This window comes from Bos javanicus, unplaced genomic scaffold (genome assembly GCF_032452875.1).
Source record: "Bos javanicus breed banteng unplaced genomic scaffold, ARS-OSU_banteng_1.0 tig00004450_1, whole genome shotgun sequence".
Taxonomy (NCBI): Eukaryota; Metazoa; Chordata; class Mammalia; order Artiodactyla; family Bovidae; genus Bos; species Bos javanicus.
This window is the reverse complement of record NW_026893918.1, coordinates 49,016-193,194: the sequence shown is the minus strand read 5'-3', so window position 1 is coordinate 193,194 and position 144,179 is coordinate 49,016. Positions and strand designations below refer to the sequence as shown.

The following is a 144,179-nucleotide window of genomic DNA, read 5'->3' as shown; positions in this document are numbered from 1 at the left end:
TATCTCTTCCTCTTTTGTTTGGTTTGGTGGGCATTTATCCTGTTCCTTTATCTGCTGGGTATTCCTCTGTCTCTTCATCTTGTTTAAATTGCTGATTTTGGGGTGTCCTTTCTATATTCTGGCAGTTTGTGGAGTTCTCTTTATTGTGGCTTTTCCTCGCTGTGTGCGGGTTTGTACAGGTGGCTTGTCAAGGTTTCTTGGTTAGGGAAGCTGTGTCGGTGTTCTGGTGGGTGGAGCTGTATTTTTTCTCTCTGGAGTGCAATGAAATGTCCAGTAATGAGTTATGAGATGTCTATGGTTTTGGGGTGACTTTGGACACTTGTATCTTGAAGCTCAGGGCTGTGCTCCTTTGTTGCTCGAGAATTTGCTTGGTATGTCTTGCCCTGGAACTTGTTGGCCCTTGTGTGGTGCTTGGTTTCAGTGTTGGTATGGAGGCGTTTGATGAGCTCCTGTCAATTAATGTTCCTCGGAGTCAGGAGTTCCCTGGAGTCAGGGTTTGGACTTAAGCCTCCTGCTTCCAGTTATCGGTCTTATTTTTACAGTAGTTTCAAAACTTCTCCTTCTATACCGCACCATTGATAAAACATCTACGTTAAAGATGAAAAGTTTCTGTACTATGAGGGTCACTCAGAGAGGTTCACAGCGTTACATGGAGAAGAGAAGAGGGAGGAGGGAGTTAGAGGTGACCCAAATGAGATAAGGTGGAATCAATAGTGGAGAGAGTGTGGTAGCCAGTAGTCATTTCCTTATGTGCACTCCACAACTGGACCACTCAGAGATGTTCACGGAGTTATACAAAGAAGAGAAGAAGGAGGAAGGAGACAGAAGTGGCCAGAGGGATAAAAGGGGAGAAAGAAAAGGAAGGAGACAGATCCAGCCAGTAATCAGTTCCCTAAGTGTTCTCCACCATCTGGAACACACATAAACTCACAGAGTTGGGTAGAGTAGAGAGGGGTTAGGGAGGAGACACAGGCGACCTGGTGGAGAAAAAGGAGAGTCCAAAGGGAGATAGAGCAGTCAAGCCAGTAATCTCGCTCCCTAGTGAAAAATGGGTCCTGAAGATTGGGTTCTTAAAGGTACAAAATTGGTAACAAATACATAAAAGCAAAAATTAAAAATCTAGAGTAGAGTTTGGAATTTCAAAAATACGATGTTAAAGAAAAGAAGAAGGAAAAGAAAGAGAGAAAAAACGAACAAAGAAAAACAAACAAGGTCGCAAAAATTATAAAGAAAGTACAGGTACAAAATTGATAACTAATACCAAAAAGCAAAAATTAAAAATCTAGAGTAGAGTTTGGAATTTCAAAAATACAATGTTAAAAAAAAGGAAGAAGAAACATAAAGAGAGAAAACAAACAAACAAAAACAATGTCATAAAAAGTATAAAGAAAATATAGGTACAAATTTGATATCAAATACAAAAAAGCATAAATTAAAAATCTAGAGTAGAGTTTGGAATTTCAGATATACGTTATATAAAAGAAGAAGAGCATGAAACAGAAAAAAAAAAAAACAGTCACAGAAATTATGAAAAAAAACTGTAGGTACAAAATTGATAACATATACCAAAAAGCTAAAATTTAAAAACTAGAGTAGAGTTTGGAATTTCAAAAATACAATGTTAAAGAAAAGAAGAAGAAGAAGAAAAAAAAACAAGGTCAAAAAATTATAAAATATATATATATGAAGTTTGCTGAAGAAGAAAAAAATAGCGTTTTTTTTTTTTTTTTGCAAAGTAATAGGTTATAAAAGTGAAAATTAAAGGAACAATAGAGGACTTAAAAATTTTTTTTTAATTAAAAAAGAAAGAAAGAAAGAACGATCGTAAAAATAGTAAAAATATATCTAGGACTTTCTCTGGTTTTGTTATATTGTGGGTTCAGTTCATTTTTGGCTAGTTCCTTGGTCCGACTTATATTTCTCAAGATCTATAGGCCCCTTCCTATGTAGTCCGTAGTAACCACGGGGTTTTAATCTATTGCCTGTAGCTTCCAAGGCGTTTCCCTCTGTTATAACTTCTTCTGTTTGCTGGTCTCTTCAGTGTCTGGCTTCCGCCCTGACACAAAGGGGACGGTGGGGGAAACTTTTTTTTTTTTTTTTAGGCTCACTTGTTCAGTCGCGCTGTGGGGAGGGAGGGAGGGATGCTGCAAACAAATAACACTGGCGTGTGCTCGCAGTGCCTCAGCCACACTGGGTCTGCCCCCGCTCACGGCGCGTGTAGCCACCCTGCCCACACTGCTCGGGCTCTAGGTTGTTCCGCCGGGAACCATCCGAGGCCGGCCTTGGGCTGCATGCACCTCCCAGGTCCAAGCTGCTCAGGTTCAGGCACTCGGGTAGTCCTCAGAGGCACAGACTCAGTTGGGCCTGCATTTTGTGCTCTTCCCAGGTCCGAGCAGCTCAGGTGATGAGGTGTTTGGCGAACGCCAGTGCTGCGACTTACTGCCTCCCCACCACTCGGTTATCTGGGTGTAAAACCGGCGCACCTTCTCAGGCAGATGTTGATCGTCCAGACCCCCAAGAAGTTTTAGTTAGCAAAGAAGCCTGCTTACAGTTTTATAGATAATGTCTCTCTGGGGCTGCAATTGCCCCCTTCCGGCTCTGGCTGCCTGTCACCGGAGGGGGAAGGTCTGCAGCCGGCTATTTCTGTTCAGTCCTTTGTTCCGTGCGCGGGCCTGGCGGTGTCTTAGGTTGGGGCTGGCTTTTCGCGTGGTAGATATCCCACAGTCTGGTTTGCTAGCCCAAATTATTTCGCTCAGATAGTGCTCAGGGTATTCAGGCCAGATTCTTACTCTGAGCGATGCAGCTGGCGCCATGCCTCCCTGCCCAGCCCCCGCTTGCTAATGGCGTGTGCAGGCATCTGCGCTGCTTCTCTGCTGGGGGAGTTACCGTAGGGCTCGCAATCTGCGAGTTTTACTTGTTTATTTTTTCTCCCTGTTATGTTGCCCTCTGTGCTTCCAAAGCTCGGCACACATTCGGCAGTGAGAAGGTTTCCTGGTGTTTGGAAACTTCTCTCTTTTTAAGATTCCCTTCCCGGGATGGAACTCCGTCCCTCCCTCTTTTGTCTCTTTTTTTGTCTTTTATATTTTTTCCTACCTCCTTTTGAAGAGTTGGGTTGCTTTTCTGGGTGCCTGATGTCCTCTGCCGGCATTCAGAAGTTGTTTTGTGGAATTTACTCGACGTTTAAATGCTCTTTTGATGAATTTGTGGGGGAGAAAGTGGTCTCCCCGTCCTACTCCTCCGCCATCTTGGCTCCTCCCTGTTTATTTCTTCTTTGAGTATTGTGTCCTACTTTGAATCCCTAGGGACCTATACCCTGCCACAACCATTACCTGAGTCATTAGATTCATGCACTGTATCCCAGATCAGTATCATCTTTATGTTATTCTGAATCAAGGTGATATTCTTACGTTCTTTATCTAGTCCCTTCAGTGACATTTCTAAGAGTTGTGAGGGTTATATAAGGGAGTTGATTTAGTAATTGTGCCAATAGTGGAACACATACTTCCATTATTTGCATACATAAAGATAAAAATTTTATAAATATGTAAACATGCTATATATTGCATACTGCATATTATATACACAAAATGGTATTATTTGTTATAAGTAATACCATTCAGTACACATAATAATGGCATATGTGTGTATCATTTGAACTTAGGAATGATTGTAAGAGAACATTATAAGCAATTATTCAACAGCATGTCAGGAAACCTAGGTAAAATGGAGAAATTCCTAGAGACATGGTATACCAAAAAGTGACTTAATAAATTAGAAAATCAGAACAATCCAGTGACAGGTAAGTACATTGAATCAGTATCCAAACCTGTCCAAAATGAAAAGACCAGGACATCTGGCTTCTACATTGAATTTTCCCAGCCATGCATGAAAGAGTTAACACTAATTCTTTGTAAACTCTTCCACGGAATAGAAGAGAAAGAGCACTACCTAAATAATTCTATGAGACCATCATTACCAAAGAACAAAACAAGATAATATATCACAGAAATCTCAATAGAAAGCCAATATCTATTATGAATATAGATACACACATAGTCAACAAAATACAAGGAAAATTTTTATTCAAGGAAACTCAAGATTTGTATATTGAAAACTACAAAAGACTGTTGAAAGAAATTAGAAACTCTAAATAAGTCATAAGACATCCTATATTTATGGATTGGAACCATCATATATCTCAAAAGTCCCTGAAATAATCTATAGATTCAATGCAATCTGTATCAAAATTCTGACATCATTTAATTAATTTTTTGTTAGAAATGGAAAGTTCATCCTATAATCTATAAAGGATTACAAGTGGCCTGGAAAAACAAAGCAATCTTAAAAGTGAAAAACAAATTTGGATGAGTTGTAATTTCTGATTTCGAAACTTACTGCCAACCCACAGTATTCAAAACAGTGTAAAGTTGCCATTTGAATACAGACCAGTAAAACAGAATTGAGGATCCAGTAATAAATTCATTCATCTATGGTCAGTTGATCTTCAAGAAGCAGTAACAAGATCCTTCAATGGCCAAAGAAAAATCTGTTCAACAATGATACTGAGACATCTGGCTTTTCATAAGCAAATGAAGGAATTCAGTGACCTACTTCACACAATAAATGTTTAAAAAATTAACTCAAAGTAGGTTGAAGATCTACATTTAAAAGTTAAAACTAGGGAGGAGCTAAGATGGTGGAGGAATAGGACGGGGAGACCACTTTCTCCCCCACAAATTCATCAAAAGAACATTTAAATGCCGAGTAAATTCCACAAAACAACTTCTGAATGCTGGCAGAGGACATCAGGCACCCAGAAAAGCAGCCCATTGTCTTCGAAAGGAGGTAGGAAACAATATAAAAGACAAAAAAAGAGACAAAAGGGGGAGGGATGGAGCTCCATCCCGGGAAGGGAGTCTTAAAAAGAGAGAAGTTTCCAAACACCAGGAAACACTCTCACTGCCGAGTCTGTGCCGAGCCTTGGAAGCACAGAGGGCAACATAACAGAGAGGAAAAATAAACAATTAAAACCCACAGATTACAAGCCCAGTGGTAACTCCCCCAGCAGAGAAGCAGCGCAGACACCTGCACCCGCTACTAGCAAGCGGGGGCTGGGCAGGGAGGAGCGGGATGCATCATTTAGAGTAAGAGTAAGGATCTGGCCTGAATGCCCCAAGCGCTATCTGAGTGAAATAACTTGGGCTAGCAAACCAGACTGTGGGATAACTACCATGCGAAAAGCCAGCCCTAACCTAAGACACCGCCAGGCCCACGCACAGAACAAAGGACTGAACAGAGATAGCCGGCTGCAGACCATCCCCCTCCAGTGACAGGCAACCAGAGCTGGAAGGGGGCATTCGCAGCCCCAGAAAGACGTTATCTACAAAACTGTAAGCAGGCTTCTTTGCTAACTAAGACTTCTTGGGGTTCTGGACAGTCAACATCCGCCTGAGAAGGTGCGCCGGTTGTACACCCAGAAAACCGAGCGGCAGGGAGGCGATAAGTCACAGGGACTGCGCTCACCAAAAACCTCATCACCTGAGCTGCTTGGACCTGGGAAGGGCACAAAATGCAGGCCCAACTGAGTCTGCGCCTCTGAGGACTACCTGAGTGCCTGAAACTGAGCAGCTTAGACCTGGGAGGTGCATGCAGCCCAGGGCCAGCCTCGGATGGTTCCCGGCGGAGCAACCTAGAGCCTGAGCAGTGTGGGCAGGGAGGGTACACACGCTGTGAGCAGGGGCAGGCCCAGTGTGGCTGAGGCACTGCGAGCACACGCCAGTGTTATTTGTTTGCAGCATCCCTCCCTCCCCACAGCGCAACTGAATAAGTAAGCCTAAAAACAAACAAACAAAAAAAGGGTCCACCACCGCCCCCTTTGTGTCAGAGCCGAAATCAGACACTGAAGAGACCAGCAAACAGAAGAAGCTGTAACAGAGGGAACCGCCTTGGAAGAGACAGGTGCAATAGATTAAAACCCTGTCGTTAGTACCGACTACATAGAAAGGGGCCTATAGATCTTGAGAAATATAAGCTGGACCAAGGAACTAGCTGAAAGTGAACTGACCCCACAATACCCACAACAACACCAGAGAAAGTCTTAGATATATTTTTACGATCATTCTTTCTTTCTTTTTTAAAATTTTTTAAAAAATTTTAAGTCCTCTATTACTCCTTTAATTTTCACTTTTATAACCTACTATTACTTTTCAAAAGAAAAAGACCGTTTTTTTTTTAAAAGCAAACTTCATATATATATTTTTTATAAGTTTTGTGACTTTTTTTTCTTTTTCTCTTTCTTTTTTTAAATTCTTTTCTTTAACATTGTAGTTTTGAAATTCCAAACTACTCTAGATTTTTAATTTTAGCTTTTTGGTATTTGTTACCAATTTTATACCTATATTTTTTAAAAATAATTTTTGTGACTTTTTTTTCTCTTTCTTTCCCTTCTTTTCTTTAACATTGTATTTCTGAAATTCCAAACTCTACTCTAGATTTTTAATTTATGCTTTTTGGTATTTGTTATCAATTTTGTACCTATATTTTCTTTATAATTTTTGTGAGTTTGTTTTATTTTTTTTCTCTTTATTTTTCTTCTTCTTTTTTTTTTAAATTTTATTTTATTTTTAAACTTTATAAATTTGTATTAGTTTTGCCAAATATCGAAATGAATCCGCCACAGGTATACCCGCGTTCCCCATCCTAAACCCTCCTCCCTCCTCCCTCCCCTACCCTCCTTCTGGGTCGTCCCAGTGCACCAGCCCCAAGCATCCAGTACCGTGCATTGAACCTGGACTGGCGACTCATTTCATACATGATATTATACATGTTTCAATGCTATTCTCCCAAATCTCCCCACCCTCTCCCTCTCCCACAGAGTCCATAACTGATCTATACATTGGTGTCTCTTTTGCAGTCTCGTACACAGGGTTATTGTTACCATCTTTCTAAATTCCATATGTATGCGTTAGTATACTGTATTGGCGTTTTTCTTTTTGGCTAACTTCACTCTGTATAATAGGTTCCAGTTTCATCCATCTCATTAGAACTGATTCAAATGTATTCATTTTAATGGCTGAGTAATACTCCATTGTGTATATGTACCACAGCTTTCTTATCCATTCATCTGCTGATGGGCATCTAGGTTGCTTCCATGTCCTGGCTATTATAAACAGTGCTGCAATGAACATTGGGGTGCTTCTGCACAACAAAGGAAACTATTAGCAAGGTGAAAAGGCAGCCTTCAGAATGCAAGAAAATAATAGCAAATGAAGCAACTGACAAACAACTAATCTCAAAAATATACAAGCAACTCCTACAGCTCAATTCCAGAAAAATAAATGACCCAATCAAAAAATGGGCCAAAGATCTAAATAGACATTTCTCCAAAGAAGACATACAGATGGCTAACAAACACATGAAAAGATGCTCAACATCACTCATTATCAGAGAAATGCAAATCAAAACCACTATGAGGTACCATTTCACGCCAGTCAGAATGGCTGCGATCCAAAAGTCTACAAGCAATAAATGCTGGAGAGGGTGTGGAGAAAAGGGAACTCTCTTACACTGTTGGTGGGAATCCAAACTAGTATAGCCACTATGGAGAACAGTGTCGAGATTCCTTAAAAAACTGGAAATAGAACTGCCTTATGATCCAGCAATCCCACTGCTGGGCATACACACTGAGGAAACCAGAAGGGAAAGAGACACGTGTACCCCAATGTTCTTCTTCTTTTTTTTAACATTGCATTTTTGAAATTCCAAACTCTACTCTAGATTTTTAATTATTGGTTTTTGGTATTTGTTATCAATTTTGTACCTTTAAGAATCCAATCTTCAGTACCCATTTTTTACTTGGGAGCATGATTACTGGCTTGACTTCTCTTTCCCCCTTTGGACAATTTGTATGGAAATACAAAAAACCTCGAATAGCCAAAGCAATCTTGAGAAAGAAAAATGGAACTGGAGGAATCAACCTGCCTGACTTCAGGCTCTACTACAAAGCCACAGTCATCAAGACAGTATGGTCCTGGTACAAGGCAGAAATATAGATCAATGGAACAAAATAGAAAGCTCAGAGATAAATCCATGCACATATGGACACCTTATCTTTGACAAAGGAGGCAAGAATATACTATGGATTAAAGATATTCTCTTTAACAAGTGGTGTGGGAAAACTGGTCAACCACCTGTAAAAGAATGAAACTAGAGAACTTTCTAACACCATACACAAAAATAAACTCAAAATGGATTAAAGATCTAAACATAAGACCAGAAACTATAAAACTCCTAGAGGAGAACATAGGCAAAACACTCTCCGACATACATCACAGCAGGATCCTCTATGACCTACCTCCCAGAATATTGGAAATAAAAGCAAAAATAAACAAATGGGACGTAATTAAACTTAAAAGCTTCTGCACAACAAAGGAAACTATAAGCAAGGTGAAAAGAGAGCCTTCAGAATGGGAGAAAATAATGGCAAATGAAGCAACTTACAAACAACTAATCTCAAAAATATACAAGCAACTCCTACAGCTCAACTCCAGAAAAATAAATGACCCAATCAAAAATGGGCCAAAGAACTAAACAGACATTTCTCCAAAGAAGACATACAGATGGCTAACAAACACATGAAAAGATGCTCAACATCACTCATTATCAGAGAAATGCAAATCAAAACTACTATGAGGTACCATTTCACACCAGTCAGAATGGCTGCGATCCAAAAGTCTACAAGCAATAAATGCTGGAGAGGGTGTGGAGAAAAGGGAACTCTCTTACACTGTTGGTGGGAATGCAGACTAGTATAGCCACTATGGAGAACAGTGTCGAGATTCCTTAAAAAACTGGAAATAGAACTGCGTTATGATCAGCAGTCCCACTGCTGGGCATGCACACTGAGGAAACCAGAATTGAAAGAGACACGTGTACCCAAATGTTCATCGCAGCACTATTTATAATAGCCAGGACATGGAAGAAAGCTAGATGTCCATCAGAAGATGAATAGATAAGAAAGCAGTGGTACATATACACAATGGAGTATTACTCAGCCATTAAAAAGAATACATTTGAATCAGTTCTAATGAGATGGATGAAACTGGAACCTATTATACAGAGTGAAGTAAGCCAGAAAGAAAAACACCAATACAGTATACTAATGCATATATATGGAATTTAGAAAGATGGTAACAATAACCCTGTATACAAGACAGCAAAAGAGACACTGATGTATAGAACAGTCTTATGGACTCTGTGGGAGAGGGAGAGAGTGGGGAGATTTGGGAGAATGGCATGAAACATGTATAATATCATATATGAAACGGGTCGGCAGTCCAGGTTTGATGCACGACACTGGATGCTTGGAGCTGGTGCACTGGGACGACCCAGAGGGAGGGTATGTGGAGGGAGGAGGGAGGAGGGTTCAGGATGGGGAACACAGGTATACCTGTGGCAGATTCATTTCGATATTTGGCAAAACTAATACAATATTGTAAAGTTTAAAAATAAAATAAAATAAAAAAAATAAAATTAAATTAAAAAAATAAAATAAATATGAAAGGCATCTATGAAATATACACATATATATACACATATATATGAAGAGCTAAATATAACAATATAATACTGTATATATAAATTAACTGTATGCAGGTAAAGGAGTGTGTAAAGACAAATTTATAGCTTTAAATGCAAATATAAAAAAACAATAAATAAATATTTTCAGGAAAAAAAAAAAGAAAGCAGTGGTACATATACACAATGGATTATTACTCAGCCATTGAAAAGAATACATTTGAATCAGTTCTAATTAGGTGGATGAAACTCGAGCCTATTATACAGAGTGAAGTAAGCCAGAAAGAAAAACACCAACACAGTATACTAACGCATATATATGGAATTTAGAAACATGGTAACAATAACCCTGTATACGAGACAGCAAAAGAAACACTGATGTATAGAAGAGTCTTTCGGACTCTGTGGGAGAGGGAGAGGGTGGGATGATTTGGGAGAATGACATTGAAACATGTATAATATCATATATGAAACGAGTCGCCAGTCCAGGTTCGATGCAGGATACTGGATGCCTGGGGCTGGTGCACTGGACGACCCAGAGGGATGGTACGGGGAGGGAGGAGGGAGGAGGGTTCAGGATGGGAAACACGTGTATACCTGTGATGGATTCATGTTGATATATAGCAAAACCAATACAATATTGTAAAGTTAAAAAAAAGAAAAAAAATGTTAAAACTAGAACAAGTAGGACAAAAACAGGGGTAACTCTTCATGACCTTGGATTAGGAAATGGATTATTAGATATGAAAAAATATGCAGAACATAAAAAGTCCCAATAGATTATATGACCTTCATCAAAATGGAAATATCTATTTTTTAAAGTGAAAAGATCACAAAAAAGTGAAAGGCAATCTACAGAACATATTTGTTAAGACATATCTGATAGGATCTACTATTAGAATATACAAAGATCTCCTACAGCTTAAAAACCAAATGCCAAATAACTGAATTTGAAAGAAAGAAAAAATACTTGAGTAGATATTCCTCCAATAAAAATAGACAAATTCAACAATGACATGAAAAGATGTTTTGACATCTTTAGTTACAGGGAAATGTAGATGAAACCATGAGATATCACCTGACACACACTAGAATGGCTACAAGGAAAAGAAAGCAAAATGGAAGTAACAAGTGTTGCTGAAGGATGAGGAAATTGAAACCCTCATGCATTTCTGTTGAAAATATAAAATGGAGAAATAACCAGTTTGGAAAACTAGTTTTGTGTTTCCTCAAAAAGCTGAAAATAGAACTACCACATCACTAAGCAATTTTAAACACTATTATGTGCCCCAAAGAACTTTATTCAACAGTTATTCAAGCCTAAACTTATACTACAGGGATTTTTTGGAACGGAAATGAAGTGGTAAGATTCATCATCTGAGTGAGGCCAGCTTTGTGTGAGGGCTGGGTGGCCAAACAAGGGAGCAGGTGGTGATGGATGAGGAGTGGCTGGTGCTTCTTTCTTCTTAGCCCTGGGCATCCAACTAAGGATGCAAACTTGTGGGCTCCTTCTGCAGAAGGCTCAAGTGGTCTGGGTCAATATGGGGCCTTTGTTGAATTCCTAAGTAGACAGTTGGGCTAGGGTAAGGAAGCCCAGTGACACTCTCTCTTTCCATCTGCTCCAGATGGGAGCCACTTTGAGTATATGTGGTGTGGTTCATGTCAACCTACCCATTCTGACATAACATCTTCCCAGGTCATTTGAGTTTCCCATGGGCCTGTGAATTGAAATTATTGGTCAGGTGCATGGCGCATCCTTGCCAGGAGAAGTAAACAAAGGCTGAGTGGCCAAGGAACTGGGCCAGGGGCCGGATGTGGTTGCTGTCCAGGGACAGGGCTGGCTGGGGAACATGGGGCCACCTCGAATATCATTTCTAGACAGAGTTCTTGGGTCCATCATCGCAGCAGAGTCTGAAAGGACCCCTGACTTGCCCAAACCCGTATAGGATCCAGTGCAGGATGGTCTCATCTTGGCAATTGATGAAGAACACAGATAGTGCCCTAGGACTCATTGCACTGGAGGTCAACTCCTGAAATGTCTTTAATACCATCCCTCTGTTTGTTTTAAGAAAACAAGATGCCAAGTGTCAAGGGGGCATTCCAAAATTGCAGAAATGATACTCTGTGAGAGGTTCTGACCCTTGGGGTTTGGAGAGAGAGGGGATACCAGTAGATGCTGAGAACAGACCTCTCTGGCTTGGAGTAAGTGGCCAAATCTCATGAAAGAGGAAATGAAAGAATGGATTCCTTTTTACCAGAACATGTGTTAGTACACTCATTCTCAAACACTTCTTGAGAAAGAGATCTGTTTCCTCTGCATTGATGGTAGCTCTTGTTTAAGTTCTGGCAGTCTATATAAATTCTACAGGACAGTTTCCATGACGGTTCACACTTGTTGATGTCTGGAACACACCAGAACGAAAGGTCACCTCACAAAGGTGTGAATTCCATTGCAAATTCACATGGCTCTGGCCTCCATCCTGATCCTGACACAAGGACTGAACCGACTCGGCTCCTCAGTAGCTCTCCTGGAATTGGGCTGAGTTAGAACCAGATGCTCCAGAAAGCTGGCTTACTATTCTGCTAATCTCTGCTCTCTGGCTGTATCTAAGTGTACCTCAATTCAGACACCCTTATGGGGGCTGGAAGGAAGTCTGCATCCCCAGTGTAGGCCTTTCGGGGTAGACAGAGGCCATGATTCTGTTCCAGACCATCCTCTTGGTACTGTTTGCATCATCAGTTACCTGCATATGAGCTCCAGTCAGTCCTAAATGTGAGTGACAGTGACATTGAAGGCTTTCCACGATGTTGAGGAAATGGAGAGAAGTTATGGCTGGGGGATTATCCAGAGTAATATCAATCATTTGCACTGAGGTTAGATCTAGGTGGTCAGGCTCCTACACATTGCTCTCCTCCATCTCCCCTTTAGCTATAGAATCCATAGAATACCCTGAAATCCTCATCAGGCACTTCCCCAGCTCTCAATGTTAAGACCTCTCAAGATGCTTGAGGAAGTCTCTGGGGGAGTCTTGCTGTCTCCACTCCAGCAGAAATCCCATTTTATCAGAGCCTGTTATGCATGGGAAATGAGGAAGCAGCAGGAAGCTGCTCATAGCTGAGTTGTTGTGAGTGTTTTTTGGCATCTTACCTCTTCCTGTTCCTAAACATAAGAAAAAAGGTGCCCATGACCCAGGTCTCCTTGGAGTAGGCCAGGAAACCATACAGCAAGTGTTAGACACCAATGCTAAGAACAACAACAACTTAGTAAAAATGCAGGAATAGGATGTTTGGCCTTTGTACATATTTGAGCTCCTTGCAGTCAGGAGACTAAAGACTTTTAGAGCCTGGAAGGACTCACAGGGTCATGAGCAGTCAGGGAAGACAATTGATGTTCCCCAGGTCAGAATTTCTTATCCAGACTCTTGATGTTCCCTTCTAAGGCCCCAGGTCCAGGTTGTGGGTAATATGAACATAAGGATATGAATGGAAGAGGGAGGGATGCACAGCTGAGGAATTCCTGTTCGCCTCCCATCTGAGCACTGAGAATTCCTCCTCTCAGATGATGGCAATAGCTGGAGACCTATATTAATGGCTGAGGGATAGGAAGCAGTGAGTGGGGGCATATGGGAATGAGTGCTGGAAGGGGAAGAAATGAGGATGGGAGATCCCTCAACCTGACAAGCGTAGTCCAAGGAAGGAGCTGGAATCCAGTTACAGCAGCAGCCAGATTTCTTCTCCATGTTCAAAAGCCTGCATATTTCTGCAAGACACAGACACACACTTTGTCTAAGTACACAGGGGAATCTTTAGGATACCTCCAGGGTCATGTAAGGGCTGTGCAGTAACCATAACATCTTTTTTTTTTCTTTTATAAAATTTACTTTCTCCCAAATTTTAAATAATACATGGAAACTTGGAAAACAGAGACAAAGTAAAAAAAAAACGAAAAAAATTTCACCCAGAAGTCTAATATCCTAGAATATTGTAGGGTTGTTTTTTTTTTTTTTGTAACTCATTGTTTCAAATATACTATGAATAATTTATTTTATTACCAATAATAAAGACTATTTTAGGTAGATGAAGAGTACTTCACAAAGAAAATTCATATAATTTTCCCCCCTCATTTTAAAAATAATTATGGTAAAATGCCCATAGCAAAAGTTTTCATCTTAACATTTATGTTTAATAATTTCCTTTTCTGATTCTATTTTGTTGAAGAATAAAAACTCCTTGGCTTTAAGCATGGTCTGTTTCTACCACCTTATTAGTTATATAACTTTGGACCAGTCACTCAATCTCTTTGAGCCTGAATTTGATAATTACAAATTAAGAGTACCATGAAATCATAAAATTCATTAGAAAAATAAAAATGAAAGCTCCTTGACCCTGGTCTTGGCAATAACTTTTTTTTTTTTTTATTTGACAGCAAATGCAAACACAACAGGAGAAGGCAATGGCATCCCAATGGCATCCAGTACTCTTGCCTGGAAAATCCCATGGACCGAGGAGCCTGGTAGGCTGCAGTCCATGGGGTCGCGAAGAGTCGGCCACGACTGAGCGACTTCACTTTCACTTTTCACTTTCTTGCATTGCAGAAGGAAATGGCAACCCACTCCAGTGTTCTTGCCTGGAGAATCCCAGGGACGGGGGAGCCTGGTGGGCTCCCGTCTATGGGGTTGCACAGAGTCAGACACGACTGAAGTGACTTAGCAGCAGCAGCAGCAGCAGTAAGAGCAGCAGCAAACACAACAGAAGCAAAAAGAGGGAGACGAGACTCCATCAAATTACAAAGCTCTGTACAGCAAAGAAAACTATCAAAAAATGAAAAGACAATCTACAATTTCAGAGAATAATTTACAAATCACACATACACAAGGGGTTAATATACAAAATATATGAAGAACTCATACAAATCAATGGTAAAACAAACAAACAAAGTGATTGAGTAAAAAATGGGTAGATGACCTGAATAGACATTTTTCCAAAGAAGACTACCAAATGGCCAATAGGTACATGAAAAGGTGTTCAACATCACCAATCATCAATGAAAAGGAAATCAAAACCAGAATCAGATATCACCTCACACTTGTTAGAATAACTATTATCAAAAAGACAAGAAAGAACAAGTGTTAGCGATGATGTGGAGGAGAGGACTTTTTTCCATTGTTGGTATCAATTAAATTTGCAGCCCCTCTGGGACTGCTCAGTTCCTTCATGCTTTCTTAAAGTGTCTCCTTTTTATTCTCAACAAAGTGCTTCTGTGCTGTCCTCAGAGCTGAATGCTATAGATGTACCACAGCCTCTCCCCAAATATGTCTGAGCATTTCCACCACCCCAAGGCTCTGTACCATGGCAACTCTTTAAGGGGTTGGTGAAGCTGTCCTTAGATGCAGAACTGAATCCTGGAATGCAGTGGCAGGCATCAGTGTTTGGAGGGTTTGGAGGGCACCAGCAAGCACAGGCTGTGAGGGAAGAAGCAGTGGGGATGGAGACTTAGTCAGAAAGTCAAGGAATGAACAAAGCCCGCTTCAAGCTGGTGATATAGTAGTAGAGGAAGGGAAGGAATGGATGGGGTGACTTCCATTAGAAGTGGTTGTTTAGTCACTAAGTCGTGTCTGAGTCTTTGTGACCCCATGGACTTTAGCCCGCCAGACTCCATGGGATTCTCCTGGCAAGAACACTGGTGTGGGTTGCCATTTCCTTTACCAGGTGCTTGTCATTATCCAGGGATTAAACCTGTGTCTCCTACATTGGCAGGCACATTCTCTATCACTGAGTCACCTGGGAAGCCCTCCATTGGAATAGGAAGAGACAAGAACTTCGGAGCATGTTGGGGTGGGGAGGAATAACTTCTCTTACATTCATAAAACTGTGTCTGAGCCTTACATTCAGGATCATCCTACCTTCCTCTTCCTTTGTTGGTAAGAGGACGTAGACCCCAGCAAATACTTCACAGTTTATGTCCCTAATGGGCCTGGCTGAGCAGACTTATGTTTCTTGTTTGAGGATGTGGATTCCAATGGCAAAAACAGCAGCATCAAGAATCCTGGGACAGATAAACAGAAAGAGGACAAAAATAGAGTCACACACAATTTCACCTCCTGTCCCCATAACTGTTGCCTCCTGGGGAGGTGGCTCTGGGCCCTGCATCCTTCTTCTTCAATGGCATCCCATATCCTCCTATACTGTACTCAGAATTGAGAACTCAGCCTTTCACCTCCAACTCTTGGGACTCCCTGAGGAGTCAGTCAGCAATGGACACGGTCCTCATAGAACTTCAGATGCTACAGGTAGAGGACAGAGCATACATAGACTGACAGCTGATATCAGCAGTATATCTTAGAAATTCCACCCTCTCCCAGTGGAAGTGTTAGACTGTAGAGGAGAAAGTTCTTTAGATTGGTGTACCTAGGTTCTTTGTTCTCTGGCAATGGCAGCAATCTGCTCTGAATATTTCTCTTCCAGGATCTCTCCTCAGGTTTAAGATACATGACACAAGATGAGCATGGATAGTAGAAGTGAAACAGCCTTGAGTTTGAGCTTGAGCTCACAATTATGTCAGCAGGGCTTGGAGCCCTGGAATCAGGAGACAGGGAGTTGAGGACAGGTGAGAAGTAAGAACTAAGGCAACTTCTAAGGTAGAATAACTAAGGTATAGTCACTGTCCCCTGGTGAAGTGGCTTCTCCACGTATAGCACAAATGACTTCTATGAAACTGAAGGAAAATGTTAGTCACTCAATCATGTCCGACTCTTTGTGACCCCATGGACTGTAACCCACCAGGCTCCTCTGTTCATGGAATTCTCCAGGCAAGAATATTGGAGGGGGTAGCCATTCCTACTGATAGCTTATGGTAATGGTGTCAGATTCATGATCTCCAAAGAAGATTTAACTTTGGGACCAGGGACCAGGCTTGATCACTCAAGAACTTCTGTATAGCAGAGTTTTATTAAATTATAAAAAGGGGCAGAGAAAGCTTCTGACATAGACATCAGAAGGGGGGTGGAGAGTGCCCCACCCCCCGCTAGTTTTAGCAAGCTGTTTTATATCTGTTAGAAAGCTATTAATCAGATAAGAGAGACACCTCAAGGCTGAAGGAGTTTCACCAGGTCCCTCTCCTACAATATGCATTTTTGATGTAGGATGGCATGAGGTGTGCCATCTCCTAGCCATAAAACAATTGATATAAATACTGGTTTGTTGAGCTATTATTAGTCCAAGGTTTGAGAAAAGAAAAAAAGTTAGTTTTAGGTGGAACCATTTTAAAGAAAGGCAAATTCCAAAGCAACTGCATAGTTTCATGAACATCAGATCAGATCAGTCGCTCAGTCGTGTCTGACTCTTTGCGACCCCATGAATTGCAGCATGCCAGGCCTCCCTGTCCAACACCAACTCCTGGAGTTCACTCAGACTCACTTCCATCGAGTCAGCAATGCCATCCAGCCATCTCATCCTCTGTCGTCCCCTTCTCCTCCTGCCCCTAATCCCTCCCAGCATTAGAGTCTTTTCCAATGAGTCAACTCTTCACATGAGGTGGCCAAAGTATTGGAGTTTCAGCTTTAGCATCGTTCCTTCCAAAGAAATCCCAGGGCTGATCTCCTTCAGAATGGACTGGTTGGATCTCCTTGCAGTCTAAGGGACTCTCAAGAGTCTATTCCAACACCACAGTTCAAAAGCATCAATTCTTCGTGCTCAGCTTTCTTCACAGTCCAACTCTCACATCCATACATGGCCACTGGAAAAACAGCCTTGACTAGACGGACTTTTGTTGGCAAAGTAATGTCTCTGCTTTTTAATATGCTATCTAGGTTGGTCATAACTTTCCTTCCAAGGAGTAAGCGTCTTTGAACTTCATGGCTGCAGTTACCATCTGCAGTGATTTTGGAGCCCCAAAATTAAAGTCTTTCCACTGTTTCCCCATCTATTTCCCATGAAGTAATGGGACCAGATGCCATGATCTTTGTTTTCTGAATGTTGAGCTTTAAGTCAACTTTTTCACTCTCCTCTTTCACTTTCATCAAGAGGCTTTTGAGTTCCTCTTCACTTTCTGACATAAGGGTGGTGTCATCTGCATATCTGGGGTTATTGATATTTCTCCTGGCAATCTTGATTCCAGCTTGTGTTTCTTCCAGTCCAGCATTTCTCATGATGTACTCTGCATATAAGTTAAATAAGCAGGGTGACAATATATAGCCTTGACGTACTCCTTTTCCTATTTGGATCCAGTCTGTTGTTCCATGTCCAGTTCTAACTGTTGCTTCCTGACCTGCATACAAATTTCTCAAGAGGCAGATCAGGTGGTCTGGTATTCCCCTCTCTTTCAGAATTTTCCACAGTTTATTGTGATCCACACAGTAAAAGGTTTTGGCATAGTCAATAAAGCAGAAATAGATGTTTTTCTGGAACTCTCTTGCTTTTTCGATGATCCAACGGATGTTGGCAATTTGATCTCTGGTTCCTCCAGCTTGAACATCAGAATGTTCATGGTTCACATATTGCTGAAGTCTGGCTTAGAGAATTTTGAGCATTACTTTACTAGCGTGTGAGATGTGTGCAATTGTGTGGTAGTTTGAGCACTCTTTGGCATTGCCTTTCTTTGGGATTGGAATGAAAACTGACCTTTTCCAGTCCTGTGGCCACTGCTGAGTTTTCCAAATTTGCTGGCATATTGAGTGCAGCACTTCCACAGCATCATCTTTCAGGATTTGGAATAGCTCAATTGGAATTCTATCACCTCCACTAGCTTTGTTCGTAGTGATGCTTTCTAAGGCCCACTTGACTTCACATTCCAGGATGTCTGGCTCTCGGTCAATGATCACACCATCATGATGATCTGGGTCGTGAAGATCTTTTTTGTACTGTTCTTCTGTGTATTCTTGCCATCTCTTCTTAATATCTTCTGCTTCTGTTAGGTCCATACCATTTCTGTCCTTGATCGAGCCCATCTTTGCATGAAACGTCCCCTTGGTATCTCTGATTTTCTTGAAGAGATCTCTAGTCTTTCCCATCCTGTTGTTTTCCTCTTTCTTTGCATTGATCACTGAAGAAGGCTTTCTTATCTCTTCTTGCTATTCTTTGGAACTCTGCATTCAGATGTTTATATCTTTCCTTTTCTCCTTTGCTTTTTGCTTCTCTTCTTTTCACAGCTATTTGTAAGGCTTCCCCAGACACCCATTTTGCTTTTTTGCATTTCTTTTCCATGGGGATGGTCTTGATCCCTGTCTGCTGTACAATGTCATGAACCTCATTCCATAGTTCATCAGGCACTCTATCTATCAGATCTAGGCCCTTAAATCTATTTCTCACTTCCACTGTATAATCCTAAGTGATTTGATTTAGGTCCTACCTGAATGGTGTAGTGGTTTTCTCTACTTTCTTCAATTTAAATCTGAATTTGGCAATAAGGAGTTCATGATCTGAGCCACAGTCAACTCCTGGTCTTGTTTTTGCTGATTGTATAGAACTTCTCCATCTTTGGCTGCAAAGAATATGATCAATCTGATTTCGGTGTTGACTATCTGGTGATGTCCATGTATAGAGTCTTCTCTTGTTGGAAGAGGGTGTATGTTATGACTAGTGCATTTTCTTGGCAAAACTCTATTAGTCTTTGTCCTGCTTCATTGCGTATTCCAAGGCCAAATTTGCCTGTTACTCCAGGTGTTTCTTAACTTCCTACTTTTGCATTCCAGTCCCCTATAATGAAAAGGACATCTTTTTTGGGTGTTAGTTCTAAAAGGTCTTGTAGGTCTTCATAGAACCATTCAACTTCAGCTTCTTCAGCATTACTGGTTGGGGCATAGACTTGGATTACTGTGATATTGAATGGTTTGCCTCAGAAAAGAACAGAGATTATTCTGTCGTTTTTGAGATTGCATCCAAGTACTGCATTTCAGACTCTTTAGTTCACCATGATGGCTACTCCATTTCTTCTGAAGGATTCCTGCCCGCAGTAGTAGATATAATGGTCATCTGAGTTAAATTCACCCATTCCCATCCATTTCAGTTCACTGATTCCTAGAATGTCGACATTCACTCTTGCCATCTCTTGTTTGACCACTTCCAATTTGCCTTGATTCATGGACCTTATATTCCAGGTTCCTATGCAATATTGCTCTTTACAGCATCGGACCTTGCTTCTATCTCCAGTCACATCCATGGCTGGGTATTCTTTTTGCTTTGGCTCCATCTCTTCATTCTTTTTGGAGTTATTTCTCCACTGATCTCCAGTAGCATATGGGGCACCTACTGACCTGGGGAGTTTCTCTTTCAGTATCCTATCATTTTGCCTTTTCATACTGTTCATGGGGTTCTCAAGGCAAGAATACTGAAGTGGTTTGCCATTCCCTTCTCCAGTGGACCACATTCTGTCAGATCTCTCCACCATGACCTGCCCATCTTGGGTTGCCCTACGGGCATGGCTTAGTTTCATTGAGATAGACAAGGCTGTGGTCCTAGTGTGATTAGATTGACTAGTTTTCTGTGACTATGGTTTCAATGTGTTTGCCCTCTAATGCCCTCTTGCAACATCTACCGTCTTACTTGCGCGTGGGGTATCTCTTCACTGCTGGTCCAGCAAAGCGCAGCCATTGCTTCTTACCTTGGACGAGGAGTATCTCCTCACCGCCACCCTTCCTGACCTTCAACGTGGGATAGCTCCTCTAGGCCCTCCTGCACCCGGGCAGCCATGGCTCCTTGGACGTGGGGTTGGTCCTCCCGGCCACTGCCCCTGGCCTCGGGTGTGGGTTGCTTCTCCTGGCCACCACCCCATGCCTTTGGCTTAGGTGTATGGGGTAGTTCCTCCCGGCCGCTGCCCCTGACCTTGGATGTGGGGTAACTCCTCTCCTCGCCACCCCTGATCTCGGACGCTGGGTATCTCCTCTCGGCCACCCACCCTGACCTCGGAGGTGGGGTAGCTCCTCTCAGCTGTTCCTGTGCCATTGCAGTCTGGTACTCTCGGCCTCTGCCCCTGACCTCAGACTTGGGGTAACTCCTCTTGGCCGCCGCCCTTCGGGCATGGAGTCCTCCCGGCTTCTGCCCCTGACTTCGGACGTGGGGTGGCTCCTCTTGGCCGCGCTTAGCGCGCCAGTCGTCACAGCCACTTGCATCATTAACATAGCTTAAGAAAAACATTTCCATAGAGAAACCTCCTTTTAATTTTGTATGGAGAAGGAAAAAAAATCTGACACTTGTAGTTTGTTTCTTCCTGCTGCTTAAGGGAGAGATAAAAAATGTCTGACACTTGCAGCCTATTTCCTCTATTTGGAGACCCCTGGCCTTCCTGCCTGTTACCCTCTCACCATCTCCAGGGGATCTTTCCAACCTAGGGATCAAACCTGGGTCTCCTGCATTGCAAGGACATTCTTTACCATCTGAGCCATGAGAGAAGTCCAATGACCTCCCTGGTTCTTTCCAAGTGAGTTCCTGGTCCTGTGCATCAGGGCACAGCCTTTTCCCTTGATCTCCCAGTTCAGTCTGAGAAAATGAGTTACTGATCAAGGTTTCTGTTATGAAAACAACCCTTATATGTGGTATCTAAACAGAAATGATATAAATGAGCTAACTTACAAGTCAGAAAATCTCATATACATAGAGATGAACTTATGGTTTCCAGGGGGAAGGATGGAGGGAAGAGATTGTTAGGGAGTTGGGGATGGGCATGTATGCATGGCCATATTTAAAATGCATAACCAACAAGGACCTACTGCAGAGCACATGGAAGTCTGCTCAATTTTATGTGGCATCCTGGGTGGGAGGGAGTTTAGGGGAGAATGGATACATGTATATGTATGGCTGAGTCCCTTCACTGTTCGCCTGAAACTATCACAACAATGTTAATTGGCTTTACTACAATACAAAATAAAAAGTTTAAAAAATAAATAAAAAGAAAACAACTATGGGTGCAAATAAATAGAATTTATTCTTAGAGGCAATATATTTACCACTTGGTAGAGTCTTTCCTAGTACCTATATGAGCCAGTGAACCCTATGAAAACCTCTTATAATTTGTGAGTCTTTACAAGATTTCCCCCCCAATGTATTCAGCATTAAGAAATGTCATGTTCCACTTATCAGAAGATAAGAAATATGGCTATTCTCACAAAAACCAGGAAACAATTTATAGCCAAGCAGGACAATATGACTTACTAGGTAAAAGGGATTATTCTAAACAGTGAAGAAAATAAAGACACATCAGAATTAAGCTGACCTGATACAGTTTTTTCACCAATTCACTGTTGAAAGTGTTAGTGTCTCAGTTGTGTCTGATTCTTTGCCTCCCCATGGGCTGTACCTGCTAGGCTCTTCTGTCCATGGAATTGTCCAGGCAAGAATACTGGACTGATTTCCATCAAATCATTCCATCCCACATAAAGCCTATAGACTATGTAATCTTGCTTTTTCTTATCCCACTAGAATTTTCAAATAGTATGGTTTCCTTCTCTTGTGGAAAACAAGACAAAACAAAACAATTATTTTATCAGCTTGTCTCAGCCATAGTATCAGATGTTTGGTCAAACACTAGCCTAGATGTTGCTGTGAAGGTTTTTTTTTTTTTTTTAATGTGATTAACATTTAAATCAGAGCTTCCCAGGTCACTTAGTGGTAAAGAATCCACCTGCCAAGCAGGAGTTGTGGGTTCAGTCCCTGGGCTGGAAAGATCCCCTCAAGAAGGAATTGTCAACTTGCTGAAATATTCTTGCATGGGAAATCCCATGGACAGAGAAGCCTGGAGAGCTACAGTCCATGGGGTCCCAGAGTCCAACACAACTGAGAGACTGAGCATGCATGCACACCCACAGCATTTAAATCAATAGACTTTGAGTAATGCAGATTACCTTCCATTATATAGGTGATCGTTTTTTCAAGCAGTTGAAAAACAGAGTAAAAGATTGACCTCACCGAGGAAGAGGGAATTCTTCTTCCAGATTGCATGTGGACTTGAGAAGCAGCATCAGGTCATCCCTGCTTCTCTGCCCTGCAGATTTTCAACTTTCCAGTCTCCACAACCCCATGAGCCAATCCCTTAAATAAATCCCTTTCTCTCTTCCTCTCTATATACATTCTAGTGATGTGTGTTTCTCAGGAGAACCTGGACTAATACTTGTGGTAAAATGAGGAATCTTTAAGCCCCCAATTTGCCTAGAAGTAAGTTTCACCATTTTTCTCCTTTGAAACTTGCTATACTTGTGCTAATACTTTTTTTTAAACAGACTTTCAGATTTATTTTTTTTTCATACATGATATTATACATGTTTCAATGCTATTCTCCCAAATCTCCCCACCCTCTCCCTCTCCCACAGAGTCCATAAGACTGATCTGTACATCAGTGTCTCTTTTGCTGTCTCGTACACAGGGTTATTGTTACCATCTTTCTAAATTCCATATATATGTGTTAGTATACTGTATTGGTGTTTTTCTTTCTGGCTTACTTCACTCTGTATAATAGGTTCCAGTTTTATCCATCTCATTAGAACTGATTCAAATGTATTCTTTTTAATGGCTGAGTAATACTCCATTGTGTATATGTACCACTGCTTTCTTATCCATTCATCTGCTGATGGGCATCTAGGTTGCTTCCATGTCCTGGCTATTTTAAACAGTGCTGTGATGAACATTGGGGTACACGTGTCTCTTTCCCTTCTGGTTTCCTCAGTGTGTATGCCCAGCAGTGGGATTGCTGGATCATAAGGCAGTTCTATTTCCAGTTTTTTAAGGAATCTCCACACTGTTCTCCATAGTGGCTGTACTAGTTTGCATTCCCACCAACAGTGTAAGAGACTTCCCTTTTCTCCACACCCTCTCCAGCATTTATTGCTTGTAGACTTTTGGATCGCAGCCATTCTGACTGGCGTGAAATGGTACCTCATAGTGGTTTTGATTTGCATTTCTCTGATAATGAGTGATGTTGAGCATCTTTTCATGTGTTTGTTAGCCATCCGTATGTCTTCTTTGGAGAAATGTCTCTTTAGTTCTTTGGCCCATTTTTTGATTGGGTCATTTATTTTTCTGGAGTTGAGCTGTAGGAATTGCTTGTATATTTTTGAGATTAGTTGTTTGTCCGTTGCTTCATTTGCTATTATTTTCTCCCATTCTGAAGGCTGTCTTTTCACCTTGCTAATAGTTTCCTTTGTTGTGCAGAAGCTTTTAAGTTTAATTAGGTCCCATTTGTTTATTTTTGCTTTTATTTCCAATATTTTGGGAGGTGGGTCATAGAAGATCCTGCTGTGATGTATGTTGGAGACTGTTTTGCCTATGTTCTCCTCTAGGAGTTTTATAGTTTCTGGTCTTATGTTTAGATCTTTAATCCATTTTGAGTTTATTTTTGTGTAAGGTGTTAGAAAGTGTTCTAGTTTCATTCTTTTACAAGTGGTTGACCAGTTTTCCCAGCACCACTTGTTAAAGAGATTGTCTTTTCTTCATTGTATATTCTTGCCTCCTTTGTCAAAGATAAGGTGTCCATATGTGTGTGGATTTATCTCTGGGCTTTCTATTTTGTTCCATTGATCAATATTTCTGTCTTTGTGCCAGTACCATACTGTCTTGATAACTGTGGCTTTGTAATAGAGCCTGAAGTCAGGTAGGTTGATTCCTCCAGTTCCATTCTTCTTTCTCAAGATCACTTTGGCTATTCGAGGTTTTTTGTATTTCCATACAAATTGTGAAATTATTTGTTCTAGCTCTGTGAAGAGTACTCTTGGTAGCTTGATAGGGATTGCATTGAATCTATAAATTGCTTTGGGTAGTATACTCATTTTCACTATATTGATTCTTCCAATCCATGAACATGGTATATTTCTCCATCTATTAGTGTCCTCTTTGATTTCTTTCACCAGTGTTTTATAGTTTTCTATATATAGGTCTTTAGTTTCTTTAGGTAGATATATTCCTAAGTATTTTATTCTTTCCGTTGCAATGGTGAATGGAATTGTTTCCTTCTCTTTCTGTTTTCTCATTATTAGTTTATAGGAATGCAAGGGATTTCTGTGTGTTGATTTTATATCCTGCAACTTTACTATAGTCATTGATTAGTTCTAGTAATTTTCTGGTGGAGTCTTTAGGGTTTTCTATGTAGAGGATCATGTCGTCTGCAAATAGTGAGTTTTACTTCTTCTTTTCCAATTTGGATTCCTTTTATTTCTTTTCCTGCTCTGATTGCTGTGGCCAAAACTTCCAAAACTATGTTGAATAGTAATGGTGAGAGTGGGCACCCTTGTCTTGTTCCTGACTTTAGAGGAAATGCTTTCAATTTTTCACCCTTGAGGATAATGTTTGCTGTGGGTTTGTCATATATAGCTTTTATTATGTTGAGGTATGTTCCTTCTATTCCTGCTTTCTGGAGAGTTCTTATCATAAATGGATGTTGAATTTTGTCAAAGGCTTTCTCTGCATCTATTGAGATAATCATATGGTTTTTGTTTTTCAATTTGTTAATGTGGTGTACAACATTGATTGATTTGTGGATATTGAAGAATCCTTGCATCCCTGGGATAAAGCCCACTTGGTCATGGTGTATGATCTTTTTAATGTATTGTTGGATTCTGATTGCTAGAATTTTGTTTAGGATTTTTGCATCTATGTTCATCAGTGATATTGGCCTGTAGTTTTCTTTTTTTGTGGCATCTTTGTCAGGTTTTGGTATTAGGGTGATGGTGGCCTCATAGAATGAGTTTGGAAGTTTACCTTCCTCTTCAATTTTCTGGAAGAGTTTGAGCAGGATAGGTGTTAGCTCTTCTCTAAATTTTTGGTAGAATTCAGCTGTGAAGCCGTCTGGACCTGGGCTTTTGTTTGCTGGAAGATTTTTGATTACAGTTTCAATTTCCGTGCTTGTGATGGGTCTGTTAAGATTTTCTATTTCTTCCTGGTCGAGTTTTGGAAAGTTGTACTTTCCTAAGAATTTGTCCATTTCTTCCACGTTGTCCATTTTATTGCCATGTAATTGTTGATAGTAGTCTCTTATGATCCTTTGTATTTCTGTGTTGTCTGTTGTGATCTCTCCATTTTCATTTCTAATTTTATTGATTTGATTTTTCTCCCTTTGTTTCTTGATGAGTCTGGCTAATGGTTTGTCAATTTTATTTATCCTTTCAAAGAACCAGCTTTTGGCTTTGTTGATTTTTGCTATGGTCTCTTTTGTTTCTTTTGCATTTATTTCTGCCTTAATTTTTAAGATTTCTTTCCTTCTACTAACCCTGGGATTGTTCATTTCTTCCTTTTGTATTTGCTTTAGGTGTAGGGTTAGGTTATTTATTTGACTTTTTTCCTGTTTCTTTAGGTATGCCTGTATTGCTATGAACTTTCCCCTTAGGACTGCTTTTAAAGTGTCCCACAGGTTTTGAGTTGTTGTGTTTTCATTTTCATTAGTTTCTATGTAAATTTTGATTTCTTTTTTAATATCTTCTGTGATTTGTTGGTTATTCAGCAGCGTGTTGTTCAGCCTCCATATGTTGGAATTTTTAATAGTTTTTCCTGTAATTGAGATCTAATCTTACTGCATTGTGGTCAGAAAAGATGCTTGGAATGATTTCTATTTTTTTGAATTTACCAAGGCTAGATTTATGGCCCAGGATGTGATCTATCCTGGAGAAGGTTCCATGTGCGCTTGAGAAAAAGGTGAAATTCATTGTTTTGGGATGAAATGTCCTATAGATATCAATTAGGTCTAACTGGTCTATTGTATTGTTTAACGTTTGTGTTTCCTTGTTAATTTTCTGTTTAGTTGATCTATCCATAGGTGTGAGTGGGGTATTTAAGTCTCCCACTATTATTGTGTTATTGTTAATTTCTCTTTTCATACTTGTTAGCATTTGTCTTACATATTGTGGCGCTCCCGTGTTGGGTGCATATATATTTATAATTGTTATATCTTCTTCTTGGATTGATCCTTTGATCATTAGGTAGTGACCATCTTTGTCTCTTTTCACAGCCTTTGTTTTAAAGTCTATTTTATCTGATATAAGTATTGCTACTCCTGCTTTCTTTTGGTCCCTATTTGCATGGAAAATCTTTTTCCAGCCCTTCACTTTCAGTCTGTATGTGTCCCCTGTTTTGAGGTGAGTCTCTTGTAGACAACATATGTAGGGGTCTTGTTTTTGTATCCATTCAGCCAGTCTTTGTCTTTTGGTTGGGGCATTCAACCCATTTACATTTAAGGTAATTACTGATAAGTATGATCCCGTTGCCATTTACTTTATTGTTTTGGGTTCGAGTTTATACACTGTTTTTGTGTTTCCTGTCTAGAGAATATCCTTTAGTATTTATTGGAGAGCTGGTTTGGTGGTGCTGAATTCTCTCAGCTTTTGCTTGTCTGAGAAGCTTTTGATTTATCCTTCATATTTGAATGAGATCCTTGCTGGGTACAATAATCTGGGCTGTAGGTTATTTTCTTTCATCGCTTTAAGTATGTCTTGCCATTCCCTCCTGGCTTGAAGAGTTTCTATTGAAAGATCAGCTGTTATCCTAATGGGAATTCCCTTGTGTGTTATTTGTTGTTTTTCCCTTGCTGCTTTTAATATTTGTTCTTTGTGTTTGATCTTTGTTAATTTGATTAATATGTGTCTTGGTGTGTTTCGCCTTGGGTTTATCCTGTTTGGGACTCTCTGTGTTTCTTGGACTTGGGTGATTATTTCCTTCCCCATTTTAGGGAAGTTTTCCACTATTATCTCAAGTATTTTCTCATGGTCTTTCTTTTTGTCTTCTTCTTCTCGGACCCCTATGATTCGAATGTTGTAGCATTTAATATTGTCCTGGAGGTCTCTGAGATTGTCCTCATTTCTTTTAATTCGTTTTTCTTTTATCCTCTGATTCATTTATTTCTACCATTCTATCTTCTAATTCAGTAATCCTATCTTCTGCCTCTGTTATTCTACTATTTGTTGCCTCTAGAGTGTTTTTGATTTCATTTATTGCATTATTCATTTTATATTGACTCTCTTTTATTTCTTCTATGTCCTTGTTAAACCTTTCTTGCATCTTCTCAGTCTTTGTCTCCAAGCTATTTATCTGTGATTCCATTTTGATTTCAAGATTTTGGATCAATTTCACTGTCATTATTCGGAATTCTTTATCAGGTAGATTCCCTATCTCTTCCTCTTTTGTTTGGTTTGGTGGGCTTTTATCCTGTTCCTTTGTCTGCTGGGTATTCCTCTGTCTCTTCATCTTGTTTAAATTGCTGAGCTTGGGGTGTCCTTTCTGTGTTCTGGCAGTTTGTGGAGTTCTCTTTATTGTGGCGTTTCCTCGCTCTGTGTGGGTTTGTACAGGTGGCTTGTCAAGGTTTCTTGTTTAGGGAAGCTTGTGTCGGTGTTCTGGTGAGTGGAGCTGTATTTCTTCTCTCTCCTTTCGAAGATTTGGGTTGCTTTTCTGGGTGCCTAATGTCCTCTGCCGGCTTTCAGAAGTTGTTTTGTGGAATTTACTCGGTGTTTAAATGTTCTTTTGATGAATTTGTGGGGGAGAAAGTGTTCTCCCCGTCCTACTCCTCCACCATCTTAGCTCCTCCCTCCACTAATATTCTTAAAATTTGTACTCTCTATTCCCTTATAGAGATAGTGGGAAAGCAAGTCAAATATCAAGGAAGAAAGGAAGAAGAGATAATATTCGCAAACTGAATAGGGAGTTCTCAGACAGTTTTACTTGTCTATCCCCCGTGTTATAATTCTGGACATCTGGCAGCAACCTTATGCATGCCTTTTTCGTGATGTAGAGACCAGCAAGCCAAGCCACGGAAGACATCTGATCTTGGTCTGTGTGTATTGAAAAGGCTTCTTGTTTTAAGTCTAACTTTCACCCTGGAGGCGCTGACTTGGGAAAACGCTGATCGGATTCTTTCTTCTCCCTGATCTCTCCTATGATTAGCTTCTTAGTAACCCCAGTCCTATTTTCATGCAAACTATTTGCATGGTGAAAGTGAAAGTTGCTCAGTCGTGTCCGACTCTTTGTGACCCTGTGAACTGTATCAGTCCATGGAATCTTCCAGGCCAGAATACTGGTGTGGGTAGCTGTTCCATCTTCCCAACCCAGGGATTTAACCCAGGTTTCCTGCATTGCAGACCGATCCTTTACCAGCTGAGCACAAGGGAAGCCCAATTGCATGTATTTGTACTGAAATACTCATTGAAGGTGGTTTTCAATTTTTTGATATAAGAAAGTGTGATACCAAGTATAAAAACATCTCCCCAACATGAATAATTACTACTGGTCTTTTAATCCCTCTGAGGCCCTTAGGTCAGAGTGAGCAGTGAACACAGTGAAGTTGCTCAGTCATATCCGACTCTTTGTAACCCCATGGACTGTAGCCTACCAGGCTCCTCCATCAGTGGAATTTTCCAGGCAAGAGTACTGGAGTGGGTTGCCAGTGAGCAGAATGATGTATTTATTATTTATTAGTGGACATTTAAAAAAATTGTGGTACAATGGACGCACAACATGATATTAGTTTCAAATGTGGAACATGATTATTTTATATTTATATGTATTGCCAAATAAGTCTAGTTAACATCCATCACCACACATAGTTACAAAGCTTTTTGCTTGTGATGGGAACATTTAAGATTTACTTTTTGGTAACCCAGTAACAAAACAGAGCTTAACTAAATTAGGCAAGTTAACTCACAAGCAGGTGTTCTTTGATGTCCCTCACATTTATTTTCTTAGTCCTCAAGGTCCAAGATCTCTAGTTATGCACAACCACCACCATCGCCTGCACCATTTCTAAGGTACATTCTGTTTGACCATAAACAATTATGGTGCCTCATCTCCAGTCAGAGATTGGTTTCAGAAGGACTGGTGACTCATTCTTGCAATGAGGACAAAAATCCATGGGGCTTCTAGTAAGATTCTGCCTTCCTAAGAAAAAACTTAGAGCCCCTCCCTTTCTAGACATTTCTATGTCTGGATGCAATGCTGGAAAGGCTCCATCCAGCAGCCTGAAGGTGGCGCCAGTCCAGTCAGAAAGGCAGAGCAGAAAAATGGACCTAGATGACACTGTTGACCAGCTAAATCACCCAATGCTGAAGCTTGTTTGGCCTCAGAACTTCCCAATATGTAAGATAATAAATTTCCCTTTTGATTAAGCTGGGGAGTAGGGAGAGAGAGAGAGAGAGCGCGAGCCCATCACTGTGATTACTGTCCATAGATAAGAGTGATTTACAATGGAACATTAAAATAAAAAAAAGAGAGGTTTACTTTGTTAGAAAAATTGCAATACGGTATTATTAACTATTCTCACTTTACTGCACATTATATCTGCATGACTTCTTGATCCCTTTCACCCAATGCACCCACTTCCCCTTCCTGGCCTTTGTCCTCTGTATTTACAAGCTTTTTTTTTTTTCTGGTCTTATCTTCCTTCTCTTCACCTTTTTAAGTCTTATTTTTGTCTGATATATGAAATGTTTGTACATATTTTAGCTATTTCTGTGTTTTAAAATAAAATTTTTTATGCTATAAACTTTGTCCTCGAAGTTCCTTTAGTCAGCGATAGTTTTTGGGGAGTTATTTAATGTCATTGCATGTAAACCCACACTTTTCTTTTTGGCTGCTGTTGCATATATCTAGATTATTCAATATGAAGAAATTATATTTTTCTGTTCTCTATTTTTTGTGTCCATACAATAATGCAGCAGTGAAGGTCTCAAAAGTACCATAAGGAGAACATTTGTTATTTTCCATAGAATAGACATTATATAGTTGTAACTTTGGGTTGTTGAGTTCAGTTCAGTCGCTCAGTCATGTCCAACTCTTTGTGACCCCATGAACCACAGTACACCAGGCCTTCCTGTCCATCACCAACTGCTGGAGTCCACCAGAACCCATGTCCATTGTGTCGGTGAAGCCATCCAACCATCTCATCCTCTCATCCCTTCTCCTCCTGCCCTCAATCTTTCCCAGCATCAGGGTCTTTTCCAATGAGTCCGCTCTTCGCATCAGGTGGCTAAACTATTGGAGTTTCAGCTTCAACATCAGTCCCTCCAATGAACACCCAGGACTGATCTCCTTTAGGATGGACTGGCTGGACCTCCTTGAGTCGAAGGGACTCTCAAGAGTCTTCTCCAGCACCACAGTCCAAAAGCATCAATTCTTTGGTGCTCAGCTTTCTTTAGAGTCCAACTCTCACATCCATACATGACTCCTGGAAAAATCATAGCCTTGACTAGATGGAACTTTGTTGGCAAAGTAATGTCTCTGCTTTTTAATATGCTGTCTAGGTTGGTCATAACTTTCCTTCCAAGGAGTAAGTGTCTTTTAATTTCATGGCTGCAGTCACCATCTACAGTGATTTTGGAGCCCCCCAAAATAAAGTCTGACACTGTTTCCACTGTTTCCCCATCTATGTCCCATGAAGTGATGGGACCAGATGGCACGATTTTCATTTTCTGAATGTTGAGCTTTAAGCCAACTTTTTCACTCTCCTCTTTCACTTTCATCAAGAGGCTCTTTAGTTTTTCTTCACTTTCTGCCATAAGGGTGGTGTCATCTTCATATCTGAGGTTATTGATATTTCTCCCAGCAATCTTGATTCCATCTTGTGCTTCATGTAGCCCAGCGTTTCTCATGATGTACTCTGCATATAAGTTAAATAAGTAAAGATATATATTTACTCTCTCTCTCTATAGAGTAAATATATATACTTATAAATATATATTACATTGTGATAAATTCCTCAAGTCTTCTATTTAATGGTACTGCATTACCCAGGTGCTATAGGATAGAATCAACTTCCTTTATTCAGTTAAAACTTTTGCTAACATACTTCTTTTGCTTTTCATTTTTAATATAAAAGTTTTTGTTGTCAGTTGGCTTAAGTGACTTATACGTACTACTTCACCATTTATCTCCTTTAGAAGAAAATTAATAGATGACTAATATAGAGGAACTTAAAAATGTTAGGAAGTTGTATTCATTATATATTAGATAGAATAGTAAAAGGAGTCCAAGATGGCGGCTAGAAGACTCAAGCAAACAGCAAACAAAAGAAAAAGCCTGTAAAAGAGGAGGCTGAGGACAGGGGTGAGAACCTGTGGTCGGAAAACATGCCCAGAGCACATCCCATTCTTTGGTTGGCCTTGAGTATATGTCTATTTGCATTCCTTTCCCTGATTGGTGGTGGGTACAAGCACAATTTTGATTAAGGCTGAACCAATCACACTGGAGGAGGAGGAGACAGAAGTATAAAAGTGGAAGACATGAGGGATCAAGGCTCTCCTATGGAGTCTGTCTGTTCTCACATCTTAAGAGTGTACTATCTGATGCCTGCTGCCTGCTGCCTGCTTGAGCTATAACTCGCCTACGAGAACTTTAACTACTGTGTCAATGAAACAAGAACCTTGAGGTTACACTGTCTGCAGCCTCCTTAATTAAGCTTGCCTACTTGGGTTATAACTAGCCTACTTGCGGTGTAACTAGTCTGTTGATGAGAGGAGAACCTTGAGGAGAACCCTGAGAATGCACTGTCTGCTGTCTTCTTAACAAATCCTGCCTAGTTCAGCTGTAACTAGGTTGTTGTCTCGAGTCCTTGCTATGAGCAGACAAGAGTCAAGAAATCATGCCTGCTTGAACTGTAATTAGTCTGTCATTACAAATCTTTGTTATGAGGAGACAAGAACCAAAGTGCGAGAAATAAACTGGCCTGACATATCTGTGGATACAAAAAGGTCAAAACTTCAAGCTTATGAGCCACTGTCTCTGAAGGTGCAGTTTTTTTTTTCTTCCCCTCAACAGAATGGCAGTATATAATTTGTAAAGAACCAGTCTAGATAATTTGTAGAGAAACTTTCAAGTTTACATTTATAATATTTTGTAAGGCTTGCATTTAAACATTAAGAGACTTAGGAATCTTGAAATTATACATTATCACATGGTTTCAACTTCCCCAATTTAATGGGTGAACAATTTATTTTAATCTCAGAAAAATTTGTATTTCTTTGATTACCAGTGTAGTTGAAATTTTCACATATTTTTATATTTTCATGGTACTCTGTGAATTATATACTCATATCTTTTGCAAACTCTCTATTTTATTCATTGTACTTACTTACATTGTTAAGAATATATACATGTGCATGCTGTGTGTATATGTCTTTTTTTGGGAAAAAAAAACATAATGCAAATTTTTTAATGGTATCACGTCTTCAAACTCTGATTGTGGTGTCTTTTGTTACCATATTTTTTCCCTGAAAATTTGTTACCTGTTTTATTCCTAGAGAAGAGTAAACAAAAGAGAGAAGCTATTCACTTTGAGAGGCAGCTGTGTTGGAAGCAAAAGTATCAACCATTTTAAATCCCTCAGAATATTCTCAGCAGTAAAGGGAATGCTGAATCATCTTTGGAGACTAGAGCAAGATATTCCATTTTCATTGGGATAAAAGAATAAAGAAAAGCAAGCTCAATAACACTACATGGGGTTTTAATACAGAAATTAGCACCAGGTTACTTCTTTCAAATGCAGATTATTTTAATGAAAATATGTGTGTAAGTCACAGTTATATTTCCTCTGAATTCAGTTGGTCTCCTACCCATAGTAGGAACCTGAAGAACAAAGGTATTAGTTTTCTCTTAATTTTTTTTTTTTTTTTTACCAATTTAGTTTTTATATGAAAGATATTTGCTTTACAGCATGTTGTGTTTTTTTGGTCATACATCAACAAGAATTAGCCATACGTACACCCATGTCCCCACCCTCCGAAGCCTCCCTTCCATCTCCCTCCCCATCCCATCTTTCTAGATTGTCACAGAGCCCTTGTTTGAGCTCCTTGAGTCATACAGCAAATTTCCATTGGTTGCCTATTTTACAGATGGTATTATAAATTTCCATCTTACTGTCTCCATGGGTCTCAACCTCTTTCTCCTCCATGTCCTTAGGTCTGTTTTCTATGTCTGTTTCTCCATTGCTCCCCTGAAAATAAATTCATCAGTACCATCTTTCTAGATTCCATGTATATGCACCAGTATACGATATTTATATTTCTCTTTCTGACTTTATTCACTCTGTATAATAGGCTCTAGGTTCCTCCACCTCATTAGAATGGATTCATATGCATTCTTTTTTATGGTTGAGTAGTATTTCATTGTACATATGTACCACAGCCCCTTTATCCATTCATCTATCTGTGGACATCTAGGTTGCTTTCATGTTCTGGCTATTGTAAATAGTTCTTCAATGAAGATTGGGGTACATGTGTCTTTTTTCAGTTTTGGTTTCCTCAGGATGTATGCCTAGTAGTGAAATTGCTAGTTTTGTTCCTAGTTTTTAAAGGCATCTCCGTACCCTCCACCATCCATAATGGCTCTATCAATTTACACCCCCACCAGCAATGCAAGAGGGTTTCCTTTTCTCCACACTTTTTCCAGCATTTATTGTTTGTAGACTTTTTGATATGGCCATACCGACTGGTGTGAGGTGGTATCTCATTGTAGTTTTGATTTGCTCTTCTCTAATAATAAGCAATGCTGAGCATCTTTTCACGAGTTTGTTAACCATCTGTATGTCTGGAGAAATATCTGTTTAGGTCTTTCCCCCACCTTTTGATTGGGTTGTTTGTTTTTCTGATATTAAGTTGCATGAGCTGCTTGTATATTTTGGAAATTAATTCTTTGTCAGTTGTTTCATTTGCTATTATTTTTCTCCCATTCTGAGGGTTGTCTTTTCACCTTGTTTGTAGTTTCCTTTGCTGTGCAAAAGCTTTTAAGTTTAATTAGGTACCAGTTTTTTATTTTTGTTTTTATTTCCATTACATTAGGAGGGGGGTCCTAGAAGATCTCGGAGAAGGCAATGGCATCCCACTCCAGTACTCTTGCCTGGAAAATCCCATGGACAGAGGAGTCTGGAAGGCTGCAGTCCATGGGGTTGATGAGGGTCAGACACGACTGAGCGACTTTACTTTCACTCTTCACTTTCATGTATTGGAGAAGGAAATGGCAACCCACTCCAGTGTTCTTGCCTGGAGAATCCCAGGGACGGGGGAGCCTGGTGGGCTGCCGTCTATGGGGTCGCACAGAGTCGGACACGACTGAAGTGACTTAGCAGCATAGAAGAACTTGCTCCGATTTATGTCATTGAGTGTTCTGCCTATGTTTTCCTCTATGAGTTTTATAGTTTCTGGTCTTACATTTAGGTGTTTAATCCATTTTGAGTTAATCTTTGTGTCTGGTGTTAGGAAGTGTTCTAATTTCATTCTTTTGCACACAGCTGTCCAGTTTTCCCAGCACCACTTATTGAAGAGGCTTTCTTTGCCCCATTGTATATTCTTGCCTCCTGTGCCAAAAATAAGGTACCCATAGGTGCATGGGTTTATCTCTTGGCTCTCCATCTTATTCCATTGGTCTATATTTCTGTTTTTGTGCCAGTACCATACAGTCTTTATGACTGTAGCTTTAGAGTATAGTCTGAAGTCAGGACGGTTGATTCCTCCAGCTTCATTCTTATTTCTCAACACTGCTTTGGCTATTTGGGGTCTTTTATGCTTTCATATGAATTGTGAAATTTTCGAACAAAGGCATTATTAACCAGATACAGTTAAGTCAACCCTTCTAAACGGGGATATGACTACCAATGGCCTTTCTAGCTCACAGCTGCTTCCAGGGATGGGGATCAGTAAGTATGTTGTCAGGAAAGACAGATACTGAGGATGAACCAGTCAAAACTTGAATGCTGTGCAGTGGGTCTAAGATGACTTTCACTCTCTGTTCACTGCACATTTTCTGACCTCTATGCACAGGAGTATCTGGATACACCAGGCTCACTTGATAATGATGCATGTCCATGCTCATGTTGATAGCAAACAGGGTAAATATCATCCCCATTACAATTGTAATAAGATGAAATTGGCAGTTATGTCATTACAAACTTTTATTTTGGTCTAGTTTTTCAATTATTTACTATACGGATTTTGCTTTAGTCTTGCCTAGGACATTGTCCTTCATCTTCCAATGTTTATTTGGTAGGTTTTTAGTATCCCTGGAATTTGTTCAATCAATAATTTTTCCTGAATAAATAACCTGCTGTCTTGATGTGATTTATTAAAGAAATTATTGTGACTTTCCTGACTTCACATGTAATCTTTGATAACATAGATTTAAAATACCATATCTACCAAACATTAAATTTCTATACATGATGTATTTGTGATTCTGTTTCATGAATCCATCTTTCCATTTCCAGGCCAATATCATGCTTAAAATGCTTTAGTTTCGTTTTTATAGATGCTATTAGGCAAATTTGTGTATTTTCTTTTAAATTATTGTAAATCTGGTTGGATAAGAAGAGACTTTAGCAAGAAGTCTATTGCAATAGGGAGAATGCTCTGATCTCAGAAATCTGTGAGCATCTCAAAATCATACAGAAAAAAAAGTTTTTCTTTTATAGGGTAAAGGAGGAAGCAGGCAAAAATAAACTTAATTTTAGGGGGCTGGTGGACAAATAAGGGGAAATTATCCCTGGTTTTTGACAGGAAATGCATCTTACTGTGGTCAGCCATTTTCCAGGAGAAGTTATAAATGAAGGCATGTTCCACTTTATTTTGGTGCTTACACAGGCTTGTGGATAAACTTAGGTCAGGGACCTGTAGGAAAGAGAAACACCTGTTTCAAGTTTGATCACTGGCAAAGCAGAGGGTAAGAAATATCAGTTATGAACAATTAATCAATGTCATTCTTTACAACTGTGCTATTTCCCCTTTCACATTTTTCTTCTATAAACTTTAATAAGTTTAATAAGCTCCACAAAATGTCCTTTGGACTTTGATTTTGATTGAACTGGTTGTGTAGATTAATTTGAAGGTAATTGATTCCTTATAAAACAAAGATTTCCCAACATCACCAGTATAGCTCTCTATGTAAGCATATGATTTCTTTTACTTACACTTTATAGTTTTCTCCTTGAGAAATTACAGCATTTCAACAATGGAGGATTTTTCTTAGTTTTATTCTTAAATTTCAAACAATTTTTCCAATATTAAAGTTGGATTTTCCTTTGATAGGAAAACCAGTGGACTTTCCATGTTTATCTTGGTATAGACGTGAAAGTGAAAGTGAAGTCGCTCAGTCGTGTCCGACTCTTTGCGACCCCATGGACTGTAGCCTACCAGGCTCCTCTGTCCATGTGATTTTCCAGGCAATAGTACTGGAGTAGATTGCCATTTCCTTCTCTAGGGGTTCTTCCCGACCCAGGGATCGAACCCGAGTCTCCTGCATTGTAGACAGATGCTTTACCATCGGAGGCACCAGGGAAGTCTGGTATAGACGTAGAACTCTCTATATTTTTCAGTAAACTCTCTGAAGTTTCTTTGGTAGACAGCTATGCCTTCTGCAAATAGTGTCTATTTTGTGTATTTCTTTCAAGTACTTGTGCTTCTCTTTTTTCATCACATTTGTGTGCATTTTGCGGTGGAATAAAGATTTGTGAGACAATTCAATTTGTCAGTGTTCAAAATATTTTGAGATGAACATTTATCACACGGTCCATGAGGTTTCACCACAATAAATCCTGCTTCCTAACAATGATAAAAGCTCAGTTGCTACTGAGTTTGAAATTGTAATTTAAGAAAATATATCAGATGTTTTGTATGCATAAGGAATTTCAAGTTTTGTTGGTAAAGCACAAACAGAATATGTTTGTGCCTTAGAATATGTCATGCATTAGATGGTGCTTTTCAGCAATTATATTCTTGCCTTATCAAAATTGAAAAAATCATTTTTGATACCAACAATATGAATAAGTATTGGTTGAAAAAAAAATACCCAAAACACAAAAGACATATGGTTGATTACTACCTTGATCTAGGCTTCCTTAGATAGTTATCAACTACTATCACAAAATTATAATTTGTTCCGGTAAACATAGAATCTATATTTTAATCTTGAAAGTTATATAAGATTTCCTGTAAATATTCAAGTATTAATAATATATACTTTTAGGATTATGAGGTATTTTACTGAAAAATCACCCAAAAATTTGACCTCTCTTTATAGTGTACATGAAAATTGTTCTGTGTCAACATAGGTAGAAATAATTCAGTCTTTGGGTCAATGGGCCAGTATTCCTTAAAGTTGAGATGACTTTTCATTTTGCTATACTTTATTAATGGTTCATTTGAGTAATTTGTGTTTTCTTCTTTAGATCAGATCAGATCAGTCGCTCAGTCGTGTCCGACTCTTTGCGACCCCATGAATCGCAGCACGCCAGGCCTCCCTGTCCATCACCAACTCCTGGAGTTCACTCAGACTCACTTCCATCGAGTCAGTGATGCCATCCAGCCATCTCATCCTCTGTCGTCCCCTTCTCCTCCTGCCCCCAATCCCTCCCAGCATCAGAGTCTTTTCCAATGAGTCAACTCTTCACATGAGGTGGCCAAAGTACTGCAGTTTCAGCTTCAGCATCATTCCTTCCAAAGAAATCTCAGGGCTGATCTCCTTCAGAATGGACTGGTTGGATCTCCTTGCAGTCCAAGGGACTCTCAAGAGTCTTCTCCAACACCACAGTTCAAAAGCATCAATTCTTTGGCGCTCAGCCTTCTTCACATTCCAACTCTCACATCCATACATGACCACAGGAAAAACCATAGCCTTGCCTAGACGAACCTTTGTTGGCAAAGTAATGTCTCTGTTTTTGAATATGCTATCTAGGTTGGTCATAACTTTCCTTTCAAGGAGTAAGCATCATTTAATTTCATGGCTGCAGTCACCATCTGCAGTGATTTTGGAGCCCAGAAAAATAAACTCTGACACCGTTTCCACTGTTTCTCCATCTATGTCCCATGAAATGATGGGACCAGATGCCATGATCTTAGTTTTATGAATGTTGAGCTTTAAACCAACTTTTTCACTCTCCTCTTTCACTTTCATCAAGAGGCTTTTTAGTTCCTCTTCACTTTCTGCCATAAGGGTGGTGTCATCTGCATATCTGAGGTTATTGATATTTCTCCCGGCAATCTTGATTCCAGCTTGTGCTTCCACCAGCCCAGCATTTCTCATGATGTACTCTGCATATAAGTTAAATAAGCAGGGTGACAATATACAGCCTTGACGTACTCCTTTTCCTATTTGGAACCAGTCTGTTGTTCCATGTCCAGTTCTAACTGTTGCTTCCTGACCGGCATACAAATTTCTCAAGAGGCAGATCAGGTGGTCTGGTATTCCCATCTCTTTCAGAATTTTCCGCAGTTTCTTGTGATCCACACAGTCAATGGCTTTGGCATATTCAATAAAGCAGAAATAGATGTTTCTCTGGAATTCTCTTACTTTTTCCATCACTTTTTCTAAATATTAATCTACATGGATGTGTGTATCTATACATTTTTTAAAATTTGTATCAAACTATACGTAGGATTCTGTGACTAGCATTTTTTACAGAAAAATATTCCTTCTGGTATCAGTTCAGTTCAGTGGCTCAGTCATGTCTGACTCTTTGCGACCCCATGAATCGCAGCACGCCAGGCCTCCCTGTCCATCACCAACTCCTGGAGTTCACCCAGACTCACGTCCATCGAGTCAGTGATGCCTTCCAGCCATCTCATCCTCTGTCGTCCCCTTCTCCTCCTGCCCACAATCCCTCCCAGTATCAGAGTCTTTTCCAATGAGTCAACTATGCCCACGAGGTGGCCAAAGTATTGGAGTTTCAGCTTCAGCATCGTTCCTTCCAAAGAAATCCCAGGGCTGATCTCCTTCAGAATGGACTGGTTGGATCTCCTTGCAGTCCAGGGGACTCTCAAGAGTCTTCCCCAACACCACAGTTCAAAGGCATCAATTCTTCGGCGCTCAGCCTTCTTCACAGTCCAACTCTCACATCCATACATGACGACCGGAAGAACTATAGCCTTGCCTAGACGAACCTTTGCTGGCAAAGTAATGTCTCTGCTTTTCAATATGCTATCTAGGTTGGTCATACATGCCTTTGATTTTTATTCCTAGCTATATATCTTTTCTTATTACATCCCTGGTGGCTCAGATAGTAGAGATTCCGCCTGCAATGTTGGAGACTTGGGTTCAATCCCTGGGTTGGGAAGATCCCCTAGAGGATGGCATGGCAACCCACTCCAGTATTCTTGCCTGAAAAGTCCCATGGACAGAGGAGCCGCTTGGGCTACAGTCCATGGTGTCACAAAAAGTCAGACATGACTAAGCAACTAAGCACATTATAATTGAACTCTGATTTAACTGTACCTTTTTAGCAAATGATTAATTTTAAAGGAGAGTTACACATTTGAGGTAGATGCAGATTTGATACGTACATGGACATGATATCAGCATGGAGGAGGGCAAAGACCCCATATCTGTCTGTGAAACCCTTGAGCTATTACAAAAATATGCCAAAAAAAAAAAAAAAAAAAGGCAAATGATCAACTGTAGAATACAGGGCTTCAATATTCAGTATCAGTATCTGTTCAGTCACTCAGTCTTGTCTGACTCTTTGCGACCCCATGCCTGGCCTCCCTGTCCATCACCAACTCCCGGAGTTTACCCAAACTCATGCCATATAACTATCCCACCCTCTGTTGTCCCCTCCTCCTCCTGCATTCAACCCTTCCCAACATCAGGGTCTTTTCAAATGAGTCAGCTCTTTGCATCAGGTGGCCAAAATATTGGAGTTTCAGCTTCAACATCAGTCCTTCCAATGAACACCCAGGACTGATCTCCTTTAGGATGGACTGGTTGGATCTTCTTGCAGTCCAAGGGACTCTCAAGAGTCTTCTCCAACACCACAGTTCAAAAGTATCAATTCTTCAGTGCTCAGCTTTCTTTATAGTCCAACTCTCACATCCATACATGACTACTAGAAAAATCATAGCCTTGACTAGACGGACGTTTGTTGACAAAGTAGTGTCTCTGCTTTTTAATATGCTGTCTAGGTTGGTCACAATTTTCCTTCCAAGGAGTAAGTGTCTTTTAATTTCATGGCTACATTACCATCTGCAGTGATTTTGGAGCCCCCAAAATAAAGTCAGCCACTGTTTCCACTGTTTCCCCATCTATTTGCCATGAAGTGATGGGACCGGATGCCATGATCTTAGTTTTCTGAATGTATTGGGAGGCAGGAAAAGTTGAGTGGCTCAGGAGAGTATTCTCCTTAGGGAGCAGGGAAGAGGGTGATCCTATGGACACTGTTATTCAAACAAAGCAGGACCGTCTGGTTCTTGCCCTGTCTTCCCCCTCACCACGTTCTCTGCCTTCCTTTTGCTTGTGGAAGACTTCAGTCAAAGAATAAGTTTAATCAGAGAAGTGAGAGATTCTGAAACAAAGGAAAACCGTCAAAGGAGGCTAAATTATAATAATGTAGTCATTACACATTGTGAAGACAATTAGTTCTTTCTCAAGTGCTGTAGATAATATTCTGAACCATATCCTGTGAGCTGTCTTATAGATACTAAAACCTCAGATGGAAAAGTTAATTACATGATGACCAGACTCTATCCAGGACATGAGCTACCACAATTCCAGAAACTTACCACAAAGAAATGGGGACAAGTGGACCCTGGAACTGAAGATGAACTGTACATAAACATTCAAAATGATGCTGGTAAGACCACTGATGACCAAATTGAAGATGACTGTTAGAGATGACTGTGCTCTTTCTGCATGTACTCCCACCCCCAGAATCTGTCTCTAGAAGCTCTCACTCCATGCTAGTAATAGGGTGGGGAGGAGTCAGCCTTTGAACAGATGTTTGCCACCCTCCCCCAACCAGTTGTTGCATCTGAAATATAGCAAACTTTCCTTTCCACCAGTCTGGTCTGTTTATTGGCTTTTGAGTGACGAACAGCCAGGGCTGCCCCCCACACTCCTTTCAGCAACATTATCTTATGGTTCCCCCTATCCAGAGCGTCATGACTCCCACACTTAGTTGAGAATTGTGGCTGTCTACAACCACACAGATAAAACCTGGTACACCAGAGATGTCTGTGTTCCCAGTGTACTGCTCTTCCTTATATACATATATTCATATATATATATATGAATATTCATATATATATATATCTTTTCTCTTTGATCTTTATGTCAAAACATCAGTAGTCACAGAGAATACTTGAATTATTTATGCAAACACTCAGAAGATATCTCTTGTTCTTTACACTCTGTTGATTGTAAAGTACACAAGCACTAGGGCTTCCCTGGTGGCTCAGATTGTAAAGAATCTTCCTGCAATTCAGGAAACCCAGGTTCAATTCCTGGGTTGAGAAGTTCCCCTACCTACTCCAGTATTATTGCCTGGAGAATCCCTTTGATAGAGGAGCCTATCAGGCTACATTCATGAGGTCATGAAGAGTTGGACATGACTGAGTGACTAACAGTTTCACTTCACACAGGCACTAAGTGCTTATATTGTAATTTTAAATAACTTACTGGAACTGAGAAATTGTTCCAAACTGCTTCTTGAACACTGTTCCAATCCCAGGACCTACAGCAGAATTTTTATCTTTTATAGCTAGAACGTGTATTCTATCTTATAAGCTCAAGACAAAATTTGTTGCTCTGTTGTTGAATTGCTAACTTGTGTCTGACTCTGTGTGATCCCATGGACACCAGGATTCCCTGTCCTTCACTGTCTGTTGGAGTTTGCTCAGATTCATGTCCATTGAGTCAGTGATGCTATCTAACTAACCCTCCTCTACAGCCCTCTTCTCCTTTTGCCTTCAATCGTTCCCAGCATCAGGGTCTTTTCCAATGAGTCAGTTCTTCGCATCAGGTGGCAAAAATATTGGAGCTTCAGCTTCAGCATTAGATCATTCAATGAATATTCAGGGTTGATGTCCTTTAGGATTGACTGGTTTGATCTCCTGGCTGTCCAAGGGACTCCAAACAGTCTGCTCCAGCCCAACAATTCGAAGGCATCAGTTCTTCAGAACTCGGCCTTCTTTATAGAGGACTTTCACATCTGTATGTGATTACTGGAAAAACCATAGCTTTGACTACTGGGACTTTTGTCAGCAAAGTGATGTCTCTGCTTTTTAATACATAACCTGTTAATCACATTAGTAAAATATATTCTTGCTGAAACATCTTGGACATTGCAAAAGTTGACATGCCTCTAATCAGTGCCCCAAACTTAGGCTTTTTACTTTGCACCTGTAAAAATAGAATATTTTACACTTTATAAAAAATTAACCCAACAATACTGTGCACATTGTATTTCAAGTTGCTTTATTTTAAACTCAGCTAGGTATATTGAAGACCTTTTCTTGTCTTTATAGAAGCTATGCCACAGATATATGCATTTTCTTCTTTTTTATTCATAGAAATACATCCCAATTTATTTTGATATTTTTAAATGAATGGATGCTTGAATATTTTGGAGAAGGCAATGGCACCCTACTCCAGTCCTCTTGCCTGGAAAATCCCATGGATGGAGGAGCCTGGAAGGCTGCAGTCCATGGGGTCGCTGAGGGTCAGACATAACTGAGCGACTTCACTTTGACTTTTCACTTTCATGCATTGGAGAAGGAAATGGCAACCCACTCCAGTGTTCTTGCCTGGAGAATCCCAGGGATGGGGTATCCTGGTGGGCTGCCATCTATGGGATTGCACAGAGTCGGACACTGTGCAGCAGCAGCTTGAATATTTAAAACAAATTGAGAATTATTTTAGTTAAAAAAGTAAGAATCTAAGTAACTGGAAAGTACAACTGGAAAGTTGGTCATAACTTTTCTGCCAAGGAGTAAGCGTCATTTAATTTCATGGCTGCAGTCACAATCTACAGTGATTTTGGAGTCCAGAAAAATAGTCAGCTACTGTTTCCACTGTTTCCCCATCTATTTGCCATGAAGTGATGGGACCAGATGCCATGATCTTCGTTTTCTGAATGTTGAGCTTTAAGCCAACTTTTTCACTCTCCTCTTTCATTTTCATCAAGAGGCTTTTAGTTCCTCTTCACTTTCTGCCACAAGGGTGGTGTCATATGACCAACCTAGACAGCATATTAAAAAGCAGAGACATTACTTTGTCAACAAAGATCCGTCTAGTCAAGGCTATGGTTTTTCTAGTAGTCATGTATGGATGTGAGAGTTGGACTGTGAAGGAAGCTGAGCACTGAAGAATTGATGCTTTTAAACTGTGATGTTGAAGAAGACTCTTGAGTCCTTTGGACTGCAAGGAGATCCAACCAGTCCATCCTAAAGGAAATCAGTCCTGGATGTTCATTGGAAGGGCTGAAGTTGAAGCTGAAACTCCAGTATTTTAGCCACCTGATGCGAAGAGCTGACTCATTTGAAAAGACATTGATGTTGGGAAGGATTGAAGGCAGGAGGATGCAACGACAAAGGATGAGATGGTTATATGGCATCACGGACTCAATGGACATGAGTTTGGGTATACTTTGGGAGTTGGTGATGGACAGGGAGGCCTCGCATGCTGTGTTTCAAGGGGTTGCAAAGAGTTGGACACGACTGAGTGACTGAGCTGAACTGAACTGAAGTAAACTGAATGGCCACTGATATAAACATTTAAAATCCCAGAAAAGGGCTTATGTTTTGGATTTGATTACCATCATAAAGATTCATGTGTCCAGCCAGTGATCTCAGAACAAAGTTTTGATAAAGAACACATAGTGTTGTAGGTTCAAGGACAACTGAGACGGCCAAGTGGGAAACTGCAAGAGGAAATTTGGGTGTCAGCCAAACTGCTCATTTTTTGGACATCATTATTTAGATAAGTTTTCATTCACAGAAAAATAGAGGAAGGTAAAGAGATTTTCTGTTATACCCCTTGCTTCCAGACATGTATAGCTTCTCCTATTATCAGTATTACTCACCAGAGTGGCATATTCGTTACAAGTTATGAACCTATATTGATTCATCATGATCTATCAAAGTCCATAGTTTACATTAGGATTCACTCTTGGTGTACATGCTTTTGCTTGCCTCTTTTCAATATTTCTTTCTTGTGAGTGTAATGCAAAAAAGCTTCCTGCAAATATCTTTTGTGATCATGGGAATGTTTCTTTATGTAGATTTTAAAAGTCAGATTGCTGAACCCTAGGATCTGTGCATCTTAAATTTTCATAGCTACTACCAAATTACTGAGTAAAGTGTCTATATATACTTACCTTAGTGCCATATAGAATTATGCATTTTATCTTGGTGTAACTGATATAGAATGTTACTCAGATCTGTAGATTTTTCTAATCTAATGCATAGTAATATTAGCTCCTTGTATTAATTCCAATTTCCTTGATTACTAGGTATTTTAAAGCAATTTATTTTTATTTTTTGTTAATTGTTTATAAATGTCTCTTCTCTTTTTAGCTTTTTTATTATTGAATTTTACACTTGATACATTACACATATTGATATCTTACTAACATTACAAATATTTTAACATGTCTTCATGCTTTATCAATGATGTTTTCAATTATTAGAAACTTATTTGAATAGTAAAATTTGTCAATTTTTTTCTGACTGGATTTTTGTTAAAAGGATGGTATTATAAAATTTAAACTGCCGGCTCTCAAAGTCTTTTGAAATGTCTCATGTGTTCATACATAATGTACATTTTTGCCAGGAGAAACAAAGAGAACAATGAATTTCCTATTAAAAGTTACTTTCTCTTTACTATCATATGATTCTGTAGAAAATTTCCTGCAGGTATGGCAAAAGGATTGGGAGAATGGCATTGAAACATGTATAATATCATGTATGAAACGAGTCGCCCGTCCAGGTTAGATGCACGATACTGGATGCTTGGGGCTGGTGCACTGGGACGACCCAGAGGGAGGGTATGGGGAGGCAGGAGGGAAGAGGGTACAGGATGGGGAACACAGGTATACCTGTGGTGGATTCATTTCGATATTTGGCAAAACTAATACAATATTGTAAAGTTTAAAAATAAAATAAAATTTTTCAAAAAAAAAAAAAGGAAGACAGCTGAGTTTAGTATTTATAGAAACTAAGGGCAGAGTTTCTCAAGCTCAGCATTAAGGACATTTGGGGGTGGCTATATAATTCTTTATGACTGGGACTGTCTCCTCTGCCTTGTAGAATGTTAAAGAGAATCCCTTATTTTACTCACTAATGCCAATGTTGTCTGTGATGCCAAAGTTGTCTCCAGAAGTTGCCAAACGTTTCCTGAGGCCAAGTTGTTCCATAGGTGAATGCTACTGCTCTACAGCCTTTAATATATTATTCATAGTTATTTTAAAACTTCCCTGTTAGTTTATCCTTAAGTCTGGTTCTATTGATCTCTTCATGGGTTGTTTTTTCTTGTTTTTGCTTGTGTTTCACAAGTTTTGATTGAATGCTTAACAATGTGTACCAGTAGACACTGTAGACACAGAAGACACAATAGAGGAATATATTATTTAGTTAGAAATACCTGTTTATTGTAGTTATAGTCAGTTTTGTTTATTTTTTCTGTTATTTTGCTGCCATGGGAGACTGGTCCAAGAAAATATTACTACAATTTATGTCAAAAACTGTTTTGCCTATGTCCTCTTCTTGAAGCTTTATGGTTTCCCGTCTTACATGTAGGTCTTTAAACCGTTTTGAGTTTATATTTGTATATGGTGTGAGTAAATGTTCTAATCTCATCATTTTACATGTGACTGCTTAGTTTCCCCAGCACCACTTGTTTTAGAGACTGTTTCTCCATTGTGTATTCTTGCCCACTTACGGTCATAAATTAATGACCTTAGATGTGTGAGTTTATTTCTGGGGCTTCCATTCTGTTCCACTGATCTATGTGTCTGTTTTTGGGCCAGGACTATGCTGTTTTGATTAGTACAGCATTGTAGTATAGTGAAGTCTGGGAAGGTTATTATTTTTTCAAGATTGCTTTGAAAGTTCAGAATCTTTTGTGGTTTCTTCCTTCTGCTAAATTCAGGCTTTGATGTTTCTGCTTTCCCTAATTTTTTATGTGTATGTCAGGTTATTTGAAACTTTATTTCTTGAAATAGACCTGTATCATTATGAACTTCCCTCTTAGAAATGCCTTTACTTCATCTAATAGATTTTGGAAAGTTGTGTATTCATTTGTTTGTTTGTTTATTTCAAGGTTTTTCTTATTTCTTCCCTTTAATCCTTGACCCATTGGTTTTTTAGTAGCATGTTGTTTAGTCTCCACATGTTTATTCTTTTCTCATTAATTTTTTCTGTACTTGACTTCCAATTTTATATCGTTGTGATATGAAAAGATGTTTTATATACTTCTTATCCTCTTAAACTTATTGAGGGTTGTTTTGTGACACACTATGTGGCCTAATCAAACTAACAAAGATTAAACACAAAGAAAGAATATTAAAAGCAGCAAGGGAAAATCTTACAACCAAGATTACTCTACCTGGCAAGGATCTCATTCAAAATTTATGGAGAAATCAAAAGCTTTATAGACGTGCAAAAGTTAAGAGAATTTAGTGCCACCAAATCAGCTTTACAGCAAATGTTAAAGGGACTTATATATGCAGGAAACACAAGAGAAGAAAAAGAGCTACAAAACCAAACCTCAAACAATTAAGAAAATGATCATAGGGACACATATATCAATAATTACTTTAAAGGTAAATGGATTAAATGCTCCAACCAAAAGACACGCACTGGCTGAATGGATACAAAATACAAAAACAAATAAGACCCATATATATGCTGTTTGTGAGAGACCTACTTCAGACCTAGAGACACATACAGACTGAAAGTGAGAGGATGAGAAAAGCTATTCCATGCAAATGGAAATCAAAACAAAGCCAGAAAAACAGTCCTCATATCAGACAAAATAGGCCTTAAAATAGGGAATATTAAAAGAGATAAGGAAGGATACTACATAATGATCAAGGGATCAATCCAAGAGGAAGAGATAACAATTGTAAATATTTATACACCCAACATAGGAGCACTTTCACATGTAAGACAAACACTAACAGGCATGAAAGGAGACATTGACAGTAACACAATAATAGTAGGTCACTTTATCACCCCACTTACACCAATGGACAGATCATCAAAACATAAAATTAATAAGAAAACAAGCCTTAAATAACACATTAGGCCATATGGATATTCCATGCAAGTACAGAAGATATACAGAAGAATATTCTTTCTTTTCAGTGCACATGGAATATCCCCCAGGATAGATCACATTTTGGGTCACAAATCAAACCTCAGTAAGTTTAAGAAAATTGAAATCATGTCAAGAATATTTTCTGACCACAGTGCTTTGAGACTAGATATCAATTACAGGAAACACCCTAGAAAACACAAACACATGGAGGGTAAACAATATTTTACTAAATAATCAATGGGTTACTGAAGAAATCCAAAGGGAAAGAAAAAAATTTCTAGTAACAAATGACAATGAAAACGCAACAACTCAAGACCTATGGGATGCAGCAAAAATGATTCTAAGAGGTAAGTTTATAGCAATACAATCCTACCTCAAGAAACAAGAAAAATATTGAATAGACAACCTAACTTTACACCCAAAACAACTGGAAAAAGAACAAAAAACTCCCAAAGTTAGCAGAAAGAAAGACATCATTAAGATCAGACAGAGCAGAAATAAATGGAAAAAAAATGAAAAAAAAATAACAAAGATGAATAAAACTAAAATCTCATTCCATTTGAAGATAAAATTGACAAATCTCTAGCCAGACACATCAAGAAAAAAAGTGGAGCATCAAATAAACAAAATTATAAATGAAAAAGGAGAAGTTACAGCAGATAATGCAGAAATACAAAGGATCGTAAGAGACTGTTATGAGCAACCATATGCCAATATATTAAATTATATAAATATGAAGATGCTTGCTCCTTGGAGGAAAAGCTATGACCAAACTAGACAGCATTTTAAAAAGCAGAGACATTACTTTGCCAACAAAGGTCCGTCTAGTCAAAGCTATGGTTTTTCCAGGAGTCAAGTATGGATGTGAGAATTGGACTATAAAGAAAGATGAGCATCGAAGAATTAACACTTTTGAACTGTGGTGTTGGAGAAAACTCTTGAGAGTCCCTTAGACTGCAAAGAGATCAAAGCAGTCCATCCTAAAGGACATCAGTCCTGAATATTCATTGTAAGGACTGATGCTGAAGCAGAAACTCCAATACTTTGGCCACCTGATACGAAGAACTGACTCATTGGAAAAGACCCCGATGATGGGAAAGATTGAAGGCGGGAGCAGAAGGGGACAACAGAGGATGAGATGCTTGGATGGCATCCCTGACTCGATGGCTATGAATTTGAGCAAGCTTCAGGACTTGTTGATGGACAGGGAAGCTTGGCGTGCTGCAGTCCATGGGGTCAGAAAGAGTCGGACACAACTGAGCCACTGAATTGAACTGATAAACCAATAAAGTGGACAACTTGGAAGAAATGGACAGAGTCTTAGAAAAGTTCAATCTCTCAAGACTGAACCGGGAAGAAATAGAAATTATGAACAACTCAATTACAAGCACTGAAATCAATACTGTGATCAAAAATCTCTCCCAAAACAAAAGCCCAAGGTCAGATGGTTTCACAGGTGAATTCTATCGAACATTTAGGAAAAAGTTAATGCCTATACTTCTAAAACTCCTCTAAAAATTGCAGAGCAAGGAACACTTCTAAATTCATTCTACAAGGCCACCATCACTCTGATACCAAAACCAATCAATCAAAGACAACACACAAAAAAGAAAATTACAAGCCAATATCACTGATGAACATAGATGGAAAAATCCACAACAAAATTTTAGCAAATGGAATTGAATACCACATTAAAAAGATCATACACCATGATCAAGTCTGGTTTATCCCAGGGATGCAAGGATTCTTCGATATATGCAGATCAGTCAGTGCATTACACCATATTAACAAATCAAAAGGTAAAAATAATGTGACACATGTGTGCCTGTGGCTGATTCATGTTGATGTATGGCAACCCCCATCAGCATATTGTAAGCTAATCATTCTCCATTTAAAATAATTTTAATTTTATTTTATTTTTAAACTTTACATAATTGTATTAGTTTTGCCAAATATAAAATGAATCCATCACAGGTATACATGTGCTCCCCATCCTGAACCCTCCTCCCTCCTCCCTCCCCATACCATTTAAAATAAACTAATTAATAAAAAACTGATAATCTCAATAGATGCAGAAAAAGTCTTTGATAAACCAGAACACAGTTATGACAACGTCTTCAAAAATGGGCATAGTAGAACTGATTCAACATCGGTTCAGTTCAGTCTCTCTGTTGTGTCTGACTCTTTGTGACCTCATGGACTGCAGCAGACCAGGTTTCCCTGTCCTTTACCATCTCCCAGAGCTTGCTCAAAATAGCAGAAAGCAGAGTCCTAGAACAGAGAAACATAAGGAAGACAAGTGAAAAGGTTGAGGAAAGATTCCAGAATATTCCCCAAAGATTGGGTATCAGTTATTGATTGCTGAATGATGAGCCATCACAAAATGTACTTGGTTTAACAAACAACGTACTTGCTGTAAAAAAAACAACGTTCCCATCATTAAAAAGCTACAAACAACAAATGTTGGAGAGGATGTGCAGAAAGGGAACTCTTTTGCACTGTTGGTGGGAATGAAGATGGATGTAGTCACTATGGAGAACACGATAGAGATTACTTTAAAAATAGTAATAAATCTACCTTCAGATCAGATCAGTCGCTCAGTCGTGTCCGACTCTTTGCGACCCCATGAATCCCAGCACGTCAGGCCTCCCTGTCCATCACCAACTCCCAACACCCACCATCACCATCACCAATTCACGTCCATCCATGCAGTGATGCCATCCAGCCATCTCATCCTCTGTCGTCCCCTTCTCCTCTTGCCCGCAATCCCTCCCAGCATCAGAGTCTTTTCCAATGAGTCAACTCTTCGCATGACGTGGCCAAAGTATTGGAGTTTCCGCTTTAGCATCATTCCTTCCAAAGAAATCCCAGGGCTGATCTCCTTCAGAATGGACTGGTTGGATCTCCAATCAGTGATTTTGGAGCCCAGAAAAATAAAGTCTGACACTGTTTCCACTGTTTCCCCATCTATTCCCATGAAGTGGTGGGACTGGATGCCATGATCTTCGTTTTCTGAATGTTGAGCTTTAAGCCAACTTTTTCACTCTCCACTTTCACTTTCATCAAGAGGCTTTTTAGTTCCTCTTCACTTTCTGCCATAAGGGTGGCGTCATCTGCATATCTGAGGTTATTGATATTTCTCCCAGCAAACTTGATTCCAGCTTGTGTTTCTTCCAGCCCAGCATTTCTCATGATGTACTCTGCATATAAGTTAAATAAGCAGGGTGACAATATACAGCCTTGACGTACTCCTTTTCCTATTTGGAACCAGTCTGTTTTTCCACGTCCAGTTCTAACTGGACCTGTGCTTCTTCCTGACCTGCATACAAATTTTTCAAGAGGCAGATCAGGTGGTCTGGTATTCCCATCTCTTTCAGAATTTTCCACAGTTTATTGTGATCCACACAGTCAAAGGTTTTGGCATAGTCAATAAAGCAGAAATAGATGTTTTTCTGGAATCTACCTTATGACCCAGCAATTCCACCCTGAAAAAAAGCCATGATTCAGAAAGACACATATACACCATGTGTACACAAATATACAATGTTCATTGTAGCACTATTTGCAAAGCCAGGGCATGGATTGGAATGAAAACTGACTTTTCCAGTCCTGTGGCCACTGCTGAGTTTTCCAAATTTGCTGGCATATTGAGTGCAGCACTTTCACAGCATACTCTTTGAGGATTTGACATAGCTCAGCTGGAATTCCATCACTTCCACTAACTTCGTTCATAATGATGCTTCCTAATACCCACTTGAATTCACACTCAGGGTGTGTGGCTCTAGGTAAGTGATCACACCATCGTGGTTATCTGGGTCATTAAGATCTTTCTTGTATAGCTCTTCTGGGTATTCTTGCCACCTCTTCTTAATATCTTCTGCTTCTGTTAGGTCCATACCATTTCTGTCCTTTATTGTGAGCATCTTTGCTTGAACTTTTCCCTTGGTATCTCTAATTTTTTTGAAGAGATTTCTAGTCTTTCCCATTCTATTGTTTTCCTCTATTTCTTTGCACTGATCACTGAGGAAGATTTTCTTATCTCCTATTGCTATTCTCTGGAACCCATAGTAAAGGCCATATGTGGGAAACCCACAGGAAACATTCTCAAAAACTGAAAAACTGAAAGTATTATCTCTAAGATCAGGAACAAGACAAGGGTGCCCACTCTCATCACTATTATTCAACATACTTTGGAAGTCTGACCTATGGCTCTCAGAGAACAAAAAGAAATAAAAGTAATTCAGGTTGGAATAGAAGAAGTAAAACTCTATTTTCAGATGACATGACACTATACATAGAAAATCTAAAGATACTATCAGAAAATTATTAGAGCTAATCAGTGAATTTCACAAAGCCACAGGATACAAAGTCAATACACAGAAATAATTTACATTACTATACACTAACAATGAAAAATCAGAAAGAGAAATTAAGGAATCAATCCCATTTACCACTGCAACAAAAAGAGTAAAATATCTAGGAATAAACCTAAGGACACAAAAGAGCTATATACAGATAATTATAAGACACTGATGAAATAAATAAAAGATGACATAAACAGATGGAGAAATATTCCATGTTTCTGAGTTGGAAGAATCAATATCATGAAAAAGACTGTACTACCAAATACAGTCTACAGATTCATTGTGATCCCTATCAAATTACGAATGACACTTTTCACAGAACTAGAACAAAAAATTTCACAATTCATATGGAAACACAAAAGACCCTGAATAGCCAAAGAAATCTTGGGAAAGAAGAATGGAGCTGAAGGAATGAACCTTCTTGACTTCAGAGTATACTACAAAGTTATAGTCATCTAAAAAGTATGGTACTGACACAAAAACAGAAATATAGATCAATGGAACAAGATGGAAAGTCCAGAGGAAAACCCACACACTATGTGTACCTTATTTTTGAGAAAGGAAGCCAGAGTATATAAGGGGGCAAAGATAGCGTCTTCAATAAGTGGTGCTGGGAAAACTAGACAGCTTCACATGTAAAAGAATGAAATTAGAACACTTCTTAACACCAAACACAAAGATAAACTCAAAATGGATTAAACACCTAAATGTAAGACCAGAAACTATGAAACTCTTAGAGGAAAACATAGGCAGAACACTTAATTACATAAATCACAACAAGATCCTCTATGTCCCACCTCCTTGTGTAATAGAAATAAAAAGAAAAATAAAGAAGTGGAACCTAATTAAACTTAAAAGCTCTTGCACAGTAAAGGAAACACAAGGTGAAAATACAACCTTCAGAATGGGAGGAAATAATAGCAAATGAAACAACTGGCAAAGGATTAATTTCCAGAATATACAAGCAGCTCATACAAGTTAATACCAGGAAAACAAACAAACAAATCAAAAAAATGGGAAAAAAGACTCAGACATTTTTCCAATGAAGACATACAGATGACTAATAAACACATGAAAAGATGCTTGGTGTCACTTGTGATTGGAGAAATGCAAATCAAAACTACAGTGAGGTATCTCCTCACAGTCTTCAGAATGGCCACCATCAAAAAATCTACAAAGAATAAATGCTGGAGAGCATGCAGTGAAAAGGGAACCTTCTTTCATTGTCGGTGAGAATGTAAGTTTATAGAGCCACCATGGAAGACAGTATGGAGATTCCTTGAAAAAACTAGGAATAAAACCACCATATGACCTAGCAATCCACTCTAGGCATATACCCTGAGGAAAACAAAATTGAAAAAGACACACGTGTTCCAATGTTCATTGCAGCACTATTTACAAGAGCTAGATTATGGAAGCTGCTTGGATGTCCATCAACAGATGACTGGATAAAGAAGCTGTGGTAAGTATATTCAATGAAATAATAGCCATAAAAAGGAATGCACTTGAGTGTATCCTAATGAGGTGGATGAACCTAGAACCTATTATACTGATGATGTAAGTCAGAAAGAGAAAAACAAATGTATACCAACACATATATATGGAATCTAGAAAGGTGCACTGATGAAATTATTTTCAGGGCAGCAGTGGAGACACAGACATATAGAGAACAAACTTATGGACATGGTGCTGGGGTAGGGAGAGGGTGGGATGTATGGACAGAGCAACATGGAAACACACATTACCATATATAAAATATATATCCAATGGGAATTTGCTGTATGACTCAGGGAACTCAAATTGGGGGTCTGTTACAGCTTAGAGGGATAGGATGGGTAGGGAGGTTCAAGAGGGAGGGGACATATGTATATCTATGGCTGATTCATGTTGATGTTTAGAGAAACCAAACAATACTTTAAAGCAATTATCCTTCAATTAAAAATAAGTAAAATTAAAAAAGGAAGGTAAACTGAAAAATAGTAAAAAAAAAAAAAAAAGAAAAAGAAAAAAACGAAATTAGAAAGGAGTATAAGTAATATAACTCAACATAATAAAGGCTGTATATGACAAGCCCATGGGCTTTCCAGGTGGCGCTAGTGGTATAATACCCATCTGCCAGTGCTCGAAACATGAGATGTGGATTCAATTGCTGGGTTGGGAAGATCCCCTGGAGGAGAGCATGGCAACCCACTCCAGTATTCTTGCCCGGAGAATCCCATGGGCAGTCAGACACGACTGAAGCGACTTAGCAGCAGCAGTAGCAGCAGCAGTGCCCCAACTAATCCTGTTATCACCATACTGATGCTGCTTAGGATTGCTCCACGTATTATCAATTGTCTAACCCATTTTGTCTCTGGCCAGATCAACAAGCTACAACATGCAGTGCTAATTCAACAAGGATATATAAAACTATACCTGACCACAGAAAATGTCACTCACCCTTGGGTGGACACCACTATAAGGACTCTGAGACTTGAGACTAGCAAAAGGGGGAGGCCCCATGCCCCTCGTCATCCCAGCTCAGCAGGAAGTAACCAGCAAGACCTCGATGCCACTATTCCCAAAGAATTGGGCCTCTCATCTCTTGAGGGGGGAATATTAGGTAGTTAGAATAGGAAAAAGATGTCCAAAATGGTGGTAGCTAAAAGACAAAGATAGAGAAAAGCCTGCGAAAATGAAGCAAAAGAAAATCTGTGGACTGAAGTGAAAATTTCAGATGAAACAAACACGCCCCCTTCTTGCCCAGCCCAATTTGTATAGGGCAGGCTCAGGGAGGAGGGAACAAAATGTATAAAATGAGGAAGCCAAGACAGACTGAGGCCTTTCCTTTGGGGTTGGCCTGTCCTCATGCCTTGAGGGTGTAATTGCCTTTGCTTGAGAATAAAACTCAAAGCTGTAATCAAGCTGTAACACTGGTCCACCATTTCAAATTTTGCTGTGGTGAGACAGAACCAAGGAAATTACAAACTCCCCCAACACTTCAACATAAACTTTGCCTGTGTGACTGTGAGTTTGTAAAATTCAATTTCTGGCTCTGCGAACAAGATCTTGGTTTTCTGTTTCAGTTTTACAGATGCTAAAACCTCCACCAAATGGAAGAAGCTAACCTCTTGGTGACCATGAGCACATAGCCCCCAGGCCTGCAGGAGTTTGAGGAGTGATACAACAATTGCCCTGTAATTTCACCATCAACCAATCAGAGAATTGTGTATGAGTTGGTCACATAACTTGAGATTCTTTTCCCTCACTTTGGCTTTAAAAATGGTCCCTGAAGCCCACTGGGGACTTTAAGTGCTTTGAGCATTAAATGCCCTGGACTCCTTGTATGGTACTTTACAATAAACACTGCATTTTCCTTCACCACAATCTGGTTTCAGTAGGTTGGCTTTACTCCAAGAGGAGGAGGGGATCCAATTTTGGTTAGATAACAGAACCCAAGAACCAGTCCAACTACAACAGTGATTATGAATAGGCGGAGACCAGCACAAAAAATAACTTGGATGAAACAAACATTCCTATGGACACATAAACTACAAAAGTAACTGAAGAAGAAGCAGAAAATCTGAACAAACCTGTAACTAGTAAGAAGACTGAGTGAGAAATCAAAATCTCCCCAAACGAAAAGCCCAGTAATCAAAAGCTCTGATTTTCTAATCAGTGAGTGTGTTTCTGAGTTAACATTTAAATCAGTAGACACTGAATAAAACACATTACCCTCCATAATCTGGGTGAGCCTCATCCAATCAGTTGAAGGCCTAAGAGGGGAAAAAAATTGACCTTCTTGAAAAAAAAAATTTTTTTTTGTTTCTGAAGGCCCTCGAATTTGAGATGCAACATGTGGTCATCCTGGGTTTCCAGCTTGGCCCTCGTCCTCGGGATTTTTGGACTTTCCAACCTCCACAATCTCATGAATCAGTTTCTTAAATAAAATCCTTTCTCACCTCTATAGATTCATCCTATTGATTCTGTTGCTATTGAGAACATGGGCTAATACAGGTGGTAAAATGGAAAATCTTTGTTAAGTTTCCCTAGGAATGCATTTCACCAACTTGGGACTTCCCTGGTAGTCCAGTGGGCAAGAATCTGCTTGCCAATGTAGGGGACATGGGTTTGATTCCTGGTTCAGGGAGGTCCCACATGGTGCAGAACAACTTAACCCCATGGGCCACAGCTACTGAAGCCCACACACATAGAGCCCAACCTCTTCAACAACAGGAGCCACCAGAGTTTGGAGGTACATATGGACGTATGGCTGAGTCCCTTTGCTGTCCGCCTGAAACTCTCATAACATTGTTAATTGGCTATATGCCAATATAAAATAAAAAGTTTTTTAAAAGAGAGAGTTGTCACAAAAATGAGAAGCCCATGGACTGCAACTAAGGGGAGCCCCCATGCATGGCAAACAGAGAAAGCACACATTCAACAGCAAAGACCCAGCACAACCAAAAATATAAATGAATTAACTAATTAAAAATTTCACCAATTTCTCCTTTGAGAACATAATTGAGCTAATATCCTTCTTTTAAAATTTTTTTTTTAAAATTTTTAATTTTTTAACTTTAAAGACAATCTCTTTAACAAGTGGTGCTGGGAAAACTGGTCAACCACTTGTAAAAGAATGAAACTAGAACACTTTCTAACACCATACACAAAAATAGCCTTCTTAAGTTCAGTTTTCATTCCAATCTAAAAGAAAGGCAGTGTCAAAGAATGCACAAACTACCGCACAATTGCACTCATCTCACATGCTAGTAAAGTAATGCTTAAAATTCTCCAAGCCAGGCTTCAGCAATATGTGAGCCATGAACTTCCAGATGTTCAAGCTGGTTTTAGAACAGGCAGAGGAACCAGAGATCAAATCGCCAACATCTGATGGATCATCAAAAAAGCAAGAGAGCTCTAGAAAAACATCTATTCCTGCTTTATTGACTATGCCAAAGCCTTTGACTGTGTGGATCACAATAAACTGTGGAAAATTATGAAAGAGATGGGAATACCAGACCACCTGACCTGCCTCTTGAGAAACCTATATGCAGGTCAGGAAGCAACAGTTAGAACTGGACATGGAACAACAGACTGGTTCTGTCCTGTGGACAGAGGAGCCTGGCAGGCTATGGCCCATAGAGTCACAAAGAGTCGGAGATGACTGAAGCGACTTAGCACACATGCATGCTGCTTTTCATTACCTAACAGGAAACCACTGGTCTGGATGTTTCTTCCTCCTGTTTTGCCTGATGATTACTTCTCTGAAATTTCTAAGTATTTGCATAGCATTACTGGTATTTGTACTGCAAGACTCTTCAAAAGTGGTTTTCGTGTCTTTTTGATATATGAAGACCTCCTATATCAAACATGAAGACTCATTTTATTGGTCTTTTTGCATGTATGAGGACCTTGGTTCAGAGTGAATAGAATTATTTATGTGCTATATATTAACAGATTAAAAAATTTTTTTGTGTGTACACATTTAGTTTTATTGTAACCAAGCAACTTGTACACTTTTAACATTTAAAACTGGACATCATCTTTCCTTTCCAGTGAAACAAAAAGAAAAATTTAAAAATAAACAGGAGCAAAATTACAATAGAGAATTTCAATTGCAAATAAGATCTTACAGGTTCTGCTAATTCTCTCATCAAGCGGCAGGGCTCAAGTCATCATTAGAAGAGAATTTTATTTTTAAAAGTGTCATCTTAAACTGCAAGGATTTCCGTTAAACAGCATAATTAAACATGCCAAAGGAGAAGCCATGTTGTCAAAATGCCCACTTAATCCACCCAAACATCTCAATCCCACCTTTGCTGATCTTTTATAACCCCATTTTTAAAGTTTTTTTTTTCTTCTTTTTTTAAACAAGAGAAAGTAGACACATACATGTTGGTAAATGCTAACTGTCCATATTCATATAGAGACACTGTGTGATCTCTGAGCCCAATATACAGAGAAGGGAGGAAAAAAGCCAGAATTCTATGCACTACTAACAGGGGCCTAGCACCCTCCAGTTTTCAGCAAAGCTAAGGGAGCAGAAGGTTTTTCTTTTTTTCTCACAGAGCATGGTGGTGTTGATTCCATAAAATTTTTGTTGAAACAGGAAGAGATAAAAATGAATTTGGAACAGAAGTGGGTAGAGATGGTTTCCCACTAAATTCTGCTCCAGGTATCCCCCCCACTCCCACCAAATAAGTTGTGAACCATGGTATAAAGTAGAAAAGAGACGTCAAAAACAGGGTGACTGAACACAAGAGGAGAAAAAAAAAAAAAAAAAAGACTGCAACTTGCTCCCAAGGACTGGAGAAAATAAAAAATGGTTGGAATCAATGTGTTCCTTCCATTAGTCATCTTCTTCTTCATCTTCCTCTCCTTCCTCCCCCTCATCATCTTCACCTTCATTCTCATTCCCTTCTTCATCAGTATCTTCCAATCCTTCATCCTCTTCATCATCGTTGTCTTCTTCTCCTTCCCCTTCCTCATCATCCATGTCAGGAACCAAGTAGTACTGTAATGGATTTGGCAAATATCATCTTTGATGACCTCGCCTAACTCATCTGTACCTGCATCAGAATGATCAGTAAACTAGGTGAAGAAGCTTTCTGGTTCCTGATGCTGTCTCTTCCTGCTGGCTTTATTCTGTGTTTGACTTGATTGTTTCATCTAATCCTGTCCAGATTTCCATTTGATTTCAGCGGACTTTGAAGATGGATCAGCACTCTCATTCAGATGAAATTCTTTGGAGAGAATTTTGTTTTCAAAATAAGGATTTTCATCAAAATAAAAATCTATTCTGTAACCTGATTTAATGTCTTCAAATTCTGTCAATTCAACTCTTGTCAAATAATGCAGCGACTCTTCACCCTCCTCCCCAAGCAGTGCAGACACTTGTGGATGGTTATCAAATGCTGTTACCCCAAATTTTGGGATTTTTGCCATCAGTTCTGACCTCTTCCTTAAACATGGTTGGCAGTTCAGTTCCGTCGCTCAGTTGTGTCCGACTCTTTGGGACCCCATGAATTGCAGTACGCCAGGCCTCCCAGTCCATCACCATCTCCCGGAGTTCACTGAAACTCATGTCCATCGAGTCGGTGATGCCATCCAGCCATCTCATCCTCTGTCATCCCCTTCTCCTCCTGCCCTCAATCCTCCCAGCATCAGAGTCTTTTCCAATGAATCAACTCTTCGCATGAGGTGGCCAAAGTACTGGAGTTTCAGCTTTAGCATCAGGCCTTCCAAAGAACACCCAGGACTGATCTCCTTTAGAATGGATCTCCTTGCAGTCCAAGGGACTCTCAAGGGTCTTCTCCAACACCACAGTTCAAAAGCATCAATTCTTTGGTGCTCAGCTTTCTTCACAGTCCAACTCTCATGGTTTATGTACTGCTGAATTGGAGCCTGGTTTGGAGAATTTTAAGCATTACTTTACTAGCGTGTAAGATGAGTGCAATTGTGTGGTAGTTTGAGCTTTCTTTGGCATTGCCTTTCTTTGGGATTGGAATGAAAACTGACTTTTTCCAGTCCTGTGGCTACTGCTGAGTTTTCCAAATTTGCTGGCATATTGAGTGCAGCACTTTCACAGCATCATCTTTCAGGATTTGAAATAGCTCAACTGGAATTCCATCACCTCCACTAGCTTTGTTCGTAGTGATGCTTTCTAAGGCCCACTTGACTTCACATTCCAGGATGTCTGGCTCTAGGTCAGTGATCATAGCATCGTGATTATATAGGTCGTGAAGGTCTTTTTTGTACAGTTTTTCTGGGTATTCTTGCCACCTCTTCTTAGTATCTTCTGCTTCTGTTAGTTCCATGCCATTTTTGTCCTTTATCAAGCCCCTCTTTGCATGAAATATTCCCTTGGTATCTCTAATTTTCTTGAAGAGATCTCTAGTCTTTCCCATTCTGTTGTTCTCTATTTCTTTGCACTGATCGCTGAGGAAGGCTTTCTCATCTGTCCTTGCTATTTTTGGAAATCTGCGTTCAGATGGGTATACCTTTCCTTCTCTCCTTTGCTTTTCACTTCTCTTCCTTTCACAGCTATTTGTAAGGCCTCCCCAGGCAGTCATTTTGCTTTTTTGCATTTCTTTTCCATGGGGATGACGGTTGGCGGAGTTTGTTATATTTCTGTTCTACTTGCCAAAATCTCCTCATTGGCTTGTTCATTAAGTCTGTTTCTTTCATTTTGCGCTTCGTCAATATGTTCAATTGCTTCTTGCTGTTCTTTTTCTTCCTTCAGCAAGTTTGAAGAAGCAGATGCCTCCTCTGGCCTGGAGGCCGGCGTCGGCCTCGCTTTCTTGTTTTCTTCGCTTGGGATGGAAGTGAAGACTGGTGTTTGGGGGCCATGGTGGGAAAAAAAAAAAAAAGCGAAGAACCCTCCCAGGGGAGGAGAGAGGTACTGCAAGCTCAGAGAACTCAGACTTTTTTATTTTTATTTTGAAATATTTAGTTTTCTTTTGGAATATAAATTAAGAGGAAGTTGCAAAACAGCACCAAGCAGTCCTGTGTAATCTTCAGTCATTTCCCCACAAAGATTACATTTTTATATAATGATAGTCCAATATTTAAATGAAGAAACTGACATTGCTACGATGTGTGTGTGCAATTCCATGTCATTTTATCACATATGTAGATTTCTTCAACTGTCACTGCAATCAAGATCCGTCAATATTCCATCACCACAAAGATTTCCCTCATGCCACCCCAGCATACCTAAACCTTGGCAGGTCTAAAACTAAGGATTTTATTCTTCACAAAGCTCAAAATAGTCTGAGATTCATATTTGATAACAAAAGAAAATATCCTGATATGTTTTTAAAGATGAGAAAAACATATCCCTCAAATTTTCTAGTAGGCTGTGTGATGGAATTACGATAATTTTCCTTGTTTACATTTTTTACCTTTACTGTTTTCTATGTGGCCATGATTATCAGTTCTGCTAGAGGTGCCACAACAAAATATAGACTGAGTGTCTCAAACAGCAGAACTTTATTTTGTCATAGTTTCGGGGCCTGGATGTCCAAGATCAAGGGCTGGCAGGGTTGGTTTCTGAGGAAAGTGCTCTCTCGACTTGTACCTGGCCCTCATCTCACTGCACCCTTTCTTCTCTATGTGGAAAGATGGCGATCACTGGCGTCCTCTAGTTCTAAAGGTTGTCTTATTGTCCATCTCTTGGACATGACAACGCCAGTGCCCTATTCCCTTCACTTTTCCCTTGGCCTCTGGCCCCTTATGGAAATGCTTCTGCTACCTAATCCTACAGACACCCCACAGTTTGCATATTGTTCTCCATAGTGGCTGTACCAGTTTACGTTCCCATCAACAGTGTAGGAACATTCCCTTTTCTCCACACCCTCTCCAGCATTTGTTGTTTGTAGATTATTTGATGATGGCCACTGTGACCAGTGTGCGGTGATACCTCATGAGAATTTTGATTTGTATGTCCCTAATATTTAGTGATGCTGAGCATATTTTTGTGTACTTTTTGGCCATTTGTATATCCTCTTTGGAGTAATGTCTATATAGATCTTCAATGCATTTTTTGATTGGGTTGTTTTTGGAACATGAAATTGTTTCTTTAATTTCTCTTTCTAATATTTTGATTTTTGTATATAGAAAAGTGAGAGATTTCTGCCTATTAATTTCATATCCTGCACTTTAACCAAATTCATTGTTTATACCTAGCATTAACAGTTTTCTCATAGCATGTTTAGGATTTTCTATACACAGTGTCATGTCATCTACAATCAGTGGCAGTTTAGCTTCTTTTCCAATTTCAATCATTTTATTTCTTTTTTCTCTGATTGACATGTCTAGGACTTTCAAGACTATGTTGAATAATAGTGGTGAGATTGGACGTCCTTGTCTTGTTCCTGATCCCAGAGGAAATGCTTTCAGTTTTTCACCATTGAGAATAATATTTGCTGTGGGTTTGTCTTATATGGCCTTTATCATATTGAGATAGAATCCCTCTGTGCCCACTTTCTGAAGAATGTTTTATCATAAACGGCTGTTGAATTTTGTCAAAAGCTTTTTTTGCATCCATTAAGATGATCATATGGTTTTTATTCTTCAATTTGTTAATATGATGTATCACATTGATTGATTTGTGTTTACTGAAGAATCTTTGTATCCCTGGGATAGATCACACTTGATCATGGTATATGATCCTTTAAATGTGCTGTTGGGTTTTTGTTTGCTAGTATTTTGTTGAGGATATTTGAGCCTTTAGGGATATTGGCCTGATGATATCTTGGTCTGGATTTGTTATCAGGATAATGGTGGCCTCATAGAATGAGCTTATGAGTATTCCTTCCTCTGCAATTTTGGAATAGTTTGAGGAGGATAGGTTTTAACTCTTCTCCAAATGCTTGCTAGGATTTTCTTGTGAAGCCATCTGGTACTGGACTTTTGTTTGTTGAAAGATTTTTAATCACAGTTTAAAGTTCAATACTTGTGATTAGTGTATTCATGTTTTCTATTTCTTCCTGGCTCAGTCTTAGAAGGTTATTCCTTTTTAAGAATTTGTTAATTTCTTCTAGGTAGTCCATTTTATTGGTGTGTAGTTGCTTCAGCTAGTCTCTTTTTAATTTTATTTTTTAATTGGAGGATAATTGCTTTACATATTGTGTTAGTTTCTGCCATACATCAACATGAATCAGCCATAGGTATACACACAGCTCCTCCATCTTGAAACTTTCTCCCACCTCGCACCCCATGCAACATCTCTAGGTTGTCACAGAGCACTGGGTTTGAGCTCCCTGCATTATACAGCAAGTTCCCACTGGCTACCCATTTTCCATATGGTAAAGTATATGTTCTGGGAACTAGTGCTTCCCAGCTGGCACCAGTGGTAAAGAACCTGCCCACCAACACAGGAGACAAAAGAGATGTGGTTTCAATTCCTGGGTTGGGAAGGTCCCCTGCAGGAGGGCATCATAACCCACTCCAGTATTCTTGCCTGGAGAATCCCCATGGACAGAGGAGCCTGGGGGGTCTACAGTCCATACAGTCACACAGAGTCAAACATAACTGAAGCGACTTAGTATGCACACATGCAAAGTTTATGTTTCAATGCTACCCTCCCAATTTGTCCCACCCTGTCCTTCTCCAACTGTGTCCACACAGTTGGGTTTTTTTCTTTTTTTATATGGAGTTCTATGAGCTATTTGTTATTTTGCAAGTTAACTCCTTGTTTGTTGCATCATTTGCAAATATCTTCTCCCACTCTGTATGTTGTCTTTTCGTTTCATTCATAGTTTCCTTTGCTGGGCAAAAACTTTTGATTTTAATTAGGTCTCATTTTTTTTTTTAAATTAATTTTATTTTATTTTTAAACTTTACATAATTGTATTAGTTTTGCCAAATATCAAAATGAATCCACCACAGGTATACATGTGTTCCCCATCCTGAACCCTCCTCCCTTCTCCCTCCCCATACCATCCCTCTGGGTCGTCCCAGTGCACTAGCCCCAAGCATCCAGTATCGTGCATTGAACCTGGACTGGCATCTCGTTTCATACATGATATTTTACATGTTTCAATGCCATTCTCCCAAATCTTCCCACCCTCTCCCTCTCCCACAAAGTCAGTCTCATTTGTTTGTTTTTATTTTTATTTCCATTACTGTAGGAGATGAACCCCAAAAGATATTGCTGTGATTTCTGTCAAAGGGTGTTGTGCCTTTGTTTTCCTCCAAGAGTTTTATGGTATCTAGTCTTACATTTAGGTCTTTAACCCATTTTGATTTTCTTTTCTTTGTTTGGTGTTTAAAAGTGTTCTAATGTCAATCTTTTATATGTAGCTGTCCAGTTCTCATAGCACCACTTATTGAAGACACTGTCTTTTCTCCATTGTATATTTTTCCTTCTTTTGTCATAGATTAGGTGACCATAGGTGCATGAATTTATCCCTGGAATTTCTATCCTATTCCATTGTTCTGTATTTCTGTTTGTGTATGTGTGCGTGTGTGTCAGTACTATGCAGTTTTGATAATTACAGTTTGTAGTGTAGTCTAAAATTAGAGAGCTTGATTCCTTTAGCTCTGTTTTTCTTTCTTAAGGTTGCTTTTGCAATTCCATTCACATTTAATTTTTTTTTGTTCTAGTTTTGTGGAAAAGGCCATATAAGAAAAACCCACAATTAACATCATACTGAACAGTGAAAAGCTGAAAGCATTTTCTCTGATTAAAAATTTAAATGAATTCCTCCTAATCATCTGTGACAGCTAGATCATTGTTTTTTGGGCTTTGCATATGTGTATCAGTGTTCCTTCCTGATGGTCTCTCCGTGGATGATAGTGTCTTTTCTTAGAGTTTAGGTTACTTTGCTGTATATCAGCTCTCTCTGAGTCTAAGAAAATGAATGGTTTTGTAGTTTATCTGGATAGTTCTTATGAGTTTGCTGTTACTGGTTGCCATTTTCTATTTCCTAAGCAGAAGTGGAAATACCTTCTATTCCCTCTGTATTATAATAATAATGTTATTTTTAATTTTTAGATTTTATATCATCACCATATAGCAATAAAAATCCATATATTTATAAGATATCTATTTACAAAGTTAGCTTTGTAAACCTAGAAATTCATTAGTATATATATTTTAGGAATTAATAATTAATTATTTATTTTTATGATAGATTTTATTTATAAGTTTAAACAGAGAGAATTTTGTGTAATGACACACAAAATTATATATACTCTACCTTGAGACCACAATTATTCACATAATGTCATATTAAAAATCTTTCACGATGTATTTACACATACATATATTTTCCTGCTAATACATGATTTTCAGGGAACATAGAGTAACACTTTTTTCTTTAATATATCTCCATCAAATATTGAAGAATTTATAGAATATGCTCTGCATAATTACAATGCTATTATATCCAAGAAAATAATTTCATAGTTACTTTAAATATCTCATACATATTGAATTTATCCCAATTGTTTCCAAAATATTTTTATAGCATATATCCAAATCAGAGTCCTACTGAAAGGCTGTTGCTGAGCCATGAAAGACACCAGGATTCTTGGCCTCTGAAAGACAGAAATTCAATCTGGGGCCAGTGACGAGGCATGATCTCTCAGAGCTATTGTGCAATAAAGTTTTATTAAAGTATAAAAGAGATAGAGAAAGCTTCGGCCATAGACATCAGAAGGGGGCAGAAAGAGTGCCCCCTGCTAGCCTTTAGCTGCATGCTATATACCTATCAGCAAGCTGTTAATTAGGGAAAGGAGGTGTCTCAAAACTCAGAGTGGCACCAGGCCCCTCACCCACAACATGCATATTGAGATAATATTAGCACCAGGTGAGTCATCCCGGGCCATAAAATGATTGACATGAATCGTGAAGAAAGGCAGGCTTTCAAGTAAAGATGTAGATTCATTAATGTAGATTAGGAGAACAATGTATGAGTGAAACATACAGGTTTGTTGAGCCCTCATCGGTTCTGAGTCTTAAGCAAACCGACTTGAAGAAAGACAGAGTCTAGGGTAAATACATAGTTCATTAACATAGCTTAAGACAAACGTTTCATAAGAAAAACGCATTGGTTAGCTCAAAGTTTGAGAAAAGTTAAGTCCAGGTGGAGCCAGGTGTCATCATGGCAACACAGAATTTTAAGAAAAAACTCTTTTAAATTTATATAGAGAAGAGGAAAAAAATCTAGCACTTGTTTGTTTCCTCCTGTCACTTAAGAAAGTGAAACATGTAAAATATCATGTAAGAAATGAGTTGCCAGTCCAGGTTCGATGCACGATACTGGATGCTTGGGGCTAGTGCACTGGGATGACCTAGAGGGATAGTATGGGGAGGGGAGGAGGGAGGAGGGTTCAGGATGGGGAACACATGTATACCTGTGGCGGATTCATTTTGATATTTGGCAAAACTAATACAATTATGTAAAGTTTAAAAATAAAATAAAATTAAAAAAAAAAAAAGCACACACACACACACAAAAAAGAAAGAGATAAAAAATGTCTGACACTTACAGTCTATTTTCTCTGTTTGGAGACCCCTGGCCTTCTTGCCTGTTACCCTCTCACTACTAAAGTTGACAGTGAATTTGATTGCCATGTCACTTTCGTCACTTTTATCTAGATAGCCTTATGCACCTTTTACAATGATACTGACATTAGAAAAATTTCCTGTTTTGTATTTGCCTGACTGCTTCATCATGGTTATTTAACTTGTGTGCCTTTCCCCTGTTTCATGTGTACTGAAAGTCTGGTCTCAAAGAACAGGTACCAGAAAGATTTTTCTAGAAAGGGCCAGATGGTAAAAAATTTTGGCTTTGTGGTCTTGCAGACTGTTTCACAAGCACTCAACTTCACACTGTAGCCTGAAAGCAACTATGGGCAATAAACCAGTGAATAGTGTGGTTCTGAACCAGTAAGAGTTTATTTGCAAAGACAGGCAGCTTCCTGGATTTGCCTGCAGGTTATACTTTGCTAAGCCTTGGTCTAAAGGTTAGATTAGATATAGGTTAAGTTGATTGGGCTTCCCCGATGGCTTAGTGGGTACAGATTCTGCTTGCAATGCAGGAGACACAGGCAGATGAGGGTTCGATCCCTTAATGAGAAAGATGCCCTGGAAGAGATCAATACTAGAGGCAACTCACTCTTGTATTCTTGCCTGGAGAATGCCATGGACAGAGGAGCCTGGAGGGCTGGACACGACTGAAGCGACAGCACACACACACACACACGCACACACACTTATGATACGGACACAAACCTTTATTTAGCACAAACAGGATGTTTTCAGTTTATGTCTAATCAGGAAATATATAACATCGGACTTATATTATTGATGTTAAGATTGATCATTAAGTTCATTTGGTGCCTATCTGATCTAACATTACAAAAATACACTTTGGTCCTTGTAATAAATCAATAATCACTTAAGAGAATTCTTTAGCATTGTGAGATTGGCCAGTCTTTCAACAAGATTTTCCCCCAGTGCTTTTAGTGGTGATTTACTGGATACTGAAAAATTGTCATTATCTACTTCTGTCATATCTTCTACACTTATTTTCAAATATGTTAGATATCATTATGTACTCATGGATATTTTAAATTTAACACGTTATGATCATTTAAAATCATTTTCCATTTGGTTTAAATTGATACAAATCTGGTCAGTGGATGTCCATGGGACATTTCTATGTCCCACTGGACTTGGATCTTGCCAAGATCATATTCTGAGAATGAAATAATTTGTTATACATGTAAGTAAAACTTAAAAAATGTGCAGTAGCAATATACTCTTTCTAATCCAGCACATCTTACAACTGAAAGGATGGAGAGATTTTATTTATTTACAGGATTCTGATTTTACTCTTAACAAAGCCTTTTCTTTAACATGTAAGCTCTGTGAAATTAGAAACCAGATCTCTTTTTTTTAAATTTAAATTTATATATTTTAATTGGAGGCTAATTACTTTACAATATTGTATTGGTTTTGCCATACATCAACATGAATCTGCCACGGGTGTACACGTGTTCCCCGTCCTGAACCCCCCTCCACTTCCCTCCCCGTACCATCTCTCTGGGTCATCTCAGTGCACCAGTCCATCGATGCACCCAGTCCATCGATGCAGGAAACTAGATCTCTTAATTTAGTGCAGTACATGGTGTGTACCAAGCTTCCATGGTGGCTCAGATGGTAAAGAATCTGCCTGCAATGCAGGAGGCCTGACTTCAATCTGTGGGTCAGGAAGATTCCCTGAAGAAAGGAATAGCTATCCACTCCAGTATTCTTGTCTGGAGAATTCCATGGACAGAAGAGGCTGGTGGGCTATGGACTATGGGGTCACAAAATGTTGGACACTATTGAGTGACTTACAAACACCCACACATATGGTGAGTAGTAAAATATATTTTTCTCATGCATAAGTTAGTAATCTTTAGATGGAGGGTGAAGAAGTTGAAGCATGTATGTATTGAAACCAACTGTCCTGCTTGCTTGTAACTCAAGTGTTTTTAGGACATAATCCAGAAAAATTTGGGACATCATAGCAATTGTTTACCCTGCATGCAGGTATTTACTTTCCTGTCTTATGATATTTTAAGACAGTTTTCTGAAGCTCATTTTCTTTATCATATACCTTCAAATATCTTCGTATACCTACAAACTTGAGGAACTTTGTAGAAAAAGGTTGAAGCAGGTGATTTAATCTAAGGCAACTGAAGAATACATCAGAGCCCTTTGACTATGCCGAGAGTGAGGTGAGCATACCATATGGAGTAGAAAAGCAAAATTCTCCCAGCAATCTAAATATCAAGAATTCCCATCATACTTCCTTACGCAATGGTTCTGTGAAGAGTTCCTATAACAAATATGAAAATATATTTTAAAAGTTTTGCCCAAAGATGACGGTTCAGAATTTTCCTTGCCGAACAGGATACAAGATCATCTGATTTAGCCGTTAATTTAAGTCTCCTGAGAAGGAATATGTAAAAATGACACTTTGTTAGAAACTGCAAAACTTTTACACCGAAAACTAAAGAAGATTGTCAAAAGAAGTCAAAGAAGACCCAAAGAAATGGATCAACATGCCACATTCATGGATCAGAAGACAATACTGTTAAAATGGTAGTATTGCAGTAAATTGACCTATAGATTCAATGCAATCCTTATCAACATCTCAGTAACCTTATGATGTTGAATAAATATCCCCAGTTTCAATCAACTGATATTACTGTGGATGTTTTGTGCACATGGCTTTGTGCTGACACTGTGCACTAAAAATAACACAGGCAAGATATCTGATTTCACAAACCTTACCATCTAGTGGGAAGACAAATACAAATGGTCAATTATATTTGCAAAATGGGAGGTCCCTCTGCCCTGGTCACTCCAATGATGTCCCTATCTTTTTGGTCTCCATGAAATGACCTAGAGCATTCTCTGTCCAGTTGATTCTCTCTGTGTTAATGAAAAGAAAACAATGGACCTCCCTGGCTTCTTAGAAGATGTGATAAGTGGATAATGAACCTGATTTCACCAGGTACAGTAGTGTGGATGAGGGTAGTGGGAAGTGCATGAATAAAGATAAGATCATGAATTGGTGTGCGGGGTCCTAGGTCAGGTATGACATTTATCAGTAAAATGTCAAATAAATAACAAGCCCTCCAGATGATTTTGATGTACTGTAAGACTTGAGAGTCTTTAGTTTCACCAACAGCATATCTAAAGAGTGTCCCCCAACCCATAAGAAAAGTACTACAAGCTAATAGAAAAATATACCAAGGATATGAACAAATTGTTTCCAGAGATTGAAATATTACTGACTCATAAAGAAAGATGTTCCCTTCCACTAATAATAAAAAAGATACAAAGATATACATCTTTCCCTAGATATGCTATTTTCCTCTCAGATGGGTAAAAGTACAAAATTGGATAAGAACCTTGTGGTGAGGCTGTAGGGAAACATGTGGCTCAGGATAAAAAAATCTGCCTGCCAATGCAAGAAATGCAAGAGATGTGAGTTTGACCCCTAGGTTGGCAAGATCCTGGAAGTAGAAATGGCAACCCACTCTAGTATTCTTGGCCGGAAAATCCCATGGATAGAGGAGCTTGCAGGCTACAGTACATGGAATCACAACAGAGTTCACCAAAAGTGAGCACACACACACACATACTACTGTTGGCAGGGTCGATGGAGTGACCTCAAGATGTTGAAATATGGAAGTATCTACAATCATGCAGTTGTGAATTTGACGCAGTATCCAACCTAACTGCATAATCAAAAATGAGATCAATGAAGTAAGTGTAAACAGTTGCAACATTATTTGTACTAGCAAATGATCTAACAAAAACAGTCACTATAAGAGCCTTGATATGTAATTTATACAACAGAATGCCACATGGTCAAAAAATAATGGAGAATCTCTTTGTAGACTCAAGAGAATAATCTATCAGATGTGTGAAAAAAGAAGGATCAAATAAGAAATACATAGATTGTATTTACTGTGTAAAACATCTATTGACACGTGCAGGAGAAGCCAACTTTGTTTTTTGGACCAACAGGAACTCAGTGTCTGGGGTTCGAAGTGAGATGGAGATGGTTCCTTTCTTATTGTCTTGGCATTCAAAGCCCCAATATTTTAACTCTTCAATAAATGTAAAATGGTGTATTAAGTATGGATATTTTGACATCTAGTCACATGGCTGTAAGAAACATGGCCTTGGATTGTTGTTCAAACTTCTGGGGGCTCCTGTGATTCTTAAGCATTTTGTGCTACAGTCATTTCATGCTTACTTTCATGTGAGTGCCACTTTTATTTCAGTAAATTCCCCATTGTTTCAGGTTGCCAGAGAACGTTGGTTTTGATGAACCAGAGAAAGTAAGCAGCTCACTTAGTCAGGTGAAGAGGCAAAGATTTCTCCTGACTCAACCTGTACTCACTGGTTCCTCTGGTCCCCTCTGACCTCTGCCATCATCAAATCTTTCTTTCTACAGCCCCTGTGCACTCAATTCCAGAAGACCCTCATGGTATTGAGAATTCTATTGACAACCATATCACTGTCCCCTGTGGTATACATAACCACTTCCAGGTTTGAAGTCAAATGCGAATCTGGGTGGGCTTCCAAGGTGGTGATAAAGAATGCAGTAAAGAACACAGGAGACATGAGACACAGGTTTCATCCCTGGGTTGGGAAGATCCCATGGAGAAGAGAATGGCTACCCACTCCAGTATTCTTTCCTGGGAAAGTCCATGGAAAAGCAGTCAGGGGGCTACAGCCTATTGGGTTGCAAGAGTTGGAGATGACTTAGAGACTAAACCACCATGGCTAATTCACATTGTTTTATCACTGAAACCAAAACAACATTGTAAAGCAATTATCCCCCAGTTTGAGAAAAAACAAACACACACACACACACACACACACACACACACAAACAAAAAAGGAACTCCTCTACCCCCCCCAAAAAAAAAAAAAGCAAAAACACAAACTGAGCTTTCTTTTTTTTTTTGGAGAAAACATTCAAAGTTTAGAGAGTTTTCATGTAAGGGAGCTTCTCCTGGTGGCCTCCAGATAGAGACACTGTGAGAGGGTCCAGGAGAGGCCACCTGAGAAGGAACACATATAGGCCCTGAGAGCTATACCAGCTCCCTTGCTGACAGATAGGAAGACAATGAGACCTCAGTCCGACAACCACAAGGAACTGAACCTTGCCAGAAGTCAGAGGGTTGGATGAGGACTCCAAGCCTCAATAAGAATGCAGTCCAGGTGGACAGAATGATTTCAGCATTGTAAAAATCTGAGCATCCATCCCAGTTGTACCATGCAAGATTTAATTTTTTTCTGGTTTTACATGGGTGGGAATTTGTTACCCAGCAGCACACATTGACTGTAGCCACTCTGAGGGTTCTCCTCTGCACATCATAGTGGGCCATGAGGACAGCAAAACTGCTGAGGTGGGTGCACTGGCAGGTGGTTCCCACCGTCTTGCAGCCTCTGGTGGCCTGATGACCACTTACATTCTGGCCACACTCCCAGAAGATGCAGTATGCCTTCTTCTTTGGCCCAAGGATCACTGACTATAGGGACAGGAAGTAGGTGTGAGCTGGTGGGTCTATTGCTCAGAAATGCTGACCCAAAGCTAGCTTATGCTGGGCTTTCCTGGGGATATGATGCACTTGTGGGGGAGCCCTCTGAAACCCAAGGCTCTGCCCAGGACTCAGGACTCTTCCACATCCACAGCTCCATCCCAGCAGGACTCACATGTTGGAAGACCAAGGTGACAGGGGAGCTGAGGTTCTGGGTGTTATTGTTGCTGATAAAGGTGGATATGCCATCTGGCATCAGGATGGGGGAGACTTCCCACAGCAAACCCCTGTGTGTCTCATGTGCAATTGCCTGTTCCTCAGTATCCAGGACCAGGGGGACTTTATCCAGCAACTTTCCCATCCCAGGTGTGGAGATAAGCCCTACCACTATAGGACCTGCAGGACAAGGACAAGATTGACATCTGGGAGTGCCCAACATGACCCCTCTTTTAGATGGACTTTCTTTGTAGCCCCATCATAACCTGCAATTCCTTTTAAACTTTAATTTTGTTTCTTGGTTAGTGGCCACAAGAGGCTGCTCTTAGTGGGGCAAGGTTTCTCTAATAATTAGATACAGCAAGGTGACTCAGTTATGCACATATATACATTCTTTTTATATTATTTTCCATTATGATTTATCTTAGGTGTTTAAAGTTTTTTTGAATGCACTGTTCAGTTCAGTTCAGTTGCTCATTCGGGTCCAACTCTTTGTGACCTCATAAACTGCAGTACGCCAGGCCTCCTTGTCCATCACCAACTCCCGGAGTCCACCTAAACCGATGTCCACTGAGTCGGTGATGCCATCCAACTATCTTATCCTCTGTCATCCCCTTCTTCTCCTGCTCTCAATCTTTCCTAGAATCAGGGTCTTTTCAAATGAGTCAGCTCTTCTCATCAGGTGCCCAAAGTATTGGAGTTTCAGCTTCAACATCAATCCTTTGGACACAGTAAAATTCCAGATTTGCAGGAATTGAGTAACCAATAAGTCCGCCACCATGACTTCTTTCACACTGATGACATGATGAATTTCTTGAAACACACACAACTAAGTATCTTTTGTTCTCATTTAATGGCTCAAAGAATAACACTTCAGGTTTTCCATGCAATAAGAAGATACAGTTCAAATGATTTTTTTCCTGCCACTCTGCACAGCTTGAGGGATCTTAATTTCCTGAGCAGGGACTGAAGCTGGGCGCAGAGCAGTGAAAGTGCCAAGTCTTAACCACTGGACTGCCAGGGAATCCCTCCAAAGATCTTTTTAAAATTACTTAATTCATTTTAATTGGAGGCTAATTACTTTACAGTATTGGGGTGGCTTTTGCCATACATTAACATGAATCAGCCATGGGTGTACATAGGTCCCCCCATCCTGAACTGCACTCCCATCTCTCTCCCTTCCACATCCCTCTGGGTTGTCCCAGAGCACTGGTTCTGAGTGCCCTGTTTCATGCATCAGACTTGCAGTGGTCATCTATTTTACATATGTAATATACATGTTTCAATGCTAGTCTCTCAAATCATCCCACTTTCACCTTCTCCCACATAGTCCAAAAGTCTGTTCTTTACCTCTGCCTCTCTTTAGCTGTCTTGCAAATAGGGTCATCATTACCATCTTTCTACATTCTATGTTATGCTGCTGTGCTGTGCTAAGTCACTTCAGTTGGGTCCGACTCTATGTGACCCCATAGATGGTAGCCTACCAGGCTCCCCGTCCCTGGGATTTTCCAGGCAAGAACACTGGAGTGGGTTGCCATTTCCTTCTCCAATGCATGAAAGTGAAAAGTGAAAAGTGAAAGTGGAGTCGCTGGGTCATGTCCGACTCTTAGCGACTCCATGGACTACAGCCTACCAGGCTCCTCTGTCCATGGGATTTTCCAGGCAAGAGTGCTGGAGTGGGGTGCCATTGCCTCCTCTGCTACATTCTATATATATGCATTAATATCCTATATTGGTGTTTCTCTTTCTGACTTATTTCACTCTATATAATAGACTCCAGCTTCATCCCCCTCATTAGAACTGACACAAATGCATTCTTTTTTATAGCTGAGTAATTTTCCATTCAGTATATGTACCACAACTTCCTTATCCATTCATCTGCCGATGGACATCTAGGTTATTTCCATGCCCTAGCTATTGTAAACAGTGCAGCAATGAATACTGGGGTACACGTGTTTCTTTCAATTCTGGTTTCTTTGGTGTGTTTGCCCAGCAGTGGGATTTCTGGGTCATATGGCAGTTCTATTTCCAGCTTTTTAAGGAATCTCCACACTGTTCTCCATAGAGAACAGTGGCCATACTAGTTTGCATTTCCACCAATAGTATAAGAGGGTTCCCTTTTCTTCACACCCTCTCCAGCACTTATTGTTTGTAGACTTTCTGATGGCAGCCATGCTGAAAGGTGTGAGATGGTATCTCATTGAGGTTTTGATTAGCATTTTCTGATAATGAGCAATATTGAGTATCTTTGCCTGTGTTTGTTAACCATCTATCGGTTTTCTTTGGAGAAATGTCTGTTTAGTTCTTTGGCCCAGTTTTTGATTGGGTCATTTGTTTTTCTGGTATTGAGCTGCATGAGCTGTTTGTATATTTTGGAGTTTAAATCTTTATTGTCAGTTGCTTCATTTGCTATTATTTTCTCCCATTCTGAAGGCTGCCTTTTCACCTTGTTTATAGTTTCCTTCATTGTGCGAAAGCTTTTAAGTTTAATTAGGCCCAATTTGTTTATTTTGTTTTTATTTCCTTTACTCTGGGAGGTGGGTCATAGAGGATCCTGCTGTGATTTCTGTCAGAGACTGTTCTACCTATGTTTTCTTCTAAGAGTTTTATAGTTTCTGGTCTTATGTTTAGATCTTTAATCCATTTTGGGTTTATTTTTGTGCACGGTGTTAAAAGTGCTCTAGTTTCATTCTTGTATGGGTGGTCAGCCAGTTTTCCCAACACAGTCTCTTGTTAAAGAGATTGACTTTTCTCCATTATATATTTTTGCCTCCTTAGTCAAAGATAAGGTGTCCATAGGTGAATGGATTTATCTCTGGGCTTTCTATTTTATTCCATTGATCTATATTTCTGTCTTTGTGCCAGTACCATACTGTCTTGATGACTGTACTTTATAGCATAGTCTGAAGTCAGAAAGGTTGATTCCTCCAGTTCCATTCTTCTTTCTCAAGATTATTTTGGCTACTCAAAGTTTTTTATGTTTCCATACAAATTGTGAAATTATTTGTCCTAGCTCTGTGAGAAATCAAAGATCTTTTAAAGTAACTTGGAAAGGTAATAATTTAGAAATGATACATGAGACCATAGAAAGATAAATATTTTCTTTGAAAGAAAGAAAAGAAATTTAAGAATTCTTTAGTTAAAAAAAATCTCCTTGTCAGATGGACTTGTCAGGATAAGATCAAATACCTATCAGACTGGATGAAATTTGGTTGAGCCTGGTCTTTCTCAAAAGTCCCATCTCCCTACGTTTCCTAACCCTGAAGTTATAGAATATAATAACAGTTAAATGTCCTTCAAAAAAAATCTATCTGTTTCTAATTGTATGTCTTGATTCCTCTAATCAGAGTTTAGGAAATGTTTTCTTCATGGAGTCATAAAATGGCAGTTTGAAAATTGATAAAAGTCTAGAAAAGTTATCTGTTGTTAATTGTCTGAGATGTAAAGGAAAAGTCACTGAAGTCTTTTTGGACAATCCTTACCATCCCCAGTATGAGTTATTTATTCCTAGGTCTATAGAAAGCTCAGGGAAAATTCTGGTGTTTGGGATGGGCAACTTCACTCAAGAAGGTTTCAAATATTGTGCTCCAGGAAATTATGCACAATGGAACACAGATAAATTTTGTTTTTCTTGAAAAGATGACAGGAAGCCATAGAAGAAAATTCCAGGATGAAAGAAAGATATCCCTAACTGTTAAGCACTGCTGCTACTGCTAAGTCACTTCAGTCGTGTCCGACTCTGTGTGACCCCATAGACCGCAGCCCACCAGGCCCCGTCCCTCCATGGGATTTTCCAGGCAAGAGTACTGGAGTGGGTTGCCATTGCCTTCTCCACTTTTAAGTACAAGAGACACCAAATTTTAGGAGAAAGCAGAAGATGTAATTTCATTAAGCCATGGATTTGTTTGGTCCTTTGCCCATAGATACTAGAAATAGCTGACCAGATTACTTGAAGTTTAGAATCCTTCAATGGCTATCTGATGCCATTACTGTGTTTCTCTATAGAGAAAGTATATTTTGTTTCTTCACTATGTATATCATCTCTGTGGGAAGTAGGGGACAGTGGCAAATATTTATTCATATATATATATATAATATGAAGAAGATTTCAGTATTTCTACTATAAATCATTAGATTAAAAGATGCTTACTCCTTGGAAGGAAAGTTACAACTAACCTAGACAGAATATTAAAAAGCAGAGATATTACTTTGCCAACAAAGGTCCGTCTAGTCAAAGCTATGGTTTTTGCAGTAGTCATGTATGCATATGAAATTTGGACTATAAAGAAAGCTGAGCACCAAAGAATTGATGCTTTTGAACTGTGGTGTTGGAGAAGACTCTTGAGAGTCCCTTGGACAGCAAGGAGATCCAACTAGTCCACCTAAAGGAGATCAGTCCTAAGTGTTCATCTGAGGGACTGATGTTGAAGCCAAAACTCCAGTACTTTGGCCACCTAATGTGAGGAGCTGACTCATTGGAAAAGACCCTGATGCTGGGAAAGATTGAAGGCAGGAGGAGAAGGGGATGACACAGGATGAGATGGTTGGATGGCATCACTGAGTCAATGGAGATGAGTTTGAGTAAACTCCAGGAGTTGGTGATGGACAGGGAGGCCTGGAGTGCTGCAGTCCATGGGGCTGCAAAGAGCTGGATGTGACTGAACAACTGAACTGAACTATAAACCTAACCCACGTACAACAGATGTGCTAGCAGAATAATGATCCCACAAAGATGTCAACATCTTAACTCTGGAAGCTGCAAATATATGAGCTTACATGGAAAAATGAATTTTTATGATCTTTAGGTGGAAAATTTATCCTGGATTACCCTGATGAGCCAATGTAATGATCTGGGTCTTCATAAAGGAGAGAGGGAAGTAAGAGAGTAAGACGCGGGAAAAGATATAAGATGGAGGTGAGGAAGAGAGAGAGAGATGAAAGAGGAGGAAAAGAAGGGGAAGAAGGAGGAGGAGGATAGAGGTGAGCTGATTGATCTGAAAAGCTACACTAAACAGACTTTGAAGACTGAGTGAATTACGAGGCCACTCCATGGAATGCAGGCAGCACCAAGAAGTTAAAAAAAGGTGAAGAAATGTGTATTTCCCTAAAGTCTCCAGAAGGGATACAGACATTTTGATTTTAGTTCCATAAGATCCATTTTGAACTTTTGACCTCTAGATCTGTAGGATGAATTTGTTTGTTTTTAGCAGCAAGTGTGTGGTAACTTGTTACAGCAACGGTAGGAAACTACACTATGGAAGTGCAAGTTTTCTTGGATTCTAAAGTGAGGGAAGCTCAGATTCTGTTCTGTGTCTCCCAGGGACAGGGTTATGCCCTTGCTGAGGCTGAGTTGACTCAAGAACATGGAGAGTCACACACCGTTAGCATTCCCTTAAGCAGAGACTCATGAGTTATTTGTTCTATTCTCTCTGAATGAGTGTAATCCATGAGTGGGACAGGCTGTGGCAGAGCAAGTCATTGAATCTCTTAGATCTGTGGGGTCCTCCCCATGTGGACAGCATCAATTGTATGAGGGAAGCCACATTAACTCCCGCTTGGTTACATTCTGCAACCTTGGCTGAATCAGAATTTAGCGTGAGGAGGATGTTCAGCCCCTCCCACCAAGACTTGACCCACTTAGAGTCTGCAAAGGGAAGCATGTGGTTAGTTCTGATTGAGTTAATCTAAGAAAATGGTCTTAATTTGGAGGGAGGAGACAAATGAGGCAACTGAGAGTTTAAAATGTTTCACAATTTTGAAACAATTTGAAAAGCAATTTGACCTAGCTCACACAGCAAACACTTGGTTGAGCTAATATTTCATTCCAGATTTGTTTCATCCTGGGAACTAGGATCTACACAATGCTCTGGGATCATGAGGAAATGCTTGGGTTTAATTGGTAGACAGGATGGTTAATAATAAAAAAAATATAGTAGGAGAGAGAATTACCTTGATATTTCCAAAGGAAAGAGGCACCATAAAATAATCAATAATTTTGTCTGATATTTTACCCCCTTAATGATCAGTTATTCATTCATTCATTTTTGTTTAGTAAGTAATTTCTGATCATTTGGAAAATATTAAACACTGGAGAGAGAGATTGATGAATAATACAGTTTCTGCCCCTTCTTTCAGGTGCAGATTATTCACTCATTAATTTAACCAATCATGTAGCAATTATGCATTGAGTAGTTCTACATGTCTGGCACTGTGTGAAATATTGAAGATATACAGACAGGAAAAGCAAAATGGTGCCTGCAGATGGTAAATCTAGAAGGAAACAGATATTAATCAAATAGAGAAAATCAAGAGCAAAGTGACTCTGACAAAACTCTCTAGGGGCTATTGGAAAGAAACATGGAAGAATCTGATCTAACCTGAGCAGGTACAGGCTTCATGGAGGAATCGACATATAGAGATATGTCTGAAGGAGTACATAGTTTTGAGTCAAGGAATAAAAAAGAGTGTTTTAAAGAGAAGGAATATGTGCAAAGCCTTTGTCCCAAAGAGGCACATTGAATTTTCAAAACTGAAAGAAATTTGATGTGGCTGGAATAATGGTGAGTACATGGTATATGAAGCTGGAGAGGAAAGCAGGAGATGAATCAAACAAATTCTCACTGATGTATGGCTCTTGGTTTTGACCCTATATGTAATGTTTTTACCAAAGAGTGCAATGATTTTATTTGTGTTTTGAAAAGATCTTTCTGATTTCTGGGTAAAGGATGTATTAGGAGGTGACAAGGATGGAAAGAATAATCAGTTAGGTGAGCATAGCAGGTGTTTAGGCATGCTGGCAGCCTGGCTAAGGAGGAGGTGATGGAAGTTGAGATAGCAGGAGAGATTGTGGACATTTTGAAAAGATAAGAACAAAAAGATCAAAGGTGGTATGTTGTGATGGTAATAAGATAGCTGTTGAGAGTAACTTTCAGGATCCAAACTTGTGCCAAAGGATGAATGTGGTATCATGAAGACTGAGAAGGACACCATGAGAAAGAACTGGATTAGGGTAAAGATTGCAAGCCTTAAATTGGAAAGCTGAGTTGACGAAGACTTTGAGATACCAAAATGTCAAATACTCCATACTCCTTTAGATTTAAGAAGAGAAGTAAGAGATAAAGAAACTAATGGTCACCATTTGCAGCTATTGTGACTGAATCTAAGGAATAAATGTTGTCTAGGAGAAAAGAATAAAACAGGAATTAAAGTTGTTCTGGAACCAATCACTTGTATGGAACTACAAAGGAGACAGAGATTAGCAACAGAGAATGGAAGAAAGACAAAGAGGAATGTATAAGTAGAATCTAGTGAGGATAAGGATGGAGTGTTTTATGAGAAAACAGCAGAGAATGATCAGAAATTGTGAAAGACTTTCTTGGAGATGGAGATCATTGTAAATCTAAGAGATATTTGTTTTAGTGAACTATAGGGGAAAGAAACTATAATTTGCATGGGAGCCAGCACGGGAGTTCCCACCCATGACAAAGGTCATGCGGAGAGGACCTGACATGCAAAGGCGAATCAGGACTCGAGAGGCCGCCTGGACCTGCCCAAGCGTGTACCCCCAAACCAAAATCTGTCTGTTTTACTATTTCACGACTTTCATCAACTTTTCTGACATTAACGGGGGGGTTGGGGTGGGGGGCTATACCCGACCACCTTTCTCTGAAGAAAATCAACTTAGAGTTCTAGCTAATAAGTCTCCAAGGTATAATAGGTATGTTCCAATTCAAACCCCTCTGATGACTTTTTAGCTTGCCTGACAGGTTTGTTCAGATTCCTGCAGCTACGAATGTGATTGTTCACAGCCTCCCAACCACGAGAGGCACGGGAAGCTTAAGATATTCTAACAATGCAGAGCTTCTCGGAGAGTTAAGAAATTATTAGAATAGCACTGGTGGAGGGTTTTATTGTTGAGCCAATACTTGCTGCCAAGTTTCCACATCCCCTGTATTGTGTCCTTGGGAGTATATTAATTGATATAGTTGGTATATAGGGAAAATAAGTAGTAACCTTGGTGTTAATAACCTTGGACCCTTGAGTTAATTCTTTTATTGTTATAGCCCACCACTCTTTTGCCCTATAGGAATGCAACTTTAATGCTTCCGGAGGGTGGCGCCTGACTTCAGAATAATCACCTTTAGAGAAAATAAGTTTTCTGATTGACTAACCATTATTCAGAAGAAAGGGTCATAAAATGTTAACAGGCCTCCTGGCCAGAAGATGATGTAAATCATCTAAAGCCATATGATAAGTTTGCAGAAAGAAAGCCTGGCTTTGATAAGGGTCAAGGACTGCTGACCTTGCATGACTCTCTACCCTGTATTATCCTCTATGCACAACTTAATGTATAAAAGCTCCTTTGGAAAATAAAGTTGTGGGCCTTGCTCATCAGGCTTGGTCTCCCTGTGTCATTCTTTCTTGTTTCCTTTTCTCTCATTTTCTTCTCTGTTCTTCCTTCAGGATGACTAACTTGGAGCATGGGGGCCCTCTGAGACCACTTATTTGCCCGGGCTTCTAAGACCCACTCGAGAAGGTGCCTAAGGTGGGGCACTTTCCACGATTTGAGAGGGCGCCTGTGGCCTCTGTGGTCAGTGCAAACCTAATGTCACAGGTTTTATTGGCTTTCTGGGTAAACCAGTTAGATCAAGGCTTTGTCTCTCCCCTTTTGCTATTCTTTCGCCAACGCTGTCCTCCAGAGGGAATCCCTGGATCCAACCAGGGCTGGACCCCGGTAGGTTGAAGGCATGAGTTTAAGGCAGGGAAATAAAGACAGAAATGTCAACTCTTGGCTGGTAGCTAGAAGATGGCCAAGTAGTACATGTTTGTAAGACAGAAGAGAACCAAACATGTATCCATGGCTATGGGGAAAATACTGTTGAAAATGAGAGGAAAGAGTGAGGGAAGAAGGGTAAGGGGAAGAGAGAATGAGAGAATATGTGTGAAAAAGAATATAAGGAAAATTGATAAGCATTAATAATGGTATTCAAAGCAGAGGTGGAATAATTGTCTTCAGAGAGGAGAAGGTTCATTGTCTCAATGATACAAGAGGATGCACACTGATATTTTTTATGGCATAGAGTTCACAAAGTATCATCACCACAAGGTTGATTTTCTTTGTGAAATAAGTGCTGAGAACATTTGTTGAGAAAGGGCAAAGTGTTAGAAGATTCAATGGTGGAAGCAGTGCTTATGGAAGTTGGGGGGACAGGTAATGTGAGAAATGCAGAAGGGCTTCCAGGCAAATAGTAGTTTCCTTTCAGTGAGAGGGAAGATTGAAGGCACTAAATAGAAGAAGGAAGAGGTCAGAAAATATAAGGAAAATAAGTTTGTAAGTCTAAACCAGTAAGTGTTGTTTCTTGGTCATCACTGCCATGAGTTATCTTGTGTCACTACTGCTTATCTTTTTCGGTTCTGTGGTGGGTAGAGGGAACCAAGGGGCTTTCCCAGTGTCTCAGGGGTAAAGAATCTGTCTGCTGTGCAGGAGACCCGCATTTAATTCCTGGATTGGGAAGATTCCCCAGAGGAGTGCATGACAACCCACTCCAGTATTCTTGCTGGAGAATCCCATGGACAGCGGATCCTGGGGTGCTGTAGTCCATAGGAAAGCACAGAATCAGACACGACTGAAGCAATGGAGCACAGCACAGCACAGCACAGCACAACACAGCACAGCATAGCACAGAGACTGCCCCAATATCAGGCTGTCTTGTTAAGAAAGTCTAAAATTCCAGCTAACAGCTTTCTCTTTGGTGCTCAGATAAGTACATAATCTCTCCCCATTTTCGCATTTTTGAGGTGTGCTGCTGAGTGTTACATAGAGACAGGTGTACAGCAAAATGGTAGGATAATGGGACTCTGAATAGAATGTACCTCACCATTTCAGATCATTGATAGTTGCTTATTTAGTTGACCATGCATGGCACATAGTAAGTTTTCAATAAGAATACTGATATGAGTCAAGATGGACACAGTTCCCCAAAGGAATACAAGTGAAATACATTTTGTAAACAAACTGAGACCACTGCTAATGGTTAGTGTGTTTGTGTGTGTGTGCACGCGCATACGCGTGCATGCTCAGTAGTGTCCGATTGCGTGCAACCCAATGGACTGTACCTGCCAGGCTCCTTTGTCCATGGAATTTTCCGGGCAAGAATACTGGAGTTCATTGCCATTTTCTACCTAGGGGATCTTCCTGACTCAGGGTTCAAACCCAGGTATCTGGCATCTTCTGCATTGACAGGCAGATTTTTTACCACCAATGCCACTTGAGCATGAGTCAAACAGTAAACAAAGGGTAAGCCATCCTATTATGTAGATTATGTACTTATCTGTGCACCAAAGAGATAGCAACAGCTCATACGCAGCTGTCCAGTGTGCTAGGCATGTGCTAATCAATGAATTGGTTAGTGAAGTGCTCTGGGGGCAGTTCATGATCTTACCTCACTGTGTTTGCAACCTTCAGACATGGTCCTGCTGGAGAGCGTGTACTTCTCAGACTCGGCTTTGGTTTTCCTGATTCTTTTCAACCACTTCCTGTATTGCTCACGGACCTGCAAAGCATGCTCTGAGTCAGCTCACCTGAGAGGAGTGAGGGTGGGATGAGTCCTGACAGGGAGTCAAGACAGTGGTACCTGCTGGCTGAGGAGGCAGTACACCAGGAAGATGAAGACGCCCTGCAGGCTGTTGATGATGGTGAAGAGGTAGGCCATGACGCGGGCAGCCGGTCCCACCTGCAGAATTCCCAGAAACCACGTGCATCCCAAGATGAAGAGCTGAGCTGTGGCTTTAAATGTCAGCATCCTGAGTAGGAGGAGAAAGTAAGTTTCTGATACAACCAGAGCCATTCTCATCTTCACTCATGGATGCTCCTTCCTTTCCCTGTTGGTAATGAATTCTCAGACTGGGTTGTGATTGTTTTTTTTTCTTTGTTGTCAATGATGCTCCACAATAGAAATGCCACTGAGGTCTAGAATGACATTTTGATTTGGATGGAAAGGGAAGCGACACTTCATAAGTTGCAAAATCTTTATGATCCTCTGTGGAGATACCTAATTTCATTCAACCAATGTTCCTGAGGAAGTACCATGCATCACACTCTGTGTTGGGTCCTGGGCATTAAACATCACAAAGGTGAGATATCTATTTTCATAAAGCTCATGATCTACTCAAATGACTAATACAACAAAACAGTAAGACGCATAATTTAGAAAAGATAATGGTAGAAATGCAAAAGGAAGAGCCTCAGATATGCACAAGATTTCCTGGAACAAAAGTCTTCCTAAACCTCTTAGAAGATTTAATGTTCACTGGGATTTTTACCAGGAAGAGGAGTGGGAGAGAGGTGAGAACGAGCTTGAAATGTGGGGTGTGAAAGTGTACTAGACTGTGGAAGTGGTCACATATTCCTCTAAGTGCTTCATAGGAACATAATTGTTCTCTGCACATTTGTCATAGGACTGCTGACAAAGTCCAGAGAATGTTGCTGAGGGAGTCACAAGGTCACAAACTGGAATTAGAGATGGATAGAGAACACCACTGGGTCTGAACTTGCTGCCTTAGGACACCTCCATTCATTTTACTCTGGCTTTCCTTAGAAAACCTGAGAATGGACACAAGGACCTGTTCAGGCACATGCCTTCACTTTTGCAACCACACATCTGCAGGGCTGTCAGTCTCTTCTCCATCTTACCTCGTGTTCTGGAGGGTGGACACCTCACTATTGAGGGAACAGAGTTTTCTTTTCAAAATCCAAAGGGTCATCAGAAAGAAAGCTAAATTGACCTTCAGGAAACCAGAAAAGATTTATTGAGTAAAATTTCAGTCCCTGTCCAGCCTGTCCAACATCATTTCCGCACTTAAGTAGTTTCTATTTTTAACCATATTAGTGTGTTTTAAGAATGGTCTTAGAAAATGCAACCAAACCCATGATAACCCAGGAACACTCCTGTTCTTGTCACCTCTGTCACCAACCCATGCCCCCCACTTTTTGTTCTCTTTAAATGATGCTTAGCTGAGTATTAAAGATGCTTTGATATCATCACTCACAGAGAAGATGGCACAGACTGGTCCAAGGAAACCCCATTTAAATCCCTTTTCTGAGTGGAGCCAGCAGCTGAGAAGGGAGAGAATAAAAAATGCATTTGTGGTCAAGAAGATGTGGTACATATTTACGGTGGAATATTACTCAGTCAGAAGGAACTAAATAATGCCATCTGCAGTGACATGAATGGACCTAGAGATTGTCATACTGAGTGAAGTAAGTCAGATAGAGAAAGACAAATATCATATGATATTGCTTATATGCAGTATCTTAAAAAAAGTATATAAATGGGCCTATTTACAAAACAGAAATAACGTCGCAGATGTAGAAAACAAGCTTATAGTTACCAAAGGGGAAAGGGGGGAATAAATTGAGTGACTAGGATTGACATATACATGCTACCATATTTAAAACAGATAAGTAACAAGGACCTACTGTAGAGCTCAGGGTACTGTACTCAATACTTTGTAATGACCTATATGCAAAAAGAATCTGAAAAGGGGCTGAATATATGTATATGGATAATTGATTCACTTTGCTGTACAGTAAAAACTAACACAACATTGTTAGTCAACTATATTCCAATGAAAATTAATTTAAAAATGAATTTGCATTGCATATGAGTGCATATATATGGAATCTAGAAAAATGGTACTGGTGAATTTATTTGTAGATCAGAAACAGAGACACAGACATAGAGAACAGACTTGCAGACACAATGAGGGGAGAATGTGGGTGAACTGAGAGCAGCATTGAAACGTATACATTACCATGTGTAAAATAGTTAGTGGGATATTGTTGCATAACACAGGGAACTCAACCCAATGCCTGTGACAACCTAGAGTCATAGGATGGGGATGGGTGGGTGGGAGGGAGTATCAAGAAGGGGAAATATATGCATATTTACGGGTGATTCACATTGGTGTATGGCAGAAACAAATAGGACACTGCAAGGCAATTATCCTCCAATTAAAAACAGATATTTAGTTTCATTTTTTAAACAAGTGGTTGACCAGTTTTCCCAGCACCACTTGTTAAAGAGATTGTCTTTAATCCATTGTATATTCCTGCCTCCTTTGTCAAAGATAAGGTGTCCCTAGGTGCGTGGATTTATCTCTGGGCTTTCTATTTTGTTCCATTGATCAATATTTCTGTCTTTGTGCCAATACCATACTGTCTTGATGACTGTGGCTTTGTAGTAGAGCCTGAAGTCAGGCAGGTTGATTCCTCCCGTTCCATTCTTCTTTCTCAAGATTGCTTTGGCTATTTGAGGTTTTTTGTATTTCCATACAAATTATGAAATTATTTTTTCTAGCTCTGTGAAGAATACCGTTGGTAGCTTGATAGGGATTGCATTGAATCTATAAATTGCTTTGGGTAGTGTACTCATTTTCACTATATTGATTCTTCCAATCCATGAACATGGTATATTTTTCCATCTATTAGTGTCCTCTTTGATTTCTTTCACCAGTGTTTTATGCTGCTGCTGAGTCGCTTCATTCATGTCCGACTCTGTGTGACCCCATAGACAGCAGCCCATGAGGCTCCCCTGGCCCTGGGATTCTCCAGGCAAGAACACTGGAGTGGGTTGCCATTTCCTTCTCCAATGCATGAAAGTGAAAAGTGAAAGTGAAGTCGCTGAGTCTTGTCTGACTCTTAGCGACCCCATGGACTGTGGCCCACCAGGCTCCTCCGTCCATGGGATTTTCCAGGTGAGAGTGCTGCAGTGGGGTGCCATTGCCTTCTCCGAGTGTTTTATAGTTTTATATATATAGGTCTTTATTTTCTTTAGGTAGATATACCTAAGTATTTTATTCTTTTCGTTGCAATGGTGAATGGAATTGTTTCCTTAATTTCTCTTTCTATTTTGTCATTATTAGTGTATAGGAATGCAAGGGATTTCTGTGTGTTGATTTTATATCCTGCAATTTTACTATAGTCATTGATTAGTTCTAGTAATTTTATGGTGGAGTCTTTAGGGTTTTCTATGTAGAGGATCATGTCATCTGCAAATAGTGAGAGATTTACTTCTTCTTTGCCAATTTGGATTCCTTTTATTTCTTTTTCTGCTCTGATTGCTGTGGCCAAAACTTCCAAAACTATGTTGAATAGTAATGGTGAGAGTGGGCACCCTTGTCTTGTTCCTGACTTTAGAGGAAATGCTTTCAATTTTTCACCATTGAGGATAATGTTTGCTGTGGGTTTGTCATATATAGCTTTTATTATGTTGAGGTATGTTCCTTCTATTCCTGCTTTCTGGAGAGTTCTTATCATAAATGGATGTTGAATTTTGTCAAAAGCTTTCTCCGCATCTATTGAGATAATCATATGGTTTTTATTTTTCAATTTGTTAATGTGGTGTATTACATTGATTGATTTGTGGATATTGAAGAATCCTTGCATCCCTGGGATAAAGCCCACTTGGTCATGGTGTATGATCTTTAACTTGTAAAAGAATGAAACTAGAACACTTTCTAGCACCATACACAAAAATAAACTCAAAATAGATTAAAGATCTAAACGCAGGACCAGAAACTATAAAACTCCTAGAGGAGAACACAGGCAAAACACTCTCTGACATACATTACAGCAGGATCCTCAATGACCTACCTCCCAGAATATTGGAAATAAAAGCAAAAAGAAACAAATGGGATCTAATTCAACTTAAAAGCTTCTGCACAACAAAGGAAACTATAAGTAAGGTGAAAAGACAGCCTTCAGCATGGGAGAAAATAATAGCAAATGAAGCAACTGACAAACAACTAATCTCAAAAATATACAAGCAACTCCTACAGCTCAATTCCAAAACAATAAATGACCCAATCAAAAAATGGGCCAAAGAACTAAATAGACATTTCTCCAAAGAACACATACAGATGGCTAACAAACACATGAAAAGATGCTCAACATCACTCATTATCAGAGAAATGCAAATCAAAACCACTATGAGGTACCGTTTCACACCAGTCAGAATGGCTGTGATCCAAAAGTCTACAAGTAATAAATGCTGGAGAGGGTGTGGAGAAAAGGGAACCCTCTTACACTGTTGGTGGGAGTGCAAACTAGTACAGCCACTATGGAAAACAGTGTGGAGATTCCTTAAAAAACTGGAAATAGAACTGCCTTATGAGCCAGCAATCCCACTACTGGGCATACACAGCGAGGAAACCAAAAGGGAAAGAGACACGTGTACCCCAATGTTCATCGCAGCACTGTTTATAATAGCCAAGACATGGAAGCAACCTAGATGTCCATCAGCAGATGAATGGATAAGAAAGCAGTGGTACATATACATAATGGAGTATTACTCAGCCATTAAAAAGAATACATTTGAAACAGTTGTAAGTAGGTGGATGAAACTGGAGCCTGTTATACAGAGTGAAGTAAGCCAGAAAGAAAAACACCAATACAGTATACTAAGGCATATATACGGAATTTAGAAAGATGGTAAGAATAACCCTGTATACAAGACAACAAAAGAGACACTGATGTATAGAACAGTCTTTTGGACTCTGTGGGAGAGGGAGAAGGTGGGATGATTTGGGAGAATGGCATTGAAACATGTATAATACCATATATGAAACGAGTTGCCAATCCAGGTTTGATGCACGATACTGGATGTTTGGGGCTGGTGCACTGGGACGACCCAGAGGGATGGTATGGGGAGGGAGGAGGGAGGAGGGTTCAGGATGGGGAGCACGTGTATACCTGTGGCAGATTCATGTTGGTATATTGCAAAACCAATACAATATTTTAAGATTAAAAAATAAAGTAAAATATATAAAAAAATAATAAAAAAAGAAAAAACATATTTAAAACGTGACTCCCTTAAAAAATTAAAAAAATGCATTTATCCTTAGGGATCTATAATAATTATATAATTCACTCGTTATTCAAGAAGTATTGAGTGTCTCTTTTTTGACAGATTCTGTGATTGTCTCTGATAATAAAGTGGTAAAGAGACTATACATGTAAATTCCATATTGGCAGGAGATACACAATTTAATGATAAAAAAGGGAGGTTATGACAATGTATCTTTGAATGTAATGCTCAGTTTTGGGTCTAAGGAAATAGAATGGTTACGGAAGATTCCCAGAGAAATCATGTTTCAGTAGAAAGAAGACCAATGAGTAGATGTTCCTGAGATAATCAGGGTTGAAGCAGGGAAGTCTGTAAATGTGTTCGTTTTTGAGAGTCTTCTGAACCTAACATAGTTTTAAGAGCCTTTCTTGCATTATTCAATTTAATTTTTTATCTGCTGTAAAACTCATCCACTGCTTTTTTTTTTTTAAATGGTTTTATTGAGATATGATTTCACATCCAATGAAACTTACCCATTAAAACTGTACAGTTGAGTGATCTTTGGATAGTCACAGAGTTGTGCAACCATCACCATAGTCTAACTTCAGAACACTTTCAACTTGTCAAACAGAAACTGCATTCACAATAGCATGAGGAAATCCTCATTCCCACTTCCATGCATCCCAACCCTGATCCTAGCCCCCGGCTACCATTAATCAACTTTCTGTCACTATGGATCTGCTTGTTCAGGATACTCACATAAATGGAATCATACAGTATGTGGTCTTCTGTGACTAGATTCTTTCACTTAATGTTTTCAAGGTTCTTTCATGTTGCAACATGGTTTTATGGCTGAAAACTCATTTTTAGTCTTTCTTCATAGCTGAATAATATTCTATTATGTGGCTATGCTACACTTTGGTATGCCTTCATCAGCTGATGGACATTTATGTCATTCTCAGGCTTTGGGTATTCTGAATAATGCTGCAATGAACACTGATGTAATTTTTTGTGTGGATTTTCATGTGTTTAGGATATATACCTAAGAATGGAATTGCTGGGTCATTTGGTACCTACATATCAAAACTTTTGAGAAATTGTTTTCTACAAGTGGTGGCACTAATTTCATCTCAACAAGCAATATATGAGGGTTCTAATTGTTCCATAACTTTTAATTTTTTTAATTGTCAGTCTTTATTTCCTTTAATCATTTAAGTGAATGAGTATGAAGTGATGTGTCCTTTTGTGGGTTTTGATTTGTATTTTCCTAATGACTAATGATGTTGAACATCTTTTCATGCACTTATTGTCATTTACTTATCTTTGGAGAAATCTTTATTCAAAATTAGTGTCCTTTTTTGGGGAATGGTGGCGAGTGGTAAAGAATCTGCTTTCCAATGCAGGAGATGCAAGCGACTCAGGTTTGACCCACGGTCAGGCAGATTCCCTGGGTATGCCAACCCATTCCAGTATTCTTGCCTGGGAAATCCATGTACAGAGGAGCCTGGAAGACTACAGTCCATGGGGTTGCAAAGAGTTGGATACATCTTAGTGACTAAGCAAGCAGGCAAGGAATCACTGTTGAACTTGGTATTAGAGACAGAAATCCTGTTTTCAGAAGAACAATACTTGACATGAATACTTAACCAGATTGAGGAGAGGGTCATAACTAGCAAACAGGCAGAAAAATTGAAGAGACAGACCTGGAGTCAAACAGAAAGAGGACTTGGCCTTTCTGAGTCACAACCAAGAAGAGACCTACAAGTGAAAGGGAGCATGCCCAGGGTTTCTGGTTCAAGATGGAGGAGTAGAAGGATTCTGCTCATCTCCTCCTGCAAAAGCACCAAAATCACAACTAGCTGTTGAACAGCCACAGACAGGAGGATGCTGGAATCTACCAAAGAAAGATACTCCATGCCCAAAGATAAAGAAGAAATGGCAGGAGATGGTAGGAGGGGCACAATCACGATAAAATCAAATCCTATACACACTGGGTAGGTAACCCACAACCTGGAGAACAATAATACAAAAGAAGATCACCCACCATTGTGAAGGTTTGGAACCGCACGTCAGGCTTCTAGCCTGGGGGCCCAACAAAGGAACTGGGAATTCTCAGGGAACCTTACTGGGAAGGCTAGTGGGATTTGATGACAAGGCTTCCACAGAACTGGGGGAAACAGAGACTCTACTCTTGGAGGGCACAAACAAAACCTTGCATGCACCAAGAGTCAAAGGAAAAGAGCAGTGACTCCACAGGAAACTGAACCAAAACTACCTGCAATGTTGGAGGGTATCCTGTGGAGGGGTCAGCAGGGGCTCATCACAGGGACAGAGGGGACTGGCAGCAGCTGTCTGGGAATGTCTCCTTTGGTGTAAACCCTCTTGGAGAAGTTAACGTGACCATAGAGCCCATAGACCTGAGGGTTGGGTCACCTCGGCCAAAAAACTACCAGAGAGGAAGTGCAACCCCATCCATCAGCAGATAATTGGATTAAAGCTTTATTGAGTAAAGCCCTGCCCACCAAAGCATGACCCAGGTTTTCCAACCACCAGTCCCTGCCATTAGGAAGCTTACACAAAGAGAAGACGCAAGAAGAACCACAATCCCACAGCAACCAAAACAAAGCCACACCACAGAAAGTTAATCAGCATGAAAAAGCAGAAAGTTACATCTCAGAGGAAGGGATACTATAAACCCCCAGAAAAACAGCTAAATGATGTAGATGTAGGCAACATTCCACAAAAAGTGTTCAGAATAATGATAATGAATATGATTCAGGATCTTGGGAAAAGTATGGAGGCAAAGATTGAGAAGATACAAGAAATGTTTACCAAAGACCTACAAGAACTAAAGAACAAAGAATCAGAGATGAATAATACCCTAGAAGGAATCCATAACAGAATATGAGGCAGAAGCACGAATAAATGACCTGGAGGACAGAATGGTAGAAATAACTGCCATAGAACAGAATATAGAAGAAAGAATGAAAAGAAATGCAGGCAGCCTAAGAGACCTCTGGGACATTAAACACATGATCATTCACATTATAGGGGTCCCAGAAGGAGAAGAGAGAGATAAGCAACCTGAGAAAGTATTAGCTGAAAACTTCCCTAACATGGGAAAGAAAATAGTCAACCAAGTCAAGAAGCACATTGAGTCCCAGGCAGGATAAACCCAAGGAGGAACACACTGAGCTGAGACATGTGGTAATCAGATTGGCAAAAATTAAAGACAGAGATAAAATATTAAAAGCAACAAGGGAAAAATAGCAAATGACATACAAGGGAACTCCCATTAGGCTATCAGCTGATTTCTCAACAGAAACTCTACAAGCCAGAAGCAAATGGTATGATGTATTCAGAGTGATGAAAGAGAGGAATCTATAACCAAGAATACTCTACCCAGCAAGACTCTCCTTCAGATTTGATGAAGTCAATTGCTTTCCAGACAACTAAAGTTAAGAGGATTCAGTACCACCAAACCAGCTATACAACAAATGGTAAAGCAACTTCTCTAGGCAGGAAACAGAAAAGGAAAAGCCCTACATACAGAAAATGCACCCAAAACAATTACAAAAATGGTAATAGGATCATATATATCGATAATTATCTTAAATGTAAATGGATTAAGTGCACCAACCAAAAGATATAGACTGGCTGAGCAGATGAAAACATGTCCAGGTATATACTTCCACTTACCACATCACTCTGCTTGACCCCCCAAGTTTTATGTAATTATTTTATATTGTTAGATTAATCGTGTTCCCTTCTGTAACTATTAAATTGCCAACACCTGTTGGATCATAGAAAAAGCAAGAAAATTCCAGAGAAACATCTACTTCTGTTTCATTAACTACACTAAAGCCTTTGACTGTGTGGATCAACACAAACTGTGGAAAATTCTTAAAGAGAGGGGATTATCAGACCACCTTACCTGCTTCCTGAAAAATCTGTATGCAGGTCAAGAAGCAACAGTTAGAACCAGACATAGTACAACTGACTGGTTCCAAGTTGGGAAAGGAGTATTTTAAGGCTGAACATTGTCACCTTGCTTATTTAACTTATATGCAGAGTACATCTAGTGAAATGCCAGGCAGGATGAAACACAAGATGGATTCAAGACTGCAGGGAAAATTATCATTAACCTCAGATATGCAGGTGACACCACCCTTAGGGCAGAAAGCAAAGGGGAGCTAAAGAGCCTCTTGATGAAAGTGAAAAAGGAGAGAGAAAAGCTGACTTAAAACACAACATTCAAAAACTAAGATCATGGCATCTGGTTCCAGCACTTCACTGCAAATAGGTGGGAAAACAGTGGATACAGTGACAGACTTTATTTTCTAGGGTTCAAAAATCACTGCCAAACGTGACTGCACCCATGAAATTAAAAGACACTTGCTCCTTGGAAGAAAAGCTATGACCAACCTAGAGAGCATATTAAAAAACAGAGACATTACTTTGCCGACAAAGGTCCCTCTAGTCAAAGCTATGCTTTTTCAGTAGTCATGTGTAGATGTGAGTGTTGGACCATAAAGAAAGCTGAGCCCCAAAGAACTGATGCTTTTGTACTGTGGTGTTGGAGAAGACTCTTGAGAGTCCCTTGGACAGCAAGGAGATCCAACGAGTCCATCCTAAAGGAAATCAGTGCTGAATATTCATTGGAAGGACTGATGCTGAAGCTGAAACTCCAATACTTTGGCCACCTGATGCGAAAAACTGACTCATTGGTGTCTTTCCAAGACCCTGATGCTTGGAAAGATTGAAGGCAGGAAGAGAAGGGGAAGACAGAGGATGAGACAGTTGAATGGCATCACTGACTCAATGGACATGAATTTGAGCAAGCTCCAGGGGTTGATGATGGACAGGAAGCCTGAAGTTGTGCAGAGTCAGTCATGACTGAGCGACTGAACTGAACTGAACTGAACTATTACTTACTTAGTATTATTGTATCATGAATCGTCAACAAAAAAATTATAGAATTTGATATCACCCAAAATAGCATTTATTAAAAAATCTGTAATCACTTAAAATTTTTTTTAATTTATTTTATTTTTTAAATTTACAATATTGTTTTGGTTTTGCCATACATCAACATGAATCCACCATGGGTATACACGTGTTCCCCATCCTTGTATTTTCCAAATATTCCAAGATGATTCTGATATACATATGGACATACACTTTTTAAAGTCCATATGTATATCAGAATCATCTTGGAATATTTGGAAAATACAAGTGCCCAAGTATTGAATTTCCTTTTTTTTTTTTTTTTGCCAGAGCTCCAGATATGTTTCTAATGAGCAGCCACATTTAAAAACAACTGGACCTTTTACTTTTATCTCGTTTGCTTCACTTTTTCTATTTCATATTCATGGCTCCCATTTCATTTAGTTTATGTTTTCCAATTTCTTCATCTCTTATTTTTTTTGACATTCTTTCTCAAGCCTTTATCAAGTGTAGTTCAAAAGGTTTAGTATACATATATACAAATAACATGTGTAATATATATTTTCAAAAACATTAATTTTTGCCTAACTAAAAATTTTATGACATTTTGATTCCACTTGCTTGACTTAGTGTGAATAGAATGCTAGATTTCTAATTAAAAAAATGGATATGCAACAAGAAACAAAAGTTTACTGTATAGCACAGGGAACTGTAGTCAATATTTTGTATAATGACCTATAACAGAAAATAATTAAAAAATATTATATGTGTACATGTATAACTGAATCACACACACACAAATGAATTCTACTTTTGTAATTTAGTAATGTTCATCCTTTTGCCAGTTTTTCTAAATGTCCTATGGACATCTAAGAAAAGCATATAAGATTCAAACTTTTAAACATATTTGTGTAGCATATGATTAATATAAATGCATTAAATATGAAGGTCGACACTGAAATCAGATTGATTACATTCATTGCAGCCAAAGATGGGGAAGCTCTATACAGTCAGCAAAAACAAGACTGGGAGCTGACTATGGCTGGGATCATGAACTCCTTATTGCCAAATTCAGACTGAAATTGAAGAAAGTGAAGAAAACCAGTAGACCAATCAGGTATGACCTAAATCAAATCCCTTATGACTATACAGTGGAAGTGAGAAATAGATTTAAGGGACTAGATCTGATAGAGTGCCTGATGAACATGGACGTAGGTTCGTGATATTGTACAGGAGACAGGAATCAAGACCATACTCAAGAAAAAGAAATGCAAAAAAGCAAAATGGCTGCCTGAAGAGGCCTTACAAATAGCTGTGAAAAGACGGGAAACGAAAAGCAAAGGAGAAAAGGAAAGGTATAAGAATCTGAATGCAGATTTCCAAAGAATAGCAAGGAGAGATAAGAAAGCCTTCCTCAGTGATCAATACAAAGAAATAGAGGGAAACAATAAAATGGGAAAGACTAGATATATCTTCAAGAAAATTAGAGATACCAAGGGAACATTTCATGCAAAGATGGGCTCAGTAAAGGACAGAAATGGTATGGACCTAACAGAAGCAAAAGATATTAAGAAGAGGTGGCAAGAATACACAGAAGAACTGTACAAAAAAGATCTTCATGACCAAGATAGTCACGATGGTGTGATCACTCACCTAGAGCTAGATATCCTGGATTGTGAAGTCAAGTGGGCCTTAGAAAGCATCACTATGAACAAAGCCAGTGGAGGTGATGGAGTTCCAGTTGAGCTATTCCAAATTCTGAAAGATGATGCTATGAAAATGCTACACTCAATATGCCAGCAAATTTGGAAAACTGAGCAGTGGCCACAGGACTGGAAAAGGTCAGTTTTCATTCCAATCCCAAAGAAAGGCAATGCCAAAGAATGCTCACACTACTGCGCAATTGCACTCATCTCACATGCTAGTAAAGTAATGCTCAAAATTGTCCAAGCCAGGCTTCAGCAATATGTGAACTGTGAACTTCCAGATGTTCAAGCTGGTTTTCGAGAAGGCAGAGGAACCAGAGACCAAATTGCCAACATCTGCTGGATCATGGAAAAAGCAAGAGAGTTCCAGAAAAACATCTATTTCTGCTTTATTGACTACACCAATGTCTTTGACTGTGTGGATCATAGGAAACTGTGGAAAATTCTGAAAGAGATGGGAATACAAGACCACCTGACCTGCCTCTTGAGAAACCTGTATAGATTAGGAAGCAACAGTTAGAACTGGCCATGGAACAACAGACTGGTTCCAAATAGGAAAAGGGGTATGTCAAGGCTGTATATTGTCATCCTGCTTATTTAACTTATATGCAGAGTACATCATGAGAAATGCTGGGCTACATGAAGCACAAGCTGGAATCAAGATTGTCGGGAGAAATATCAATAACCTCCGATATGCAGATGACACCACCCTTATGGCAGAAAGTGAAGAGGAACTAAAGAGCCTCTTGATGAAAGTGAAAGAGGAGAGTGAAAAAGTTGGCTTAAAGCTCAACATTCAGAAAACGAAGATCATGGCATCTGGTCCCATCACTTCATGGTAGATAGATGGGGAAACAGGGGAAACAGTGGAAACAGTGTCAGACTTTATTTTTTGGGGCTCCAAAATCACTGCAGATGGTGATTGCAGCAATGAAATTAAAAGATGCTTACTCCTTGGAAGGAAAGTTATGACCAACCTAGATAGCATATTGAAAAGCAGAGACATTACTTTGCCAACAAAGGTCCATCTAGACAAGGCTATGGTTTTTCCAGTGGTCATGTATGGATATGAGAGTTGGACTATAAAGAAAACTTTAGAGCGCCGAATAATTGATGCTTATGAACTGTGGTGTTGGAGACGACTGTTGAGAGTCCCTTGGACTGGAGGGAGATCCAACCAGTCCATTCTAAAGGAGATCAGTCCTGGGTGTTCATCAGAAGGACTGATGTTGAAGCTGAAACTCCAATACTTTGGCCACGTGATGTGAAGAGCTGACTCATTGGAAAAGACCCTGATGCTGGGGAAGATTGAGGGTAGGAGGAGAAGGGGACGATAGAGGATGAGATGGTTGGATGGCATCATCGTCTCGATGGACAACTGTTTGGGTGGACTCTGGAGCTGGTGATGGACAGGGAGGCCTGGCGTGCTGTGGTTCATGGGGTCGCAAAGAGTCAGACATGACTGAGCAACTGAACTGAACTGAACTGAATTATTTAAATGTATTGGTTTTGCCATATATCGAAATGAATCCACCACAGGTATACATGTGTTCCCCATCCTGAACCCACCTCCCTCCTCCCTTCCTACACCATCCCTCTGGGTCGTTCCATTGCACCAGCCCCAAGCATCCAGTATCGTGCATTGAATCTGGACTGGCGAGTCGTTTCATATATGATATTATATATATTCCAATGCCATTCTCCCAAATCATCCCACCTTCTCCCTCTCCCACAGAGTCCAAAACACTGTTCTATACATCAGTGTCTCTTTTCGTATACAGGGTTATTGTTACCATCTTTCTAAATTCCATATATATGTGTTAGTATACTGTATTGGTGTTTTTCTTTCTGGCTTACTTCATTATGTATAATAGGCTCCAGTTTCATCCACCTCATTAGAACTGATTCAAATGTCTTCTTTTTAATGGCTGAGTAATACTCCATTGTGTGTATGTACCACTGCTTTCTTATCCATGCATCTGCCGATGGAAATCTAGGTTGCTTCCATGTCCTGGCTAGTATAAACAGTGCTGCGATGAACATTGGGGTACACGTGTCTCTTTCAATTCTGGTTTCCTCAGTGTGTATGCCCAGAAGTGGGATTGCTGATCATAAGGCAGTTCTATTTCCAGTTTTTAAAAGAATCTCCACACTGTTCTCCATAGTGGCTGTACTAGTTTGCATTCCCACCAACAGTGTAAGAGTGTTCCCTTTTCTCCACACCATGTCCAGCATTTATTACTTGTAGACTTTTGGATCACAGCCATTCTGACTGGAGTGAAATAGTACCTCATAGTGGCTTTGATTTGCATTTCTCTGATAATGAGTGATGTTGAGCATCTTTTCCTGTGTTTGTTAGCCATCTGTATGTGTTCTTTGGAGAAATGTCTATTTAGTTCTTTGGCCCATTTTTTGATTGGGTCATTTATTGTTTTGGAATTGAGCTGTAGGAGTTGCCTGTATATTTTTGAGATTAGTTGTTTGTCAGTTGCTTCATTTGCTATTATTTTCTCCCATTTTGAAGTCTGTCTTTTCACCTTGCTTATAGTTTCCTTTGTTGTGCAGAAGCTTTTAAGTTTAATTAGGTCCCATTTGTTTATTTTTGCTTTTATTTCCAATATTCTGGGACATGGGTCATATAGGATCCTGCTGTGATGCATGTCGGAGAGTGTTTTGCCTATGTTCTCCTCGAGGAGTTTTATAGTTTCTGGTCTTACGTTTAGATCTTTAATCCATTTTGAGTTTATTTTTGTGTATGGTGTTAGAAAGTGCTCTAGTTTCATTCTTTTACAAGTGGTTGACCAGTTTTCTCAGCACCACTTGTTAAAGAAATTGTCTTTAATTCATTGTCTATTCGTGCCTCCTTTGTCAAAGATAAGGTGTCCATATGTGCGTGGATTTATCTCTGGGCTTTCTATTTTGTTCCATTGATCTATATTTCTGTCTTTGGGCCAGTACCATACTGTCTTGATGACTGTGGCTTTGTAGTAGAGCCTGAAGTCAGGCAGGTTGATTCTTCCAGTTCCATTCTTCTTTCTCAAGATAGCTTTGGCTAGTCGAGGTTTTTTGTATTTCCATACAAATTATGAAATTATTTAAAATTTTAAGACATCATTCAAGATGCTCCTCTATTATTGTTTTATGCAGTTGATAAAATATTCTGAGAAATATTAATATGCCTCACTATATATATTTTTTCTTTTTCTTCATATTTCTTTTGATTCTTGCTTTATGTGTCTTTGTTCTTTGTTGATAAGGTGTTTAATGGTTTATGATGTCTACTGTCTTTTTGAATTGTACCTTTTATCTTTAAAATATTAATATTTGTTTCATTTAAAATAAATAAATTGAAAAAAATGAGCATGTCCACAGAGACTAACGGGTTAATTTGTCTCAGGTTCCAGCACTTTCAAGTCTGGAGTGAGAGGCTGTTCCTAATATGAGCCTGGAGAGTGAACCCATCCTGGGATAGTTTGTGTGGTGAATGTGGGTGGAGAGTCATGGCTTGGCAGGGGAGGGTCTTATGAGGTCTTAGGACTTTCTCCTCTTCTAACTCCCAAAGGCTGTGTCCATTGTTAAATTGAGTTATTTGTCTTTTCTTGTTGAGTTATTCATTTTAATTTTAACAACAGTGAAAAGCAGAAATTCTCTTATCGAGTAACTGATTAGAAACTGAAGCATAGAGAAATGAAGTCTATTGCTCAAGGTTTTACAGATAGAAATCACTGTTGGTCTTCAGTTCAGTTCAGTTCAGTTCAGTCGCTCAGTCGTGTCTGACTCTTTGCGACCCCATGAATCGCAGCATGCCAGGCCTTTCTGTCCATCACCAACTCCCGGAGTTCACTCAGACTCATGTCCATCGAATCAGTGATGCCATCCAGCCATCTCAGCCTCTGTCGTCCCCTTCTCCTTCTGCCCCCAATCCCCCCCAGCATCAGAGTCTTTTCCAATGAGTCAACTCTTTGCATGAGGTGGCCAAAATACTGGAGTTTCAGCTTTAGCTTCATTCCTTCCAAAGAAATCCCAGGGCTGATCTCCTTCAGAATGGACTGATTGGATCTCCTTGCAGTCCAAGGGACTCTCAGGAGTCTTCTCCAACACCACAGTTCCAAAGCATCAATTCTTTGGCGCTCAGCCTTCTTCACAGTCCAACTCTCATATCCATACATGACCACAGGAAAAACCATAGCCTTGACTAGATGGACCTTTGGTGGCAAAGTAATGTCTCTGCTTATGAATATGCTGTCTATGTTGGACATAACTTTCCTTCCAAGGAGTAAGCATCTTTTAAGTCTTACATTACTGTAAACTAGAGAGTGAGACATTCTAGAACAACAGAGAGCATGGTGGGACATTTCAGGAAAATATAGCAGCCATTGAGAAGAATGAAGTACACTTCACTGCATTAAGTTTGAGAAAACTGAAGTGTTCAAGGATTCCTGGAGAGAGCTCAGTTGACACAGATAAACATCACTTTAGCAGCATGGTATGTTTAAGCGTGCATGTTCTGGGAGAATGACTTCCTGAACAGGAGACTAAAGACCTTGGTAAACTTGGACGCCTAAAACAACCAAAATACAAGCAAAACAACTAAAACCAACCATTTCAAAACTTTGGCAATTATCCAAGGCCACAGAACAAACTGAAAGTTGTTGATCCAAGAGAAACTGTGGAACCTCAATAAGATGGGGGAAAAAAGTCTGCGATATTTCCCTTTGAACTATTTCCGTTCCATCTCTCCCCAGCTAAGTGGTGCAGCAGCCAAAAGCTAATAGCATTGCAGGCAGTAAAGATGTGTGACTGTTTTTGGAGCTTCATTAAAAGCATCATATTATACCCAGAGCACAGTCAATATCTTTTTCTGACTCTTTAACTCCCTGGGAACTCTTTTTAAAAATAACTAAATTTATTTTTAATTGAAGGATAATTGCTTTACAATATTGTGTTAGTTTTTGTCATATATCAACATGAATCAGCTGTTGACTAAAAAAAAAAGGGTGTTTATCTTGAGAGTTGTGAGTTAGTTTTATTTAGGGCAAAATGAGGACTGCAGCCTGGGGAGGGGCAGCATCTCAGACAGTTGTGAGAGACGGCTCCAAAGCAGCAGTGGGGGAAAGTCAATATATAAGGTTGTGGTGAAGGGGGAGTTCAATGCCATGAAAAACTCATTTTACAAAAGGCTTTTGTTAGTCATGAGGATGTCACCATGAAGGGATTTAGTGCTTCTCTAGATGAGAAGCACTAAATGAGGAGATGCAAGGATTGACATCATAAAATCTGTTCCTAAAATCATCCATCTATCTAAAGACCTGTCCCACCAGATTCCCTGGAGCACAGAGTGCCTCACTCCACCCTAAACTCCCTCAGGGATTGTTGAAGGTCAACACTATAGCAGCATGGGGTTCCATCTCCATAGAGGCAGATGGCAAATGCCTTTGTTGTTCAGCTATTAGCAATGCTCTTGTTAAGTGCCGATTTGTAGTTGACACAGCCATAGGTATACCTAAGACCCTTCCCTCTTGAATCTCTCTCCCACCATATCCCACCCCTCTAGGTTGTTACAGATCCCCGATTTGAGATCCCTGAGCCACACAGCCAGTTCCCACTGACTATCTATTTTACATATGGTAATGTATATATTTCCATGTTGCACTCTACATACATTCCATCCTCACCTCCTTCCCCCCAACACCATCCATAAGTCTGTTCTCTGTATCTGTGTCCCGACTGCTGTTTAGTCACTCAGTCATGTCTGACTGTTTGTGATGCTCTGGACTGTAGCCCGCCACGCTCCTCTGTCCATGCAATTTAGAAGGCAAGAATACTGGAAAGGGTTGCAGTTTCCTTCTCTGGGGGATCTTCCTGACTCAGGGATTGAACCCGTGTCCCCTTTATTGGTAGGCAGATTCTGGGAAGCCATTGGTGCCCTGAAAATAGGTTCAGCGGTACCACCTTTCTAGATTCCATGTATATGTGTTAATATATGATTTTTGTTTCCTCTGACTTACTTCAGTCTGTATATTGGTTTCTAGGTTCATCCACCTCACTAGCACGGACTCAAATACATTCCTTATCATGACTGAGTAATATTCCACTGTGTATATGTACCACAGCTTCTTTGTCCATTCATCTGTCGATGCACATCTAGATTGCTTCCATGTTCTAGCTATTGTAAATAGTGCTGCAATGAACATTGGGGTACATTTATTTTTTTCAATTTTGGCTCCCTGAGAACTCTTTAGTCTCCAGATTTGGTGGTTTTTGGATGTGGGTGACAGCTCATCTTAGTGAGGGACATAACAAAAGCCCACCTTTAGGACATTACCAAAATAATACAAATTACTGTCACATCTCCAGTTTCCCAAAGATATGATCTCAGGTAGAGTCAACTAGATTGTGAATTTAAAAGGAAGTACTGGAGAAAATCAGGGACATGGGGAACTTTGAAAAGCTCTGAAATATTCCCAGAAATCCATGGATGCATAAGGATATGCCCATGCTCAGTGAAGACCTGAGAAAGAAGACAACAGTCTCTCATCTCTGGCTGATCTTGAGGCTTGTGCAGTCAGGAAGTGAAAGCCCATACTGTTAAATAATCTTCCTGAAGTCTGAAGATGTGGCTTCTCACACAGATGCCTTTGTGGAAGTGTGCAAAACATACAGGCAAGGCATTTAAGGAAATCTCCAATTAAAATAAATAAAAAAAAAAAAAAGAAATCTTATGGCCAAACACTGGTTGGCCACTAGATTATACTGAACCAGATATGAGATCCTAGGCACCTAAAACTAAAAAATAAAAACAAGAACCTAAACTAGAACTCAAAGGCCACACACTGCAGGCAATTATCAATACACAGAACTAGTCTAGGAATGTCGTTAAACTATTAAACAAAGAGCAGCAAACTAAAAACAGATAACCTTGGAAGGCAGAGGGATCTGATAACTGGAGTGTTACAAAGTATTATCTAAAACATCTAGTTTTAAACAATAATTATAATATCCCTGGTGGCTCAGCTAGTAAAGTATCTGCCTGCAATGTGGGAGACCTGGGTTCGATAGCTGGGTTGGAGAGATCCCCTGAAGTGAACCGCTACCCACCGCAATATTCTGGCCTGGAGAATTCCATGGATTTTATAGTCCATGGGGTTGCAAAGAGATGGACATGACTGAGACTTACTTCTAAGGAACATACAAATAAACAAGAAAATATGCTATATACAGAGGAAAAAAAGAAGAAGTGTCTCTGAGAGGCACAGATAAAGAGGATGTGGTACATATACACAGTGGAATACTATCCTGCCACAAATACAATGAAACTGTGCCATTAGCAGCAACATGGCTGCAACTAGCAATTATCACACTAGAGAAGTCAGTCAGACAGAGAAAGATAAATACCATATGACATCACTTATCTATGAAATCTAAAATACGACACAAATGAACCTATCTATGAAATGGATACAGACTCATGGACGTAGTGGCCAGACTTGTGGTTGCCAAGGGGGCGGGGGTTGTGATTACATGTGGAATGGATAAACAACAAGGCCCTGTTGTGTAGCACACAGAATTCTGTTTAATATCCTATCGAATATTGGATTTCATATGTTTATCAGCATAAACATATGAAAAGATGCTCAACATCACTCATTATTAGATAAATGCAAATCAAAACTACAGTGAGGTATCAACTCACACTGGTCAGAATTGAGTTCACTTCAGTTCAGTTCAGTCACTCAGTCGTGTCCGACTCTTTGTGACCCCATGATTCACAGCAAGTCAGGAATCCATCACAAACTTCTGGAGTTCACTCAAACTCATGTCCATTGAGTCAGTGATGCCATCCAGAAATCTCATCCTCTGTCGTCCCCTTCTCCTCCTGCCCCCAATCCCTCCCAGCATCAGTTTTTTCCCCAATGAGTCAACTCTTCGCATGAGGTGGCCAAAGTATTGGAGTTTCAGCTTTAGCTGAACATGTAGGACAGATTTCCAATGAACACCTAGGACAGATTTCCTTTAGAATGGACTGGTTGGATCTCTTTGCAGTCCAAGGGACTCTCAAGAGTCTATTCCAACACCACAGTTCAAAAGCATCAATTCTTCGGTGCTCAGCTTTCTCCACAGTCCAACTCTCACATCCATACATGGCCACTGGAAAAACAGCCTTGACTAGACAGCCTTTTGTTGGGAAAGTAATGTCTCTGCTTTTTAATATGCTATCTAGGTTGGTCATAACTTTCTTTTAATAACTTTTAATAACATAACTTTCTTTCTGTGCACTTTCAATTTCATGGCTGCAATCACCATCTGCAGTGACTTTGGAGCCCCCAAAAATAAAGTCAGCCAGTTTCCACCATTTCCCCATATATTTTCCATGAAGTGATGGGACCAGATGCCATGATCTTAGTTTTCTGAATGTTGAGCTTTAAGCCAACTTTTTCACTCTCCACTTTCACTTTCATCAAGAGGTTTTTTAGTTCCTCTTCACTTTCTGCCATAAGGGTGGTGTCATCTGCATATCTGAGGTTATTGATATTTCTCTCGGCAATCTTGATTCCAACTTGTGTTTATTCCAGTCCAGTGTTTCTCATGATGTACTCTGCATAGAAGTTAAATAAGCAGGGTGGCAATATACAGCCTTGACGTACTCCTTTTCCTACTTGGAACCAGTCTGTTGTTCCATGTCCAGTTCTAACTGTTGCTTCCTGACCTGCATACAGATTTCTCAAGAGGCAGGTCAGGTGGTCTGGTATTCCCATCTCTTTCAGAATTTTCCACAGTTTATTGTGATCCACACAGTTAAAGGCTTTGGCATAGTCAATCAAGCAGAAATAGATGTTTTTCTGGAACTCTCTTGCTTTTTCCATGATCCAGCAGATGTTGGTAATTGGATCTCTGGTTCCTCTGCCTTTTCTAAAATGAGCTTGAACACATGGAAGTTCATGGTTCATGTATTGCTGAAGCTTGACTTGGAGAATTTTGAGCATTACTTTACTAGCATGTGAGATGAGTGCAATTGTGCAGTAGTGTGAATATTCTTTGGCATTGCCTTTCTTTGGGATTGGAATGAAAAATGACCTTTTCCAGTCCTGTGGCCACTGCTGAGTTTTCCAAATTTGCTGGCATATTGAGTGCAGCACTTTCACAGCATCATCTTTCAGAATTTGGAATAGCTCAACTGGAATTCCATCACCTCCACTAGCTTTGTTCATAGTGATGCTTTCTAAGGCCCACTTGACTTCACATTCCAGGATGTCTGGCTCTAGGTCAGTGATCACACCATCGTGATTATCTGGGTCATGAAGATCTTTTTTGTACAGTTCTTCTGTGAATTCTTGCCATCTCTTCTTAATATCTTCTGCTTCTGTTAGGTCCATACCATTTCTGTCCTTTATTGAGCCCATCTTTGCATGAAATGTTCCTTTTGTATCTCTGATTTTCTTGAAGAGATCTCTAGTCATTCCCATTCTGTTGTTTTCCTCTATTTCTTTGCATTGATCACTGTAGAAGGCTTTCTTATCTCTTCTTGCTATTCTTTGGAACTCTGCATTCAGGTGTTTATATCTTTCCTTTTCTCCTTTGCTTTTCATCACTCTTCTTTTCACAGCTATTTGTAAGGCCTCCTCGGACAGCCATTTTGCTTTTTTGCATTTCTTTTCCATGGGGATGGTCTTGATCCCTGTCTCCTGTACAATGTCACGAACCCCATTCCATAGTTCATCAGGCACTCTATCTTTCAGATCTAGGTCCTTACGTCTATTTCTCACTTAAATTCATAGCCATCATCAAAAAATCTACAAACAAAAATGCTGGAGAGGGTGTGGGGAAAATGGAACCTTCTTGCACTGTGGGTGGGAATGTAAATTGATTCAAACACTATGGAGAATGGTATGGAGATTCCTTAAAAATCTAGGATTAAAACAAACATATGACCCAGCAATCTCACTACTGTTCAATTACCCTGAGAAAACCATAATTTAAAAGGACACATGTACCCCAGTGTTCACTGCAGTGCTATTTACAGTAGCCAGGACATGGAAGCAACCTAGATATCCACTGACAGATGAATAGATAAAGAAGTTGTGGTATAAATATATAATGGAATCTTATTCAACTGTAAAAAAGAACAAATTTGAATTAGGTGTAGTGTGTTGGATGAACCTAGAGACTGTTACCAAGAGTGAAGTAAGTCAAAAAGAGAAAACCAATATATAGTAATGTGGTTATATAGTATCTAGAAAAATAGTACTGATGGAGCTATTTGAGGGAAGGAATGGAGATGCAGACATGGAGAATAGAATTGCAGATACAGTGAGGGAAGAACAAGGTAGGATGAACTGAGAGAATAACATTGACATATATACACCAGCATGTGTACAACAAATAGCTGATAAGAAGTTGTTCTCTAATACAGGGAGCCCAGCCTGTTGCTCTGTGATGACCTGGAGGGGTGGGATGGGGGGAAGAGAGGGAGACTCAAAGGGGCACAGTATATATGTATGTAATTATGGCTGATTCACACTATTGTACGGCATAAACCAACACAACATTGCAAAGCAATTATCCTCCAATTTTAAAAAAAATGCATAAATGGAAAAAATATTGAAAAGAGTATATATTCATATGTTCATATATAACTGAATCAGTCTGTTGTACAGAAGAAATTAACATGACATTGTAAATCAACTATATTTCAGTTTAAAAATAAATGAAAGAAATTATGAAATACTTGATATAGGCCAGTAATTAATATAATACCCTTTGGGAGGATGTGACTTTTTATTCTGAGAAGAGTGAAAATCATTTTCACTTAAGATGGATGACTGCATCCCATAAGGTAGAAACAAAGACTATATTGCTGTTGATGATGGATATGTGGATATCTTCTTCAAATATGTGTAGAAATATGTACATAGTTCTAAGGAGCCCAAGGAGTGGATTCTAGAAGTAACTGACTTTTTGCCTGTTGACTGCAACAACATCCTGCTTTGTTGTGCTTTGTAGTATCATCTTGACCTTATAGACATTTCTTCCTTGAGAGTTGGATTCATGTCACGATTTTATGATAATCCAATGCCATTTTTTTTCTGAAGAGGCATTACCTGGTATTTTCAATGCCAATATTAATAAAGTCAAAAGTTTCAAAAAAGGTAAAATATTTGAATATGTGTTTCTCCAAAGAAAATATGCAAATGGTCAATAAGCAGGTGAAAAGATGCTCAACATCAATAGTCATTGGAGAAATCACAAATTGAAACCACAATGAAATTTGACTCCATTCTCATTGCTACTACTACTACCACTGATAATCACATGGAGAAACTGAAAGCCTCATATATTGCTAGTTGGCTTGTAAAATGGTCCAGAAGCTTTGGAAAACAAGTGGTGGTTTGTCAGAAGGCTAACCAGATCTTCCATTTGACCCCAGGATTCTACTTGTAGAGTAGATATATAACCAGGAAAAATGAAACTTGTACATTTATGTTTGTAGTGATCTCATTCATAATAGCTTTACAAAAAGGTAAATAAGCTAAATGTCTATCAGCTGATGGATGGATAAACAAAATGTGACATATCCATATAATGGAATATTATTTGCAAAATGATAGCAACAAAAACAACGACAAAAAGTGAGGTCATGATTCATACTACGATATGAATGAACCTTGAAAACTTCAGGCTAAGTAAAAACATCCACAAAAGACCACATGCATAATTGCATTTATGTGAAATATCCAATAGAGACAGAAAGTAGATAAGCATTTGTCAGGGGTTGGGGCAGAGGAGTGGGTAGAAGGAATGAGAAGTGAATTTTATTGTGTATGAGGTTTCTTTGGGGAGTTGAAAATGTTGTAAAATTAGACTGTGATGATAGCTGCAGTACCCTGTGGCTATTCTAAAAACCACTGATTTGTACACTTTTAAAGGGTGAATTTTGCAGTGAGCAAGTGAAAGTTGTTCAGTCATGTCTGACTCTTTGTGACCCCCTGGACTATTCAATCCATGGAATTCTCCTGGCCAGAATACTGGAGTGGTAGCCTTTCCCTTCTCCAGGGTTTCTTCCCAACCCAGGGATCGAACCCAGGTCTCCCACAGATCAGGCAGATTCTTTACCAGCTGAGCCACAAGGGAAGCCCTACAATATATGTAGCATATGTCAACAAAAATGCAAAAACAGTAAGTCTAGTATTAAAAGCTGAAAATAAAAGTGTAAGCTAAGAATCTTGACTCTGAATTTGAATTAAGCTTGGCTACCTACTAAACTGAATTAAACTGTGCACGTTTCTGCATTTACTTAAACTATTTGTGCTTCAGTTTACTTATCTGTAAAGTGGGGTGAATTACAGCGTCTACTATTACAAATGAAAAATTGAAACATCCTATAGAATTAGGATAAAAAAGCAGGCTATATTTTTCTAAATGATGCCCTAAGCACTTCCTTTGATTTCCTCTTTGTTATTTCACGAACAGAGGTTGAAGGCATTCTCCTTCATTATTATCATCCTCTACCAAAGATGACCTAGGGATTATTACTTAGTGTCTGTATATATTGTGATCTGTCATAGTCAAATACTACATTTGTTCTACAACACATGATTGTGCTGGAGAGATAAGAACAGTTGGAAGTTAATTTACCTGGTGGAAGTCCCATAAAGATGAGGCCTGGATGCTGCAGAAATGGCCACAATCACAGCAGGGACTCCGTAGCCAACAGGGAACATGGCCTTCTTCATGAACCTGTTGATACCGGAGTAGTTGACCACCGTCAGGTTGCGTGCAGAGAGGAAGAGGTGCAGGCCCACCAGCAGCATCCAGGTGAAGGAGGCCAGGTAGAGATAGTGTAAGGCACCTGCAATGATGGCGCACAGCACCTGCAGGAGGAGGAAGATGCCACCAGGAGGGACTGTCAGGGTGGAGCACAGCCCTGGTACTTCTATAACTTTCCACTAGGGAGAACTTTGATGTGTATGAAGGAGTTGTCAACAGAGTCTTTGTCTTCTAGTCGTGGCAGTCAATGTGAGACTGGTTATTTTCCAATTTAACCTTACCTGAAACCCAAGTCATTTTATAAAAGTGTCCAAAGCAGTGTGGCTTCATGAACTCAGAATCCCCTGGGGGAGGAGTATTTTGGAAAAGTATACGAACCTTGCTCTCAGTTCTGTCGATGGCTGTGAGGAAGAGCAGGTGGGCCAGGAAGAGGCAGAGTGAGAGCTGCAGGTGGAGCGAGGTGCTGGTGTTCTGGATGGCTTTGCACAGCAGGAAGGTGAGGGCCGCCAGGAGGAGGCAGAGCAGAGAGAGGCTCAGCCCCACGTAGGTGATCACAGTCAGTGCGGGATCCTCCTCCTGGGACCCAGCAGAGAGGGGACCACAGTCACGCTTTCCTGCTCTGGGTAATGACCCTTCCACCATTTTTATTTTTAGACATAGAAAAATCAGAATAGAAGGCCTAGATAGAGTTAGTATATTTATGGATAGCTTTCTCCAGCTTCTGAATGTTAGAATTTTATGGGATCTGAATGATGAATTCTGTCCCTGGAAGGACAGAGGGACAGGAGAATCTTTAGTCAGGAACAAACTCTGGAACTCACAAGGGTTTATTTTCCTGTAGACTTCTGTGCATGACTCAGCCTCCCAGTTACCACAGTAGGTACACAGAGGCATGAAACTTCATGCTGAGTACCACCCTCCATCCCCACCATGTGATGGTGTGTGACAGAATCTGTACCTGAGATTCTCTGTCCAGGTATTAATCACCTGCCTTGGACACCACTCACCCCAATGACTATAGATTAGAACTGAACCCTTGACAGAGGAAGTCTACTATATTTTGACAATGGTGGTAGCATAAAATTCATATTATCTGCCTCCCCTGAGCACCCTGTTGTGAAGACCCCTGGGGTAAACAGAATTTTAATGTGGCAACCACAGCCTCATGTCCATCTCTGCTATATATTCAGTCAAGAGCCAACCCAGTTGCTGCTGTGAAGAGAGTGTTGCAGGTGAAATTCAAGCCCTCCATCAACTGACTTAGAGAGTTTATCCTGGTTAGACCTGTTGTAACCAGAAGAGCCTTCAGAAGAGGCAGGCTCTTCTTGGAGAAAACGATTCAGAGTTTGAGAGAGTTCTGACATGAGGGAGTTTCTGCTGCTGATCTCCAGACAGATTCACTGGTGCACTGTGAGAGGTCCCAGAGGAGAATTAGGACCAGAAAGAAGGCTGAGTGCTGAAGAACTGATGCTTTTGAATTTTGATGCTGTGGAAGACTCGCTGAGAGTCCCTTGGACATCAAACAGATCAAACCAGTCAGTCCTAAAGGAAATCAACCCGGAATGTTCATTGGAAGGACTGAGCTGAAGCTCCAATACTTTGGCCCCTGATGTGCACAGAGTCCACTCATTGGAGAAGACCCTGATGCTGGGAAAGAATGAAGGCAAAAGGAGAACGGGACAGCAGAGGATGAGATGGTTGGGTGGCATCAATGCCACAGTGGATATGACTCTGAGTAAAATCTGGGAGATACTGAAGGACAGTGGAACCTGTTCTGCTATAGTATATGGGGTCGCAAGGTGTGGGACATGACTTAGCAACTGAACAACAGCAACAGATGAGAAGCAATGCAGGCAACCATGGGAACTGAGCCTGGTTCTCTGCTGCCAGAGATAAAGAAAATACTACCTCAGTCCTACTAACACCAGAAACTGAAATCAGGGAGTTAGGGGACAACCCCAATTTTCTGATGAAAGGTTTATAAGACTTGTAGGAACCTGAACAGAGAGCTCATCTGAACCACGACTATTTGCTAACTTGAAGAAACTGTGAGATAATAATAAATGTATGTTTCTAAAGCTGCTGTGTGTGGGGGAATTTGTTACACCTGGTGGGCTGCCGTCTATGGGGTCGCACAGAGTCGGACACGACTAAAGTGAGGCAGCAGCAGCAGCAGTAGCCCTTGGATGATGTCTGTCTGAGGGTTCTCACCTGAACACTGTAGTGGGCCATGAGGACAGCAAAGATGCTGAGGTGGCTGCACTGGCAGGTGGTGCTGTTGTCTCTGGTGCTGGTCACCCAGCAGCCTCTGGTGTCCCAATGACCACTTCCATTCTGGCCATGCTCCCAATACACACAGTGCACCTTCTCTCTTGGCCCAGGGGTCACTGACTGTGTCAACAGGAAGAGGAAGTGGGTGTGAGTTCGGGGTTCTGTTGCTCAGAAATGCTGACCCAAAGCTAGCTTGTGAAGGGCTTTCCTAAACAGTTTATGCACCCATGGCACAGCCCCCTGAAGCCCAAGGCTGGGCCCAGGACTCAGGCCTGTTCCACACCCACCACTCCATCCCATTTGGACTCACATGTTGGAAGACAAAGGTGACTGGGGACCTGAGGTTCTCAGTGTCCTTGTTGGTGATAAAGGCAGATATGACATCCGACAGCAGGATGTGGGAGGTTTCCTGCAGCAAACCCCTGTGTGTCTCATGTAGAGTTGTCAGTTCCTCAGCATCCAGGACCAGAGGGGCCTCCGCCAGGAATCTGTCCATCCCTGGAGTGGACAGGAGGCCCACCACAGCAAGACCTGCAGGACAAGGCTAAGGTTGACATCTTGCAGTGCCCGAAAGGACCTCTTCTACAGATGGACTATTTCCTTTTGCCCCACCATACCCCACAATTCCCTTTAAACTTCAATATCCCATTTGTCATATCCTTGGGCATCTTGACACACAGTGAAGACTTACCCACTGTCTCAGCCATTACCTGAGTCACCAGAATCATGCACTGTATCCCAGGTCAGCATCATCTTTGTCTGTTTCTGAATCAAGGTGATATTCCTGTAGCTTGGCACCTGCACCTCCAGTGACAGTTCTATGAATTGTGGGAGTTAGATTAGTAATTGTGATTGTTTTGATGACTATAACACCATGGTGTTCAGTTGCTAAGTCATGTCCAACTCTTTGCAACCCCACGGACTGTTTCATGTCAGGCTTCCCAGTGCTTCACTAACCCATGGAGTTTGATCAAATTCATGTCCATTGAGTCAGTGATTTCTATCTAACCATCTCATGCTGTGCTGCCTCTTTCTCCTTTTGCTTTCAATCTGTCCCAGCATCAGGGTCTTTTTCAATGAGACACAGATATACTATATATGCTTATATAGTATATCTGTTTAATTATTATGATGGAGAATTCCTGGCCATTTAGTGGTTAGAACTTGGGCTTTGAACCCAGGGTGACCTGGGTTCAATCCCTGGTCAGGGAATTAAGATCCTGCATGCTGCATGCCATGGCCAAAAGAAAAAAAAATAGGCAAAAGGACTTGAGTAGATAGACATATTTCCAAGAAAGGTACAAAAATGCTCAACAATGACATAAAAAAATATTAAACATCCTTAGGTACTAGAGAAATGCAGATTAAACCATGATGCAATCTCTCCTGACAGCTACTAGAATGGCTATGACAGAAAAAAAAAATGGAAGCAACAGGTGTCACTGACAATAAGGAGACTGGAACCCTTGTACATTGCTGTTGGCAATGGAAAATGGAAAAAAAGCCACTTTGCGAAAATAGTTAGGTAGTTTCTCAAAAAGTTGAAAATAGGACTACTGCATAACTCAGCAATACCACTCCTAGCTTTGTGACTCAAATGAATTAAAATAGATATTCAAGCCAATACCTATACATCAATATGCACAGTAGTACTGTTCACAACAGTCAAAATGTAGAAATAACCCAAATGTTTATAGGAAATATAATATATATATTTCTATTTATAGGAGCTATCCAGGATGGAAATCCATAGGGACAGAAAACCAATAACTGATTGCCAGGGCTGAAGGAAAGGAGAAATTTGTGACTGTTTAGTGGACAGAGAATACCTTTACGATTATGAAACTGTTTTAGAAATAGAGGTGAAGGTTATACACCTCTGTGAATACACTACTACATGTCTCCAAATTGTACACTCTGGTTAAAATGGTGAATTTATATTAAGTGCATTTCAACTTAATAAAACAAATCAGACTTAAATAGCAAACAATACTAGATTTATACACTTCCAAATTTAATACCTTGTTTTCTTTTGAAAAGAAAGTGAAAGTATTAGTGACTCTTGTCTGACTCTTCGTGACCCCATGGACTGTAGCCCACCGGACTCTTCTGTCCTTGGAATTCTCCAGGCAGGAGCACTGGGAGTGGATTGCCACTTCCTTCTTTAGGGGATATTACTGACCCAGGGATTGAACCCAGGTATCCTGCATTGCAGGCAGATTCTTTACCATCTGAGACAGCAGGTGGTCTTGTTTTGAAGCGATTTATATTTTATCATAAATTCTTCAGTATAATTATTTCCTTTGCTGATACTTCATTTTACAATGAAAGTTTAGTTTTTCATTTATTTTTAACCTCTTTTTCTCTCTGTTTTTCACTGAAGTGCAATTGAACTAGAATATTATAATAGTTTCAGGTGTATGATACAATGATTTGATATTATCATACATTATAACATGATCAGCACACTAACTCTAGTTACCACTCATTTCCATATATTATTGACTACATTTCCTATGCTGAACATCATTGGTGGTGGTTTAGTCACTACGTCATGTCTGACTTCTGCAAACCCCTGGACTGTAGCCCTCCAGGATCTTCTGTCCATGGATTCCCCATGCAAGAATACTGGAGCAGGTTGCCATTTCCTTCCCCAGATTCTGTACCTTACATCCTTTTATTTATTTCACAACTACAAGTTTGTACCTATTAATCCCTCTCAACGATTTTGCCCTTAACCTTTTATTTTAATTTGTTTATGACATTAACTGGGATATATAAGCATGGTCACTTTGCTCTAGTGGGATTGGAAGAGCAAGGAGGCAGGGAACAAGCGAAGCAGGAACCTGTGGTCAGACTCAGGTACTGACTTACCTATGCCTGCAGATGAATTGAAGGTAAATGACCCTTTAGGCAGTGCCTTGCTCACCCCTCTCAGGACATTTTCCAGGCCAAAGAGCAGGTTAGTGACCACAAAGTGCTGCTCTGAGAAGGGCAGGGTTTTCAGGTCCCCGGGGGTCTCCAGCAAATCACCCGTCTCCTGTACGAGGTCCTGGGGGGATGGGGACACAAAGCCAGTAGCCCATGCATCTGAGAGGCCGTATGAAGTTATGACCCAGTCACAGAGAACAGACTAAAGAGACTGTCTGGGTGATACAGGTGGTACTGGATGGGATTCCCTGGGTGATTTTTGCCCCTTCAATCCAGCCACTCAGAGGTCAAACTTTTTCATTAGTGTCAAGGATGATGTAAACCCAATGTCCAGAAATAGAGAAAGGAAAGGGCATTAGTAGATGTGCCATGGTGTTCAGTAGTCACTACACATGTCCACTCTTCCCACCCACCCTGTGGGAGAGTGTGCCATTGTTGTTGGGGTGTCCCTTTCCAGATCAAATTTTCCCAAGGCTTCTATGGGATGGTTCTGCCTGCCTCCCTTGGGTCCGGCCCTTACCTGAACAGTGTTCAGGACAGAGGCCGAACTGAAGTTTCTGCCCAGATCCTGGATTCTGTTCAAGAAGTGAGAGAGCACCTAGGGGAGAAGACAAGGTGGTCAGAGAGCCTCATGTGAGTGTGGGAGCTTGGGGGAAATGAACGGGCTTTGCGAAGAGATTTCCTGCTGCCTGTCCCTTTGGGGCCACTCACCTGGCTCTTGATTCCAGAGGGAGCAGTCCAGGTGGGGAAGGAGATCTCTGCAGGGGACAGGTGAGCAACTCATTAGGTGTGGCAGTGTCTGTGTTTGCTGTGGGTGGGTCTTAGATCAGGGTAGGACAGGTACCTTTACAGATTGTGTCCTTTTGCTTATCCTTGAGTCCAGGTTTAGGCTCCCAGCCTTGGCGGCAGTGGCACGTGTATGAACTCACAGTGTTGACACAGACGGTGGAGTTGTGACACTGATGCTGCCCGGAGCTGCACTCATCCACATCTGGGGACAAGAAGGAGGGGGTCAGACTCTGCCTCAGTCCTGTGAGGCCCCTGTCCTCCTTGTGCCCCTCTTTTTCCCCATATTATTTCCCCAGGAGGTGATGCCACCTCCTAGAATCAAGTACAGCACATCTTTGAGTAGTGGATGCTGTGAAAATATATATAGGAAGTGTGTAGAGTTCTGACAGACAGCAGATGAGACAAGTACAGCTTGTGAAAATACTGAAATATTCTCTTTCCAGTTGGTGATTAGCTGTTGCCTGGGGTCCCTGGGAGCCTTCTGCTTGGTATCCCAGCTCCTTCTCTAGGACCCCCCACCCCTCCAAGATCTTTTCACATTTAGCCTCAAAATGCGTAACACCTTACACAGCAGGGGACCCCCAGTGATCTTTCTGTTTGGTTTGTGTGGGTACCAATGAGTATATGGTTAGATGTTTTGAGTGTGGGTCTCCAAGAGTGTAGCATTTGAGCTCCAAACATTCACAGACTGTGTTGTTTGGGCCATTGGGGGACCCATGGATAGGCTTCCACCTGGGGCGGCAGTGGCACTCATAGCCGCCCATGGAGTTGAGGCAGTGGGTGGAGCTGTGGCATGGCTTTTTCCCTGAGGTGCATTCATTCACATCTGAGGACAAAGCCAGGAGATCAGAGCTACTCCCCTTCACTCACTGCACCCATTCTTCAAGCCCCTTCTCAGATTTCTTAGCACTGTGCTCTGAGGACACCCTCTCTCTGCAAGTTACCTGGCCTGTTGGAATAAAAATGTGTGATAGCATTTTCTAATGCAAAAGTTCCATAAGCTCAGATCCTTCCTGCAAGGTGGACAGGGCACAACTTTGTGGGTGCAGGTGTAATCCCAGACCAAGCTGAATCCCTTCACGTCTGGTGCAGGAGGCTCTGTGGGCTTCTAACCAGGGAGGTTGTAGCACTGATCATGACCACGTGTGATGCAGTGGGTGAGGGGGAGGCACCACTGCCATCTGGAGCTGCATCCCTGCCTTTATTAGAACAGAACCCAGAGGACAAGTCCTGTGCAGCCCAGGTCTCCAAGCTCGTCACTGTGCTAAGGGCACAGCTCTCCTCATAGTGTTGCTGCCTCTTCATTGCCAAAGGTTGTCATGGCAGCTTCCCTTAAGATGACTCCAGCTGGGACATTGTTCCTATTTTTAAGAAGAAAAATGAGGCGAAGATAGAAACTGAGTCATGGAAGCTCGACTCCTCCATCAATGCTCTTGCTCACATTCTCTTTAGCCCTGAACCGAGGTTCCCCCTCTGAAAGCCAGAGGTGACACCTCCCTCTGCTCGAATGTAGCAGATGCAGAAGGGGTGAGGTCTGGGGATGTTCTTGGGGGGCAGGGAACTCTACAAAGAAACCCCAGGCCCAGAAGGCTCTGCTGTCTCCCTGGTCTGTGGTGGGACCATTTGAGGAGGCGATCCTTGGACAGGGCCCCAGCAGGCCCTTGGTGTCACAGGAGCCTGAGTCTCGTCTCCCTCATTCTTGGGGTCCCTGAACCACCTCAGCTCCTTCCCCAGCTCCAGGCCTGCCTCACACTGTCTTCCGAGGGTCTACATGTGCAATGCCTCAGGTCCTCTGGGCTGAACTCCAAGCCGGGTGGGCACTGGCAGGTGTAGTTGCCCTCGGTGTTGATGCAGACACTGCGGCCTTTACAGACTCGGGGTCTGTGCTGACATTCGTCCACATCTGCAAGGGGAAGGAGAGGTTGATGGATACCTGCTGCTGTGGACAGCCTTCTGGTCTGGATGTCAGCCATGTTTCTCAGCATAGAAGCATCCAGAAGGGCCCACTTTCTCTTTCTTGGTGAGTGGGGGCCTCTCCTCATTCATATTGAGTTATGCTATGGATGAGCATGGTGACCCAGAAGTTCTGTCATCCAGAAGTGGCCATAAGTGGCCCAAGTTACCCAGTTTGCTCTCTCTGACTCTGTGAGCCTCTCTGGGAAGAACCCAGCTGGATGGGGGCATCACAGCTGCCTGTGTCCAAGGCTAAAGATTTGGACAAAGGCCTGGGTGGGTCTTCTTGGTAACCGAGTAAAGCTGTGTTCCTTGAGCAGGGCCCATCTTGGTTCCCAGTGATGCACTTTGTCCTGACTTCCCCAGGGCAAATGCTGCCACTGAGTTCTCCTTGGATCCTGCTGACCCCGGCAGTACAGCGCTTTTCCATCCATGCTGAGACTCCAGCTCTGTGGACATGGATGAAGACCCACCCCTGAGTCATGCAGCTCAAGGCTAAGGCTTGTGGGCAGTTGCACAGAAAATGAAAGTGAAATTGAATTCGCTCAGTCGTGTCTGACTCTTTGCGACCCTGTGGACTGTAGCCCACCAGGCTCCTCTGTCCATGGGATTCTCCAGGCAAGAATACTCGAGTGGGTTGCCATTTCCTTCTCCAGGGGATCTTCCTGACCCAAGGATCGAACCCAGGTCTCCTGCATTGCAGGCAGACACTTTAACCTCTGAGCTACCAGGGAAGCTCAGTGGGCACCAGGCTGTGCTGGACAGTGGGTTTGATGTCTGGCCAGTCAGCTTTAGGGCTCTGAAGGTGCCTTTATCTGATTCCCATGAAGGCATACCCCAGACTGGCAGGAAGTGATGAGAATCCACAGCTGAGCAAGGCTCATGATGGGCAAGGGCTGGGTGGCTGGAGCAGGGAGAAGGTGCTCATGGGCGAAGGGTGGCAGGTGTTTCTGCCATCTTGACACTTGGCCTCCCACTAGATATGTGGACATGTGCACACTGCTGGGTGGGGCTCAGCCTCTACCTTCTGTCCTCACATGATCTGGGTCATTGTGCAGTCTGGGTTGATCTCCTTAGTAGAGGGTCAGATCAGAGGAAATGGTCCCTGGTGACAACTTATCATTGAGACCAGATGGAAACCTCTTCATTTACTTGATTCTTCCAGTGAGTTGGGGGTTGATGTCACCCTGCCACACCCCTGACACAACATCCTCCCAGGCCCCAGTCATCAGAGCTACCTCAGGCCCATGAACTGAAATTATGGGAGAGGGTCAGGTGGAGCCTTGGATGGGGAAATAAATGGAAGCTAAGCAGTTGAGATGTTGCATCAGGGTGCCAGGAGGCATCTTCTCCAGACAGTTTGCTGGCAGGGTCAGTGATGGCTGGGGACAGTGGAGCATTACTTGAGTCTTCCTCCTCTCACATTTCTGGATGGGGCCCCAGAGTCCACCATGATCTGGGGTCTCAGAAGCCCCACTGGGGACAGGTCTTCTCCCAGAGAGCACTAACAGTGGCAATGAGGACAGATAGTGTTCTGGAACACACGGTGCTGTGACCACACTAAGTATCTTGAATGTCGCTTTCTCTTTTGTTTTAAGAAAATAAGAGGCATGTGACAGTGGGATGTTCTGAACATCCAGAAGAGACCCTCTGCAGAGGTTCTGAGTCTTGGGGTTCAGAGAGGGTTGGGAGACTAGATGGGCACACAGGACAGCCGTCTGATGCCTGGAAAAGTTGAACAAGGTGCCCAGGGACCCAGCCCAGGTCTTCTTCTCATAGCAGACCTCATGTCCTGAACATGGATGGACAGGTACTTGGGTGCAGTGAGGGCTGAAATACTGAGGTGGGGAGAGTAAGACAATTCAGCTGAGCCTGTCACAGATCTAGGTCTTCAGGCAGAAGGTTTTGATGCAAACCAGCAGGTGGCTCTCTCCCTGTCATCCACCTTGAGGTCTGTTGAGGTCCCCTCCCACATCAGTCTTCTACATCTCTGTCTCTGGAGGGTCTCACAACAATGGGTGAGCAGCCCCCTTAGTGCAGACACACTGAGTGGGATCAATGATCACCATGTGCAGTTGTGCAGGTTGCTTACTGCACAAGAGTATCTGGCCAATGAGGCAAATTGGGGGCAGAAGGTCAACTCAGTCTCCATTCCCCAAACACACAGTAGGCCTGGAGATGAGGGACCATTACTAATTTACTGAAGGCTCTGTCTTCTGACCAGGTCATGAGTTCAAGCACAACAGCCACCCACCGAGGCTGCTATAGGCTAGCAGGGACTCCACACAGATGCAGGTCCCCTCTTCCCTCCCACTGGGGAGGCTCTGCTGCCCTCTGTCTGCAGTGCAGGAGGGAAGGGACTGGGCCCACAGTCGCTGGCTCTTCTCCCTGTAGCAGGGTGGTCAAAGAACCCTCTTCAGAGTCCTCTGTACCCTGAGCTCAGCATTCTTCTCACCTCCCACCTTCTCTCTCCTCCCCTCCTCACCCTCAGTGTTCAGGTCTATCCCTCTTCATGGACCCCTCTCTGGAGTCCTGTCTGACCCACTGCTGGCCCCTTGCCCCTTTCCCTACCTGCCTGCTCCCCCTGGAAGTGGGGCAAAGCCTGGTGATGTGTGGAGGCCATGCTCCTCCTGGTCCTGGTGAGACAGTGGGCAGGACAGCTGCTCCTGAGCACCCACCTGGGGCAGAGCCCCCAAGGATGCCCATCATGGAGAGGGTATGTTAGATCATGATGACGAAAATTTAAAATCCCAACAGCCATCAGTGTTTTGTGCTTTGTGACCTCATATACCTTTCCAGCAATTCTATGAGGTAAACATCATAATTCCTCCTGCCCCCATTTTTTATAGTCAGGTAAGCTGGGGCACAGAGAGAGGTGAATTAACTTGTCCAAGGTCACGTAGTGATTTTGGCAAAGTTGCTTTTGTTTTTATTTGTGCAAGATAGGGGTACTTAAAAAAGAAAACAGAAAATCACAATAATATTATCACATCTCCCGTGTTAACAGTGATTTCTGAAAAAGTGTCCTGGCCAGTGTCACACATGCAGCTCTCAGGTGGCAAAGCCAGGACCTGGGTCCTTGGCTCGTACCATCTGCCTCTCTGTGCGGGTGGGACAGGTATCTGTAAACTGTCCCAACTCAGACCTGGGTGCTACACCTGTAACCAAGGTCCTGTCCCCTGGATGCTTCAGAAATGACTCAGCATTTCAGCCCTGAAATGTCAAAAATGAGAGGCAGGAAATGCAGCCTCATTCTTACCTCGACATGTGTTCTCACTCTCATTCCGGAAGATCATTGCCCCAGAAACAGGCTCATATCCTGGGCTGCATGTGCAGTAGTAGCCCCCTTCCGTGTTCTGGCAGTCTGCTGAACTTCCACAGTCCACTTGTGAGGGCGGTCCACACTCATTGATGTCTGGAACACAACAGGACATAGGTTCACCTCCCAAAGATGTGTGTCCCCTCAAGACAGATATCCCCATCCCCTACCTGACTCTGCAGCACTGGGCCTGATATGTAATCCATGTCTTTTTGGAATGATTTAGACTCTTGGTCAATATAGCTGAGTCTAGGATGCAGCTGGAACAAGCCATCCCTGAACCTTGTGCAGTCAGCTCTGATCTTCCTAGCCCTCTGACTGGCACCCCAGATTGGGACACAGTGGGCAGTGCTGAAGTGGGGAGTGGGTAGAAGTTCTGAATCTCCCTCCTCAGTCCTGAAAGGACAAATTGAGGCTCAGACTCCAGACTTCTGAAGACCTAGCTCTTCCAGGAAGCCAGGATTATTCATGTCTCATCTCTCCACCTTTGTATCTTTTTGTTTTTCTTTTTTCTGTGCTTGACAGTTCTGAGGACAAAGCCTGAGGCACCCATCGAATATCCATGTCTCCCATGGGTACTGGGCTGTACCCCACATTCTCTGCATGTCCTGCAACCGCCCCAAGTCTTCGTACCATCACAGCTTTCCAAGGGGTCCGTGAAGATCTCCCCAGAAAAAGAAATGAATCCTGGAGCACAGCGGCAGGCAGTACCATTGACACATGAGGAGTTTGGAGGGCATCGCAGAGCGCAGGCTGTGGGGGGCAGAAGTGGGGATGGAGACCGTCATCAGAAGTTCCAGAGAATGAAAGAAAGCTATCATCTGGGGGTTCATGGGCAGAAGGGAAGGAAGCATGAATGGGAGGAAGGGAGGGAGGAAGGGGGAGAGACAATGCTGTCCAAAGGGGAAAAGCTTAGGACACTCTGGGCATTTGGGTAGAAGAAACAACTTCTCTTGTTCCCAGAGAACCATTTCTGAAACTCACTTGAAAAATAAGTCTCCTTCTCTCCCTTGTTGGTGAGAGAACCCAGACCCTGGGATTCATTCTCCACCTTTCCCCAGACTCACCTTTACTGTTCTGGGCCGTAGGTCCCATTGGGAACAGCAGCAGCACCAAGAGTCCTGGGGCAGAAAGACAGAGATGATAAAGATAGGAAAATGGAGCTTCAATTTCAACACTTTCCATGTAGCCCCTGCCTCCTGGGGAGATGGTGGTGTCTCCACTGCCCACCACTTTCCAGCAGCCTCCCCAAGGTTCCTGTGCTTTGCACAGAACTGAGGACTCGGCCTTTCCCCTGCATCTCCTGGGACTCCCCAAGGAATCAGTTACTGACAGGCACAGCCCTCATGGAACCTCAGGTGCTAGATGTAAAGGGACAGAGTATACACAGAGAGCTGATGACAAGGACACATCTTAGAAACTCCAACCTCTCCCAAATGAGGGGGCATATTTGAAGGAGGAAGAAAGTCCTCAGATTGGTGCCTTTGCCCATACTCAGATTCTTGATCCTCTGGCAATGGCTGAAATCTCTCTGGATTTCTCTCCAGGATGGTTTCTCCTGTTGAAGTTACATGTTTCAGGACACATAGGAAGAGCATGGATATTGCAGTCCAAGATTGGAGTTATACAGTCCAAGCTCTTCCTCATGATGATGTCAGCAGGACATGGAACCCTGGAATCAGGAGAGGGTGAGGACAGGTAGATATGAGAACTAAGGTATCTGCGGGTAGATCCAGTCTGCCGTGGATAAGTGGCCTCTCTAGGTTCAGCAGGCATGGCTGCTATGGTTCCCTGCAGATGAGCTCCTGGCCTTTCTATAGTGCACTGAGGTCACAGCTCCTCTCCTTGATTTCAGTCCAGGCCTGAAATGAATCATTGACAGCAGTAGGCTTTGTGATATGAAACCACTGTGGGTGTAAAGGGATCAAGTCTACCCTACAAACAGTGCCCAGTCTGTCATCCCATCCAAGTGAAAAGTTGAACCCTAAGAAAAATCTTTTCAGAGCTCTGTGCTTTACAGGATCTTTCTTCTGAGGCAAAGATAAAAAAGAATTCCTCTTCAGGCTGTACTGCCATTTCAACACTGTTATGTGATAGAGGATCCTGGTGGAGATTGGATTTTAAGGCCCAAGTCTGCATACAAACTTTCACTTGGTAGCCACGTGTCTTTGGAAATGTCACCTGTCCTTTGAAGCACAATTTCCCCAATGCAAAATGAGTTGTTCTTCAGTTGTTAAGCCGTGTCCAACTCTTTGTGGCCCCATAGACTGCAGCACATCAGGTTTCTCTGTCCTCCACTACCTCCCAGAGTTTGCTCAAACTCATGTCCATTGAGTCAAGGATGCTATCCAAACATCTCCTCTTCTATTGCCCCCTTCTCCTCATGCCTTCGATTTTTCCAAGCATCAGGGTTTTTTTTCCAGTGTGTCAGCTCTTTGCATCAGGTAGCCAAAATATTGGAGCTTCAGCTTCAGCATCACTCCTTTCAAAGAATATTCAGAGTTGATTTTCTTTAGAATTGACTGGTTTGATCAAATGAGTACAATGGTAGTAATAGCATAATGGCATGAGCTTTATTTCAGTTGTAGATGACTGAAGACTAATAAGGTTTAGTTGATATTATGGTTAATTTTATGTAGCAATGTGGCTGGGCCGCTGTACCCACATATTTGGTCTCACACTAGTCTGGATATTGCTGTGAAGGTGTTACATGAACTAGCATTGTTTGGTAGGAAAAATAATTTCTTCCATCTTTATCTTATAGTGGATCACAGTTGATTAACAATGTTGTGTTAGTTTCAAGTGTATAGCAAAGTGATTCATTACACATATACGTATATCTATTCTTTTACAAATTATTTTTGCATTTAGGCTATTACAGAATATTGAGTAGAGTTCCCTGTGCTATGCAATAGGTGCTTGTTGATTATCTATTTTAAATATAGCAGTGGGTACATGTGAATCCCAAACTCCCAATCTATCTCTCATCCCCCACTTCCCCCCTGTAATCATAAGCTTATTTTCTAAGTCAGTGAGTCTGTTTCTGAGTTAACATTTACATCAGTAGACTCTGAATAAAGCACATTACCCTCCATAATTTAGGTGAACCTCATCCAATCAGTTAAAGGCCTAAGAGGAAAAAGAAAATTGATCTCCTTGAAGAAGAAGAAAAAAAAAAAAAAAGCTTCTGGAGGCCCTCGAATGTGAGATGCAACATCAGGTCATCCTGGGTTTCCAGTGTGCTGCTGGTTCTTGAGGTTTTTGGGCTTTCCAACCTCCACAATTTCATGAATCAGTTTCTTAAATAAAATCCTTTCTCACTTCTATTGATTCATCCTATTGGTTCTGTTCCTCTTGAGAACCTGGGCTAATATAGGTGGTAAAATGAGAAATCTTAGTTAAGTTTCACTAGAAATGTATTTCACCAACTTGGGACTTTCCTGGTAGTCCAATGGGCAGGAATCTGCCTGCCAATGCAGGGGACACAAATTCAATTCCTGGTCCGGATGGTCCCACATGCTGCAGAACAACTTAACCCCGTGAGCCACAGCCACACACATAGAGCCCATGCTCTGCAATGAGAAGCCACCAGTGTTTGGAGGAGAATGGGTTCATATAGATGTATGGCTGAGTCCCTTTGCTGCCCACCTGAAACTATCATAACATTGTTAATCGGCTATGAAAAGTAAAAGTGAAAGTCGCTCAGTTTTGTCTGGCTGTTTGGACCCCATAGACTATACAGTCCATGGAATTGTTCAGGCCAGAATAGCAGAGTGGGTAGCCTTTCCCTTCTCCCGGGAATCTTCCCAACCTAGGGATCAAACCCAGGTCTCCCACATTGCTTGCGATTCTTTACCAGCTGAACCACAATGGACGCCCAAGAATATTGGAGTAGCTAGCCTATCCCTTAATCAGCTATATGCCAATATGTAATACGAAGTTTTTTAAAAGAGAGAGTTGGGGGTGGTCCTAAGATGGTGGAGGAATAGGACAGGGAGACCACTTTCTCCCCCACAAATTCATGGAAAGAACATTTGAAGCCTGAGCAAATTCCACAAAACAACTTCTGAATGCTTGTAGAGGTCATCAGGCACCAGAAAGGCAGCCCATTGTCTTTGAAAGGAGATGGGACAAAATATAAAAGATATGAGAGACAAAAGAGGTAGGGACGGAGGTCTGTCCCAGGAAGGGAGTCTTAAAAAAGAGAGAAGTTTCCAAACACGAGGAAACACTCTCACCTGCGGGTCTGTGGCAAGTCTTGGAATCTCATAGGGCAACATAAGTGCAAGGAAAAATAAATAAATACCTACTTAAACCTGACAGATTCCGTGCCTAACGGCAACTTCCAGCGGAAAAGCAGCCCAGATGCTAGCATCCACCGCTAGCAAGTGGGGGCTGGGCAGGGAGGCGAGGGCTGCATTGCTTAGGGTAAGGACCTGGCCTGAATGCCCCGACGACAATCTGGGGGAACTAACATGAGATATCAACCCAGACTGGGGGATAGCCAGAGAGAGAGAGAGAGAGAGAGAGAGAGAGAGAGAGAGAGAGAGAGAGAGAGAAAGAGAGAACTATCCAGTGAAAAGCTCTAACCTAAGACACTGCCAGGCCTGCTCACAGAACAAAGGACTGAGCAGAGCTAGCCAGCTGTGGACTGGCCCATCCCCCACGGGAGACAGGCAGGCGGGAGCAGCCAGAGCTGGAAGGGGGCAATCGTGGCTCCAGAGAGGCATCCTCTACCAAACTGAAAGCAGGCTTCATTGCTAACCAAGACTTCTTGGGATTCTGGATGGTTGACATTCACCGGGAGGGTCATAGCCAGAGATCAGCTCCCCAGAAGAGACACACGGCACACCTGAGAAGGTGCGCCCATTGTGCACCCAGAAAACTGAGCGGCTGAGATGGGGGAGGGGATAAGACGCACCCCCCACCTGGGGGTGACTGTGCTCGCCAAGCACCTGATCATCTGAGCTGCTTGGACCTGGGACGGGCACAGAATGCAGGCCCAACCCAGTCTGTGCCTTTGTGGAGTACCTGAGAACCTGAACCTGAGTGGCTTAAGCCTGGGAAGTGCACGCAACCCAGGGCCCACCTCAGACTGTTCCAGCAGAGCAATCTAGAGCCTGAGAAGTGTAGACCATGAAAGCACACACGCTGTGAGCAGGGGCAAACCCAGTGTGGCCGAGACACTGTGAGCACTCCACACACAGGCCAGTGATATTTGTTTGCAGTGTTCCTCCCTCTCCACAGCACGACTGAACAAGTGAGCCTAAAAAAGTGACCACCATCGCCCTCTTGTGTCAGGGCAGAAATTACACACTGTAGAGACCAGCAAACAGAAGAAGCTAAAATAAACAGAGGGAACCACTTTGGAAGTGACAGGTGCAAAAGATTAAAACCCTGTAGTTAGCACTGACTACATAGGAAGGGGCCTATAGATCTTGAGAAGTATAAGCTGGATCAAGGAACTATCTGAAAATGAATTGACCCCACACTGTCTGCAACAGCTCCAGAGAAATTCCTAGATACATTTTTATTATTATCATTTTTTAAATTAAAAAATTAAAAAATTTTTAAGTATTCCTCCTTTAATTTTCATTTTTTTAACCTACTATTACCTTGAAAAAAAAAAAGACCCTATTTTTAAGCAAACTTCACATATATATTTTATTATTTTTGTGACTTTGTTCTGTTTTTTTAATATTGTATTTTTGAGAGTCTAGCCTCTACCCTAGATTTTTAATCTTTGCTTTTTGATATTTGTTATCAATTTTGTACCTTTAAGAACCCAATCTTCAGTACCCAGTTTTACTTGGGAGCAAGATTACTAGCTTGACTGATCTCTCCCCCTTTTGACTCTCCTTTTTCTCCACTAGGTTGCCTCTATCTCCTCCCTCCCACTTCTCTTCTCTACCCAACTCTGTGAATCTCTTTGTGTGTTCCAGGCTGTGGAGAACACTTAGGGAACTGATTACTGGCTGGATCTGTCTCTCTCCTTTTGATTCTCCCTTTTATCCTCCTGGCCACCTCTGTCTCTTTTCTCCCTCGTCTCTTCTCTGTGTAACTCCATGAACATCTCTAAGCAGTCCAGACTGTGGAGAGCACATAGGGAAATGATTACTAGCTAGATTGCTCTCTCTGCTTTTGATCCCCCATCTTCTTCTCCTGGTCCCCTTTATCTCCCTCCTCCCTCTTCTCTTCTCCATATAACACTGTGAACCTCTCTGGGTGTCCCTCACTGTGGAGAAACTTTTCATAATTAACCAAGATGTTTTATCATTGGTGCTATAGAGATGGAGAAGTCTTGAGGCTACTCTAAGAATAAGACTGAAAACCAGAGGCAGGAGGCTTAAGTCCAAAACCTGAGAACACCAGAGAACTCCTGACTCCAGGGAACATTAATCGATAAAAGCTCATCAAAAGCCTCCATACCTAAACTGAAACCAAGCACCACCCAAGAGCCAACCAGTTCCAGAGCAAGACATACCATGCAAACTCTCCAGCAACACAGGGACATAGCCCTGAGCTTCAATATACAGGCTGCCCAAAGTCACAGCAAACCCATAGATATCTCAAAACTCATTACTGGGCACTTCATTGCACTCCAGAGAGAAGAGATCCAGCTCCATCCACCAGAACACTGACATAAGATTTCCTAACCTAGAAACCTTGAAAAGCCACCCTTCCAGCCCCACCCACAGCAAGAAACCTCCACAATAAAGAGGAACCACAAACTGCCAGAATATGGAAAGGCTACCCGAAACAGAGCAATATAAACAAGATGCAAAGGCAGAGAAATACTCAGCAAGTAAAGGAACAGGATAAATGCCCACCAAACCAAACAAAAGAGGAAGAGATAGGATATCTACCTGATAAAGAAGTCTGAATGATGATAGTAAAAATGATTCAAAATCTTGAAAATAAAATGGAGTTACAGATAAATAACCTGGAGACAAGGATTGAAAAGGTGCAAGAAATGTTTAACAAGGGCCTAGAAGAAATAAAAAAGAGTCATTATATAATGAATACTGCAATAATGAGACCAAAAACACTCTGGAGGGAACCAAAAGTAGAATAACAGAGGAGGAAGATAGGATAAATGAGGTAGAAGATAGAATGGTGGAAATAAATGAATCAGAGAGGAAAAAAGAAAAAAGAATTAAAAGAAATGAGGACAATCTCAGAGACCTCGGGGACAATGTTAAATGCCCCAACATTCGAATCATAGGAGTCCCAGAAAAAGAAGATGAAAAGAAAGACCATGAGAAAATACTTGAGGAGATAATAGTTGAAAACTTCCTTAAAATGGGGAAGGAAATAATTACCTAAATCCAAAAAACCCAGAGAGTCCCAAACAGGATAAACTCAAGGCGAAACACCCCAAGACACATATTAATCAAATTAACAAAGATCAAACACAAAGAACAAATATTAAAAGCAGCAAGGGAAAAACAACAAATAACACACAAGGGGATTCCCATAAGGATAACAGCTGATCTTTCAATAGAAACTCTTCAGGCCAGAAGGGAATGGCAGGACATAGTTAAAGTGACGAAAGAGAAAAACCTACAACCCAGATTACTGTACCCAGCAAGGATCTCATTCAAATATGAAGGAGAAATCAAAAGCTTTACAGACAAGCAGAAGCTGAGAGAATTCAGCACCACCAAACCAGCTAGCTCTCCAACAAATGTTAAAGGATCTTCTCTAGACAGAAAACACAGAAAAGTGGATAAACTCGAACCCAAAACAACAAAGTAAATGGCAACTGGATCATATTTATCAATAATTACCTTAAATGTAAATGGGTTGAATGCCCCAACCAAAAGACAAAGACTGGCTGAATGGACACAAAAACAAGACCCCTATATATGCTGTCTACAAGAGACCCACCTCAAAACAAGGGAAACATACGGACTGAAAGTGAAGGGCTGAAAAAAGATGTTTCATGCAATTGGAGACCAAAAAAAAAAAAAAAAAAAAAAGCAGGAGCAGCAATACTCATACCAGATAAAATAGTCTTTGAAAATAAGGCTGTGAAAAGAGACAGAGAAGGATACTACATAATGATCAAAGGATCAATCCAAGAAGAATATACAACAATTATAAATATATATGCACCCAACATAGGAGCATCACATTATGTAAGGGAAATGCTAACAAGTAAAAAGGGGGAAATTAACAATAACACAATAATAGTGGGAGACTTTAATACACCAATCACACCTATGGATAGATCAACTAAACAGAAAACTAACAAGGAAACACAAACTTTAAATGATACAATAGACAGTTAGACATAATTGATATCTATAGGACATTTTACCCCAAGACAACGAATTTCACCTTTTTCTCAAGTGCACATGGAACCTTCTCCAGGATTGATGACATCCTGGGCCATAAATCTAGTCTTGGTAAATTAAAAAAATTCAATCATTCCAAGCATCTTTTCTGAACCCAGTGCAGTAAGATTAAATGTCAATTACAGGGGAAAAGCTATTAAAAATTCCAACATATGGAGGCTGAACAACATGCTGCTGAATAACCAACAAATCACAGAAGAAATAAAAGAGAAATCAAAACATACATAAAAATGAATGAAAATGAAAACACAACAACCCAAAACCTATGGGACACTGTAAAAGCAGTGCTAAGGGGAAGGTTCATAGCAATACAAGCTTATCTCAATATATAAGAAAAAAGTCAAACAAATAACCTAACTCTACACCTAAAGCAACTAGAAAAGGAAGAAATGAAGAACCCCAGGGTTAGTAGGAGAAAGAAATCTTAAAAACTAAGGCAGAAATAAATGCAAAAGAAACATAGGAGACCACAGCAAAAATCAACAAAGCCAAGCTGGTCAGACTTTATTTTTCTGGGCTCCAAAATCACTACAGATAGTGACTGCAGGCATGAAATTAAAAGACGCTTACTCCTTGGAAGGAAAGTTATGACCAACCTAGATGGCATATTCAAAAGCAGAGACATTACTTTGCCAACAAAGGTTCGTCTAGTCAAGGCTATGGTTTTTCCTGTGGTCATGTATGGATGTGAGAGTTGGACAATGAAGAAGGCTGAGCGCTGAAGAATTGGTGCTTTTGAACTGTGGTGTTGGAGAAGACTCTTGAGAGTCCCTTGGACTTCAAGGAGATCCAACCAGTCCATTCTGAAGGAGATCAGGCCTGGGATTTCTTTGGAAGGAATGATGCTAAAGCTGAAACTGAAGTACTTTGGCCACTGTTGGGGGCCAGAGTGAGGTACTCCGCCCGTGGCAAAGGTCATGAGGAAGGAGGCTCGACATACGCAAAGGTGGGATCGAGCCTCAGGAGTCCCCCTGGAAATCCTCGAGCATCTACCCCCATAACCAGAGCCTTACTGCTTTACTACTTTGTGCTCCTACCTACACCTCTGACTTTACAGGGGGCTGTCCCCCACCACCTCTTTTGGAGAAGGAGTTAACTTAGAGCTCCAGTTAATAAATACTCCTGGGTGTGACAAGAGTGTTTCAACCTACAAACTCCTCTCAAAGTTCTCTAGCCTGCCTGACAGGCTTGTCCGGCCACATGTGATTGCTCACAGCCTCCCAACCGTGAGAGGCATGAGATGCTTTAAACCTTCTAAAAACAGGTTCCTTAGAAAAGTTAGAAAACTATTAGTATAAGTATAATGGGCTGATTAGAAATTGTATTGGTGAAGGGTTTTTCATTTGTTGAGCCAATGTTTGTTGCTAAGTCTCCATATCCCCTGCCCTTACACACATTAATGAATATATAGAAGAAATAAGTATTAACCTTTGATATTAACCACGTTAGACCTTAGGCTAAGTAAATTCTTTCCTTAACTAAAACCCACTACACCCTCACCCTATAGGAATGTAACTTTATTTGGGTGGTGTCTGTTTTAAGAATAATCACCCCTGGAGAAATAAGTGTCCTGGTTGACTGACAGCTGTCACAAGGAGAGGGTCATAAATTGTCAGCAGGCCCCCTGGCCAGAAGATGATGTAACACCCCTAAGACCTCTCTATACATTTGTATGAAACACCTGACTTTGATAAAAGTCAGGACTGCTGACCCCCCGTGACTTTTGCATAACATCTCAATGTATAAAAGTAGATCATGGAAAATAAAGAATTGGGATCAGTTTCTCGAAATGCTGGTCTCCCCATGTCGCTCTCTCTCCCAAATTCTGGCTGAGTCTCCATCTGGAGCCCGGAACCCGCCATGCTTGCTAATTATGCCTGGGCTTCTAAGATCCGACTGGGGAGGCCTCAGTGTCTCCTCTCCTTCGGGAGAACGGAAGGACGCCTGTGGCCTACGTAAGTGGTGCAAACTTCTTGTCTTGAAGTTTTAGTGGTCTCCCGCATAAACCAAGCTACTCAGCCTCTTTTCTCCACTGAATTTTCCTACTGAGCTATCCTTATTCTATTACTCTTTATATCCTTTATTAACGTTTAATTAAGCAATTATTTCCTGATCCTCGCCTACGCCATCTCTCCTTCAAATACCCTGGATCAGCCAGGGCTGGACCCTGGCAGGCCACCTCATGTGAAGAGTTGACTCATTGGAAAAGACTCTGATGCTGGGAGGGATTGGGGGCAGGAGGAGAAGGGGACGACAGAGGATGAGATGGCTGGATGGCATCAGTGACTCGATGGACGTGAGTCTGAGTGAACTCCAGGAGTTGGTGATGGACAGGGAGGCCTGGCGTGCTGGGATTCATGGGGTTGTAAAGAGTCAAACACGACTGAGTGACTGATCTGATCTGATCTGATCTGAAGCTGGTTCTTTGAGAGGCTAAATACAATTGACAAACCATTAGACAGACTCATCAAGAAACAAAGGGAGAAGAATGAAATCAACAAAATTAGAAATGAAAATGGAGAGATCATAACAGACAACACAGAAATACAAAGGATCATAAAAGAATACTATCAGCAACTATATGCCAATAAAATGGAAAACTTGGAAGAAATGGACAAATTCTTAGAAAAGCACAACTTTCCAAAACTGAAACAGGAAGAAATAGAAAAATCTTAACAGACACACCACAAGCACGGAAATTGAAACTGTAATCAGAAATCTTCCAGCAAACAAAAGCCCAGGAAAAGACGGCTTCACAGCTGAATTCTACCAAAAATTTAGAGAAGGGCTAAAGTGAAGAGGAACTTCTTCTTGAGGAACTTCAAAGCCTCTTGATGAAAGTGAAAGAGGAGAGTGAAAAAGTTGGCTTAAAGCTCAACATTCAGAAAACTAAGATCATGGCATCTGGTCCCATCACTTCATGGCAAATAGATGGGGAAACAGAGGAAACAGTGTCAGACTTTAATTTTGGGGCTCCAAAATCACTCCAGATGGTGATTGCAGCCATGAAATTAAAAGACACTTACTCCTTGGAAGGAAAGTCATGACCAACCTAGATAGCATATTAAAGTGCAGAGACATTACTTTGCCAACAAAGGTCCATGTAGTCAAGGTTATGGTTTTTCCAGTGGTCATGTGTGGAAGTGAGAGTTGGACTGTGAAGAAAGCTGAGTGCCGAAGAATTAATGCTTTTGAACTGTGGTGCTGGAGAAGACTCTTGAGAGTCCCTTGGACTGCAAGGAGATCCAACCAGTCCATTCTAAAGGAGTTCAGTCCTGGGTGTTCATTGGAAGGACTGATGCTAAAGCTGAAACTCTAATACTTTGGCCACCTCATACAAAGAACTATCTCATTGGAAAAGACTGATGCTGGGAGGGATCGGGGGCAAGAAGAGAAGGGGACGACAGAGGATGAGCTAGCTGGATGGCATTACCGACTTGATGTACATGAGTTTGAGTGAACTCCGGGAGTTGGTGATGGATAGGGAGGCCTAGCATGCTGCGATTCATGGGATCACAGAGTCGGACATGACTGAACGACTGAAGTGAATTGAACTGAACACCTATCCTACTCAAACTCTTCCAGAAAATTGCAGGGGAATGTACCCTTCCAAACTCATTCTATGAGGCCACCATCACCCTAATACCAAAACTTGACAAAGATGCCACAAAAAAAGAAAACTACAGGCCAATATCACTGATGAACATAGATGCAAAAATCCTTAACAAAATTCTAGCAATCAGAATCCAACAACATATGAAAAAGACCATACATCATGACCAAGTGGGCTTTATCCCAGGGATACAAAGATTGTTTAATATCCGCAAATCAATGAATGTAATACACCACATTAACTAATTGTAAGATAAAAATCATATGATTATCTCAATAGATGCAAAGAAAGCCTTTGACAAAATTCATTAACATCCATTTATGATAAAAACTCTCCAGAAAGCAGGAATAGAAAGAACATACCTCAACATAATAAAAGCTATATATGACAAACCCACAGCAAACATTATCCTCAATGGTGAAAAATTGAAATAATTTCCTCTAAAGTCAGGAAAACAACAAGGGTGCCCACTCTCACGACTACTATTCAACATAGTTTTGGAAGTTTTGGCCACAGCAATCAGAGCAGAAAAAGAAATAGAAGGAATCCAAATTGGAAAAGAAGAAGTAAAACTCTCACTGTTTTCAGATGACATGATCCTCTACATAGAACCCTAAAGACTCCACCAGAAAATTACTAGAGCTAATCAATGAATATAGTAAGGTTGCAAGATATAAAGCTAACACACAGAAATCCCTTGCATTCCTATACACTACCAATGAGAAAACAGAAAGAGAAATTAAGGAAACAATTCCATTCACCATTGCAATGAAAAGAATTAAATACTTAGGAATATATCTATCTAAAGAAATAAAAGATCTATATATATAAAACTATAAAACACTGGTGAAAGAAATTAAATAGGACATAAGTAGATGGAGAAATATACCATGTTCATGGATTGGAAGAATCAATATAGTGAAAATGAGTATATTACCCAAAGCAATCTGTAGATTCTATGCAATCCCTATCAAGCTACCAACAGTATTTTTCAGAGAACTAGAACAAATAATTTCACAATTTGTATGGAAATACAAAAAACCTCGAATAGCCAAAGCAATCTTGAGAAAGAAGAATGGAACTGGAGGAATCAACTTGCCTGACTTCAAAGCCACCGTCATCAAGACAGTATGGTACTGGCACAAAGACAGAAATATAGATCAATGGAACAAAATAGAAAGCCCAGAGATAAGTCCACACACCTATGGACACCTTATCTTTGACAAAGGAGGCAAGAATATACAATGGAGAAAAGACAATCTCTTTAACAAGTGGTGCTGGGAAAACTGGTCAACCATTTGTAAAATAATGAAACTAGAGCATTTTCTAACACCATACACAGAAATAAACTCAAAATGGATTAAAGATATGAATGTAAGACCAGAAAATATACAACTCCTAGAGGAGAACATAGGCAAAACACTCTCCGACATAAATCACAGCAGGATCCTCTATGACACACCTAACAAAATATTGAAAATAAGAGCAAAAATAAACAAATTGGACCTAATTAAAATTAAAAGCTTCTGCACAAAAAAGAATTAATCTCAAAAATATACAAGCAACTCCTGCAGCTCAATTCCAGAAAAATAAATGACCCAATCAAAAAATGGGCCAAAGAACTAAACAGACATCTCTCCAAAGAAGACATACAGATGACTAACAAACACATGAGAAGATGCTCAACATCACTCATTATCAGCGAAATGCAAATCAAAACCACAATGAGGTACCATTTCATGCCAGTCAGAATGGCTGCTATCCAAAAGTCTATGAGCAATAAATGCTGGAGAGGGAGTGGAGAAAAGGGAGCCCTCTTACACTGTTGGTGGGAATCCAGACTAGTACAGCTAGTATGCAGAACAGTGGAGATTCCTTAAAAAACTAGAAATAGAACTGCCATATGGCCCAGCAATCCCACTGCTGGGCACACACACCAAGGATACCAGAATTGCAAGAGGCACATGTACCACAATGTTCATCACAGCACTGTTTATAATAGCCAGGATAAGGAAGCAACCTAGATGTTCATCAGCAGATGAATGGATAAGAAAACTGTGGTACATATACACAATGGAATATTACTCAGCCATTAAAAAGAATACATTTGAATTGGTTCTAATGAGGTGGATGAAACTGGAGCCTATTATACAGAGTGAAGTAAGCCAGAAAGAAAAACACCAATACAGTATACTAACACATATAAATGGAATTTAGAAGGGTGGTAACGATAACCCGGTATGCGTGACAGAAGAAGAGACACAGATGTATAGAGCAGTCTTTTGGACTCTGTGGGAGAGGTTGAGGGTGGGATGATTTGCGAGAATGGCATCGAAACATGTATATTATCATATGTGAAATGGATCGCCAGTCCAGGTTCAATGCATGAGACAAGGTGCTCGGGGCTGGTGTACTGGGATGACCCAGAGGGATGGGATGGGGAGGGAGGTGGGAGGCGTGTTCAGGATGTGGAACACATGTACACCCATGGCGGATTCATGTCAATGTATGGCAATACCACTATAATATTGTAAATTAATTAGCCTCCAATTAATATAAATACACTTATATTAAAAAAATAAAAGAGGGAGTTGCCAAAAAAATGAGAAGCCCTTGCACTGCAACCAAGAGGAGCCTCCATGCACAGCAAACAGAGAAAGCCCACATACAACAGCAAGGACCCAGCACAACCAAAAATATAAATTAACTAACTAATTAAAAGTTTCACCAACCTTCTCCTTTGAGAACTTAACATAATTGAGTTAATACCCTTCTTAAATTTCCTTCCCTGCTTTCCTTTGTAAAGATAGTGGGAAAACCAGAAAAAAACTTTTAAAAGTAAAGAACAGAGGAAATTCTCAAACTGGATAAAGAGTCTCGGACAGCTTTAGTTGTCTAACTCCATCGTTATAATTCTACTTACCTGGAAGCAAACTTAGATACTTGTTTCTCATGGTGCAGAGAGCAGAAAGCCCAGCCACAGAAGATGTCTTATCTTTCTCTGTGTGTGGGGGAGGGACTTTTGTCTTTCAGTATGACTTCTGCTTTTCATGGGGCTCATCCAGGTGGCGCTAGTGGTAAAGAATCTACCTGCCAAAGCAGGAGACTGAAGAGACATGGGTTTGATAGCTGTGTTGGGAAGATCCCCTGGACGAGGGCATGGTGATCCACTCCAGTATTATTGCCTGGAGAATCTTGTGGACAGAGGAGCCTGGCAGGCTATGGCCCATAGGGTCACATAGAGTCGGACATGACTGAAGCAACTTAGCGCACACGTATCCTGCTTTTCATTACTTAACAGGAAATCACTGGTCTGGATGTTTCTTCCTCCTGTTTTGCCTGATGATTACTTCTCTGAAATTTCTAAGCATTTGCATAGCATTACTGGTATTTGTAGCGCAAGACTCTTCAAAAGTGGTTTTTATATTGTTTTGATATATGAAGACCTCCTCTATCAAACATGAAGACTCATTTTACTGGTCTTTTTGCATGTATGAGGACCTTGGTTCAGAGTGAATAGAATTATTTATTTGCTATATATTAACAGATTAAAAAATATTTTTGTGTACACATTTAGTTTTATTATAACCAAGCAACTTGTAAAACTGAGCATTATCTTTCCTTTCCAGTGAAACAAAAAGAAAAGTTTAAGAATAAACAGGGGCAAAATTACAATAGAGAACTTTGATAGCAAATAAGATCCTACAGGTTCTGCTGATTCTCCCAGCAAGCGGCAGGGCTCAAGTCGTCATTAGGAGAGAATTTTATTTTAAAATGTCACCTTAAACTGCAAGGATTTGCATTAAACATCACAATTAAACATGCCAAAGGAGAAGCCATGTTGTCAAAATGCCCACTTAACCCACCCAAACATCTGAAACCCACCCTTTCTAACCTTCTATAAACCCCGTTTTTAAAGTATTTTTTCTTTTTTTAAACAAGAGAAAGTAGACAGATACATGTTGGTAAATGCTAACTGTCCATATTCATATAGAGACACAGTGTACTCTCTGAGCCCAATATACAGAGAAGAGAGGAAAAAAGCTAGAATTCTATGCACTACTACACAGGGGCCTAGAACCCTTCAGTTTCCAGCAGAGCTAAGGGAGCAGGAGGTTTTTCTTTTTTCCCTACAGAGCATGGTGGTGTTGATTCCATAAAATTTTTGTTGAGACAGGAAGGGATAAAAATGAATTTGGAACAGAAATGGGTAGAGATTCTTTACTGAAGAATCTAGTATTCTTCTAGCATCACTGAATTCTTCTCAAGGTATTCCCCACCCCCACCCCCACCCCCCAAATAAGTTTTAAGCCATGGTATAAAGGGAAAAGAGACTTCAAAAGCAGGGCTCTGAGAACAAGAGGAGAGAGAGAGAGAGAGAGAAAAAAGACTGCTACTTGCTTTCAGGGACTGGAGAAAATAAAAAAAGGTTGGAATCCACCATCGTTCCTTTCATTAGTCATCTATCTCCTTCATCTTCCTCTCCTTCCTCCCCCTCATCTTCTTCACCTTCATTCTCATTCCCTTCTTCATCAGTATCTTCCAATCCTTCATCCTCTTCATCATTGTTGTCTTCTTCTCCTTCCCCTTCCTCATCATCCATGTCAGGAACCAAGTAGTACTGTAATGGATTTGGCAAATATCATCTTTGATGACCTCTCCTAACTCATCTGTACCTGCATCAGAATGATCAGTAAACCAGGTGAAGAAGCTTTCTGGTTCCTGATGCTGTCTCTTCCTGCTGGCTTTATTCTGTGTTTGACCTGATTGTTTCATCAAATCCTTTTCAGATTTCCATTTGATTTCAGTGGACTTTGAAGATGGGTCACCACTCTCATTCAGATGAAATTCGTTGGGGAGAATTTTGTTTTCAAAGTAAGGGTTTTCATCAAAGTAAAAATCTATTCTAGAACCTGATTTAATGTTTTCAAATTCTGTCACTTTGACTCTTGTCAAATAACGTAGTGCCTCTTCATCTTCCTCCCCAAGCTGTGCAGACACTTGTGGATGGTGATCAAATATTGCTACCCAAAATTTTGGGATTTTTGCCATCAATTCTGACCACTTTTGAAAAAATGGTTGGTGAAGTTTGTTATATTTCTATGCTACTTTCAAAATCTCCTCACTGGCTTGTTCATTAAGTCTATCTCATTTTGCACTTCATCAATATGCTCAATTGCTTCTTGCTATTCTTTTTCTTCCTTCAGTGAAGTTGAAGAAGCACATGCCTCGTCTGGCCTGGAGGCAGGAGTTGGCCTCGCTTTCTTTGGTTTCTTCACTTGGGGTGGAAGTGAAGACTGGTGTATGGGGGCCATGCTGGGAAAAAAAAAAAAAAGAAGCCAAGAACAAGCTCAGAGAACTCAGACTTTTTTATTTTTAAGTTTTATTTGGAAATATAGATTAAGAGGAAGTTGCAAAACACTACCGAGCAGTCCTGTGTAATCTTCAGTCTTTTTCCCACAAAGATTACATTTTCATATAGTGATAGTCCAATATTTAAATGAAGAAACTGACATTGGTATGATGTGTGTGTGTAATTCCATGTCATTTTATCATATATGTAGATTCCTGCAACTGTCACTGCAATCAAGATCCATCAATATTCCATCACCACAAAGATTTCCCTCATGCCACCAAAGCATCCCTAAACCTTGGCAGGTCTAAAACTAAGGATTTTATTCTTCAACAAAGCTCAACAGAGTTGAGATTCATATTTGATGGTGAAAGAAAATATTCCTGATATGTTTTTAAAGATAAGAAAAATATATCCCTCAAATATTCTGGAAGTCTGTGTGATGGAATTATGATAATTTTGTTTGTTTGCATTTTTAAACTTTTACTGTTTTCTATGTGACTATGATTATCAGTTCTGCTAGAGCTGCCACAACAAAATATAGAATGAGTGTCTCAAAGAGCTGAAATTTATTTTCTCACAATTTTGGGGCTGGATGTCCAAGATCAAGTGCTGGAAGGGTTGGTTTCTGATGAAAGCAAGCCCTCTCTGGGCTTGTACCTGGCCCTGTTCTCATTGTGTCCTCATATGACCCTTTCCCACCTATGTGGAAAGGCAGTAATCACTGGTGTCCTCTAGTTCTAAAAGTAAAGCTCTTCATGCTCCATCTCTTGGACATGACAACACCGGTGTCCTATTCCCTCACTCTTCCCTTGGCCTCCATTCCCCTGATGAAGTGCTTCTGTGCTGCTCCTTAGTGTCACTGACACCCCCAAATCTCCATACTGTTGTCCATAGTGGCTGTACCAGTTTACATTCCCACCAACATGTAGGAGGGGTCCCTTTCCCCCACATCTTCTCCAGCACTTGTTGTTTGTAGAATTTTGGTGATGGCCATCCTGACCAGTGTGAGGTGATACTTCTTTACAGTTTTGATTTGCATGTCTCTAATAATCAGTGATGTTGAGCATCATTCATATCCTTTTTGGCCATCTCTACAGATGGTGACGGCAGCCATGAAATTAAAAGACGCTTACTCCTTGGAAGGAAAGTTATGTCCAACCTAGATAGCATACTGAAAAGCAGAGACATTACTTTGCCAACAAAGGTTCGTCTAGTCAAGGCTATGGTTTTTCCTGTGGTCATGTATGGATGTGAGAGTTGGACTGTGAAGAAGGCTGAGCACCAAAGGATTGATGCTTTTGAACTGTGGTGTTGGAGAAGACTCTTGAGAGTTCCTTGGACTGCAAGGAGATCCAACCAGTCCATTCTGAAGGAGATCAGCCCTGGGATTTCTTTGGAAGGAATGATGCTAAAGCTGAAACTCCAGTACTTTGGCCACCTCATGCGAAGAGTTGACTCATTGGAAAAGACTCTGATGCTGGGAGGGATTGGGGGCAAGAGGAGAAGGGGATGACAGAGGATGAGATGGCTGGATGGCATCACTGACTCGATGGACGTGGGTCTCAGTGTACTCTGGGAGTTGGTGATGGACAGGGAGGCCTGGCGTGCTGTTATTCATGGGGTCATAGAGAGTCAGACACGATTGAGTGACTGATCTGATCTGATCTGATGTGGGGTATTTGGGGTAGGCTTCCCAGGTGGCTCAGTGGGAAAAGAATGGTCCTACAATGCAGGAGATGCAGGTTCACTCCCTGATTTGGGAAGATCCCCTGGAGGAGGGCATTCCATTGCAATATTCTTGCCTGGAGAATTCCATGGATAGAGGAAGCTGGTGGGCTGCAGTCCATGGGGGTGCAAAGAGTCCCACATGACTGAAGTGACTGAGCACACACCTACGCATACCTTCTTTGGAGAAATATCTATGTAGATCTTCTTCCCATTTTTGTTTTTCTTTTATTTTAGCATTGAGCTGCACAAGCTGTTTGAATATTTTGGAGATTAATGCCTTGTTGTTTGCTTCTTTGGAAAATATTTTCTCCAGTTCTGAAATGGTCTTTCTTTTGAAAAATGTTTATTTGTCTGTTTATTTGGCTATGTCAGATCTTATAAATTGTGGTGGGATGTGGGATCTTTATTGCATCATGTGGGATATTTCACTGAAATGTGGGCTCAGTAGTTGCATGTGGGCTCAGTTGCCTCCAGCATGTGAAATCATAGTTCCCCGACCAGGGATTGAACCCACGTCTCCAGCATTAACCAGTGGACCACCAGGGATCAAAAAAGATATTGTTACAATTTATGTCAAGGAGTGTTCTGTCTATGTTTTCCTCTAAGAATCTTATAATATTTGGCCTTAAATTTAGGTGTTTAAACCATTTGAGTTTATTTTTCTGCATGGTATTTGAGAATGTTCTAATTTTATTTATTTTTTAATGTGGCTGTCCAGTTTCTCAGCACCATTTAATGAAGAGACTGTCTCTTCTCCATTGTATATTTTTGCCTTCTTTGTCATAGAGTACATAACCACAGGTGTATGTGTTTGTTTCTGGACTTTATATCCTGTTCCATTGGTGTATATTTCTGTTTTTGTGCTAGTAGCATACTGCTTTGAATAACTGTAGATTATTAGTATAGTCTTATTTCAGGGACCCTCATCCCTCTAGTTCTGTTTTCTTTCTCAAGATTGCTTTTGCTATTTCATACAAATTAAATTTTTTTCTGTTTTAGTTTTGTGAAAAAGGCCATATAAGACAAACCCACAGTTAGCATCATACTCAACAGAGAAAAGCTGAGAGCACTTTCTTTAATTAAGAAAATTTTGGAGGATTCAGGATGGGGAACACGTGTATACCTGTGGCAGATGCATGTTGATATATGGCAAAACCAATACAATATTGTAAAGTTAAAAAATAAAATAAAATTTAAAAAAAGAAAATTTTGGTGAATCCTCTTCATCATTTCTGTAACAGTCATATCATTTGTGTGTGTGTGCACTGTATGTGTGAGCCAGTGTTCCTGATGGTATATTTGTGGATGATCTTTTCTTAGAGTTTAGGCTTCTTTGTTGTATATCAGCTCTCTCTGGGTTCAAGGAAAGGCATGACTTTGTAGTTTCTATGAATATTTCTCATTACTAGTTTGGTGTTACCTGTTTCCATTTTCTAGCCAGAAATCTAAGTATTCTCTATTTTCTTCTATATTTTAATAATTTATTTTATTTCTAAGTTTTAAACTTTAAATCATCACCACATAGCCATACCAATTCATATATTTATAAGGTATCTATTTACTAAGTTAGTTTTTTATTAAAAAAGACATTTTTTGTCTACCTAAAAATTCATGAGTATGCATGTTTTTAAGGAATTATTAACTGATTATAAATTTGTTTCTTTTATTTCTTTTTTTTAAAATTTTATTTTATTTTTAAACTTTACATAATTGTATTAGTTTTGCCAAATATCAAAATGAATACGCCACAGGTATACATGTGTTCCCCATCCTGAACCCTCCTCCCTCCTCCCTCCTCATACCATCCCTCTGGGTCGTCCCAGTGCACTAGCCCCAAGCATCCAGTATCGTGTATCGAACCTGGACTGGCAACTCGTTTCTTACATGATATTTTACATGTTTCAATGTCATTCTCCCAAATCTTCCCACCCTCTCCCTCTCCCACAGAGTCCATAAGACTGTTCTATACGTCAGTGTCTCTTTTGCTGTCTCGTACACCGGGTTATTGTTACCATCTTTCTAAATTCCATATATATATGCGTTAGTATACTGTATTTATGTTTTTCCTTCTGGCTTACTTCACTCTGCTTAATAGGCTCCAGTTTCATCCAGCCCATTAGAACTTGTTCAAATGTATTCTTTTTAATGGCTGAGTAATACTCCATTGTGTATATGTACCACTGCTTTCTTTATCCATTCATCTGCTGATGGACATCTAGGTTGCTTCCATGTCCTGGCTATTATAAACAGTGCTGCAATGAACATTGGGGTACACGTGTCTCTTTCCCTTCTGGTTTCCTCAGTGTGTATGCCCAGCAGTGGGATTGCTGGATCATAAGGCAGTTCTATTTCCAGTTTTTAAAGGAATCTCCACACTGTTCTCCATAGTGGGTGTACTAGTTTGCATTCCCACCAACAGTGTAAGAGGGTTCCCTTTTCTCCACACCCTTTCCAGCATTTATTATTTGTAGACTTTTGGATCGCAGCCATTCTGACTGGTGTGAAATGGTACCTCGTAGTGGTTTTCAGTGGAGACTTTGCAACACTTTATTCTTTAATACATTTTCATCAAACATTGAAAAATTTATAGAATATGCTTTACATAATTATAATACTATTATTTCACCCAAGAAAATCAATAGTTTCATTAGTAACTTTAAATATCTGAGGCATACTCAAATTATCCCAACTGTGTCCAAAATATTTTTATAGCATATATCCAAACCAGAGTCCTACTAAGATTGACATTGAATTTGATTGTCATGTCACTTTTCTCACTTTGATCTAGAATAACCTTATGAACTTTTTACAAGGATACTGACATTAGAAGAGTTTCCTATGTTCTGTAATTGCCTGATTGTTTCCTCGTGATGTCATTTAACTTGTGTGCTTTCCCCCTGTATTTCAAGTGTACTGAAAACCTGGTCTCAAAGAATAGGTTCCTGTAAGCTTTTTCTAGAATGAGCCAGAAGGTAAATATTTTTGGCTTTGTGGTCTTGCATTCTCTTTCACAAGCACTCAACTTGATATTGTAACCTGAAAGCAGCTATGGGCAATGAACCAGTGAATGGTGTGGTTAGGACCCAATCAGAGTTTATTTACAAAAACAGGCAGTTTATTTCCAGATTTTTTCCTGAAAATTGTAATTTGCCAAACCTTGGGGTAAAGGCTGGATTAGCTTTAGGACAGATGTATTTGTCACAATCCTTTATTTATCACAAACAAGATGCTTCTACTTCATGTCTTATCAGGAAATATTCAATGTCACACTGATATTTTTAATGTTGAGATTGATCATTAGTTCATTTGGTGGCTGTCTGATCTAACATTATTTAAAAAAAAAAAAAAACAACACTTTGTTCCTCATAATTAATCAGTAATCTCTTGGGAAATTTTGTGGGATTGACCTGTCTTTCAACAAAATTTCTCCCAGTGCATTTAGTGGGCATTTACTACCGAAAAGTTATCATGATCTAGTTCTGTCATATTTTCTATATTTATTGGCTGGTATTTTACTAATATCTATCCTCCAAGCTAGGCTTCAGCAGTACATGAATTGAGAATTTCCATATGTTTGAGTTGGGTTTAGAAAAGGCAGAGTGTCCAGAGATCAAATTACCAACATTTGCTGGATCACAGAGAAAGCAAGGAAATTCCTGAAAAACATCTACCTCTATTTCATGGACCATGCTCCTGACTGTGTGGATTGTAACAAACTGGAAAACTCTTCAAGAGATGGGAATATGGGACCATCTTACCTGTCTCCTGAGAAACCTGAATATGGGTCCAGAAGCAACTGTTAGAACCCTGTATGGAACAATTGACTAGTTCAGGGTTGAGAAAGGATTGCGACACTTTATAAGGCTGTTTATTGTCACTCTGTTTACTCAACTTATATACAGAGCACATCATGCTATATGCCAGGCTGGATGAGTTACAAGCTGGAATTAAGTTCTTGGGGAGAAATAGTGAAAGGTTGTAGTTGAATCACGCGAAGACATGGGGATTCTTGGCCCCCGGAAGAGAAGAATTCAATCCAGGGCCAGAGACGAGGCTTGATCGCTCAGAGCTTTTATGTAATAAAGTTTTATTAAAGTATAAAGGAGACAGAGAAAGCTTCTGACATAGGCATCAGAAGGGGGCCGAAAGAGTACACCCTTGCTAGTGTTAGCAATGAAGTTATATCAGTTCAGTTCAGTCGCTCAGTCATGTCCGACTCTTTGTGACCCCATGAATTGCAGCATGCCAGGCCTCCCTGTCCATCACCAACTCCTGTAGTGCACTCAGACTCACGTCCATCTAGTCAGTGATGCCATCCAGCCATCTCATCCTCTGTCGTCCCCTTCTCCTCCTGCCCCCAATCCCTCCAGCATCAGAGTCTTTTCCAATGAGTCAACTCTTTGCATGAGGTGGCCAAAGTACTGGAGTTTCAGCTTTAGCATCAGTCCTTCCAAAGAAATCCCAGGGCTGATCTTCTTCAGAATGGACTGGTTGGATCTCCTTGCAGTCCAAGGGACTCTCAAGAGTCTTCTCCAACACCACAGTTCAAAAGCATCAATTCTTCGGCGCTCAGCCTTCTTCACAGTCCAACTCTCACATCCATACATGACCACAGGAAAAACCATAGCCTTGACTAGATGGACCTTTGTTGGCAAAGTAATGTCTCTGCTTTTCAGTATGCTATCTAGGTTGGTCATAACTTTCCTTCCAAGGAGTAAGCGTCTTTTAATTTCATGGCTGCAGTCAGCATCTGCAGTGATTTTGGAGCCCAGAAAAATAAAGTCTGACACTGTTTCCACTGTTTCTCCATCTATTTCCCATGAAGTGATGGGACCGGATGCCATGATCTTAGTTTTCGGAATGTTGAGCTTTAAGCCAACTTTTTCACTCTCCACTTTCACTTTCATCAAGAGGCTTTTGAGTTCCTCTTCACTTTCTGCCATAAGGGTGGTGTCATCTGCATATCTGAGGTTATTGATATTTCTCCTGGCAATCTTGATTCCAGCTTGTGCTTCTTCCAGCCCAGCGTTTCTCATGATGTACTCTGCATAGAAGTTAAATAAGCAGGGTGAATACATACTCTGCAATGAATCCAAAGAATGTCTGGAGGTTGTAAAGACCTCACCAGACCTACTTCCATAATTTACATTCTAAGATAATAGAATTAGCCAGAAGGTTTAATCCAGAGACTGTCCTCAGGCAGGATACATTATTGTTATATAATCCTAAGGAATGTAGAGAAGGAAAAAAAAAAGTTTGTCCTTTCTTCCCCCTTGAGAATTCCAGACCCCTCTCTCCTTGGGACCCCTAGACTTCTTATCTGCCTAGGAAATGACTCAATAGCAACAACCTCAGATATGTGGATGATACCCACTCTAATGTCAGAAAGCAAAGAGGAACTAAAGAGTCTCTTGATGAGGGTGAAGGAGGAGAGTGAAAAAGCTGGCTTAAAATTTAATGTTAAAAAACTAAGATCATGGCATATGGTCCTATCCCTTCATGGCAAATATAAGGGGAAAAGGTGGAAGCAGTGACATATTTCCTCTTTTTAGGCTCTAAAATCACTGTGGATAGTGACTGCAGCCATGAAATTAGAAGATGACTGCTACTTGGCAGGAAAGCTATGACAAACCTAGACAGTGTGTTGAAAACAAAGACTTCACTTTGCCATCAAAGGCGTATATAGTCAAGGCTATGGTCTTTCCAGTAGTCATGTACTGATGTGAGAACTGGACAACAAAGAAGGCAGAGTGCTAAAGAATTAATGCTTTCAAACCGTAGTGCTGGAGAAGACTCTTGAGAGTCCCTTGGAAAGCAAGGAGATCAAACTAGTCAGTCCTAAAGGAAATCAACCCTGAATGCTGATGGTGAAGGGACTGATGCTGAAGCTGAAGCTCCAACACTTTGGTCACCTGATGTGAAGAGCTGACTCATTGGAAGAGACCCTGATGCTGGGAAAGATTGACGGCGGACAGAGCAGAGGAAGACAGAGGATGAGATGGTTGGATGGCATCACCGATTCAATGGATATGAACTTAAGCAAACTCCAGGAGATAGTGAAGGACAGGATGGTGAGGGACATCTTCTGACTCCAGGAGATGGTGAGGTGTGCTGCAGTCAATGGGGTCACAAATAGTCAGACATGACATATCAACTGAACAACATATACCCATTGATGAGGCTTCCCAGGTAACTCAGTGATAAAAAATCTGCCTGCCAATGCAGGAGATATGGGTTTGATCCCCGGGATGAGAAGATCTCCCAGAGAAGGAAATGGCAACCCACTCCAGTATTCTTGCCTGGGAAATCCCATGGACAGAAGAACCTGGTGGGCTGCAGTCCACAGAGTTGAACATGACTTAGTGACAAACAACAGCAACTGAAGGGAATTTTAAATTTAGTATATTATGATCATTTCCAGTCATTTTCCATTTGGTTTAAAGAGATACAAAGGGGTCAGTGGCTGTTTGTAGGGCATTCATTGTAGGTGAAATCTTTTGGTTTAGATCTTGCTTAGGTAACATTCTGAGAAAGAAATAATTTATTATATATGTAATAATATGTTATATAAGTAAACAAAACAAAACTGTGCTGTAACAATATATATTTTTTATCCAGCTCAGCTTATAAGATGTAAGAATCACAGGGTTCCAATTTTACTCTGATAAAGCATTTTATTTATCATTTAAGCTCTGTGAAATTAGAATCCTAATCTCTCAATTTAGTGCAGTGTATGATGAGTAGTAAAATATATTTTTCTAATGAAAATGTTAGTAATCTTTAGAAATGGAGAGTGAAGTTGAAGCATGCATGTATGGAGACCAACTTCCCTAGGTTGCGTGTGACTCAAGTTTTTTTTAGGACATAATCCAGAAAAATCTTGGGAAACCATGTTAGTTGTTTACCCTCCATGTAGGGTTTGACCTT

At 40.5% G+C, this 144,179-nt stretch overlaps 1 protein-coding gene and 2 pseudogenes across 1 annotated transcript; all 3 read right to left on the bottom strand.

Annotated features, from left to right (window-relative positions):
* Nucleotides 1–57,725: 57,725 nt before the first annotated feature.
* LOC133244031 (protein SET-like) lies at nucleotides 57,726–60,586 on the bottom strand (annotated as a pseudogene).
* A 7,158-nt stretch (nucleotides 60,587–67,744) lies between these two features.
* Nucleotides 67,745–133,704, bottom strand: LOC133244032 (adhesion G protein-coupled receptor E2-like). Its single transcript, XM_061410701.1, has 18 exons — nucleotides 133,092–133,704; nucleotides 119,263–119,316; nucleotides 118,829–118,948; nucleotides 118,136–118,291; nucleotides 112,979–113,125; nucleotides 112,846–112,892; nucleotides 112,655–112,732; nucleotides 112,078–112,255; nucleotides 109,914–110,021; nucleotides 109,514–109,734; nucleotides 109,144–109,323; nucleotides 107,311–107,508; nucleotides 106,801–107,036; nucleotides 83,718–83,784; nucleotides 83,362–83,453; nucleotides 82,304–82,472; nucleotides 82,112–82,222; nucleotides 67,745–68,337 (listed from the first exon to the last, which is right to left on the bottom strand). Exons 1-18 carry the CDS (start codon nucleotides 133,120–133,122, stop codon nucleotides 68,329–68,331), a joined length of 2,202 nt encoding a protein of 733 aa, XP_061266685.1. The 5' UTR covers nucleotides 133,123–133,704; the 3' UTR covers nucleotides 67,745–68,328.
* A 337-nt stretch (nucleotides 133,705–134,041) lies between these two features.
* Nucleotides 134,042–135,558, bottom strand: LOC133244035 (protein SET-like; annotated as a pseudogene).
* Nucleotides 135,559–144,179: the final 8,621 nt, after the last annotated feature.

Coding starts and splice junctions, on each gene's coding strand:
- LOC133244032 (XM_061410701.1), bottom strand. CDS start 133,122: ATGAGAAACAAGTATCTAAGTTTGCTTCCAG. Junction 110,022..112,077: donor CAATTCATCTGCAGGCATAG/GTAAGTCAGTAC, acceptor CACAATTCATAG/AACTGTCACTGGAGGTGCAG. Junction 109,324..109,513: donor TCACCTTTGTCTTCCAACAT/GTGAGTCCAAAT, acceptor CTGTTGACACAG/TCAGTGACCCCTGGGCCAAG.